At 45.9% G+C, this 144179-nt stretch overlaps 1 protein-coding gene across 5 annotated transcripts; it reads right to left on the minus strand.

The window, feature by feature from the left end:
- Window positions 1-19598: 19598 nt before the first annotated feature.
- Window positions 19599-111821, minus strand: TMEM151A (transmembrane protein 151A). Of its 5 annotated transcripts, none has more exons than XM_078662154.1 (2): window positions 111241-111821; window positions 19599-21578 (listed from the first exon to the last, which is right to left on the minus strand). In XM_078662154.1, exons 1-2 carry the CDS (start codon window positions 111298-111300, stop codon window positions 20178-20180), a joined length of 1461 nt encoding a protein of 486 aa, XP_078518280.1. In that variant the 5' UTR covers window positions 111301-111821; the 3' UTR covers window positions 19599-20177. The 5 variants fall into 5 exon arrangements, with proteins under 5 accessions (XP_078518280.1, XP_078518279.1, XP_078518281.1 ...); XM_078662153.1 differs by having other exon boundaries at window positions 19599-21581; XM_078662155.1 differs by lacking the exon at window positions 111241-111821 and adding an exon at window positions 70960-71100.
- Between the last annotated feature and the right edge of the window lie 32358 nt (window positions 111822-144179).

Raw genomic sequence — 144179 nt, forward strand, 5'->3', positions numbered from 1 at the left:
ATGGATAATATGCTCACGGTAATGGTTCCGCATGCAGTCGACACTCTATTGAACCGAACGAAAACTCAACATCTGACAAGTGCAAGATTGTCTGGATATGAGTTGACATTGCTGGCCAGTCATATACGGATAAAACGATGTAATGTGTTGAATCCAGCAACATTGCTGCCGATCGACGCAGAATCAAGTGGTGAAGCAGTACATGACTGCTATCTCAAAACTGAAGAGGAAACCAAGGGTCGCATTGACCTAAAAAATACTCCATTGACAAATCCCGATGGTACTTTGTATGTGGATGGTTCTTGTTTCAAGTTGCCGAACGGTGATGTGACGACTGCGTATGCTGTAGTTACATTGAGAACGATTGTGGAAAGTGCAAGATTAAATCAAAATTCGGCTCAGGCTGCTGAGTTAATTGCTTTGACGAGAGCGTGTGTGTTGTCTAAAGATAAACGGGTGAATGTGTTTACAGATAGCCAGTATGCGTTTGGTGTGGCACATAGTTTTGGACGATTGTGGAGAGAGAGAGGATTCCTTACGTCACATGGTACGAAGATTCAACATGGACAGCTTGTAAATGATCTTTTAGATGCACTCACATTGCCTAAACAGGTGGCCATAATCAAATGTAGCGCACATCAGAAAGTAACGGACGATGTGGGTCGTGGAAATGCGTTTGCGGATGAGACTGCTAAGGAGACTGCCCGGAACCTTAGCACTCGAATGTATGTGACGAGTTCGGTTAGGTGGCCTGCAGAATCAAGTATGTGTGAAAACACTATCGAGAGTGTGAAAGCAATTCAGAATGAGGCCACCGAGACTGAAAAGGCGAAGTGGAAAGAAAGTACGGGAAAGTTGGATGCGAATGGTTGTTGGACTGATTTATCGGAACAGAAAAGATGGATGTTGCCTGATGCATATGTGCTGGCTGTTGTGACTATGGCACATGGGTTAGCACATATTAGCGCGAAAGGTATCTGTAAATTGCTGTTTCCTGTGTGGAAGAATGATGGTATTACGAAATGTGCTGAACGCTTGGTTAAGAATTGTATGGTATGTATGTTGTACAATCCTGGTAAGGGAACCCCAACTCCTCCTGGTAGTTTTGCTCCCCCTTCATGTCCCTTTGAGGTGATCCAATTGGACTTCATCCATATGGAACGATGCAATAACCTGAAATACGTTTTAGTTGTTGTTTGCGCATTCTCCCGATGGATTGAGGCCTATCCTCTCAAAGACAATACTGCTTTGTCCACTGCGAAAATCCTACTGAAGGAGTACTTCCCTCGGTATGGAATGCCTAGAATTGTGTGGTCAGACAACGGAAGTGAGTTTGTGGGGAGTGTGATGAAGAGTGTGTGCAAGGGCCTTGGAATTAATCAGAAATTCCATAGTGCCAATCATCCTCAGTCAGCTGGTTTGGTTGAGGGGTACAATGGCACCCTTAAACTAAAGCTAGCAAAAATTCAGGCTACGACAGGTCTTTCGTGGCCTGACGCTTTACCCTTAGCATTACTGTCAACAAGGGCAACTGTACACTCCCGAGTAGGGCTCAGTCCCTATGAAATAGTGTTCGGTCGTCCTGCCAATGTTTGGGGGGTCCCTAGACAGGGTGCCTTTTGTGAACTTGAGTATCCAATGTTGATCGATTATCTTTATGACTTGACTGCTAAACTGAGATTAATTCACCAACAGGTTCACGAAGCATTGCCGACGCAGACGGAGGGTCCAGGCCACCAGCTCCAGCCCGGAGATTGGGTGGTAACGCGAAATTTTTCGCGCAAGAACAATTTGGATCCCAGGTTCACTGGACCCTATCAGGTCCTCCTTGCCACGAGAACTGCAGTTCGTCTTGAGGGGCGGAAAAATTGGGTGCATGCCACCCACACCAAGAAAGTCCCCATTCCGTTGCCAGCAGACTCGTGGGTGAGGAAAGGCATTGCATCAACTGAAACCGAAAGATTGTCGGCGTTTGTACCTTTCAGCGACGCACAACCTGTCGGAGAATCCTCAGTGCAGCAAAAAGGCATTATTGAACACTTGTCATCAGAAGACTCAAGACCAGAACATTCAGCTGATCAACAGGGCGTTGTCCCTTCAACGGATCTTTTGTTTAACGAACAGACACGTCCTGGGAAAACCCGATATTTTTTGAGATCCAGCACTAAAGACTAATAAAAAACCCCGTTCTGTCCCTTGACAAATGCATTATCCCGTTTTCCATGATCAGTTTGAACACTCATTCTATTGTAATTATTTTGTACATATTCATTGAGCTTTGTTCCTTACATTTTTGTTTCCACAGCTGAGAGACATTGTTTTCATATATATATATTTGTGAAATAAAGACCGTAGGGCCGCGCGTGTACTTCCTCCTGGTTAGTAGGTCTTGACGCTAGGTTAAAGACCGTCGGTTCCTGGGAACTCCTAGGAATTGACTATTGCTACACAGAACGAAGTGCGTCAAGAAACGTTGCGGACGGTCATAGGAAATGGCATTTTCAAAGCTGATGGACTTGGAAAGAGCTCAAGCACAAAGATTCAAGCTGCAGCAACTCAGTCGTACCAAATGTTTTGTGTTCCAAATATTCGTACTGTTTGTGACTGTTTCTGCGTTATTGGCGGGTGGAGTGTATTACACAATGTCTTACTTCTTGCCTTCTACTATACCTACTCTTACCCCTGACCTTAAACTCACCTCCACTGTTTCTCCTCATTCTTTTCACATCTTACCTGAACACGAGCAGGCTAGACGTGCAGAATTCCGCAACAATTCCTTTATTCAGCTCCTTCATCAGCATCAGTTAGTGGTTAACACTACTAATTGTTGGGTATGTGGGTTGATGCCACATACTACGGATAAGGGAATTCCATATCTGGTGTTACCGTATAGCTCCCAAGGGTCTGCTCGAGCATTTCAAACAATGTTTCGAAGCGCACTGGGTTTCCACCCCATTCGAGAACCACGTTCCCCCTACTCTGGTCCTACCTCGTACCAAAAATCTTTGTCTATAGCAATAGAGGATTTAGATAGCGATATCTATGATTCCTCGCTTATCCCTGAAGAAGAGGTACAAGCCTATAGGGTCCTAAGTAGAGGCGAATATAGTGTGTTCACTGGTGAAAAACAGCTTAAAAGCTCGCCTCCGATATGGGTCGTACCCCACATTGGTAATTTTTGTTTAATAGGTCGCGGCCGTAGATCGAAAGCCCGACTTGGAGAGAGTGCTTGCACTGAAAATTATATTTTGCCAATGGTCTCGTCCCCTGTGTTTTTGGCTGCCAAGGGTACATACTTTATTTGTCATGATCGTGCATATGCATGGTTGCCCTCTGACTTCATGGGCTCATGTTTTATCGCAAACTTGTTGCCTCCGACGTTTACTGTAGATGCAGATTATCACAAAACTAGAGTTGTGAGGGGCGTAATTAGCGAAGAGGATACTGCCGGTCAAGAGGCAGGAGACTTTTTCAAGGGTTTCCTCCCATTTTGGGGACCTATGGTTAATAGTAGGAACCTAAGACAGTTGACTCGAGTGGTAGAATCGACAGCTAATATTACTGCCAGTGCCCTTGGTAATATCACCACAGAACTTCAGGCGGATAGACTTATGACGTTACAAAACCGTATGGTTTTAGATGTGATCTTAGCAGATCGAGGTGGGGTATGTAAGGTGATCCATTCGAGCTGCTGTATTTTCATTCCTGATAACGCTCCGACTGTCTATCAAGCCATCTCGAAGTTGCATAAGATCTCCAAATCCATACACGTGGATGTAGGGGATTGGACGCTACTTGGATGGTTTTGGGGCCTGATGTCGACTTGGGGTTGGAAAATTCTGACGATCATTGGAGTCGTTGTAGCGTTCCTGTTCACGTGTTGCCTTTGCGTGCAGTGCGGTCCTGCCTTATGTGGCCTCTGTGCTACAACGTGTATAAGACAGCCACCTGTTACCAAAGGGTCTCAGTTGGACAGAGCTATGCTACAGCAACATCTCGAGGGTCTGATGAATATCGAATATGATTCCGACTAGTGCTTGCCTACTTGAGGGCAAAAGGAGCGTCTGAGGTTCCGTGACAATTTTAAGTGATGTTTTCGACTCGCACGAATATGGTCGAGTCTGGTATCTAAGAACCGCAAATGACGAGTTTAGTAAGTGTGCGCAGTTTCGCTGTGCTAACTTAAACCGTTCGTTTGATATGTGGGTTTTTCATCTGTACCCACGGGTTCCATCTTAGATACGGCATCCATTTTGTCTCTTGCCCTCAAGTAGCCAGCGAACGGACACTGTCCGCTTCGTCACCCTGGGACTCTCAGGATATTTGTGGAAGACACATGTACTTTGTAAATATCTTTTACGATGAGGGGGATGATACTGTAAGGCAGATGGCCCCGCTCGAGGCTCATCTTGCCGTCCGGTTTATTGTCTCAGCCGTGCATCTCATTAGGCACGTCCCTTTGATGCCTGTATCTCGTGTTTCCCGATACCTCCCCTTTCACACTCTTTTCAATCCCCCACTGTCTCCATCTTCCTCTGCACCTGTCCTTGTCCCTATTTCGATCTGTTTTACTGCCGATTAGAATTCACTAATGTTGGGAAGATGGGTTTTTACAGTTGGGAACCGCCAAATGTTTCCGCACTTATGTTCCGGACCTTATGTGTACCAAAGTGACCAAAGCGACCCATCTGGGGGATAATTATGGGAACCAGGTTGTAAACTTTTGTGTACAATGTTGTCCTATGAGTTAATTTGGTATAAAAGGAGCGATCCACAGAACCAATTTGAAGCAGTCTCCCCAAGTTGCACGTGTTGTACTTGTCGTGACTTCTGTGTTCCCTGCAGTAATAAACCTTGAATCTTTGACGCCGAAGGAAGTGTCCCGTGTCTCTGTAGTTTGTGCGCCGAAACAGGTATCCCATGAAGGTTATAGGTGTTGTTCCCTGGCACCGCTGGTACTGTTAAAAAGTCCAGTCCTTCAATTCCTTTCAGCTTCGAGTAAAGAAGAAGGAGCAGGTGTTCTTCTGGCCTGAAAGACGTGATCCTTCCAGTTGACGATGGTTCGCCATGTTCAAGAATGTTTATTGAGACTCATATCCCGTGAAAAGGACTGGATTTATTGATGTTTGTTCTTCATGTTGATGGCTGTTTATTGAAACTCATATTCCGTAAAATGGACTGGATTTATTAAGGTGTGGACTGTATATGTTCGAGCAAAGAAAGAGGAGGAGACACAGGATGCAGCAGATCTTATGAGGCTATACAGGATGTGATGTATGTACAAGCATCATGGGAAATGTAGTTTTTATTGCATACAAAACGTTTTTCATTGGCTGCTGTGAGTGGCAAATATAAGAAAGAGAAGCATAATCCTCGCCTCCGTGTCCTTAATAGAATTGAAAATTCTTGGCGCGAATGCTAGCTAATTTTTGATCCTCTCACGGATCAGCTCTTCGACATGACAAGGTGGGAGGGGTGTCAGTCGACTCCTCCCGGTTACTAGCTGCTTCACACCTATGCCGGCCTCCTAATCTCTCTGCCTCTTTCTGATTTGCCTTTGCCTCTCATCTACCAGCCCCTGGGAGGAGTTGTGAAATGAAGGGTGAGCAAAGTGGCTCACATTATTATTTGTCCTTGGGGGTGATACTTCAAGAAGACACCGGAGGGAGCAAATCCCTCACAAGTAACTCTGAGGAGTGTTTTAAAGACATTTTGGTTACATCTATAGTTAACTTTGGTGGAAAAGTGTCACCATGGCTGGTATAATGAATAGAGTGGCTATTCCCAGCACCTTTTTGGAAGCTCTTGAACCACCTGCTGAAAGTTGGACTCAATGGGTTAAATGTTGTGAAAAACATCTGGAGGCTATTGATGTGACACAATACAATCCAGCCAGGAAACAAACCATGATGTTCAATTGTTTGTGGTCAGAGGAAAGAAGGTTGATTAATCACATAACCCCATTGAAAAAGAAAGAGGAGGAGGATCAAGAGTGGGATGTGTTCATTGAAGCCAAAGTAAGAATAAAGAATTACTTTGATACCACTATGAGCGGTGTAATGATCAGAGGCAACAAACAAGCACTGGCAAGTGCAAAACAAATGGTGTAAACAAACATAACAAGCACCAGATAGTGCAAATCTCGAATGCGACAAACACAAGCAAATGTAACGCTACGCAAAGAGAAGAATTAAAATAAAGGAGGTGAGAAACTAAATGGTCCAGAATCATACCGAGATAGCTGCGGATCTTACCAACCTAAAAGGAAACAGTCCTGTGACCGTAGCAGATCAAGATCTTCCTCCATCATGGCGGTGGGGAAAGCAACCCAACGATCCAATCCCTACATTGAAGTGCCACCCCCAGTGACACAGACTGACATTCAGAGTTTGGGCCCCAAATGGAACCGGTGGCTGGAATCACTGGACGACTTTCTTGACGCCACCGGTGAGCGAAGAGATGGAAAATGTCTGACGTTACTGCTCCAGTTGGTGGGCCATGAGGGCCGACGTTTAATTAGAACATTTTCTGAAAAGGACACAGAGACTTATGAAAGACTACAAGAGACATTACGTGCCCATTTCGACGCAAAGGATGACGTGGATCATGAACGCATCGTTTTCAACACAGCACGGCAGGAACCAGGAGAATCATTGCCAAACTTCATCACCCGTTTGCAGAGTCTGGTACAACGCTGCCACTTCAACACATTTGCAAATGAGGACGCAGTTCGACTTCGGGTAATCGAAGGCTGTTCAAGGTCTAGTACAAAGCACAAGATTCTTCGAGGGCATTTATCGCTAAAGGAAATAATCAAGAAGGCCGAAGTTGGAGAGCGGGTAAAAGCAAGAGAACTATCAAAAGAACCGCACCTATGTGCAAGACACCAAGATACCAGAAAAGAGACATCTCTAAGGTTGGTGAATAAAGCACAAGAAATAAACAAAACCAGAAACAGGGAGGATGAAGACGAATCAGAGACAAGACAACGAGAGAAACAAAGTAACATGAAGTACTCTGAGTCAACAACACAAAAGACCGAGATGATCCAGGAGTACGACAGCGTCACTTATTCAACCTCAAACTCAACATGTAGTGCAAGTGATTATGAAGCAGATGAAGCTTCAAGTGAGACAGATCGCACCAATGGACTAGATGACAGCCTGCCCAACAAATGTACAAGAAAGGCAAATTATAGAAGTCTGGACCAGTTACGCCATCACTGGAATTCGGTACATGATCACACCCGTAACACAGATGTCAGTGCACAAAACAAGCGGGAAGGAGAAGAAAACCGGATAAGACAGACTGACTCACTCGGACACCGGGAAGAGGAAGACAAACACATCCACGACATCCGAGACAATGAAGAAACAGAGAGGAGGCCATCATCATCACACGAGAGAGGTAGAAATGAAATGCCAAGAGATCAACCACAAGAGATAGATATACCAAGAGATCAACCACAAGAGATAGATATGTGGTCATCAAACAACCCATCCAGTAAGACGACATCGAAGTCATTTCGAGAAAGGTACCCGGAGAAATATGCCAAAGAGAATTCCGACTCTAGGAGCAGCTCGTCACGGCCTACCTATTTAAAAAATCATCTATTCAAGACACACTCAAGAGAACGGTATCAAAGGACATCGTCAGAAGACTCCTCTGATTCAGAAAGCACGTCTGTTCGATCCCTCGAGTCGACCGAGTCATGGTCCCAACGACGGCCATGGCGTCAACCACCTGAACACACCTCAGAACCAAAGGACATCAGTCACGTCAAGAGTAAAGTATCTCACATCAATGTCCCTGAGTACTCAGTCACTTCACAAGACAACCTGTCATGTCAACCGCATATACATCAAGATACAAACCATATACCTTCACCACGGATAGGGTCAGCGAGGCTGACCCACAGGGCCTACGGAAAGAAAATAAAGATAGTGGACACTACCAACCGGATAAGAAAGGAATATCCAGTCACCCCGCAAGGAAGACAAGACGTGTTAACAGAGACAGACCATCATCCGATGAGAGAGAAACATGCACAGGCCCAGACGGTCAAAGAGCTCACCAGTCATAAACATGAGTGGGAGTGGTTGAGGCAAACAGAGGCAGCGAATGAGTCCCCGAACCAAACCAAGATGGTCTTTTCAGATAGCGCCTCACCGTCTGGTATACATGACTCTGAACAGGAAGACAGTGTTGTCCAGGACCAGACAAGACAAAAGGAAGTACAGCTGATTGGAAACCACCACGAACCTGAGCACAAGAAGACCACGCGAGAGAAGCTGATTGGAAACCACCACGAACTTGAGCACAAGAAGACCACGCGAGACGTCTCGCAATTACAAAGATACACTACTGTAACAAAAGATGTTCTCGTCAAAGCAACAGAAAGCCATACAAAAGAAATGGAGATGCATCTTCGTAGCCCAAATAGGCGGCCTGCAGACCCGTGTGGCTGACTGAGGAACCATTAAACATGTTAGACGCTAAACTTATTTTGTCAACAAGGGGGAGATGCAATCGTGTGATGCAGTCCAGCGTTTCAACAAAACGGAACTATAAGAACTACAGAGGCTGACGGAAGATGACTCACCCGCATCGTGAAACCGTAACGAAACTGGAACAGAGAGATCCTGAGACACTGCCAACTGACAGTCAGGCACTGATGGAGACTGCCGCTGAGAATGAGCCCGACAGGCCATACCGTATCACTTCATCGAAGAATTCAAAAGAAAGACAATTTCCTGTTTGCCGTGGTGTATAATATTTTGTTTTCTTTATTCACAGAGGGGGGAGATGTAATGATGTTGATGCAAAGTGCCCAGTGACCCAACTGGTCAGGCACTAGGACCGGCCCGAGTGAGGGACGAGGGCAGGCGGAAAGGGAGGAGCTGGGGACCAAGTGGGCAGGAAAGGGCAGTATGCTGTTGGGACTTGAAGAAGGAGGATGACTAATAAAGAAGGTCCATGACTCTACCCCACTGTGTCCGCCTGAGTTATTGGGGCTGGACACGACAAGCAGTATAATGGAAAGATACCATTTCTACTACAGATACCAGGCACCAGGTGAGGCAATCGAATCCTAGGTTGCTTCACGAATGATGTTGGCCACAACGTGCACGTTCAAGGACATGGATGAAATCATACGCAATCAGGTGCTGATGTGCACCACTTGCGTGAAGGTGCAAGAGAAGTTATTATGTCATTGGAACTCGAGCCTGGAGAAGGTGATATCGACCATTAAGAGCATGGAAAGGTCAGCTAAGGGAGTAAAGGCTCTGCGCAAACCAGACAGACAGCAATTGAACGTCAATCTAGTTCATAGAGAAGAAGAGTCACCAACTAATCGGCTCCGGAAGAACAACACAAAGAAAACATCCAGCACATACAGTGGCAAATCTACATGTTATTGTTGTTGGTCCAGTACACATGAGCTGTCTAACAAAGAATGTCCTGCTTGGGCAAGGTCTGCAAGGGATGCGGAAAAACTGGACATTTCTTTAAGGTTTGCAAAACATCCAGTTCAAAGAAGGTTTACACAGTGAATGAATCCAAATCAGAGGAAGACTCTGATGGGCGTGAACTGTTAGAAAAATTGGTGTTGCTTGTGGCTGTCAGCAACAAGAAAGATATGCTGAACCAGCCCAGATGCAATGTCTGTGTGAATGGAGAAAACATGGAGATGTTGGTGGACACAGGACCGAGAACCACAATCTTGTCAAAGGACCCTACAATAATTTAAAGCGCTAGACACCGTTAGAGGTCAGCAGAATAGCTCCAGGGGCCTACGGTGGTCACAAAATAAAATTAGAAGGAGCATTCAAAGTGGGTCTGGTATTCAAAGCGAAAAACACTTTCACAAGAATTTTCGTAGGGCATTATAATGTAAACATCCTCAGTTGGTTGGAACAACAAAAGCTGAAAATGATGATTAACCCATGCCAACCTACCTATGTGTTTAGCATTTGAGGAGGACGACTTGGAAACCGCTCTCAAATAATTCAAGGGGGTGTTCAGCGAGCAATTGCGATGCTTCAAGAATTTAAAACTCTAGATCATTCTGAAGAGAAATGCGTACACTGTGAAACATGTCAAAAACATCTGATGATGTTTAAAAAACATACCCTTGTCAGCCCGTGCTGAAGTTAAAGCCATTCTGGAGAGTTGGTGCAGCGGTGGAATTATCTAACTGATCAATGCGTCTGAATGGCTATCGCCCATGGTAATTATGAAGAAAAAGAGAGGAAAGATCTGCTTATGCATCCACCTTCATGAACTAACCCGCCATGTGGTAGCAGATTGTCAACCTCTACCCCTAATAAATGAGATGGTGACGACGCTGGAACAGGCAAAGATCTTTACAATGCTGGATTTCAGCACAGCATACCATCAAATACTGCTGGATAAAGGGTCAAAAAAATATACAGCATTTATCACTCCTGAAGGTGCATATCAATTTTGCAGATCACCTTTCGGCTGTGTGCACCATCTGCTGTATTCCAGCACATAATGAATCAACTGTTTTTTTGTTTTTTTTAACTGTTCTGTGGCATGGAATGTGTGAGGTCATTCCAGGATGATGTACTGATTTATAGCAAGACGGAAGAAGAACACATATCCGTGCTAAGGAAGGTCCTGCAAAGGATTCAGGACTCTGGTCTCACCTTGCAAAAGGACAAATACAAACTTCTCAAAGGAATTGTTAAGTACTTAGGTCACCTCATTGAGGAAAATGGAGTTCGACCAAAACCGTCTTTGATATCTGCAATCTCCTTGTCACCAAGCCAGACGAATAAGGAAGAACTTGCATCATTCTTGGTCATGCATGAGTTCCACTCCAAGTTCATACAACTTTACGCTGCAAAAGTAGAACCTCTCCGGAAACCGATAAAAAGGGATGCGGAGTTCATTCGGGATGATAAATGTGCGCAGAGTATAAAGGACATAAAAAAAGAACTTGCGCAAGCACCATCCCTACAATCATTCTGCAAAAAATTGCAAAGTATTGTGACCACAGATGCCAGCCAAATTGGACTGGGGGCAGTGCTCAGTCAAAAAACAGAGAAAGGGGAAAAAGTAATCGCATTCGCATCACGCAAGCTAAGATGCCCTGAGGCCAAATACTCAGTAATGGAGTGCAAATTATTGGCTTGTGTTTGGACAGTTACAAAGTTTAAAAGTTTTCTGTGGGGCAAAGAATTCACCATCCGCACTGATCACAAGCCATTAGTCAGCATCCTAGAAGGAAAGGGTTCTAGTCGACCCTCTCCAAGAATAGCAAAGTTGGCGTGTAAATTGCAGGAGTATTCAAATTAAGACGGAGTACATTCCTGGCAGAGGGAATTTGTCGGCAGGTTACTTGTCACGTGCCCCTTGTGATAGTGAATCAAATTGTGCTGAGGGCGAGGAAGATGACCTGCTTGCTGCATGTTTACTTGACTATGAGGAATCAAATGGTACTATTACCAAACCAGAATGGTTAGATACTGTAAAGAGTGACAATGTGTTTGCTGAAATAAACAAATATGTTGTTAAGCGATGGCCTCGAGGAAGAGTATTAGACAAGGCACCTAGACCGTATTGGAAAATAAAAGATGACATCAGTGTTAACGAACTTATCAAACTCCTTGGTGAAACCTTGATGGCACCAATATCCCTGAGGAAAAGTTTGCTAATATTAGCACACAAAGGCCATGTGGGGATGACAGATACCAAACAAAGGTTAAGGGAGAGATACTGGTGGCCCTCCATGGATCGTGATGTTGATGTTGATGTATTTGTCAGTCATTGTTCAGTTTGCACTAAGGCAGACAAGACCATGACAACTCATTGTTGCCCCATGACATCTGTGGAACTACCTGAGGGTCCTTGGATAAAAGTCGGCATCAACTTTATTGGGCCAATGAATGCTTTACACATAGGAATGTGTTATGCCATAGTTATAATGGATTACTTCAGCAAATGGGTGGAAGTTAAATTTGTGTCACAACCTACCACGTGTGAAGTGGTGAGTTTCTTAAAGATATTGTTTTGCAGAGAGGGTTTCCCACATCAGTTAGTCACCGACAATGGTGTGCAGTTCGTGTCCTCTGAGTTGGTTTCCTTCATGAAAAAGAATGGCATAAAACATGTAGGATCCTCTTTGTACCACCCAGAAGGCAATGGCCAGGTTGAACGGACCAATCGCCTAATTAAAGAAACCATACAAATATATTTAAAATCTCACATCTACATTGAGGCAGCTCTCCATACTAGGTTGTGGTCATATTGCACTACTCCACACAACACCACTGGTAGAACCAACCCCCTTTAAACTAATCAGGGGTAGAGCAGCTGTCTCACAATTACAGCCATACTGGTCTTTGGCTTGGAAAAAATGGGAGAACGAGAACAACACCACAGGGCATGCGCAGCAATTAAAATGCTAGGAATGTGGTGTAGGAGATGTCTGTGAAAGTATGTGATATGGTGGGAGGGAAGGATCCTAGGGGAAAACACATGAGTAAGTACAGTGAGACAAGGCATGTGGTCAAGACCAAGGGTACTGCTGTTCTACTCAACAATGGTCAGTGGTGGAATGGATTGAATTTTGTTAGCAGAAGGAGCCCAGAACCAGTGAGCAGGCATGATATGGTTATAAACTATGCATTTGCATCGTCGGAAATACCAACAACAGTAAACTGCGTGGTACAAGCACTGCGCCTGCCACTGCTGGGAATCCCACCAATGTGTCTCCTTCTAGGCTTGCAGTCAATCCCGATTATTCTGTTCAGAACAAAAGAACGATTGTTCCCCGTCAGATTTAAAGACTATGTAATGTATTAGTTTGTCTTGAAAAAAGGGAGAAGATGTAATGTTCTACCTTTGTAAGCCATCTGAGCCCTACCCTTGCTTCTGTCCCTTCCCCGCTTCCATCCTACCTTTTGTGTGTGAGCCTGTGGCGTTCATTGTGCGCTGGTGTACAACGCCACGGGGAGCGGGTGGGAGTCCGGGGCTAACGGCATTCTTGTGAGGGTACTGAATAATGTAAGGTTCTATTTTGCTCTTGTCTCTTCTTTATCACACATGCTAGAACGTTATGCTGCTGTTTCCAACAAGCATGGGGTGACACAAGGATGCAGAGGAGAAAGCCATGTTGTTGTGCCTTGCTTGGAAGAAGAGTAGCTGTACTTCCTGGAGTGGAGATAAGCATCCTCCGAATCGACAGACCAAACCAAGGACCAGCTGACAGGGGATAACTGTACAACAAAGCCTGCACTGAAGCCATGAGGAGCTGAAGCTTAGCCAGCATGAACTAAATCGGAAAGTTATCTGATGAATCTGCTTCTGGAGAGAAACAAAGTGCCAGAGACTCAGAGGTCCTCTCATGCTAGTGTGCCTGCACTGACCCCTTAATCCACTCCTTCTAAACCTCCTGGCTGGTAGTGAGAACCTGAGCTTGTGACCCAGATGTAGACAGGAGTTTGGACTGCAGAAGGTCTCCAGACACCCCTTCACATTACAGGTACCTCTTATGCCTGTTCCTCAGCTGAACAAGAACTTTAGGGTTTCCCTCTATCAGCTTTAGACATGTGTGGTGTGTTCTCTTCACTGAGCCTGGCCACCCTGAACTCAGAACCGTGAGAACTCCTGGTCCCATGGGAGACCTGCTACCAGGACTTTATTTATAAAACAGTGAGTTTCAGTGCTGAAAACTCTACTCAGAAGCTAAATGTTGGTGTGCTGAATACCAAGGCTTGATTCCATCTCATGCCTCTTTAATCCACTACAAGACAGTCACAGCCCCTTTATCTCACTCATGCAGATTACTGTTTTCTGCCTTCTGATAGTTTTTCGTCTTTCTCTTCCTCAGTGTTTCCCATTTGTGTTTTTTACCTTCCTTGCTCTCAGTCATTGTTTGATAAGAAAAACATAAGTGGCGGTCCCCAAAAATTAGTGCTGTGGGCCCCACCAGTAACCACCGGCTCAAATTAAGTGCTGGCTGGTACCAAAAAAGATTCATGTCGACCAGCCCTCTGAAATGCATGACACGCATTAGATTTCACCATGAGGTTTCAATCAATCTCCTTGTATCAGCACCAATATCTTTGAGACCAACCAGTTCAATGTCTCCTAGACTTTGTTTGATAACCACTGTTGTCACACCATAACCTGAAGCCCTAGTGACTACCGTTCTCCATTGGAATATTATTCTATTATGGTCACACTGCTCCAAGTAATTAGAATTTCTTAATTGCTATCTACGAGTTCTCCTAGGTTGAGATACTTGCACCCAGTACAAGCCCTATTAGGAGTGACTGGATGTTCGATGATAGCTGTGTTAAGATCAAACCAGTGGGGCCATGTTCAGTGTTTTTCTTTCAATCTGTCTCTCTGTTCCAACCCCCAGTTTCCCTGTAGTGAGCGTGGATGCAGAATTGCTATCATTTCTGTACCCATCTTTTTTACGTCTCGCCCAGCGATGCAGTGCATGCTCTGCTCGCCTTGGTGAGACCTATTGTTGTGGCTTTTTGGGCGGAGGGGGGACAGGAGATGTGCACGCTTCGGACAGGACAGGAGATGTGCACGCCTACCGCTCTCGGCTCACAGCGTTAGCACAACTTGGAGGATAGGAGATTGCACGCGCACAGCTCGCGGTATCACAACTCCTGCTTGCTCGCTCCTTCCCTGTCTCTGAGGCCCGTTCTGCTTTTACCACATGCTGCTACATCTTTCCCTCTCTGTCTTTCTCAGGCCCATTTTGTTTTCATAATATGCTGCCTTTTGTGCGTTAATATATAGCCATACACATGATACTTTTTTCCTGTTACACATGCTAGTTTGGCCCGTATTAACACACACTAGCGCACCATAGCATAACTCCTGCTCCCTCTCTCTCTGTCTCCATCAGTCCCCTTTTGTTTTAATATTATGCAGCCCATTTTACATTTATTACATGCCACTGCTATTTCAAACAGTAATTTGTGTTCGTCTTGCTTGCGCACTTCCTCCCCCAACCACCCTTCCCCTGGTACAGCCTTTCCCCCCCATTGCACACCAGTGCTAATCACATTCTAGGAGACAAATTCTTTAACCTAATCTAGCACACCATCTATTCCTCAATTAGCCCCTAAAAGCAGCTTCTTGTGTTGTATGTTCTGCTTCTTTTTTGCATAATTTATGTGGGGGAGGGGTGTGTGTGTGTGTATATGTGTGTGAGATATTGGTTGGGGGTCTGGTCTGTTTAGAGATCCAGGGGTGACGCTAATTCAGGTGGAGAAGGGGTCTGTAATGGGGTGGTTATTTTGGTGAGTTGATTGAGTTTGAGTTGATGGTTGGGTGGAAAGGGAGAGGTACTGGGGGATGGGAAAGTGGCACAAAGGTTGGCAGAGGTGGGCAGGTATGAGAAGAGCTATGTATTGGGTTTAGGAGATGGCAGACCTCCATACACAGGATCGATCTGTTTTTGGTTTGTTGGTGGCAGGACGATAAGCATGGGTGCTATTACGAGAGGCATGCCGGTCACTCCTGGGGGTTTAGATTAAGAAACAAGTGCATTTTGGTCATTGTAGTCTTAATTTACTTAAGTAAATCAATCTGCCTAACACACTTGATAACAGTCAGCTGCTGGAGGGTAGCCCAGGAATGGATAATTGGTTGCCTGGTGACATGGAGCCGTAGAATGCCGTAGGCATGGGTGGAGAGTAAATGAAACTTCTACAAAAAAATGATGCGTACTCTAAAATGTAGCCATCTGTTTTATTAGCGTTTCGGGCTGTTAGGGTAGCTGCTAATGTCACTGAACCGTTTCCTGTTTCTTCACGACTGGTCATGTTAAATTTGTGTAGGTTAATTTCTCCCACACAATCCTACACGCAATATTACATTCTGTTTCTAAATTTTCATGTCGATGTATTATTCTTTTGAAGTATCTCTTGAAAATGTATACTTGCTCATACCTATGCTGAAAACGCAATCTAACAAAGCTTTGTAAGTTTTTTGTTCTAGCTTGCCTGAGAATTTCTTTCTTTCCATTAGAGCAGGCCCCTCGGGTGGGTTGTTAATTGTTTTTATAGTCCCGCACAAAGGGATTTTATTGTGCATACATAACATTGTATCCTGCGGTGAACCCACGGTTTATAGAACAAGCATTTGCAATGCAATAGGTCTCGCATTTACGTGAGTTTGAGCTATTCACATTGAATATAACAATGCCTTTTATTTTGTTTTCATTTTTAAAACATAAATAAAAGGCATTGTCAGTTACAATGCCAATAGCTTAAACTCGCATAAAAGTGAGACCTTTTGCATTACAAATGCTTGTTATATAGGAGACTGGTGGATTATCACCTTTAATATTTGCCACAGTGCTGCTGCAAGAGTTCCCTTAATGGCAGCATGTCCAGATGTGGGTACTTTGTTCACTGTGCCACATACCTCATTAACTAGGAACATATATGTGGGAACCGGTCTGAGTTCCTTCTGTTCCAGTCTATAGTGGACCAGGCTTGACAGTTTACTTTAGGATTTACCTATCAATCAATCAATCAATCAGGGGAATTGTAAGCACGCTACTCACCCATGAGGTTCTCAAGGCGCAGAAGGAGAGGGGGGGGGGGGGGTGGTCTGCATCTGTTAAGCCAAAGAGCCAGGTCTTGAGATTCTTCCTGAAGGTGTTCAGGGAGGGGGCGCGTCTGATGTCTGCCGGTAGCACGTTCCAGGTCTTGGCTGCAATGTGAGAGAAGGATCTTCCACCTGCTCTGGCTCTGTGGATGCGCGGGGTTTTGGCCAGTGCGATGTTTGCAGATCGGAGGTTTCTTTTGGGTACGTGGAAGTTGATTCTGTCATTGAGGTATTTGGGTCCGTTGTTGTGTAGGCATTTGTGGACATGTGTGAGGATTTTTATTGTGATTCTTTTCTACACGGGCAGCCAGTGGAGTCTTCGAAGGTGTTGGCTGATGTGTTCGTGCCGTGGGATGCCGAGGAAGAGTCTGGCTGCGGTGTTGTGTATTGTCTGGAGTTTGCGGAGTAGGTACCTACTGAAAACCATTTGCATACCAGCGATCAGTGTCTGCATAGAGTTGCACAGTGGATAATATACAATGGTCTCGAATGTGGCCCGAGTTATCGACAGTAGCTGAGATAAACTCAAGAATTTCTTCCATCATTTTGTTGTTTGTTTTCAGTAAATGCTCTAAGTGTGATGGGTTTGCTTGGAAGTGGACCTGTTGCAAACGGAGCCACAGAATTTAGATTATATCTTAGTGATGGATCCTAAGTAGACCAAGACCTGTCTGGGGTTTCTTCTTTTCCTATCTTGAAGGAGTATGTCCTAGCAGTTCAAGCTGGATCGTTTCTATTGGAGAAGAACCTAGACTGATTTGCAAAAGGCCAGTGTCTGGAATGCGGCCCAAGTGATTGCCAGTGGCTGGGATTAATTTGAATATTGTTTCCGTCACCTCATTGTTCATTGCATAAGATGCCCTAAGTGTGATGTATATGCTATGATGTGTGCTGTGAGCTCACTGTGCCAAAGGACCCTTGCTATAACTCACTGGCAAGGCCTAAGTAGCCAAAATATTTTTGAGGTTGATTATGCCCTCATTTAGAGAGGATCTGGTTGGATAGCATAGGCTTGACTGTCTTAGTGGAGCAGGACCAAGACTGAGGGGCATAAGGCTGGTGTGACATAGTGAGCAACCAATGATGGTCGAAATAAGGCCCTAAGAGATTACAAATGGCTGAGATTAACACAAGTATTCCTCCCATCCCAGCCATATGCTTTGAATTTGGTGAGCCTTTGACCAACCTACTTGCCCACTATGACATTCTAGACAGAGATTAATAAACTCCAATGAGAGCAGTCCAGCCCCAAGTGCAAGGCTACGTTGCCTTAAGGCTGGAACAAAATCAAGCCCAAATCGGTTTCAGCCTACCTATGACTCGTGATTCAGTCCCACCTTAAATCCTGTGGCCCAGTGGGCACTGAACCGATGTTTAAGTATATCTGTAACACTTAGAATGTCTCCTGCAAGTAACTAAAAGGGGATGTTTTCAGTGATGTCACTGACCATGTCATGAGTGATGTAATATGTGAGGTCATTAGCAGTGCATTGTGCTGGCGCAAGTTATAGTTAGCTCACTAACTATAACAGCAGAATTTCCCTCGTTTTGTACGAGTGAAATCTGAGTCTAACTATAATGTCACTGTAACCTTTGTTTATTTCTGTGAATTTCTACGTTTCTTAAAATGCTATTTCATAACTATAACATCCTTCTAACCTTTGTTTTTTTCAGTGAATTTCTAAGATTGTATACATACCAATTCCTAAATATAACGTCCCTGTAGCCTTTGGTTTTTTCAGCGAATCTCTATGGTTTTTTAAGTTGTAGTCACGTTTGCAGATTGGTGGACAAAAGGGGGCTGGACCTCCAATCAGTTCTCAGGAATCCCACTGTGTAGGACTTACAGGAGGTACCAGAAGGGCTTCTTGGCCAACAAGGCCCCTTAGGAGTAAAGGGGCCTCATCCCCCAACCAGTAGTGCACCAGAAGGCGCATTTGCAGAGTGTTGGAGAAAGGTTGTGTGGGCTTCGAAGAACTCTTAGCAATCGCAATGTGTGGGACTTATTGGAGGTAACAGGAGGGGTAGTTGGCCCCCAAGGAGCTTCTCCAGAACATGGAACTTAAGTGTAGGACACAGACCTGGAGATATAAAATGATTTGCCTAACTCTATTATAGTCTCCAATCACTAGTTCAGTGAGTCTGAGCCTTAATGTCAGCATGTTTTGACAATGTTTCAATAAATGGCCATCTTCAGGTCTACACTTTTTCCCCCTAGATAATCTCAAACAATGGAATTGAATGTACACTTGTGTGTAATTTACATTCCTTTTGACAACATGCACCACTTGAATACATTCTGTTCTTTCTGCCACATTAATAATTGTGCAAGAATGAGAAAACGCTGTCTAATTTTGAGATATTGCTCAAATTTAGTTGGCAGTACTAAAATGTTTTCGCCTCCTGGGATCATGCAAACAGTGGGAGGAAGAAGGGGAGCGAGAAGTGGGAAAAGGATTGTGGGATGACCCGCTTATCTAAATGGGCAATACCTTTACAAAAAACTCTCACATGAATGAAGCATACTTTTTCTTATCCATGTCCAGGAGGGAATCCCCTGAAATTGTGTTTCATCTTTTTTATTCTTGCACATCTGCTATCTAGACCCTTCGGAACCCTTCACAAGGCCCTTCAGATTGGGCCCTGTGATTTGCATTTAACTAGAGTGTTAAGCAACATATACCCTACTATACACAGCACAATTCTCACCTGCTTTCATCATTGATGATAGAATTAAACTGCTCTTCACTTAAGATTGCACCGATTATCATGAGCACTAAAAATTAAGTTACAAATGTTGCTAAGCCTGCCCTGTCGCAACGTATGATCCTTAAAAAAGAGTTGCAGTGTATCTCCATGTGAAATAAGACATCCTTCATTGGAGGTGTGTGCACTGACCTAAAGATGACTAGCACAGATAACATATCTTAGGAAGATACACACAACAGATTAAGAAAATCTCTTTCCAAAATAAATAAAAACAACAATTATGTATATATAGATATATATTATTATTATTATTGTAAGTCATTTGAACAGAAAAAAGATGTCGGAAGAATCTGCGCAGAGAAAACGCATAATACAGGGCAGTGAAGGGACATGACTTTGACAACTGCTTCACGCAACTCAAGATGCCTTCACCTGTGGACAAGTGGGGGAATACTGATGTCTGATGTGCTGAGGACTCCTGAGATTGACAGTGAAAGACACAAGATGAAGGACACATAAGCCAAGGCAGCTTTAAGTGTAATTATTTGATTTATGTGTCACTGCCCATCGGCTAGACCTTTCTTTTTGCAGGTGATAGAAATGTGCATTTGATGGAAGGGAGTTAAGGAGTCACGCGATCAGGAGCAAGAGCATTTGAGAAGATGTAGAAATAGTAGTGTGTAGATGGTAGTCTATTTAAAGATCTGGTTAATTTACAGGCAGCAAATTCAGCCTGATGTTTGTGGAACCAGTTATTTTTTCTTTACCCCATGTCATTCTTATCGGATATCCCTTTCTATTATGTGATCCTCCTTAGATCCAACTCATGTAGCAGCAAATAGTTCTGATCTGTGAGATCATAAGGGTGTGCCAATCATCCTGCCACTGGACTGCGTCAAGGGAGATGCCTCTCGGTGACAACTCTCATTGCCGTGCACAATTAGAACTGGAAAGCATAGGGCCTCTCTGTAGCATGGGGGGTTCTCCAGGGGCTGTGTCTCACTAGATGTTGGTGAGCGGCTGCCTCCACCAACTAGATTGCTCAGACTACGGAAGAGATAGCCCCGCCGGGCTGTTTGCAGCCTCCCACTGAGGGAGAAGCGACTGCGGCTGAAGGGGATACGTGGGAAAGGAGCTCCAACACGAGCACTACGCTGGGAGGGCAGAGAGTTGCTGCTGACAGTCCGACGGCAGCGCTGGCAGTTCTGCATGTAGGCTGTGTAGGTGCTGTTGGCCACAGTGGCATCCATAAGCATGGCCTCAGAATAGCTTGGCACGATTTGCTGGTTGGACCTGATGTGCCACTCCAGCTCTGTCATATCAATTGTGTTGACTCTGGAAATCCATCGGCCAAATCCAGACTCCTCTGGGGTGGTGACCCCATCATCTGCTCCAAAGAGCTTCTCCACGTGGTAATGGACATTGGCTGTTCGATACTCAGCCAAGACCCGTAAAGGCCAGGACAGAATGGCAAAAGAAGCCAACCAGAAGACGTAGCGCCGGACATACCAAGGTGGGCGAGTGGGATCTGGAAAGGCAATCATATATTCTTTGAAGTCCACATTCTTTAAGTGCATGCCCTCACGGGCCTCCATGTAGTCATTCAAGCCTTCATTTTCACTGAAGAAGCGAGCCCTCTGGGTCAGGTAAGCAGTCTCGGCATCAGAGCTGGCAAAGCTGAAGCACTTTGTGAAGCGGAGCTTGGTGACAGGGTAGTCAGAGAGGCCCAGGAGCTCCTTGGAGACATCTTTTACACCATGGCGGGCATAGTCAAACTCAGACTCGGCTACGTGGGTGTTAACACGCTCGTGGTAGACTTGAGTGGTGGTGTAGGCATCACCATTGCGGTAGCGTGTCACCTGCCGGGTTCGTCGGATGTAATGATAGCTGATGGCTTTCCACCAGATGCAGGGCGTGGACTGCTGCATCCGCTGGATCTTCTCATAAACGCTGTTGACATCCACCTTGTGCTGGAGCTCATTCTTGGTGAAGCAATGCCAGCACTCCACCAGGTAAACTACATAGAGCATGCTAAGGAAGGCCAGCGGAATGTAGATGTAACCGTTGGAGCAGGGACTGTCGTGGTAGACCATTGACTCACCACGGTAGGTCCCATCGAAAGTCAGGCGGGTCACCTTGGAAAGCTGGCACCAGGCCATGACACAGAAGCAGCCATACATCAGTAGAGTGAGAACAAGGCATTTCCAGTGGGACTCGCGGCACAAGGAGCTGCTAAGGGACTGCTTCAGGGGACGCTGCTGCTGGGCGACAGAAAAAAAAGACAGAGTAAGTCAGATGAGCATTCAATTTACGTTTCATTCAACTGTCTTTCAAAGAGATGACATGGCACAATCCTGTGGATCTAGACCACTCCACACACCCAAATATTTTATGATGCAAATAGTTAACAAATTGCTTTAATGGATGATGCTTTGAGAAAGCGCTACAGTAATATTCCATTAGAACAAACATTTGTCAGCTGCATCCACCACAAATTCTGTTATCTACATTAGGAAACAATTCTTGTTTGCAAAATAAATGGACAAAGGTTTTTTAGCATATATGCTTCTAACTTATGTTAGTCACAGAGAGTGCTAACCACCACTTCTATAAAGAAAATATAAAGAATAGTGGGTGGGAAGGTGACTCAATGCAAGGCTACCACTACCTCCTTAATTGATCAACAATGGCATGTTTATACCAATGCCAGTTCTACCCAAACCTTTTTGCAGATTCCACTTTCCCTATAACGACTGTGAAGACGATGGCTATATGGAAATGGGAGACAGTGTGATAATGAACTTCGCTCTCGAATAGTATTCAAGTTCATATCTTAGCCTTTCTCAAATAAGATAACTAATGAAAAGGGCGGATTTAGGTCTACGACCAGTCAGTCACTCATAAATTTAATGAGTTAGTTGCTCAGAATCATTAATTCAAAATCACATATAGATTAAATTCTAGTTTGCATCTAAATCATCTCTGAAGACAAAAACATAATCAATCCACTGAATGTAATCTTAAAAATATGTAAAAAGTTTACTTTTTGATTGGAAAGCAATGTTCTGTGTATGCGCAGCAGCGTTCGCGCAGGCGAAATCTAATGTTAGAACAGTACTGCTTTGGTCCCGCCTTCTCTTCCATTGGCTAGCTCCATAAATGGAGGCTAGCCATTGGAAGAGCAATCTGTCCGTCATTGCCGGAGCAGATTCGTGGGCGTTCCCGCGATTTTTACTCATCCAGCCCCTTTTAGGACGTCAGTGCGGCGGTGGGCGGGGTTTATTTTTTTGGTCGTCCATGTTTCTTTTGATCATTCCGCGGCCGACCGCCGCCGGAGGAAGTCCTGGTCCAGGTGAGCACCCCCCTCCCGCTGTCCGTGCCTTTCCCGCCCCCCTCCCGCTGTCTGTGCCTTTCCCGCCCCCCTCCCGCTGTCCGTGCCTTTCCCGCCCCCCTCCCGCTGTCCGTGCCTTTCCCGCCCCCCTCCCGCTGTCCGTGCCTTTCCTGCCCTCCCTCCCGCTGTCCGTGCCTGGGGAGGGAGGAGGTTTAGCAGCAACATCCCCGCTGGCCAAACAAGCCCTGACCAAGCCAACAGTCCTCTAGGTTTTATTTTCAAAACTTTTAATGAATCTTTAATAATTTATTCGTCCGACTCTTCCAAATTAGCTTCTATCGCTCCTCTTTTCGCCATCTCTAAAACTTGCTTCGTTACTGAAGGTCTCTTCTTAGAACTGTATTTCTTTTCTAAGCCGCAACTAGTCAGAGGGGCTTCTTATTTTTTGTTCATCGCCATTTGGAAAACTCTATAGAAAAGTGTTTTTTTTGCCACATTTGAGTGAAAGTTGTGACTTTTCCGATTTGTGTTGCACATATCCGTATTTAACATTGCTAAATTATTTCTGCATACCAAACAGTTTGTATTCTTCTATGAAAAACTAGTGAAAAATCTCGCAGCAAAAAGATGCATGGATTTCACCTCAGTTGGGTTCGAAATTAGGGGGGGGAATGAGCTCGCTTTGCAATGAAAATTATAGTAATGCTCAAAAACCAGCAAAATGTTTTTTAGGCATTTCTGAGAGGGCACTCAAGAAAATAAATAAACGGAAAGTACTGCCTGCTGCCAAGGGCGCCCCTTCCTAGAATATTGGGTGGGTCTTCTCATTTCCCCTACACTCCTAGTTTTGTTTCCCTTGGTTAATTGTTTTTCCTTCTTTCTTCTCCACCAGCTCCATTTCTTACTTCCCCGTTCGATCTTTTCCTGTTTTCTTTGATCTTTTCCTCCCCTTCTTACCTTTTATTTTATTTCTGTCTCTCCCTCACTCTTTCTCTCCTCTTTTTCTAATTGCAATAGTTTTTTTTCTTTCCCTGTCAACATCACCATACTCAGTTCCTTTGCCTGCCCTGACCCCAACCTTTTAGCTTGAACATGGCATTCCTATGAAATTATATTTACGAGCTACTGCCTGCAGACTAAGGGTGGCCCTAAAACTAGAGTTTTAGCCTAACCCAGCCTTGGCCACCGGGCCCGGACGACCGCCCCCACCCACTGCCCTCGTAGCTCCAGAAGTTGTGGTTCTCGATGCCACCTTCCATACTAGCTTATACCCCTTGCTAATGTTTTTCCACAGAAGGCGTGTTAGGGGTTCAGATACCCCGGCACAGAAGCACTTCTGGCTATCACGTCCCTGAGTTGCTGATGCGAAAGGGTGGGATCCCTTGCAATCCATCGCTTCTGCATTGTATAGTGTGGGACACCTTGATAAACCTGCCTTGCTGACCGGATTGCCCGTGGATTCTTTGCCTCTCCTTCAACGCCTCGCGGAACCCGCTGCGCGGGTCCCGCTTCGCAGAGGGGCACTTTCCTTTCCTTTGTGGGCTGTTAGCTGCTGCTGGGGTAAGACAGGGGCTGAGGGCTGCGAGCAAGAGGGCTGGGACTACGTTTCCCAGGAGTCCCAGGAACCCCGCCCGTTCCATCTGGGCTGCTCTCCCTCCCCGCCCCGCCCCCAACGACCGGGTGATCAAATACCGGCTTTCACTGCACTTCGTGGGACACCTTGATAAACCTGCCTTGCTGACCGGATTGCCCGTGGATTCTTTGCCTCTCCTCCAACGCCTCGCGGAGGGGCACTTTCCTTTCCTTTGTGGGCTGTTAGCTGCTGCTGGGGTAAGACAGGGGCTGAGGGCTGCGAGCAAGAGGGCTGGGACTACGTTTCCCAGGAGTCCCAGTAACCCCGCCCGTTCCACCTGGGCTGCTCTCCCTCCCCGCCCCGCCCCCAACGACCGGGTGATCATCGTAATAGCTATTTATTAACGTGTGCTTACCGCTGCGCGGGAGCGCGCGGGAGCTCGCCGGGAGAAGCCCGGGACAAGGGCGGGACCGTCTGCGGCCGTCAGAGGCCTAAAGAGACTGGACTGGGCCATAATCCTTGGTCGATTACTAAACGAGCTAGGACTCTTGTGTAAGTGCTTGCGGGGTTATACTATATTATCAATCATTATGTCAACTGAAATACTAACCCCGGAGTTGGTTGGCCCTGAGAAACCTGTGAGTTTGATAAATGGGAAATTAGATAATTACTTTAAGAAAACTCTTTTGGATTCTCCTACCACCGCCACCCTTGAAGAACTTCGGGCTGAGCGACGGCGGTCGGTTGAAAGCCTAAAGAATAGACCATTCCTGGGTTCACCAGTGTTAATTAGCTCCACGGGGGACGGAACTCTTACAGAAAATATCTGTACCCCCTCGCAGGACAGCATCCCTCTAATATTTAGAGAGGGAACATCTACGAGTGAATTTGAACCCTTAGGCACTACTAGTAAATTGCCAACTATTGCTACCACTCCTAGTATAACTAAATCTATTGTTATAACCAATGCACAAATTACCCCTATTCCTAAACTATCTAAAGCAGTTCAAAGTAGGGGAAAAAAAGTCACACCAGTTAAAATTTATGGCCCTCCTCCGACAAAAAGGCGTAAAAAATCCGACCTTCCAAAGAGGAAAATTAATCATGCAGACTTTGGCATCAAAAAGGACGACAGTATTAGGGGAGAACGGGTTGAAGTAACAGAAAAAGGAAGGATAGTTATATCACCTACGCATTCATGCGTAACCCCCCTTATAGACCCTGTTATCTCCACCACCGACAGTCCCCCCGCAGTTGTGACGCTACAGGAACCACTAAATGGTGCCCTGATCGATAGTATAGAGTCTATATTGAGGACCCATACTCTGGCTATCGTAGACAGACTCAATAAACTAGAAAATAGACTTGAGAAGATAGAACATGAACTGGGAATCAAGATAGGGATTAATAAAGTGATGCCTAATCCCCTTACACCAACTCCGATTTTACTTACCTCACCAGGAATTGCCGCTATAACTACTATACCAACCCCTGTTCAGACTACCATCTTGCCTCAATCTTCAAATAATATGAGTGGAAGCACACCAGGGAGTAACCCTGTTGTACTTAAAAGTAAACCCACATTGTCCCCGGCTGTAACGTTTAATGGACAGCCGAATAACCTTGGTCAAGCTCCAGGGATTAAGACGAGAGTTAGCGGAAACGAGTGGCCGGCTCGAGGTAACTATAATAAGGGCCCCCTTCCAGAACTCCCACCAGAAGCTGTACCCTTTGTAGTAGTTCTTACTGGGGTACCAGAGCTAGAGAAAAACAAACGGGAGGGCTTTGCCCAGCTGAAAAATAAAATATCGCACTGGTTAAGTCTACACAGACCTATTGTAAATAATATCAATGGAGAAATTGTCCATGTCCGCCGCCTTCCTTGGCTGGGAGGAAGATCCAAAGATATTGAGGGAGACATAGTGGTCATTAATTTTAGAGATCAGAATGCTGTCCATTTTATACTTAACTGGCATTCTGACCACGGTAGTAAATCTATTACCCCTCGTCCCCTAACATATTTTTACCCTCGCTCAGTGGTGTTTCCACCCAATCATCCATCAAGGCAAGCTCCTCCCCCCCCCTTATTGAGGCAAATGCTCTCAAACCCATATCGTCCACCTGTCTACAAAAATGGATCTATTTTTAACGACAAGCAACCTCCCATAGTTGTAGATCCGTATGGGTGGAATACTGTAGGACCAAGGTACAACTCCCTAACACACAGGAGAATGGATCATCTTAAACCTTTTACACCCCTAGACACCACCAACAGGTTTGACGTGTTTAGTGGCCTGGAAGACTGCGATTGATGCCATCGAGCCACAGGGGAGGGGGGTAAGGAATTCTGTGGAGACACAGGGGGAGATACGGGTGCAGGCACGGGGGGAAAAGGCTCAACTGATATTAACCCACTCAATGGCTACAATGCTACTTGTAGCTTTGGGGGTAATACATGTAATTCTGGGCAGCTTTATTGTAACTCAGATATTCCTACCCCGGCTAATGGAAGTACAACTCCGACCCTACTGTCTGAAGACCCCGTGCCAGGGGAAGTAATTCACATCCATACCCTACCCCCACCATCTAGGGAGGCTGTTAGTTTAACAGAACGGGGATATAAGATGGCGAGTTGGAATATTGCTGGGTGGAATAATAAGATAGATTGTCTAGGATGGTTAGAATTTATAACCCAATTTGACATCTTGTGTCTCCAGGAGACTTGGGCGGCCGTAGATGTCTATCTTGATGGGTATGTTGCCTATAATTGCCATGCTCAGCCATCCAACATGGGGAGAGCCAGTGGTGGGATGGTGATATTGCTCTCTGTGAGGTTACCGGTTCGAGTGAAAACCCACCGGATTGTTGGTCTGCACTCCCAGCTGTTGTGGTTACAACACAGGAATGGGCGAAATGTTTTAGTAATAAACCATTATAACAATGTCTTTAACCATTCAAAAACATATATGGTTGATGAACTAGAAGCGGAGGTGGAAAGGCTACATGGGCGCAGTGATGTGTGTTTTGATATTCTGTGGGGCGGAGATTTCAACATTCACATGTGCCCATTTGCTGGCAAAGGGGTGTGTGGGTATGGGGGAGAGGTGGGGGAAGATCAGACCCATTTTCTACATTCTGTTTATGGGGAATCTCTAAACACTCTTATGCTTAAAATGGATCTATGCATTATGTTACCTGGCGTAGACAGTGAGGGTAACTCGGTACCGACCTTTATTGGTAGGAATTGTGCCACGGTTATCGACTACCTCATTGCCTCCTCCAGTATTACAGCTTTGTGTTCCTTACCCGTAATAGTAGACCCAGCCTTAAGCGATCATAACTGTCTAACTATGTATCTCTCGTTATGGGGGGATAAAGTAAAGGCGTCACATGGTGCAGTGACAGATGTAGTTCCACATAGACCTAATGGCCCTAGAATTAAATGGGGTAGGCAAAATGAGGAACGTTTACTATGTACCATTGTGTCTGCCTGTATAGACGAGGTGGAATGCTGCCTTGAACCCGAAAGGGATAATGCTGATATTCTAGCTAGCTTCGATATCATTAATAAAAACATTGCACAAATTTTAACTGGAAGAAAACCAAAGGGCCCTAGGATTAACGGGGGATGGTTTAACAGGGAATGTACTAACTCCTTACAAAAACTCAAAGCTGCTCTTAAGGGTAAACCCAGGGATAAGGAAGCAGTTAAAACCCTTAGAAGGGAATACTCTATTCATCTGAGGGATAGAAAACAGGAACTAAGGGAAGAGGCCTGGAACAACTTGACTAAGGCAGTGGATCTTAAGGATGCAAAGCTTTTCGGGTCCACTGTCAATAGTCCCTTCCTCCAAAATGAAGAAGCCCCGGTAATGTCTGCTCAGGTGTCTGAGGAACAATGGGTGGCTCATTTTACTAGCATTTTTAACCCTGAAGGACTAGTTGTAGAGGGTGATAGGGAGACCGTGGCTTTTATCCCCCTACCTCTTAATATCACAGTCTCTGAGGTGGATGCCGCCATCCGGGCCAGTAAGGGGGGAAAGGCGCCGGGCCCTGATGGGGTACCCGTTGACCTTTATAAAGCCGAGGTTTCTATCTGGAGTCCATTGTTAACAAAGGTTTTTAATGCAGCTGCAACGATTGCGGCCCCACAGATCTGGGGGGAATCAATCATTATCCCGGTGTATAAAAAAGGGGAGAGGGGTGAGGCAAAAAACTACCGCCCGATTTCTCTCCTCACTGCTTCCCTAAAAATTATGAGTAGGGTATTACTGAGTCGTCTGGAGGAATGGGTAGAAGATAAAGGGATCCTTGCGGATTCTCAGTATGGATTCCGCAAGGGGTTAGGCACCATAGAACAATGCATTAATTTAGATCTTATTATATGCAAATATACAAGGGCTAAACAAGGCTCGTTGTTTCTTTGTTTTGCCGACCTGACCAGTGCCTTCGACATGGTTGATCATGGTCTTCTGTGGTCAACCTTGTTGGACATGGGTGCTCCAAAGGATATTATCTATTTTTTGGCCCAACTTTATAGGAATCTGACGGCTAAGATACGCTACGGGCAATCGGGGGAGTGTACACCCAGTATCAAAGTAGGTTCTGGAATTAGGCAGGGATGTGTCCTTGCACCTCTTCTTTTCTCCCTTTTTATAAACGCAATTGAGTCGGAACTACGGACCATCAGTGCAGATGCACCGACTGCTGATGGCCTTTCCATCCCAATATTGCTTTACGCGGATGACGCGGTTCTGCTCTCACAAACACCTCTTGGGTTGCAAAAACTTATGAATAAATTTGCAGATTTTATTAATGGGAGAAAATTAAAAAAAATTAATTCAAAAAACTTTTATAATGCCCTGTGGGAAGAAAATTAAAAACTTAAGGCCCTTTACAGTTATGGACCAAACTATAAAAGTGGTGGACAAATTTTGTTATTTAGGTATCACCTTTAACAGAGGGGGGATGTGGACACCTGAAATGATTAATGTAAGAGCCAAAATGGCCAAGTGTTCTTTTGGCATATTTAAGTTCGCATCCAAGTTAGGCTCAAGACGGATACCAGACATGTTGTACTTATACCGCCATAAATGTGTTGCTCTGGCCCTATATGGCTCAGGAGTGTGGGGCCATTGTAATAACAACATGCTCCAGGTTGAGGAAAACAAATTTGTAAAAAAACTCCTGTGTTTACCATCTTCTGCCTCAACAAAGCTGATCCATCAGGTGGTTGGTCTAGAACATCTATCTGACTTGATCAGATTAAGACCCCTGTTAGTATGGAGATCTATATGGATTAAGGAACAGACTGGTTTCACAAGGAAAATTATTTTAGACTGTCTTCATATGGACAAATGTTCCCGCATCCCTTGGCTTAACTATATTATTCGAACATTTAGTGATGTTTTTAATCTTACTGTGCGTGATAACCCTTTTTGTGTTTTAGATATACCGAAGAGTGAGCTTAAACATGAATTTTTGATGGTTAGCATGGGGAAGCGTAACGCAGCTATTGCCCAGTTCTCTACACATGTTTTTTACGACAGATACACTAAGGAAGAAATGGGGCTCTCAGGATATTTTAAATTGGTCACTATCCGATCCCACCAATATGTATTGACAAGATTACGGATGGGGATTGTTCATTTGCTTGTCGCTTATCCTGTAATGAAGACCTATACTACTGCCCCCTGTCCGTGTGATGGGACCACAAAACAAAGTACGGAGCACTTTTTATTGTTATGCCCTCTCTATCTTCACCTCCGAAAAATATATCTGAAACCGCTTTTCAAAAAATATAATGTATCCACTATTGTATCGGCCATGGGGCTTTTATTTGGACTTGATTCACAGGACATCTGTTTTTTTACTGCTGTATTTATTTTAAAATCGATTTGTTTGAGGAAAAGCACCCTTTTTGATATGTGATTAACTTAAAATTTGCTATATCCTCATGTTTTATCACTTATGTATGTATGTACTTTTATGATCATTAATCAATGATCGAATAAAGTTTTTGAATTGTATAGTGTGTGTACTGGAATCGGACCACACACTGTCACATTTTTCTCTGTACCAGGAGTTGTAGTGATTTTAATGCACACAGCTCATCGGAATCACAGTATGTATGTTATAGTTTGCTGCTTCCCTAAATCCCCAATTACTGTTACCTGGTAAGCGTCATAGTTCCCATTATACCTTCTTCCAATAACCTAAATATTCCTCTAAAACACGATATCGCATCTGGCTTTACTTAAAACAATTCCACTCAAGCTTCCTCATAAACACAAAGCAGCATTTATTTCTGTTTATGAGCTGAGGCGCATCTTTTGAACAGGTGTAAGCAGTTCCTTAATTAATGTTCTGCTATACATCCATGTTTTCATACAATGCCTTGTAAATTGCTAAAAAATCTCCCAAACTTTTTTTTTTTTAGAACCAATTTTATTAGGTTTTGGCAGTTGACAGCATAATATCAATAATCCACCGCTCCCTAAGTAGCAGAGAGGCAGTGGGCATATCGAAAACATCACATTCAAATACAGTCAGCTAATAATCCCCCAGTTCCCACCCACCACTAACCCACCCGAAACCCTTCCTCCACCCCGCACGGTGTCTGTATTGTCCATCTAGAGGAGCCTAGCAATCGTAAACGCTGCACGTGAGCCACGTCACCCTAAGCCAGTACGGACGCTATCTGCGTCGGTGACCCGAGGCTCCGGGGGATCCAGCAGAAGGCCTCTGTAGTCAGCCCATTTCTTCCAGATCTTATAATGTTTTGCAGGACACCCCCCCGCTGCAAATATCGGACGTTCTAGTCCCATGTTAAAATCCAAACCTCGTTTCCACACCTCCAGCAGTGGGGCTCTAGTAGCCTTCCAGGCCCTAGCTACATCCGTCTTGGCCACTATGAGGCCCAATAGGAGCAAATGCCGCTTGTACAAATTCCCCCCCACCTGTTCCATGACATGGAGAAGGCCCAACTTCGGCGAGCGGGGGAGCTCCCAGCCCAGCACCTCTTCCAGGCATTCCCACACTCCTGACCAAAATCTCTGCAGTCTCACACACCCACACCGTATGAAGAAAGGATCCCACTGCACTGCCGCACCTCAGACAGTCCGGGGAGGCAATCAGTCCCGCTTTCCACAGTCATTCCCTCGTGTAGTATGCCCTATGGAGGTACTTGAATTGAATGAAGCGCAAGCGCACTGCAATCGCTGCTCCCCTAGGGGCCTCCAGGGCCTCCCTCCAATCCTCCTCTTCCAAACTCCCCAACTCTCCTTCCCACACCAACCGCAATTTGTCAAGGGAGGGGGAACAATGGGTGACTAGTGTCTGGTATATACTAGAGATTTTTTTTGTTTCCAATTCCCCCATGAACAATTTAGCCTCAAGAGGACTGAATTCTGGCAAAGAAGTCAAGTTCGCTATGGTCGGGGTAAGGGCATGTCGAAGCTGCAGGTATCTAAAGAATTGGGATTGGGGCATATCATACTCATCCCGCAGAGCCTGAAACGACTTTAGGACCGGGCCCCTCATAACGTGACCCAGCGCCGAGACGCCAATTGCGTCCCAGCCACCAAAGCCCCGCAGGGAAGCCAAAGCCGGCAGCCTCCCATTGTGCCACAGCGGGGTTTCCCCCGTCAGCCTGTTCCACCATCCCATACGGCGGAGCGCATCGCGCCACACCCGGAACACCATCTGTGTGACTGCCGGGAGCCTTTTGCGGAGTGCCACCGAGTACAATATCGTATGGAGCGTGTGCGGGTCCATAAGGTATCTCTCCAGGGCGTAAGTCGGGTCGCCGCGATCCCCATACCACCACTCATTGAGGACCAGCAGGTGTGACGCTTGATAGTAAGACTGAATGTCTGAGGCTGCCAGACCCCCACAGTACGTCGAGAGGAAACATGTGCGAAGCGCCACCCTCACTGCCCCTCCCGTCCACAGGAACCGACCCAACGCCGAATCCACCTGCCGAAACCACTGCCGCGATATCGGGTATGGATAATTTTGAAGCTGATAAAGGAGGCGAGGTAGGGCTTAAAGATGGCCGAGCGTCCATACACATTCAGCGGCATCCTGGACCATATTTGCATGTCCGATCGTATTCTATCCCACACGGGTAGAACATTGCGGGACCACGACACTCCCGGCACGTCCGTCAAAAAGACACCTAGATATTTAAGGCCTCCCACCGCCTCCTGCAGGGCCGAAGCCCAAGGACCCAAGTCACTACTATCTCCCAGGACCCACAATTTGGACTTCTGTACGTTCAGTGTGAGGCCGGACACGTCGCCGAAGATGCACATTATGTCAAGGACCCTGGGACCGGATCTGTTCAGGTCCGTAAGAAAGAAAAGTACATCATCGGCATAAAGCGCGATTCTGTCAGTCGGACCTCCCACCCATTCCACCCCACGCAACTGTGCATCCATCCTCACCCAGGCCGCCAGTGGCTCCATCGCTAGTGCAAACAGGTAGGGCGAGAGGGGGCACCCCTGCCGCGTACCCCGGCCTATCAGAAAGGAACTGGACACCGCTCCCGCAACCCGCACCGCCGCTGTCAAGTCAGTATAGAGTAAGTGAATATAGGACAGAAAACGGGGGCCTAGGTTGAGGCGTAGAAGCAGCGCCCGAAGATATGACCAGCTCAGGGAATCAAACGCTCTATCGATATCTGCCAGTAAAAGGGCCGCCGGGATGTCCGCTGCTCGCGCCGCTTCCACCACCAACTGCGCCCTGCGAATGTTATGTCGAGTCGCCCTGTGGGGCATAAAACCGGCCTGATCTGGATGGACCAGGTCCGATATATAGGGACAAAGGCGTTTCGCCAAGGCTTTTGCTAAAATTTTTGCTTCGAAGTTTAGCAAGGAAATCGGACGATATGACTCAGGGCCATCCGGCGGCCGCCCAGGCTTGCAAAAGACGACCACCTCCGCATGTCGCCAGTCCGCCGGAAGGCATCCACAGTCCCGAGCCGCCTCTAGTGCCTTCCTATAGCGCATCCCCAGTTGAAGATGAAACATTTTCATAAATTCGCAGGGGAAACCATTAGGCCCAGGGGCCTTCCCAGCGTTCAGTTCACCCAGAGCCTCTCCCAGTTCCTCCGCAGACAAGGGGAGGTCCAGTCGGGCTCGGCCCTCATCCGAGAGCGCCCGAGGCGGGAGATCAGCCAGGAATCTGTCGATGTCCTCCGCCGCTAGAGACTCCCAGGGCGCGTACTGCGTCTCATAGTAACGAGCAAAGGTCTCAGCCAGGACCTCCGGGTCAGTGATAGGGCTTCCCGCGTCATCTCGGAGCCCAGGCAGGGGCTGGGCCTGAAAGGTACCTTGGCACAACCTGTAGAGCATCGAGCCGGACTTATCCCCCCATTGACAAATTCTACTCTGCATAGCCAGCCAGGTATGGCGGGCTTCATCTAACAGTAAGGAATGATACATCTGTTGGAGATAAAGCAGTTGCCCCACCGCTGCACCACTCTCTCCCGACGTGCAGTCGGCCTCCTGGCTACTAACCCGACTCGCCGCCTCCGCTATGGCCCGCCCGCGGGCCCTACGGTTCGCCACGCACCACGCTATATCCACGCCTCTGAGCACCGGCTTTAGAGCCTCCCACAAGGTCATGGCGTCCGTATCAGGGCCGTCATTTTCGGTCAAGGAGTGCGCTATAGCCTCCCTCATGTGCGATTGGTAATCATCGCGCTGTAAGTGCCACGTAGCAAGGCGCCAACGGAACGGCTGTCTCTTTGTGTTTAAAAGCAGTGTCAATGAAACCGGGGAGTGATCCGACAGTCCCCTAGGGAGTATTGCGGTAGAGCCCACCCGTCCTATCCAGGGCTGGGGGACAAAAAGGTAGTCGAGGCGAGAAAAGGATTTGTGAACAGCAGACACAAACGTGTACTCACGACCACAAGCATGCTGATAACGCCAAACGTCTACCCAACCCAGCCCCTGCACCAATCTGCTCAGTTTTGTCGTAGCCTCAGGCGACTGATCACCCCCTGGCCTACAGTGATCCAGCCTCCCATTCATCACGTCATTCCAGTCACCGCCCACGATAGTTAACACATGCGGGATTTCAGCCCAAACATCAAACAGCCGCTCCAACAGGGCGTCCTGCAGCGGGGGCGGCGCATAGACACTGCCAAATACCACACGCTCCTCCCCAACCTTTCCAAGGCAAACCTGCCATGCGCATCCAGCCACTGCGTTTCATGCGTATAGTGCACACGACGGTGTATCAATATTGCAACTCCTCTGGATCCCCTCGTAAACCCTGCATGGAACACCTGGTCATAACCATATCTACGTAAGCTAAGGGTTTTGGTGCCCATGAGATGAGTTTCCTGGAGGAGTAGAACGCCCGCCTTCTCCTTCTTCCCCATACGCAAAACTGCTCCCCTCTTAATTCTGTCGAGCACCCCTCTTACATTCCAGCTCAAAATGCGCAATGAAGCTCGTGGGGGTTCCGCCCCCTGTCCGTCAGTCGCCATCAGGGGGCCAGATCTTCAGTTCGTCGGGCATCAGAGGCCACATACAGACTCTTACCATCCTCCAGACACTCACACACACCGTGCTTACCCTAGGCCTACCCACACCCACAACTCCCCCCCCTACCCCCCAACCCCCTACCCGTCCCCCCTCCAACCCCCCCAGCCTCAAACTACACCAACAACCCCCCCTCCAGCCCCCCACCCCATACCTCAGCAACATTGAAGTACCTGTCGCGGTGCAGGCGATCCCAGACCCCCAACGGGAGGTCGGAGATCCACAACACCAATGGATCCCTCCCAACTACCCACTAAGTGTCCAACTACCCTCTACCCAACGTGGGAACTAACTCCGGGAGAAGACCCGCTCTCTCTCGAGCGCCTCCCGACCCATGATCCACCCACGGATCACTATGTATTTAGCAGTAGTCCAGATGGCAAGTCCGATATCCGAATCTGTCTGCCCTGCACCTCTAAGCACCTTCACGGCCCCATGAGCCGGAAACATCTGTTAGGGCCAGTATATCACAGGGACTCAAGACTTCAGGGGGGAAGAATCCGTCGCTTCAGATTCCTCCACAGTCTTCTCCTGGGAAGGCGGGCGCTTCTTGGAGCGCGCTCTCCAGTTACTCCTGCTGCGCGACCTGCGGGGCACCTTCTTGGGCTCCGATGTGGATGACGAATCCGAGCCCCTCCTCGGAGGAGTGTGCACCTTAACCCGCACCGTTTCGTCCGTCCATTCAAATACATCCTCCGGAGAGTTGAAGAATTGAGTGCGAGATTGAAACACCACCCGTAAGCGGGCCGGGTAGAGCAGGGCATACGGGATTTTCAACTCACGAAGGCGTGCTTTCGCTGCCGTGAAGGATTGTCGTTGCTGCTGGACCAGTCTGGTGTAGTCCGGGAAAATCAGGATTTTGTGGTTTTCAAACATGAGGGGGTCCTTGGCGCGAGCCTGACGTAGGATGGTGTCCCCGTCGTGGTAGTTGAGCAGTTTGGCTATCACGGCCCGGGGGCGAGCCCCGGTGGGCGGCTTCGGAATCAAGGCCCGGTGGGCCCGCTCGATGATGAAGCAGCGCGAAAGGGATTCCGGCGGAAGCCACCCCTCCAGCCACTGAGTCAAGAAGGCCTCCATATTCCCTTTCTCACAGTCCTCCGGAAAGCCCACAAAGCGCAAGTTATTTCTTCTGGCCCGTCCTTCCGCGTCCTCCACTCGCAGCGCCAGGCCCTTTTGGATTCCCTCCATGGCAGCCACCTTCTTCTTGAGGATCACTACGTCGTCCTCTACCTCCGTGATCCTGGTCTCAGTTTCCATGATGCGGGCGACAGCGTTGCGCAAATCCTGTCGAAGCAAGGTAACATCCGCTCCGACCGCACCGATCTTCGCATCCAGCATATCTCTAGATTGCGTGATGGCTGTCATTAGCGCTGCATTATCTGCTCCCGAGCTCTGCTGTCCTCCTGAGGCCCCCGCACCCCCACTCGGCCCCGCAAATTTGTCCATCGGGCCCTGCTTGGAAGAGCCGCCGCTGTTGTTTCCTCTAGTCATTGTTCTCGTGGGGCTCACGCCCGTCTGCCGGGGATGGCGGGGTACAGAGACAGCCCCAACCGATCCCGTAGCGTCCAATGAGTAGCACCCCAAGCAGGCCCGGCGCACTGCACCACAGGAGGCGTCCCACACCACCACACAACCAAGAGTCTAGCCACCTTAGGAGGGCCCCGTGGTGGAGTCAGGATATCCGAATGTGGCTGTGCCCACCGACACGGGAGATGCTGATGACAGCTCCGGCCCCCCCTCGTGGCACCCGGCAAAGACGTCCGTCAGCAATCCACAGGCGCACAATAGGGCCGTCGTAGTTGGCCAGTGTCCCCCACCGCGGTCCGGCCCGACCGCCGAGTGATGGGTAATGTCCCACCGGCGCCCAGGGCACAGAGGGCTGGTGCAGGAACGATGGGAGGTGGTGGGGGGGGGGTGTTGGTGCTATGGTGGGGAGTAGCGAGAGATCGGATGCCAGCCGTCTCCCGGCGCTCCGAGGGCCACAAACCCCGCGGTCCGACTCGGCCGCCGATCGGGGCCAGGAACCTCCGCAGGAGCGTCCCCTCCCCCACCAGGCCGCACTCCACGCGCGGCTCCCCCTTACCGCACCGTAGGAGTCCGGGCGCTGGTCTCTCTGCCGGTGGGTCTCTAACGCCGCTCACTCTAAGCCAGGTATGCTCCGCCGCGGCCCCACAGGTCGCGCGGGCGGGGCGGCTCTCCACACCCCAGCCGGTCCGGCGTCGCCTCACTTCCGGGCGGGGCGCCCACAAATCCAGGCCCCGGCGCCCAATGTAGGCCTCACCGCTGTCTCGGCTCTGCGCTGCCGGAGGCGGCAGAGATCACGCCTCCGGGGCCCCCAAATCGCCGTCGGGCCGTCTCCCCCTGCTCCCGCGGACAGCCGCTCACTTTAGGGCAGACAGAGGTCGGGGCGACGCAGGATATTAGGAAGGATCGCTGGCGGCGGGACGGAGCTCGCTCAAGCCACGTCCGCCATGCTCGCCGTCTTGGCCACGCCCCAAATCTCCCAAACTTTACTTCCCTATAAAGTATCTCTCCACAAGCCCCCCCCCCCACACCAGGTTCTTCGCTTTTTTCCTCTAACATTTTTATTTTTATGTTTATTTTGCTGCGCAATACACTTAGTTGTGTTGTAAAAAAGATATATTTCAGTCTTTTTAAACAGAAAATTACATTTACAAAACTGTGCCTCCCCAAAAATGTCCCTCTCCAACTAGCAGGAGACCTCCTGCCCAGCACTATATGTAACAAGCTGCACACAGTCTTCCACTTACTAGTAATTTTATTGTATTGTTTGTGCTATACATTGCTTTCATGACGAAAACACAGTATTTGTGGGTGGGTGTGCTCTGGGTGTGTGTGTGTGTGTGGCTCTGGGGGGGTGTGTGTGGCTCTGGGGGGGTGTGTGTGTGTGGCTCTGGGGGGTGTGTGTGTGGCTCTGGGTGTGTGTGTGTGGCTCTGTGTGTGTGGCTCTGGGTGTGTGTGTGTGGCTCTGGGTGTGTGTGTGTGTGTGGCTCTGGGTGTGTGTGTGTGTGGCTCTGGGTGTTTGTGTGTGGCTCTGGGTGTGTGTGTGTGGTAGTAATTGCTGTCTGCTGAGCTCGTCCGTAGGGTACAATAGGTCTCACATTTGCGAGAGATTAAGCTAATGGCAATGTAAATGACAATGCCATTTATTTATCTGTTTTCAAAACTAATACATAAACACAAATTTTGTCATTTACAATGCCAATAGCTCTAACTTTTCCAAAGGCGAAACCATTGCATTGTAAATGCTTGTTTCTTATTCTACACAGTCTTTAGATGAATTCAGCTCTTGCATAGGCACTTACCTAATTATGTGGAACCAATATAAAAAATACATCTTCATAAAGACACTATTATAAAAGCAGTTTCAAACATTTCCTGCACAGGGCGTTATTGATAATTGGTGGTATATACAGAGAGCAATATGCTAAGTTTGCTGAAAATAAAAATACAAAATGAAGCATATCAGTCTGATAACCCTAAAGCAGTGAATTTCCTTTCAGTCGAGTTTCCAATATGTTGAAAAACTTGAGTTGACAAAAATCGGACAATTTTCGTCCAACAGTTACCTGGCATCAAACCTGAATCTGGTAGGGAAATCTCAACACAAAAATACTTAAACAAAATAATAGAAATTGTAAAACTAAGGGGCTGATTTAAGGTTTGGTACTCCATCCCTCCATCTGTCAGGATGGCGGAGGACATAGGCTGTTCCACCTTGATAGAATTAGGTCCATTAAATTAAGAGATGACTTCCAGTCCAGCATTTATCTGAGTACATTGAAATGAACTGCCATAATGATGGTTCCTTTCAATGTAAAAAAATTTTTTTGCGGGCCGACACCCTGGGATTTTGATGGCTTATCAGCTAACTTTTCCAATGGTTTTGTTTTTCAGAAACACATTTTCAAAGTGGCAGTTTGTCTGAAAAACAAAATAACTAATGACCCCCATACCCTCTGAGTTTTCTCCCAGGTTGTAGGGGGGCATTATTGCTCTGTTCTGTACCTCACCATTAGGTTTTTCCGGGTGGTGTAGGGTAGAGGGGGTGGACAATCCTGGGGAGAGTCGAAGGGTGATCTTCATCACCATTGACTTTCAGGAATCAATCCTGGTCGGCAGGCTGCTGTCACAGTGGACCAACGGATGGAAGAGGTCCATTGCAAGGCAATTGCGTTTCACCATTTCACAAAAGCCCACTTTACTAAAGGCCCTATTGGAATCCCATTGTCTACTATGTCGAAGGCAGTGGATGACTTGCTTCCTGTTGGTTTGAGCCTATATGCATTAACATCTATGACTGGTTTGTAGCAATGGTGGATCTAATCCTGGAATATCAATCAAAGAATAGGGTAGTGGTGTGAAGTTGTTCTTGGGGATCGGAGGTGAAAGGTAGATTGATATTTTGCCCGGTTTTCTGTTTAAGATTTAGATTTTTGTTTTAAAAGGAGGGTTTATGATTGTTGTTTATTGTGGTGGGAACTGAGCCTTTAAGGAGGAATGCATTCAGCTTGTCTGTGCAACTGTATCAATACGTTCCTTAAGGAACTCAGCAGGGCATGTGTAAATGGAAGACTCAGTTCTCCGATTTTTTTGATACTTGAATGATTTTGCTGAGGTTCTCTGGTTTACATTCAACATTCTTACCTCATAAAATATCATTTCTGAGGTTAAAATGTGATTCTACTGGGATGTCTTTGATAGAAGAGTGAATCTTTCAGCTCTTGTCTTGAAGAACTTGTGTAGGTAATCTATGTTGTCTACTTCTGCAAGCGGAGTTCTGGGAAACAGTTATTCTGTGATTTGAGTCTATTTTGATTTGCAAACTGTCTTGTGGTCACCCTAAAAGTGATAGAATAGCCGGCAAAAAGTGACAATGTCCTCTCCATCTACCTCCACATTATGCCTTCATTTAAGTGTGAGGGAATGCATGGTCTCAACATGTTTAGGTTGTAGACTGTGTTAAAGTCTGTCCTGATCAGTATTTCTGATGCTGTGACCTGGGTGTATTTGAAGGATGTTTTGGTGAGGGCCATGAAGAAGGCCCTATTTACTAGAGACGTCTGACAGGGCTGTATTGGTGACAAGCATCTTTCCAGATTGTAGCTGGATGATGATGATGTGGTCCATTGATTCTTGGCCAAGAGTGAAAATTAGATTTGTGTGGCATACACTATATACACCTCTAGAATTTGACTGCATAAAGCTTAACGCTTCCAAGCTTCTGACTTCCTTTGCATCTAGCTGGTCATCCCATTTGTGAACCCAGAATTTGGATTCACCAAGTAGGATAGGCTTGCCTGAAGAAGGCCAAGATGATAAACTTCTATACGGCGTTCAGGTTGGCCCTAAACTGCGGTAGACTAGTGGTTAAATTAAAGACTTGTTTTTGCTGAGTAAGAATTGTTCGAATGTCAGAAAGAATTGCAAACAGTGCTTAATACATCTTTATTCGATCATTGTAATCATTTCACCTCTGACCATTGCTCTATAGACAGTGTTGTGCCTATTGGAGAAACACAGGCTGAAGATGGCAGTAGAAATGATGGAAAACCAGGTTTTTGCCAGACCTGGAAAATAGTAGCTTACGTCTTCGAAGGTTTCATGCATCTTTAAAGTGTGCTTCATCTTTACTTGGAATTAGACAATGTACAATTCTTCAGAACGAAATCATGCAACTGTACTTCAGCAACCAGTCAGTCAGTCAAATACTTTATTCGATTTAAAAGAAAATCATAAAAAGACATTTCATACAAAAGAAGGCCGAAATACATTTACATATTATTTCGGCTGTAGTCATAATTAAAGAGTTTAAAATACATTTCCAAAGTATTACGATACATCCTTAGTAAACGACAAAAGATAAAAGATGACTACAAAAGCGGAAGGCTGTGCAAATATCCATGTAGTCTACGGTACAGGGGAATCATTGGATGCTATCAATAAATACATGTTTGTTTTTAATGTGCGCTGCTGCTGCTAAAAAACTTCCCATGCAGAATATTATGCGTGTGGTACTCAAAGACTGTAAATAAAGGAGTGCCGGTTTAACTTGTTTAAAGCCCGCCTCCCTTAAAATTGGGAGCAAGTATTTCTTTCGGGGTGTTGAAAACAGTGAGCAAAACAAAACAAAATGAGTGGTGTCCTGAATTGAGTGATTGTCACAGGAGCAGGGGGGGGCTGACTCTGGCTTTTTCCTCTCAGGATAATCTTGCCAGGGTCAAGAACTGCCTCTTGATCCCAACTACATCTGTTGTTTTTATACATAAAGGGAATTCAAAAAGTTCTGGTCTTCCAAGCCGGTAAAAGACTTCCTCAAATAGTCCAGCCATGGAATCTTCTTATAGTGCTCCAGTGACATGACATCCTTCATAATAGAGTGGTTCAGGGTTACCTCCTTGTTAAGCCACGTCCTCAGCCAGTAAATCAGGGGTGCAAAGTTGAGACTGTCTGTTATATAGTCCAATCCCAGCTCTGCATGAATAGAGTAAATTGGGGTTGATGGGGGGACTGATAATAATGAGCGTAAGAACCTGTTTTCGGCTCTCTGAATAGGTTCCAGCTGCGCATAACCCCAAATTGGGGCACCATACATGGCGATTGACAGACATTTTGAGCTGTAGACCTTCAGTAGGGCCTCCATTGGCCTGGCCCCCAATCTTTTAGAAAAGGCCATTGGGGCTGCTGAAGACCTGGTCACCGATAGGCTTTTTGCCCTAACCTGTGGGCCCCACGACCCCCTCTCGTCAAAGAGCACCCCCAGGTAGGGAAAAACTGCCGTACTAGAGACCTCTTGGCCCTTACATCTAAATGTTTTAGTCACCCCTTTGCGCCTGTGTGCTCCCACTATCATTGTGTGGGATTTGCCAGCGCTAACCCTCATATCCAGGCCGTCCATAAAAGTAAAAGTACCAAATGCGTGCAACAGGCACTGTAAGGCGTTGCCTGTGCGGGCTATAAGGACTGCGTCGTCCGCGTATAGGAGTGCAGGAATCTTAGCTTCTCCTACACGCGGAACGTCCCCCCCGGTCTCCTCCAGGTACCTCCCCAGGCCATTGATATATATGGTGAACAGTAGGGGGGCTAATATGCATCCCTGCCGAACCCCACGCAAGGACTTAAAATGGGGGCTGCATCTTCCCTCCCTGGTGACCCTAACCTTGGCAGACAAATCCTGATGTAAAGAGGCCATGAATCTAACCAGGGCCCCATCTATCCCAATCCCCAGCAACATGGCCCAGAGCTTAGATCTGTTCACCAGGTCGAAAGCCGAGGAGAGGTCCATAAATGCTAGAAATAGGGACCCCTCCTTGGCGACCATATACTTGGCGATCAGAAGATGTAAATTAGAGCACTGTTCCACTGTACCCCTCTTTTCCCTGACCCGTATTGGATGTCGGCCAGCCCACCACACTTCTCCAAATTCTCCCTCAGTTTTGTTAACAAGACTCTGCCTAAGATCTTAACGGCAGAGTCCAGGAGGGATATGGGCCTATAACAGCCTGGGTCGTCCCGGTTGCCTTTCTTAAAGATAGGGACGATGATGGAGGTTGCCCAGGAAGAAGGAAGGAAGTTGCTGGTGGCTGCATTAAATACGTTGGTCAGGACGCCTGCCCAAACACCGGGGGAGGATTTATAAAGATCGGCCGGCACCCCGTCAGGGCCCGGTGCTTTATTTTTTGAAGTTTCATGGATGGCTTTTTCCACTTCTCCTATATTGAAGCTCAGGGGGGTCACCTCTGGGGCAACAGATGGGCAGAGGGTACTATCCGAGCTCTCCCCACCATATACAGTGCTAAAATGGCTAATCCATTTTTCATCTGGAATCACGCAATCCAAATCTGAATTGGGCGAATCGGAGAAAAATGGGTGGTTTACTATATTCCAGAATTCTTTGCTATCCCTTAAAATATCTACATTCAGTAAATTATCCCAGGCTAGTTTCTTAATCGTATCTTTCCTGGTTTTGATAGCCAACTTATATTGCTTCCTAAGGTGCGCTATGTTATTCTTATCCCTAGGTATGTGCTTGAGTGCAAGCAACAACAATCTGTGAGCCTTGGAACAACTTGCGTCAAACCAGCGCTGGTGCTTGCTGGCCCCCGACCTCGTGCCGACCGTAAGGTCGGTCACAATTTGGTTACAAATTGCTTCAAAAGCTCCCTTGATTTCATTGGACGGGGAAATAGTGTTTCGGCAAACCTCTAGATGACTATTGATTTTTGGTAAAAGCTCTGCGTAAAAAGTGTCAGGCACCACATTCGCCCACTTGAGCCTTCTCCCCTGTTCCACTGAGCGTACTGAGGTGTGGGCCTCTTGAGGTTGAGGTTTGGGCCCCATAAACTGCCCCCATGCTACCTCCGCTACTACCGGGTTATGGTGGCTGTGCACTGACACCAGCGTGTTGTATGACACCCTATTTAGGATCCCTGGGGTCATAAATATATAATCAATAATGGACCCCGGGATGGTACCTTTGTTGGTATGGGTTCTGGTGGTACCTTCGGATGGGTTAGGTTCATAAATATTATGGTTGGCCAGTAGATCTTCTAACTCAGCTCCCTCAGTTGAGTGCTCAAAATGTGGGCCCTCTGGCCCTGCAAGGTTGCCACCATTCATTAAGCCGCAGAGACCATTACATGGGTGTATATTAAAATTTGTATTTTGACTGACAGAAACTAAAAAGGATCCTAGGCTGGCGAGACTGTTATTTCCAGTATCCTTATACATTGAATTATAGAAATTAATATAAAAAGTGCTCATAGAAGGGGAAACTAACCTTTCTACTATTAGCAGATTTGTGCAGGGATAATTGACCAGTTTCAAGGAGCCTCTAAGTTTTAGGGAAAAAAGCGTGGTGAGACCTCCCCTAGCTCTGCCTGACCTACTTGGGGTTGCAGCTCTGGAAAAAGCTGGAAAAGCCATCCAGCCGGAAACTATCTGCAGTATCCCAAGTCTCCTGCAGAGCAATGACTTCATATCCACGGACCAAACCTACCCAATCCACATTTGTTACCTTGCTTTTGATGCCAGCCACATTCCAACTAATAAGTTTACACACCGTGGCCTCCCCCCGCTCAGGAGATCCTGTTGGGAGGGGCCATACAGGAGCTAGTGGTCAATCGACATCCTCCATGCCCTCCTGGCCTAATAAGGGTGCAAACCGGTTACTGGTGGCTATCCCGCTGACTGAGGGTGCAGCACCCACCCCTTGGTCGGGGAATGGTAACAGTATGGGCTCTAAGCTTTGAGCACGGTTTTGGGTGGAGCCTATGGTAGTGCCCGTAACAGTGCCCACCCTTGGTCGTGAGGTCGGGGTTGAGCTCATTGTGTTATGACGATGTCCAGGGAAAGCTCTCTCCATAGGAGAGTAGAAGAAACCCAGGGGTACTGGTCTCACGTGGTCTCTATCAGTTATGGCAGAACCATCCCAAAATAATTTATCTGCCACACTGGCCCTATTAAAATTTATAACCACACAGTCCCCTTTAGTAATCTTGGGTTTTTTCCCCACCCACCCCACCCTCCTTGCAAAAATAAGCGAGTCTGAGGGGTCCTCCCCGCTAGAGGAATCAGCACACCAAGTTTTTGCTTTGTGTAAGAGATTATTGGTGGATTCTCGTTCTCCCTCTTTGAGCGGTGGTACTCCTATAAACACTGCGACCAGAGGGGCGGCAGCCGGAGGCAAGCTTAAGTTAAACTTGCTTGGTTGTAGTTTCATGCAATGGGGCGAAGCTAATTGCAGTCGTGGGGGAGGAATAGATGTAAGTCCCTCCTTGCTTGTAAGTTGGGCAGCTTGGGGGGACTGCTCTCTGGGAGCTATGCCCTCTCCCCCCTGGGGTGGGGTTGTAGAACTAGAGTTTGCCCCTCCTAACACACCAAGGTCTTTGGGCAGTATACCCCTCTTAAGCTGCTCCATGGGTGGAGGATAGGAGGTAATTATTTTGTCCAACAAAACACATTTCTTATGGAGATCGGACAGGCATGAGTTCAGTGTGTCCACGAAGTCTTTTGCGATCCCTACTAACAGTGGCTCAATTCTGGCAACAAAAAGAGCCTCCAATTGGTCCCCAAGAAGGTCAGGTGGTTTGGTGGTTTTACCTGCCAGATTCGGTTTTTTACCTCTGGCCTCCCTTGACGCTTTGGCTCCCTTGCGTTGCGGCTGCGGAGGCTCCACCTGAGTGTTATACTGGATTGCTGTTGTGGCCGGGGGAACAGGATTGTTTGAAATGATTACCACGGGATCCAGGGGAATAGGGGGAGCCCCAATTGATACACCCTCTAGACTTATGGAATGTAACTCGGCGGTGGTTGGCTCCACTACGCCAGGCAATGTCAGGCCCAGTTCTTGTTCAGCACTAGCAATTTCTTTTGTAAGGGCCCCCACTGCCGATGAGAGGTATGATAATATGGATTTTGAGTGTCTGGGTATTTTAGCAATTTTACCCTCATCATCACAAGTCAAAGTTTTTTTGCGCTTACCCATTGTACGTAGATGCTGGGATGTTAGGGGGGTGGCCCCGCCCCGCCTCCTTCTGCCTCGGACTGCCCCGCCCTTGTCCCAGGCAGCTCCCGCGCGTGACTCGCGGGACAAGAGGGGGACGCGGGCTATGAAGCGCCTCCGGGCACGCTAGTGATGCTGAGGTGTGCGCCGCCCCCGGGGCTGCTGGGTAATGTAGTTCCGGATGGGACTACCACCGTTTCCCTCACGGCTCTCCCGGTCAGCAAAAGCCGTTCCCCTCACGGCACTGGACGCTGTGTGCAGCGTGCTGCCCCTGCCACGGGCTGCACAGGTCAGATTTGACTCCCCCCTGGGCTCGCTGGGGACGCGGGCTATGAAGCGCCTCCGGGCGCGCTAGTGATGCTGAGGTGTGCCCCGCCCCCGGGGCTGCTGGGTAATGTAGTTCCGGGTGGGACTGCCGCCGTTTCCCTCACGGCTCTCCCGGTCAGCAAAAGCCGTTCCCCTCATGGCACTGGACGCTGTGTGCAGCGTGCTGCCCCTGCCACGGGCTGCACAGGACTGCGCAGGTCAGGTTTGACTCCCCCCTGGGCTCGCTGGGGACGCGGGCTATGAAGCGCCTCCGGGCGCGCTAGTGATGCTGAGGTGTGCGCCGCCCCCGGGGCTGCTGGGTAATGTAGTTCCGGGTGGGACTACCGCCGTTTCCCTCACGGCTCTCCCGGTCAGCAAAAGCCGTTCTCCTCACTGCACTGGACGCTGTGTGCAGCGTGCGGCCCCTGCCACGGGCTGCACAGGACTGCGCAGGTCAGGTTTGACTCCCCCCTGGGCTCGCTGGGGACGCGGGCTATGAAGCGCTTCCGGGCGCGCTAGTGATGCTGAGGTGTGCGCCGCCCCCGGGGCTGCTGGGTAATGTAGTTCCGGGTGGGACTACCGCCGTTTCCCTCACGGCTCACCCGGTCAGCAAAAGCCATTCCCCTCACGGCACTGGACGCTGTGTGCAGCGTGCTGCCCCTGCCACGGGCTGCACAGGTCAGGTTTGACTCCCCCCTGGGCTCGCTGGGGACGCGGGCTATGAAGCGCCTCCGGGCGCGCTAGGATGCTGAGGTGTGCGCCGCCCCCGGGGCTGCTGGGTAATGTAGTTCCGGGTGGGACTACTGCCGTTTCCTTCCCTTCAGCAACCAAAAAACACAGTGATTAATGTGTGCATATATTAATTTGCGTTCACAAAAATATATGAAATTAATTGGATCTGCCATTTGCAAATAATTTGTTATGTTCACATTGTGTCACAAGATCATGCCACTTTGGGTACATGACTCGAATAAAAAAAACTTGTTACGCGGCTGTGGAAGATGCCTTCGCCTATAACCTGTGACAGGCCGCACTTGGGTGATGTTTTCTTCAGGCACTCTTTTAAGTCCAAAGGTAACTTTTGTTAACACACTCCAACATCAATAAAAGGTTGGCCAGGATTCCTTGTAGTAGGCATGTCCATATATGCCTGTTCCACAAAAAAAGGAGACCCAAAAGGACACTTTTTAGGCTTCAATAGTTTTTAATGAGCAGTCGTTATTTTTACTATAAAGATGGCCCCCACTGACTTTTATTGAAATGACCATTTCTACTAATATTGCTGTTTCTCCAATTTTCATTCTAAATGTTTTTTTATACTAAGACAATGTATTCATATTATTTTTATATGCATTCTTGCCTGGGCGTTTTGTTTTTTAACTGTATTGAAATTATTTTTGTTGATTCCGTTTACCACAGCCCTCTTGACACAGCAAGTATCGGATTTAGCTGCTGTCAGTGAGTATTAGTATTTCAAGGAGGTCATCTGCCTAATTTTGTGTTTGCAAAGTACTTGATTAAGTAATTGGGATAATTCATCTAAAATGTTACTTTTTGCATATTATTTTTCCATTTTTGTGAGAAGTTTAGGTTACTTGAGCAGTCCTGTATTTCGTGTAGTCTTTTCAACCTTCCAAAGCCAAATGGCATCAAAGTGGACAGGGAGACAGGAAGTGTTTGTATTTAGCCCATCGGGATATTTCTACCGTAAAAGAGTGTTTTTTATTTTTTATTTCCAGCTTTAAGAAAAACGATTATTTTTCAAAAAAAGTCCATTTCCTGCCCTCTTCTATGATCACTTTCTGTTTCTGTGGTTTACGGTGGCTCACAAAAGTGAGGCTAGTCTAAATAAGAAAAAGACTCACAAAGTGTTAACATTAAAAAAGAGAAAGAACATTTGGAAACTCCAGCAGACAAGTTATGTGGAGGAAGTTTATTTTCCATTTACGTCTCTGGGCGTTCTCCAAACCATACCCAGCCGGTTAATTTCTATAGAATCAATAAAAGGCAGATGGATGCCTAAGCATACTGCCAGATCCCAATCCTTACCAAACAACAAATATTTGGTGAGTGAATGTTATCAAATTCACATATTCTGAGTTAGGTAAAATGTTAAAATTCCTAAAAATTTTACATTACACAATTTCACATCAATTTCACCCATAAGAGACTGGTTTGTGCAGTACACACGCACATAAACAAGGCAAGTGAGATATCAGAACACAAAAGTTGTGCTTTTTCATGAAATGTTCACGTTTTCACATTTTTGGAGGAAAAATATTATGCAACTGTGCACACCACTCTTAAAACATAAGACACATCAGTCATGATGCATATAAAGTCATTGTAAACCCACTGCAGGCCTCAATCTTACAAGCCCTTGTGAGGAGAAGTTCTTCAACAACCTATCAAAACACTCAGGACTCCCCAATGCATCTGTGCCCATGACATTGTTCTCTATTAAGGTGCGTGTGGGCTCATGCTAACTTGCTACACATGGATCACAGGGACCTTAGACCCTGCCACCTCTTACTTATTGGAAATTCCAAGGAGAATTTCCTGGATTAGTAGTTGGTGCTTGAGGGGTTACATTTTGGAGAGGGACAACAAAGACTGCACTTATCCTATCCATCCATTCTTGTAAACTCCTTTAGCTCAGTTCTTTCTAAGATGGGGTGTGTCTCTACCGGGGTATGGAAACAAGTACAAGATGGAAGATAAGGGTATGTAAGAAGCAAAACTGGTGCAGTTCACTAGGTCTGTACTCATTGAGAGTACGTTGTAGTTCAGTTTAACAGTTCATACCCAGAATGGGATTAAGTAACAGTCTATCTTCCCATTGCAGAACACTGTGTGTGCATCTAGCACAGTAGTTTAAGTGTTAGGCCCCTTTAGCAACTCATATTCCTGCGGTCATTCAGGCATTCTTCTAGAGAATGCTTTCAGTGGTGTTTCCGCTGCTATTGGACTATGGTAGCGACTTTACTCTGACTTAGGCTATTATGGGGAGCAGTACTGGAGGCCTGCTCTACAAGCACCTGTCCTGGCAGATGTGGACTTTGAGCCAGGATACAATGGCTGCTTGCTGCAGGCAGATGTTACATTTGGGTCTGGAACACACGGGGATCAGCTGCAAGGTGCTACATCTGGGCCAGGACCAGGCTTCCACTTTGGCAACTACAGCAGTTTCTTCACTGGATTCTCTGGAGTCAGACAGTAGCAACACCAGGGCTTAGGAATTTCAGTGGTGTGGTACCGCATGTTGTTACTTCCTGTACTTGATTTCTGTGTGTGGTCCACTGCAGTGGCCATGAGGGAGAACGGGAATGTCTTCACAACACCGGTCATCTCTGGCTTTGCTCCCAAGGGCAGTAAGCAACTTCCTGGTGTTCCATATGCTAGCAACACTGCCGACTTCTCATCATGGAAGTCTCTCCTCCTGCAGGACCAGCACTCTTATTCCCTCTCTCAGGAGGATGGCTTCTGGGTCCTAGGAAGACCTTCCACTTTCTCCACAAGCTGTGCAGACTTCAGGCGATGTCCCATCACCTCAAGGAGGCTGTATGTCGTTCAAACACCAACCCTGGTCACACAGTAGTCCTTCGAATACTCTGAAGAGCAATCACTTCTTCGGTCATGAAGAACTTGGAACGAAGTGGGCGATATCACATTTGTATACACATTTTCAAGATAGATGACGTGGGCCCACTACTTAAGGTTTCAAAACTAGTTTGTGGTGGTTTCTTCTCAAATGTGATTTTCTGGCCATTCCTCAGACACTATCAGCCTTTGTGTGAGGTGATGGCTTTCACAGCAGAAAGCAATGGGGCTCATTTTCAGCAAAAGTATCCAAAACAAGGGCAAATTAATTTGTGAGATCTCTACAACTACCTGTCATCAGCCTTTTTAAAGCAGTGATCCTGGACCAACAAAAAGGCAGACCCTGCCTAGCAACTTTCTGGCCTGCAACAACAGAAACCTGGCTGCAGTCCTACCCCTACAAATCCATTTACCAAATGGCAGTGCTCAGTAGGAAATAAACAGCAGCCTTTCGCTAAAAAGGTCCTCACTGATTTTCTAACGGTAACCCTTTCTCCATCCGCCCTCATTTCAATTTCTGAATCTCTACCCGAAGCTCTATCGCTTTCATCTTGAGCAATCATAAACCATGGGAATACAAAATAGATCCGATGGCTCCAGTACTCAGTCAGATCACACATAGAGTGCAGCAAGGCAGCCTTGAAAAGAACATGGTGTACAGAAATGGATTATAAAATGAAGGAGTGAAAGCAGACATGGGCTTCAGGATGATGTAGAACAGAAATAGAAGAAGGGAAAAAGGGGTCGAGGCAAAGAATAGCAGAATTAAGGCAATGGGAAAGGTGGAATAAGGACAGTGAAAGGGAGACAAGAGGATGGCTGAAAATAAGGACAAAGAAGGGGAGGAAGAGGAATGGGAGGACCAAGAGGTGGTTCCTGAGACATTAAGAGAGCACCTGAAGCATCAAAGGAAAAGAGGGATGGTTAGAGAGGACGAGGATGTGAGACAGTAGTAGAATAGGTATAAGAAAGAATAAGATGGAATGTTTTTAGTACCATTCTATGTTTTGGGTAAGCAAAGTAATATATTCTAAGCGGCCTTATGGGTGCTTTTAGTCAAACCAGAAAAGTACAATGACTACACTTATATTCTAATAATTTGTACACCACATAGAAATTGTACAAATGTCACATACAAGGTGCAATATGCAGAAAAATAAATAAATGTGCACTGTGTTCCAAATGAAAAAACACATTGATGTGAACAAGTGACAATTTTACATACAGGCAACAACTCTCAATGAATGTTTATAAATGCACACAAACGGGAATCAATGGAAATGGCAAATTCTTTTAATCCGTCGGTAAGTAGTGTGCTTTGGTGTTGACAGTATTTTGAACTCTTTAGAAATGTTGAGTTTTTTCAGGACAATGAGATAACAAGGAAACCTTATTATGAAGTGTCACTGTGGGCAATTGATGTGTGCTACGATTTGTGGGTCGGTTAGTACGGTACAAATGCCCCCTTGGTAATTAATATATATCCGTCATGAAGCTGGTGCAGGGGGCGTGCCTTCACCGCCACCTAAGATTGCTGCCTAGTGGAGAGGCTTCACTCCACTGCAGACCTGTTGCGGCCCTTTCGGCATTCTTGATGCAATTTTGACAGAGGTTTTGGACTGCTGAGGAGGAGAAAAGTGAAGCAATGCTGCCGTGCTGCTTTTGTTGACGGTGCAGCAATTTTTTTATTACTTTTTCTGTGCCACGTGGCTTCCTCAGAAGTGGTCGCCATTTTGTGCTCTGTTTTTTGCTGACATAAGTGAAGTAAATAGCGCGATTTGCGCTTTGGGATGTTCGAAGTGACTCCTACAATGTTGCTATGACTGTTTTCCATGATGCAGCTGTAAGGCTGACATTATCTTAGTTGTACTGCTTTTCTAGTGCTTAAGATTTAAACTACATTTTCTGGTGGCTGTGTGGATTTGCTTCCTATTTGGTTTTCCTGATATTATTAAGTGCAGTACTTGTGGCAATATAGGTCTTCAGTACTCCTTCAGTTCGATAATACTGACAGACTGTAGTTTTCTTTTCTATGGGAAAATTACAGAAGACGCAGTTTGTTTCTAGTTATTCTGGATTGAGTGCTGGTTCTGTTTCATAGTTAATAACAGCAGACCAATTTGAATCCCTTGGTGAAATGGCTAATTCCACCACTCCTTGTACTGCCTCTTTACATTCCTCCATAAGTAAGGCTCAGTCGCCCTCTTCTGCTTCCAAAAGATTAAAGCAGGATCCTCCTTTGCCTGAGAAGCCTGTGTCCCCTTTTTCTTTAGAACTACTGATGGAAGAAATTCAGGCACTACATTCTTTCGTTGAGAACAGGATACAACATCTGGATGACAAATGGTCAACAATGGAGAGCCGTGTTTCTATGGCGGAACAGCAGATTGTGGATTTGCATGATGAAGCTAACAAAATTCACTGCTTGGAAAAGGCGGTTCTCTGGCTCAAACAACACACAGAGGATTTGGAAAAGAGGAATAGGTATAATAATCTCCACATTTATAGTCTTCCTGAAACATTGGAGGGAAATGATTGTGTCTCCTTTTATACCGCATTCCTTCCAAAATTGTTAGATATGCCTTCCTCAACCTTGCTTAATATTCAGCGCTCACAGGCTTGGTCCTCGTCCTACATTGTCTGCATCTCTTGTCAAACCAAGAGGAGTCATCATTCCTTTTTTTAAGTTTACAGACTTATTGACAGTTTTTTCTGTGGCTAAAGCTAAACATCAAGCCACTTGGCTGGGTCAAAGAATTTTCCTATCTCAAGATGTTTCCAATGCCACTGCAGCAAGAAGGAAGGAGTTTCTCAGTCTTCAAACTCCCCTATGTTCTCTGGGTGCCAGATAAGGTCTTTGTCATCCATGCATCTTTAAAGTGACATAATAATACTACAACATTTGAAGACTCAGCTGAACTTAAAAAGGTCATACAAATGCATACCTTGGTTACTATGGACACAGCTGGTCCTTCTACTGGTTGATTTTCTTTTCTTGTTTTTTTTCAGATAGGTTGAAATGGTTTCCGTTAAGTTATAATATTTGTTTTGATAGTCTCCTTGTCTTTCTTTGAAGATTCATCTTATATGTTTGCATTGTGCAGTCCTTCCTCTTAAGTGTATGCCATACTGATATGGCATGGATTCCTCCCGTTCTGGGTGTGTCGTCATTTCATGTGTTGTCACCACCCCATTTCTTTCACTTTTTTTATTTATTCAGGTATGTTTTTGCAGTCATCAATTTTGGATTTGTACTATCTCTTCTTCTTGCTTCCCATTTCTCTTTTTTACCTTCCTTTTTTGCCTTATTCTCTACTTGTTATTCTTCTCATTTTCCTATTTGTTTATTATCTCTTTTGAAGTTTTCAGTTTTTTTCTTACCCATTTCAACATTCTCAAGCAATGCATCTGTTACTTACTATATATAAATCAGTGTAATATCAGCGAATATTAAAGGGTCTATTAATCCTGTTAAACGACAGAGGATATTATTCCATTTAGGTAGGCCAATCCTGACCTAGCTCTTCTCCAAGAAATCCACCTTACTATGTTAGAAGCTTTAAAACTCAAGCGAAGCTGGGTGGGGAATGTGTTTGTTTCATCATCACTGATAAAAAATAATGGTGTTGTTATATTGTGCAAGACATCACTTAATTTTACTTACCCTTCACAAGTAACACGTGATTTGGGTAGATATATTATTGCTACTTTTCTTATTGATAATGTCCCCCATACTGTGTTAAATATAAATGCCCCTAAGATCCCTGATCACACCCTGTTGCCCTCTATTGCCACGAAATGTACACAATACCATGATTCATATTTTAGTTTTAGTGGTGATTGCAACCAAATTATGGATCCTTTTTGGATAGGTGTTCTTTGGCTCAATTGTTGTCCAAAAGAATGCATAAACAATTCCATTCTGCCACCGCTAAAGGTGCCCTGGTAGATTCTTGGAGGCTCATTAATCCTACAGTACCAGACTACACTTATTATTCATCCTTTCATGGTACACTTTCACGATTAGAACACATTTTTCTTTCTAAATCTCTTTCGCAGCATGCCATATTTCCCCAATTATACTTTCCGATCATGCAATGGTTACTACTGACTTGGATTTGGTTCCTCCCTCTTCCCCTTTGTATAGGTGGAGGTTTAATATCCCTCTTTTACAAAATGCTGGGTTTTCTAGTTCTTTTATCTCCTTTACTTCTCAATAATTTTCATTTTATGATAATAATTCTATTTCTCTTTCCTTATTATGCGATACATTTAAAACATTTGCACTTGAATTTATTTTAAGCTATGTCTCTAGGACGACAAGGAGTAGAGTTATGGAACATATTGCCCTGCTTTCTTCAATAAAATATTTGGAACAGCAATACTTCTCTTCTAAGTTGCCATGTGATCTTCATAATTTACTTCAAGCAAATCTAAAGTGTAACCCCATTTCTAACTATGAGGCAAACTGTATACCTCTTAGGAAAAATGCATGTTATTGTGGCAGGAAAAATAAAGCAGGTAAATTGTTAGCAAGCTATTTAAAAGTTAGAAAAGAGAGACAAATTATTGATTCAGTGACAACAATGCAGGCTAGTTCAGTTACTAACCACAAAGATATTTTAGGAGAATGTGTTAAATTCTATACGTCCCTGTATAGTCTGGAGTCACTGACTCAATCCTCCAATATTGTAGATTACTTGGGTCAGGTTTCTCATCCCATTACCCCAGAGTTGGATTTTTACTCTTTTGAAAATGATATCACTCCTGAGGAAATTTCTCAAGAATTACAAGCATTAAAATTGCGGAAAACACCAGGACCCGATGGTTTTACTGTGGAATTTTATCTTCACTTCTCTAATATTCTCCCTCCTTATTTATTTTGCTTCTTTAACCACTTCGTTGAGTCCTCTTCTACATCTGGTACTTTTCAGAAAGCTATAATGTGTCTTATTCATGAAGAGGGTAAGAATCCACATAACCGTACAAATTATAGACCTATCTCATTGTTAAACCTTGATTATAAGATCCTTCCTAAGCTCCTAGCTCATCGTTTATATTCCTTCCTCCTGTATCTTATAGGGAAGGAACAATCAGGATTTATTAAGGATAGGCTTATAGCTGAGAATTCTTGTTCATTGTTTAATGTTCTTAGTAAAGCCCTTCTATTTAATTCCTCGCTTGCAGCCATAACAATAGATGCTGAGAAAGCATTTGATAGAATCAGTTGGGAGTTTATGCTGCAGTCATTAACCTAGGGTGAATAAAGCAAACACAAGGAGATGATGGACGGAGCGCTGAAACTTTTCAGACACTCACCTCCAGTCACAGATTTTGGGTTGAATCCATCATCATTCGTGTGCTCACTTCGCCACCCCAGTTCGGATACAGCTATATGCAAATCATTCTTGACCCTGTGCCTCATGGGAACAGTCCAGCCCGAACTACCAAGCCATGTCTTCCCTGGACCAGAAAAAAGCATCCTGGGACCAGTTTCGGGATAACAGCCCTCATCAGCCAGGCTAGCTTGAATCGAGTGGCAAAGTGAGCAAGGGACCCACGTCTGGGCATACCCTGCCAACTTAGAGTGAACAAAACAAACACTAGGCCAAGGCTGATTTGCATATGGCCAGGTCTAACCTGGGGTGGCATGGTGAGCAAAAGAATGATGGATTTAACCCAGATCTCTTGACTGGAGGTGAATGTTTTGATTTGTTCTGGATTCCGTCCATCAATTGTGTGTCTTTTGCAGTCATTAATCTGGCATGGTTTTGGGTCTAAATGTATATATTTTATTTCCCTTTTGAAAGATTCTCCTAAAGCATCTACATTCAATAATAGCAGAATCTCTTCATATTGTCCTCTTTATAGACGAGTAAGGCAGGGTTGTTTGCGCTCCCCCTTATTATTTGTTATGACACTTGAACCTTTTCTTTCCCGGATTCTTCTTAACTCATCTATTTCTAGTTTTATTTATGGTGATAATCATTTAAAATTCACTGCCTATGTGGATGATATCCTTTTGTGTATTTCCTCTTGTGAAGTCTCTTTGCCTTCTCTTACGTAAGAAATCTCTTTGTTTTCCGAGGTCTCTGGTATAAAGTTAATAAAGGCAAAACAGAAATTCTTCCACTCAATAAATACACGTTCAGTCATCCTTATTGCATTACTGGTTTTCAATCACCTGCTTCTGCCAGAATTAAATATTTAGGTATCTGGGTCACCAGCTCTATTTCCGACACTATAAATATTAATTGTAAAGAACTTAAAACAAAGGTTGAAAATATTCTGTCTTCCTGGAATCCTTTATTTCTATCGTGGTGGGGGTGTTTAGATGCGATTAAAATGATGACCTCACCTATTGTTTAATATCTTTTTTCTATGTTACCAATTTATATCTTAAACCTTCTTTTTAAAAGTTCAACTTGTTATATTTTTATGGCATGATAAGAAATCATAACTAGCCCTATCTATATTGCAAAAGCCTAAAGTAGCTAAAGGAGTTACTTTTCCAGGCTTTTATTACTATCCTGGGGCCAGATGCTTGACCCTTTCATTTAGCGCCTCGCAAATTGAGAGGCGCTAAATGAAATGTACAACAGTGAATTTACACTATTTGCGAGGCTCATTATTATTAATGAGCCTCTCGCATTTTGCGAGCCCATTTTGAATGCCAGCCCTCACAGGGATAGTGGCCTGCTGGGCTCAGCAGACCACCCTGTCTGGGACTGCTTTTTTAATAAAGCAGCTTTTTTCTTAAAAATGCAGGCTGCTTTCCTTAAAGGAAAACGGGATGCATTTAAATTTTTTAAAAATGAAACATTTTCGTTTCAGTTTTTAAGGGCAGGCAGTGGTCCCTGTGACCACTCCCTGCCCTTAAAAAAATATTTTGCATGCATTTGCAAATGAGAAGGGATCCCCTGGGGACCCCTTCCCATTTGCAAATGCATTACCACCTTCTTGAAGTAGGTGGTAATTGCGAGTGTTTTGCGAACGCAATTGTGGTTGCAACACCTTAGTACATTCTTTTGAGACTCGCTATTTGGAAAGGAACGCCCCTTCCAAATAGCGAGTCGCAAAACCTATTTAGCAAATCGCAACAAAAATTGTGACTCACTAAATAGGCTATGTACATGGTTCAATATGTTTTTGCATGCGCAAATGGAATTGCAAACCCGTTTGCGCATGCAAAAACGGGTCGTACATCTGGCCCATAGAACCTTTACACTGAAACAAGCTGCAGTTTTGACCGCCAAAGTAATTTCAACTCTTTCTCCTTTGTGGTTAGAATTTGAAAAGGTTTCTTTATGCCCTTTACTTTTAAGGAGGCTTTGTCTTTTATGTCTACAAAGTTGCTCCTTTACTCTCCAGGTTTAAAACAGACAGTTACACTGATCAGGTCCACATTCCTCCCAATTAATAATAATAATAAACTTTATTGCGTGATTTAAAAATAAACCATTGCAAGTACAAAACATTTAAGAGGTTCAAGATTGCATTTAGAATGTTGAGTTCATTAAAAGTCAGTAGTATGTATAGATGATAACAAGTGAAACTTCCATTTAAAAAGTCATATTCTTAAAAGCCAGCAACAGCAAGTAAAATTTGGCAGCATTATTCCAATGGGGTGTCGCAAACTCTGGGCAGCTCAGTAAGTTTTTTTGCAGCGCCAATTCAACTGACTCCTTCCATATTCCTTAGAATGCTGTTATGGTATAATTCTTTAATTCAGATTAATAACAGACCTCTTTTTGGTGTGCCTAGAAGGATAAGGGTCTTCTGTGTTTCATCAACTCTTTCATAATAATGATACTATTTATTTTCCTCAATGTTGTGATACTTATCATTATCTCAAGTCTTTTTATTGTCGTTTTTTATCATTGATGAGATATGTATTTTTCCCTTTGGTCTTCTTCTTCTTCTTGTTTAGTTCCTCTTTCTTCTGGATTTACTGAGTTCATCAAAGCAGGTCCTATAACATCTGCTATTTACAAATATCTCTTGCTACTGGACCCTACTCAAACCAAATCCAAGTTCAAACTTTTATGGGAAGAGGACTTTGGGGGTAAGTTGGAATGTTTCTTTTTGGAATAAGATATGGGCACATATTTATAAAGTTTCTAGATCAGCTAGTACTATTCAATCACTATTTGTCATCTACCACAGACTTTATTTCTCTCCTGTACAATGTTCTAGGTTCTCCTCAGGCATTTCTGCTAAATGTCGGTCTTGTGATATTCCTCAAGCAGATATTATGCATATGTTATTTAGGTGTCCTGATACACTTTCCTTTTGATGTAGGGTCTGGTTCCAAATTAAAAAGGTTTTAAACATTCAAAATTCTTTTAATATTCTTTATCTATTTCTGGTTACATTAACTTGGTTCCTTATTCCTTTGTTTCACAATGATAAATTAATAGGTATTTTATTGGCAATTTGCTTTTCAGCAAATATTTTTGAACTGGGAGTCGTCAGCTAAATTATCATACAGGTGTGGTGGGATTCTGTATGCTCACATCACAAATAAATTGGATACTATGTATATGATGAAATGTTCATCCTCTCATAATGCCCAAAGGTTATGGTTACCTCTTCCTGTATTTCTTAATCAGGTTGGTGATATTGTATCACATACTGTTCCTACACTGTCTGAAACTCTTCATCCTCCGTAATTATTTTATTCTCTGTCTTTCTTTTGCATTTGAATGGATTTTTTTAGTTTCTAAGTACATATTGTTGTTATGATTACTTACAGTAAGGCATAGATGAGGACGTTCGTTTTTTCTTGGTATTGCATTTATACATAGGAACTCTTCATATCCCTTCTCCTCCCTCCACCTTCTCTTCATTTCCTCCCCCTTCTTTCCCTTTACCAAATTTATGAAAACTTTATCGTTTACATACAGTGTATTAGTTGGTATTTGCATGCTAATCTGTCATTCATATTTGTGTAATAACATATATTGTTGTATTAAATACATTCCTTTTGAACAAAAAATAATTAAGCTGGCGCAGAATCCAGGCTGCTGATGGCTAAATCAGTCCAAAGGCGGGAAGTGGGCGCACCCCGTTGTTTATGTAACTACTGGGGATAAAACTGCAGTGATTTCACAGCAGGTAGATAGCAGCTGTACTAACCTCTAGGGATGGAATTTCCTAATAGCCTTAGAGTCCACCGCAGCGGGCAATGCTGGCCATTAAAGGCCCGCTCCCTTGTTAAAGGCCCTTGCTTTCACCTTGGGGCTTTAACTCTGGATCAGGCCTTTAATGGCCAGAATAGCCCACTACGATGGGCTATAAGGCGATATTCATTATCCTGACAGACAGCATGCAGCATCTGCTAGTGCCTTTAAGCATGTAAAGATGCTTCTTTCCATAGACCACAATATCAAAAGGTACCAATAAGCTTGCATGACCTTATATCATATGTGTAAGGATACTATCTGTTAGTCCTTTTTGCTTCAGGACGATGCACAGACTGCAAGTACAAAAACAAGATATAAGAAAAACTCTGGATTTCACGCACAGCATTTGCACGACTGATATAAGCTCTGTGACATATAGGCTCTTCCATCCAAGGTACTCACACAGAGAAGTATGCTACCCGTTTGCACAAGCACTTTGCCACCTCACCAGGGATAGGTAGTGCTGTGAAAGTGCAACTACAATGCAATACAATTCAATCTGTTACAGAAAGAGGGTAATTCAATGGGAAAAAGGGGGGCCCCTACAATGTACTGAGTTAGCTACTCGTAGGGAATATAATCTATGTAGAGAAGAGGTGTAGCAAACTCCATGCGTGTATATAGACCCTAGATCTAATAATGTATACTATACAACATCCAAATAAGTATGTGCTGAAACAGTGATATATCAAAAAGTTCTTAGATCTTTTTATTTCAGTTATAATATATTTTCTTATTATTTTTTTCTTTTGTTTATAACTTTTTTACTCATTCATTTCATTTTTTACACTAAAAACATTTATATATTTTATAAATGACATTCAAATTCTGTAAAGAGAGATTCTTACAAATAGAAAAGTGCAAGGACAATCTGTGTAAACAGAAAAACTACATAAACACAATATCAAAAATAAAATGCAAAAGTGATATACGATATAACCAGTCGTTGGAACAATTGATGAAGGCAATGCGGTTGAATAGAACTACGCGCGTTTCGGCCAAGAGGCCTTCGTCAGGTGACCGTCATTCGTACATTACATATATACAAAAAATGTGATATGACATCAAAAAAGGTGGCGTTGTGGGATCAACACAGAATATTTGGTTCCTATGAAGGCAGCTATTATTTCAATGACATCAATTCTACCATACTGATTTGTTAATGCAAATGACTTTCAGCGCACTCAATCTTGTGCGTAATTCAAGGAATTAGGTCAAGTTGCGATAAAAACGTTTTCATGGAATCTTTGTTGAAGTGGCCTGACTCTCGGAAGTCTGACGATTATTATTTATAGCGTTCAATTCAATTAATATTTTTCTAATCGAATTCCAACGGAACTGTTGAGTGCCGTAATCTATTTCTTTGTTGTGTACATGCTCTTGGCGTGATAATATGAATAAATGTGCCGGATAAGAGTTCATGTAGGTCAGGCTTCCTTCGTTTCCGGGATATCGTGCTCTGAGACGGGGGTTCTGCTCGTTTGGTCCTTCCGATGGCAGCGGAAGAGGGTAACCCTGGCAAGTGCTAGTTGACCTGTTGTGTGAAATAAGCACCATTAACCAATATGGTAAAAACACAGCAAATCAAGATCCTGGATAAAGTGTACATAAAATCATCTTTCATATAGCTGCCCCTAGACAACTAGCTGCTTTTAGAATTACCAACATTTTAGGATCGCTTTCTACCCTAGTGTGTTGCATTGTTTCAGTGGCATAATAAAATACCCGCAGCCCCCGTGGTGGACGGAGGCCCCTGACTCCAGGGTCCCCCTCCTGCACGGGCAGGTACCTGGCTTGAGACCTCCAGATTGGGTCTGCAGCGTGGAGGCCCCCTGCATGTACTTTGCAGTAGGACCCCCTCAAGTCCCGAAACACCACTGCATCATTTTTGCAGGATTTGTGTATTTCAGATCATTCTTGAAATGGGTGTGTAAGAGGAACAGTGAGCTAAAATGTTCACACTAGTTCGACACCTACTTAGCGGAGGCACGATGAGGCACAATGACAGGTCTGGTGTAATCATTTTATAATACATGGGATTCTGTATTTCCTGTATAAACTTCTATCTCTAATTTCTTTATAATCGCCAACTTCTGACGCACCCAATCACCGATCATAAATAAAAGGCATCCGAACTTGACTATTATAAGTTATTCCAGTCAAGTTCTGACAAGTTTTGACACCACACTGCCTGCTGCCGGCAGCTGAGGTGAAAGGCAGGTATGTCATGGAGCATAAACAAACCATCTATTTAAAGCAATAAATGGGATGTTGCTTTTCTTTCTTCTGCTTTTTTTTTTAGCTTACAATGACAAGCAGAGAAAATATGTTTCTTTTTTGCACCCTTTAGATAGCTTGAGAAAAGCTAGACACTTTCTGCATGTGTCTACACATTCCGAGCACTGCAGCTTTTTTTAATTAAAAAAACCGGACTTGTATTGAACTGTTTCTAATTTTTGCTTGCAACAAATAACTAACAAGTTTTTGATGTGTTCATTTCGCACTAGAGTTTTTATTTTTATTCTTCATGTTAGCAAACATGCTCACTCTTTCATATAAAAGAGCTATGCACCAAGGTTTTAAGTGGTTTGTGGGAAAGTTGATGGTGTGACCATGTATTATATGGGATAAAGTACCCCCTGGCATACATGATAAGGATTTTGCAAGGCACATCAAAGTTTGATAACCTTAGCCTTGTTCCTCTATATGGTTGTGGAACTCCTCTGTGACTTTAGTGGATAAATGAAAGGATGGAATTACGTTCCTTTCAGGAATTTGAACTAGACAGAGAAAATAGGAATGCAGGCAGCATTGTTAAATCTAACATGGAAATATTGAGGGGAGCCAATAGATAAGGCTCGTTGAGCAGGCTGTTTCAAGATTAAGATATCTTTCGGGTGGCCATCCTAAAGCTTGTTGTCTAACACTACGGTAGGACTTAAACCGAAGTAGCAGTTCACCAGACTCAGCAAAAGTGTTAAAGACAAGATAAGGGAAAGGCCTCACTTCTGTGAAAATGTCTAAGAAGTATCCCTTTGTAGAAGATAGAAAATAAGAGGCAAGGCTCTTGATCGCTACATGACTGTATGTTCGGGAAGTGGGTCTGCAGCTAAGGGTGTGCAAAATTGGCCAAATTCGCTCCTCTATCTTCTGAATTTTTTTTAAATGTGGCAGATTCAAGAGCAATAAATTATGAAACCTACCTTTTGTCTGAGAATGTTCTCAATTATTTTTGCTTTTTCACGGAAAAGCTCTCGTAAGAACTTGAATTTGTGGAAAAGTTTTCAAACATGCAACGTTGTGCAAAGTTGCCAAACTTCACAACTGCATTGGTGGAATTTTCATTTTTCTCAAACCCCTAGTTTTGGAACCTTCTAAGGCAAGCAATGGTATGCAGAAGAGTGGCCTGGAAGACCAGGGCAGTGTAGGATAACATCAGCTTTCTGGATCTGTTCCCTGTGTCTGTGTCAGTGAAAAATTGGGGTAATCAGTTTGCAAATAAGAGCATAGTGTTCTTCTCTGACAGCTGATAATTAGAACAAGTGCTCAAGAAGCAGTTGATCCGATGTCCTCACAGCCTCAGTGTTTTGAGAGATTGATCTTAAAGAGAACATTCACTGCACAGTTAAGTTTGTGCAAGGTTGTAATTATAAAATTGCTGATGTCATCTCCCCTTTTAAATGGAAGGTTTTCTGAAGACTCGATCCGCGAGAAAGTATTGCACCCCTGCAAATTAGCCCTGGAGCAATGGGCTCTCTACCTAAACAGGTTGGCACCGAGATCCTAGGTAATGTCCCCATGCGGCAGTATAAAGTGGGTATGGGTGAATCTCAGGCGGCATCAATGATCTACAAAAGTACTCCCCTGGTTTTTGGCAATCATGACTTGGGCACAGGGGACTTGGAAGTTCAGATATCAGGCAGAATGTGTGTGGCCACTGTGACCTTTTGCAAGGCTAAGAGAACAATTTTTCCAATGCCCACTTGATCAAGAAAATATTTTCAGGATGGAGAAGAGTTGTAATGCCTCCTATAAGAAGAATTATGGCAAAGGAAACACGGCGTTTTTGCGCAAAGTAATGGTAGATACTTCTTTGAGAAATCAGCGCGATTGAAGCACGCTCTGTGACATATCGCGGAGGCAACTCCAGTCTGCTCCCCAGCCGGTCCCCCGTTTGACGACCAAGGCTCGCTGGGACCGGTCCAACATTCTGACATTGATTTGTAGTACCAGGCGGCAGCACCACTGATTTGCGAGAGGAGGATTCACAGCACGAAACGAAATAGTAGCGTCCCCGTGCTCCACAGTTTTAAGAATATCTGCTTAAACCGAAAGCCCTATCTCATTTGAATAATTGGATCGCGGGACCGCGTTTCCATATGATAAGAATACCACACTGACAGAGCCCTGAGGAGAATCTGAGATTGCATCCAGATTCGAAACGCGTCGGCAAAACGGCAAATAGGCAATTTTTGATATAGTTAAAACATCTTTTTGAGTTGTTTCTTAAAATTCAATTGATTGAGGAGTTCTAATTCAATATTTTTTGTTGCCTGTTTCTGTTTTTTGACCCTGGTTGGGCATTCTAATGATTTGAATCTTCGCAAAGATTAACTATTTGTGATGGTCGAATTATTGTTTTTTCTCTTGTCTGAGAAGCTTGTATAATTGTGGATTCATTTGCTTATATGTTATTTTGTTATTGTATGATATTGAGCATGTATGATGGTTTGTAAATATTGTAAATGTTTGTAATTAGTGTTTTTCTTACCCATGAAATGTTTTTCAAAATGATTAAAAATCGACAAGGAAGGGTTTAAATAAAATAACCCATACAAACAAAAAGGTTTTTTTCCTTTGTTTGTATTCTCATAATTCACGAGGTAAAGTCACTTTGAGGGCCAGCATTCTTTTTGTTTCTCAGTTCCTATAAGAAGAAGAGCATTTCAATCTATATTTTGGCATAGACAAGGGTGAAAGTAAAATGTAGTAAGCACTGAGTGCTGATACTATGATCTCCATTAGCTAGATCAGTCAGCATGAACTCATTAACAATTCCTTCCTAAGTCAATATTGACAATGTCCATTAATATCACAACAAAGCATTGAACAGTTTTGAGCTGACAGTCTATTCTGAAAAGCACAGAGAAAAAATGCCAGAACAGCACAAAAGATAAGTATATATGAGGGCGGTGCTACTTAGCCAATGAAGCACTCACACTTTTTTCGCCCACCCCGACTCTAGGTCCCGGCTGTGTACATTGTCCTTCTGCCTGGGACATGCATGCCCCACATCCATAAACACAGGAGGTCTGTAAACCAACTATCCTGCTGGCTACCCTTAACTCCAATGAGTGAGTTAGTGCCTGAGTCACCTTGGAAAGCCTAAAAAGAGGGAAGACACTTAAGTGTGGGAACCAAATAAGCACAATACTGGTCGACAAGATCCAAACCACTAATTAGTGGATTACTGGCCTTTTTCCCGACAGATATTTGGTCTTACTGTCGTTTGCACTATTCTGGTTTTAATTAGGGGATGTGCCCTTATTTCAATTAAAATAGCAGTCTTTGGGACACACCATCCTATTTTAAATTCACCACTTTTTCTGGTTTTTCTTGCACTGCTTGTTTACCACTGATCACTATCTCAGCCATCAATGATTAGCAATCATTTGGTAGTCCATAAGTACTTGTGGACTAGATCCAGCTCCACTACCCATTGATTGGTAATCGGTCTCGATGATCAAGGGATCTACCAGTTCATATGCTGGAGAACCATATGATATGACTGATCACAAAGTCCGTTTGATGGTAATCCACTAATTAGTGGTTTGGATCTTGTCGACCAGTATTGTGTTTATTTGGTTCCCACACTTAAGTGTCTTCCCTCTTTTTAGGCTTTCCAAGGTGACTCAGGCACTAACTCACTCATTGGAGTTAAGGGTAGCCAGCCAGATAGTTAGTTTACAGACCCCCTGTGTTTTTGGTGTTGATCATATGATGTAATTGGGGATTTGAACCAGGAGAGGTCTTTAAACTTGTTTTCCCTACGACCCCCCTTCCTCCGATTGTTATGATATATACCCCACGTCCATGCCAGGGGCCGGGCACCGGGGATAGTCATGGACCTGCAGTCTGGCTACCCGACCTTCTCGGATGCCTGTGGTCTGCCCGCAGCCCTAGCGATGCTCCCACCACCCACAACCGCGATGCTATCCAGTTGGATCCTTTTCCCCAGTTTTGTTATTATAGAGGTACATGCATATCCTGATTCACAACTTCTCATCGTGAGTCGCGGCACAGCTCTATCCACCCAGTGCGCCTCTTTCCGAGATCTGTGCAAGGCCGCCTTGATGCCATGATCTATTACTTCAGCTGTACGACAGCAGCAATTGGACTTTAAAGCCAAACTTACAGTTTACCACAACTACACCTATTCATCTTGTAATCTTGTTTGCTTGTGTAAATGACACAATATAAAGTAATGTAAGAACTGTAGCACGTAAAACTCCTCAATAAAATGATTTCGAGGGAAAAAAACTACTGCAGGTGTTGCATTAGATGGTGCACCAATTTTTTTCGTACAAAATAAATGGGACTCCCTTAGTTTGTTATTCCATGGCACAGCTTGTTTCTTGCCTACTGTTTAGTAATTCATCCAAACACCTGAATGTGAACCAGGATTTGGATGACGTGTATCTTGCATTTCATGATAAAACAAATGCATGAACATGGCTCAATAAAGCTATAAGAGAAGTATGAAAGGCCACTGTAGCTGTTTGTTGGAGTGTGCTCCCCCATGTAGTTTGTCTGGACTCAGTTATTGTATCATTTTGTTCAACTATTTACACTAAGAAATGTTGCATATGTATCGGCCTAATGTCATTTATATTGCATACCCTTCTTCAGGGCACGAAAAAAACATTTGTTAATTATTACTGAGGATATGATCCAAATTAATGTTTGTGCTGATCATCCCTTAACTAATGACTCTATTTTGTGGTTCTAAGCCCCATGTTAGTCAAATATGTGCCTAAAGGGCTCCTATTCTCCCTGTGTATGTGAATCCAAATAATCATATCTATAATGAAGTGCTGTTATTATTGCAGATAGATGGACTCATTCATGTAAAACTGCCTCTATATAAGGGCATGCTTGCTCATTTCATAGTCAGTAGATCTGTGGAAAGACTCAGCCAGTGTTTGAGTTTGTGACAAACCTCTCTAATAAATAACGTTTGAGCAACAGGAGTAAACCCATAGACCTAGGTGAGACCTGGCGAATTTATATATACGAACAACAATATTTCAACCTGTATTATTTTGAAGACTGGTAAATAAGCATGCACCATTGCAAGAAAGGTAGGTAGAGAGACTCATTGTTTAGTTAAATGTGCCAAAGACCTCATGTATTGAGAAAATACAAGGGAAAACATACATTGGAGCAATAAAGACAAATTGGGAACAGTTGTGAAGCACTGTTAGCAATGAATACATAAGTAACCAAATGAACTTTGTGCACACAAGTACTCATGACACTCAAGGAGGACGGCGCAGGTAACAAGTGAAACAACGATAGGAGGCGCAAGGTGAGAAGATGACAATAATAATAAAAAAGTACTTGAGGTTCATAGGTAAGTATTTACACAAATTTGTACAAAATCGGGCATATTTGGTGAACCAAAATATAAGGTACCAAAAGTTTTTCTGGATTGTCGACGACGTTTCGATCCATAACATTTTAGATCATCATCAGGACCAGGTTACAGATTGATAGGTGCTGAGTAAAGTTTGACCTAGTGATGTAGAAGGAAAAAGGATAGTCGGGTCTGGTGGGTGAGCTGGGTCTGATTGCACCGTGCTGAGTAAAGTTTGACCTAGTGATGTAGAAGGAAAAAAGATAGTCGGGTCTGGTGGGTGAGCTGGGCCTGATTGCACCGGAGGGACACGCAGGGTGTGATGCAATGAATGCAAAAGGAATCAGTTAGGCCAAGGGTGTGGAGAGGGACCCGGAAGGGGTAAGTTGGAACCAGTAATAGGGCCCTGAAGGAAACAGTGAGTTCAGGGTCAACAATGTCAGTGGGCACCAGAATCAGCTGCTTGTCCGGGAGAGGCCTGAGTAGAGGGCTGACGATGCAGCCGAGGCCAGGATCCTTTAGCGTGCTGCCGGGGAAGGTCTAGCGTCTGAGGTCGGAGCCCCGGTCATCAGGGAGCCGTTAGTCTTGATCGGGCGGCCCTCCGGTGCGATCTGGCACCGCTCACCCACCGGAACCGACTACCCTTCTTATTCACCACATTAAACCTTGCTCAGCACCTATCAATCAGTAACCTGGTCCTGTTGATGTTCCAAAATGTTATGGATCAAACCGTTGTTGACATTCCAGCGCAACTTGTGGTGCCTTATACTCTGGTTCACCAAATATGCCCAATTGTGTACAAATGTATGTAAATACTTACCTGTGAACCTATATTACTTTTTATTATTACTGTCTCCTACTCACCTAGCGCCTCCTATCGTTGTTTCCCTTGTCACCTGCTCCATCCACCTTGAGTGACACAAACACTTGTGTGCACAAAGTTCGTCTAGTTTCTTATGCATTCATTGCTAACAGTGCTGTCACAACTGTTCCCAATTTGTCTTTATTGTTCCAATTTATATTTTCCCTTGTATTTTCTTAATACATGATGCCTTTGGCATATTTAACTAAACAATGAGTCTCACTACTTAGCTTGATTGCAATGTTATTTACATGCTTATTTACCAGTCTTCAAAAGAATACTGGTTGTGATATTGTTGTTCATATCTCTAATAAATAAAGCAGGAATAAAAATGCAGTAAAAGGTGCATAGAGTTACGTGACATTGGGTGAATTGTAACTAAAGTAGGGACTGGGATTCAGGAAGGTTATATTCAACATATAAAAAATAATATAGCGTTATACCTTCTAGATCATTAAAGATGTGTTAAGCATACGTGTATTCCACTTCAGTTTAGGATGGCCTTTACTCTGAATGACAAGGATCCTACTGAATCATTTAGATGCACCTTTCTGTCGGTCTTTGGTAAAACTAGGGTGAACAAACTGTTGCATGAAATTAAGGAGACAAAACAGGTACAGAGAGAGCAATGCATGTTGTATCAAGTGGAAATGAGATTCAGAAACCCATAGTCCAAAATTGATGACATAATTAGCAGGACTGGGATTATGCTCAGTGCTACTGAGAAATGTTCTTATTCTTGCTGGCCATCTTCATTACTTTGAGCCCTAGTCTTAATCGTCATGGCCACTGTACCCAAGCCGAAGGAGTGGATCGGCCAATGGCATACACAAAAAGAGAACGAGGGCGAATCACATGGTGTAAGAACTGAGACCAGGTAGACGGACAAGAAGATAATGGCTGGTTTTCCCCATCAGAGTTGTGAAGCAATGCCTGGGGGGGTCAGGCCTTAGGCTTTAGATGCAGGAGGACGGGTCTCCTCTGTCAGTGGATGAATTCTAAAATAGTACCAGCCAGAGGCTTTATGGAAGGAGTCATAATAATGTTTTAGCCCACATTCTTTAGGAAAGGAGATGAACCTGAGACGGCAGCAGGGGTGTCTTGAGACAGCGCTCATTAGTTGAGAGGCTGACTAATCAGCTGTTTCCAGTCTAGTGTGCACTCTCAATGGGGGTGAGAGAGTCAGAGAGAAAGAGCAAGACAGTGAATGATGGATAGTTATCTTGGTGGATACACAGGAAATATTGGGCGATAGCCAAAAGCAGTCAAATAGAGTGACCCAGTTTTCATCCTAGAATAGGTTTGCAACCTTCCTTGCATCATGTCATGCGGGCAGCGTTTCAAGTTGTGACCTTATCAATTACAGGTCAATGTCATCAGGTGTGCCAATCGATTCAATGGAAACAAACCAAGACTACAACACCCCAGATGACACTTGATTGGCCACTGAAAAATCAGGACCAGAAAGCTGGTTCTCCAAGATGACATGGAGATAGGTGGCCAACCTGGTAAGATGTAGAACCGTCTCAGCCAAAACAATTCAGCTGTTATCCCAAGTTTTATTGTGGGATGGAACTCACACCTATTTCTCAAATTAGCATCAGTGGCAGCCCTGTTTAAATCAAAAAAAAGTTGTAGTTTCTTTATAGGCTCGAGTTATTTATTTTCATACTTGCCAAACCTACTAACTTATGTGGTAGAATCATGAATTTACGGAAGCCCTGCAGCCTTCAGGTTTAAAAGATTGTGATTCTATGGCTTTTCTTTGTGCTCCAACGTGTCTCAGCAATTCACTGCCCCTCCTGCAGTAAAAGTAATAAAAGCAGTGCCCAGCATGGGCAGCCAGCAATTACATTCCTGAATTCAAGCATCTCCGGAAAGAGAAACTAGAAGTGTGGAGCAAGCGGGGCACACGTCAGGGGTACACGCAGGTACACTCCGTCCACCCACTCTTTTCCCAGGGTAGACGCTGTCCCCCTGCGAAGAAATTGGGCGCCACAGAAATATGCTGAGCGTGTTCTGGTGTAATTTTCAGATACCAGGACACGTTCAACAGTGCCTGCACGTTGTCTGCTTTCGATTCCCAGCAGCAACGTGCAAGTGGTGAGGGGGCTTTGTTTTTACCCCCAGCTGTGCAAAAAAGGTTAAGGGGCCATCAGGTCTCCTTTTCTTTGAATATCCCGACTGAGGGTGGCCTGGAACCTCACACTTAAATGTAAATGCCACGCAGGAGAAACAAAGGGCCACAGCTTGTTATATCTTCACAGGTACTTAAGAGAGGCATGCTATTGCCTTTGTTCAGTCTGGGTATATAAGAGATGCATGCACAGTAAGAATGCCAGGTGTGTTTGTCTGTCCCAGTAGTTACATATATAAAAATTTCAATAACACTATTGTATTGGTTTTATAGTGCTATGCAACCCAATGCAGGGTGTCAGAGCTCTATACGTAACATACACATTATACATTGCAAATAAATCATGTACATGAGTAAATCAATGTACAAAATGAGTTACATGAGACAGGGTTACAAGGTGTAGGAGTCACATGTCCTTTATACCTCACTGTGGTCTTTTACTAGGATTACAATTTATGAACTGCAGGTAACAAAGGAATCTCTGTGTTAAAAGCGGTAACCCACTTTACTATATACATAAAATTAAAATCTTTCATCAGCGTGTTAGGTGATGTGCTTTGCAGGCGACACATTTACCTTGCCTTCTACTTTGATTCAAATCTGGGGCTTTACAAAACACAGATCTCTCCAGCAAGTGAATTAACCACCAGAGTTATCTCACCATTATTAATATTCCCTGAGATTTACTGGGCACCTTCACAGAAGATGCCTTAACCCAATCAAATAATTAAAATGTAGACTTTGCAACCAATTAGGCACAACAGATCTACTGCCATGCTTCTCCTTGTTGCCAATTTCTTGGTGGCAGGGTTTAAAAAAATAAATGTATTAGTTGAGGCCCAGATTATGCGTCGGGATTGTGCCACTTTTTTGGTACAACCCAATGCCAAATCACATTTGTTAACTCCCATAATGCGCTTAACTGTACTCATGATATACCTGATAAATATATGCAGGGCCGGCTTTAGCGCTGGTGGTGCATGGTGTGACAATTTTTTGGGGCACCCCACACCCCATGACCGCCTGCTCAGATTCTCTCACTACCACCAGGCAAAAGTGCCCCTCATCTCTCCAATCATAAGTTATTACTAAAAACAGCACCCCCCCCCCCTGAGGTCTGCGCCCCCTCCACAGGTCAGCGCACAGTCCAGCTGCACCTGTCGCACTGCCCTAAAGCTGGCCCTGAACATATGTGTGAAGTCTTAATATCTGATTTCACTTCTTGTGATGTCACTTCCAGTGAGGTCCCTTCCGGTGATGTCCCTTGCAATGTCACGCGTCGTGACATCATGCACTGTGATGGCAGGCGCCATGAGTTCACTTGCATACTGCCTAACCTGTTTAGTCCCCTCACTTCTTTTTTAAGGACTTGTGCCCTGGGAGCAAGTGATAGGGCCGTGGGGGGAAAGATCAGTCGATCTGCTGCACCTCCAAGTTCGCCTCTATATGATGCCAATAATCAAATGCAGAAAGTAGGGTTTGGAACAATTGATTCCTTAAGCACTTTAAAGAGGGATTTGTCTTCAGAACCCTATTCGGCTTCGCCACACCCAGGGCCCTGGCACAGGTGCTGCTGGCAGCTGGGCGGAGTAGGGGAAGTTTTCATAACACATGGGAACCAATGGCTCGCAGAAGCAACCCACGCCAGAGAAAACCTGCAGTGTTGTTGTTCTGAAGTCTGAAATGACTCATGCATACCAGGGAAGTGTCCGTTGGAATAGGAGGCCAGTATTGCCCAGATGACAGGGCAGGGCAGGCGTTTGAGTACTCACTTCATCTGTTCTTGATGGACATGTGCCCCTCTAACTGCTGCTGTTTAATGCATCTGGTACCAGCCATTGTATTCTGCAGTATCTCCCTCCTAGGTGACGTGATTTCGAAAATCCTACCTCAATTTGGTGACGATATTTTGGCAAGTATGACTTTTTTACCTTGAGTTGATTGTGTGTAATGTATCTTGTTCACTTTTAACAGCCTATGGCAGCCGCCACTACCACCTTCTTCCCAACAGAAAACCGGCGAGGTGGCAGCTTGGACGCCGCTCGAGGCGTCACGCACGTGACGCTGCTTCTGGTAATGCCCACTGACCTTTCAGGCCCCTCCCTCCGACCTTTCACAGCTCGTCTCTCTTAATGCTAATCTCTGCCGCTCAAATGATAGGCCTCGCGCTCTGTAATTGGCCTTCTTTGCGTCGCCTCAGTGATCGCATTACCTCAGAACCGCGCGCCACCTGCTGCCGCTTAGCGCCCGTCGCGCGCTCCAGGCCCAGCCGAGCTCGACAAGGGCGGGGGAGGGGAGTGAACGGAGCAACAAAGGAGGGAGTGGTCGACGTCACGGCCGAGTGGCAATGGCTTGCCTTATCAGTGCCAAATCTTCCCTGTCATGTAAAGCTGGCAGTTCTAGCCAGTGTTTTGGGTGGCCGAATACCACGGCTGCCTAGTTTTGAATTGATTCAACCTCATTCATGACTCCTCCTTCCACCACGCGACACTTCGGTCTCTTTAACTTGCAGTTTCTTTCTTATTCATGTTTTCTCCCTTTGTCACTGTTTTGTTATATTTCTCTGTCTCATTCTTTCTCTTGTTTCTGACTTGCTTTCCCTTGTTCTGGGTCTAAGTCTGCTGATGAAAAGTCCCCCGTCCCCAGAAATGAGTGCTGGCCCCCGCCACCTGCAACCACTGGCAGTAAGTAGGCGCTGCTTACAGTGGTGCCGCCACTGAAACTTAGTGGGGCAGCGCTGGGGGGAGGTGGGATTAATACTAAAAATATAAGCACTTACCTGCCACGACCGGACACCACCACTGTGTTCCTCTGCTCCAGCCGCCTTGGTGCTCCCTCCCCCACCCAATCCAGACACTTCTCTCATGCTATTACCCAGCATGAGAGAAGTGCCAGGATTGGTGTGAGAGTGTGGAGTGAAATGCCACTCAGTTAGGGAAGGGAGCCTGTGCTTCTTTTTCCACTCAGGTGTTCAAGACAGCTGGGTTGGAGAAATGTAAGTGCGCATGTCAGTTTGACCGTCCTAACACAGCCGGCCAAACTGACATGCATACTTTATAGTGCACCTACCGCTCCTCCTCCCTGGCTGCTCCTGACGCAGAGCATGGCCCCACCCATCCCTAGACTTGGCAGACTTGGCGAGTAAATGAAAAATAAAATGATACTAAAATAATTTTATGATTTCATTTTTCATTTGCTACCTATCAGCATTGGGGCGACACTCCACCACCATAACGTAGGAGCTGCCCCTGCACTGCTATCCACTATCAGGCCGCTTCTAGTTGTGTCCTGGCATTTGTCAGTCGAGGGGGTGTCAGTTCTATCGTGACATTAAGGACCACGCCGTAGTTTTAGAAGGGCTTAAACTGGGCAATGAAGAACTGGAGTCACTATCAAGGAAATGATGGGTAAAAAGTGGGTGTTTTGTGACATTGCAGTAAAGATGCACACTATTTGTGCTTCTGGAGACAACAATCTGTATTCTGAGGGAGTGCAGCTTTTAAAGCTGTGCCCACAGTTCTAAAAAAAAAAGCTCTAAAATTAGGTTTATTGATTAATCCAGGTCAAACACTTGAAAAAATAGAAACAAAACAGTGTTTATACCATAAGTGCCCTTCAAGATTGGTTCATGATATTCTTGTGAATAAGTTCCATCATGAGGTGCATGCCTGAGCTTGTTGAAATCAATTTTTGGTATTTTTAAGAAGGAGGAGAGAACAAAAAGATGAAATCAATTTATAGCAACATCGAGTGGTGTGAGGACATTGGAGAATTCATCCTGCTGTGGGAACAGCCTTGTTTTTGTGTCATCATTAGACAGGAGGCTGTCTTAATAAATGGGTAACAATCAGTGTGCGGATGTGCAGCCTTCCTGCTAACACAGACACCCATATTACTGACAAGAGCAGGGCTAGATTTCCTCACACACAACAGGCACGCCGCGGGCAACTTCAGCATAAGCTTACACCATGCACAAAACAGATACTACGACCCCCCTTACGCAAAGTAGGGACAGCACAGGAAACTGAGGGTCAAGCTTTATTGTGAGGACAGCTGATTGCTGTTGCAGCGGGAAACAACCTTTACAACGCAACTTTTACAACACACTACCATTACAACGAAACTTTTACAACGCAAGATCCATTACATCGCATGCCATTACAACGCAACCATTACATCGCATGACACTACAACGCATACCATTACAACGCATGTCATTAGAACGCAGTCATTACAACGCATACCATTACAACGCATACCATCACAACGCATAGTACCCTTACACTATCCAAAAGTACCCTACTATTGCACCCCCTGGAGTTAGAATAGTAATTTTTACCCCTACACTATCCAACACTTACCCTACTGTTGCACCCCTTGGAGTTAGAATAGTATTTTTTTACCCCTACACTATCCAACACTTACCCTACTGTTGCACCCCTTGGAGTTAGAATACTAATTATTACCCCTACACTATCCAACACTTACCCTACTTTTGCACTCCCTGGAGTTAGAATAGTAATTTTTACCCCTAAACTATCCAACACTTACCTTACTGTTGCACCCCCTGGAGGTAGAATAGTAATTTTTACCCCTATACTATCCAATACTTACCATACATGCAATGTAGTGGTATGCGTTGTAATGGTATGCGTTGTAAAGGTAGTATGCGTTGTAATGGAATGCGTTGTAAAGGTAGTTTTTAGACAATTCGTTGTAATGGCATGCGTTGTAATGGAATGCGTTGTAAAGGATGTTGCGTTGTAAAAAATGTGTTGTAAAGGCATGCGTTGTAAAAGTATGTGTTGTAACGTCATACATCCTGTTGCAGCTGTGCCAACCAGCTATTTTCATGTTTTTCCTTACCTTTCCCCTGGTTCATTTCCTTTTAACCTGTTGGTATCTCTCAGCAGGTGATATTCAGATGCAGTTTAGACTACTTAGGTGAGGGGCACACAAAGTGATCCTGCTTTCATCTCTAGGAGATGCTTCACTGGCTGACCAAGGTGTGACTACCTGGTTGGCATGACTTCTGATTGAAGGTAGAGGTAGAACTTTATTTGGTGGGTAGGTCTGAGTGAGATCTAGTATCCCTCCCCGTGCACTTCATGCATTCATTCCACCCACCTATGAATGAATATGTGCCGCTGTGAATTCCCTGCATTTGTGCAACGGGCTTCTGCTACAGGTAGAGGCCAATTATAAGAGGTGTAGTGTGTAAGAACTTCTCGCATACTTTGGAGGGCCGACTGTGTACCTGAGTTTCCCTCAAAAGCTGCTGAAAACTCACTCAATTTTCGTGCCCTCACCCCCAGTTGTCGCTCAGGGACTTGTTTTCAACTGGCCGAGCTGGGGGGGCTCAAAACGTCTGAGCCAGTTTTAATTGTTCCTGCTAGGGAGAAATCTCACATAGCAGCTTGCTTTCCAGTCTCACTGACGACCAGAAATGTAAACAAACCTGCATTTATTTGAAGCTGGATCCCTCCCAGCTTCTTCAAAATGAATTCACATTGGCCCCTTGAAGCCAATATTTTGAAGACTATTGCTTAAGCTGGGACCTGACGGTACGGTTCATTCTTCACTTCCTTCATGCAAAAATCTGAGTTGACAATTTCCCTCAGTCTTGAACCAAGCCTTGAATGGAAACTCGCTCTGAATCTCACAGCCGTTTTCCCCAGTAGCCTAGTGATACTGGTCAGTCAGGAGGGCCTGAGTTACTGGGCGATTACAAATGGGACCCTGAGCATCCTGTAAGAAATAAGGAAATACTGTGCCAGTAATTCCAGATTTGACTCCTCTTGTAATTTCTAACTTCCCCTCAGAGTTTCACAAACTAATATCAGCAGCTGAAATCTCAATGTGAAAATAAACAGATCTGCATTGTTCCGACCGATCACTTAATTCAGAAGGTGCCTTTTTGGCCCAAATGGAATTAAGAAGCTGTTCGCAAGGAGGACCAAAGTGCTAAGCCTGATACAACTTTTGGGTGACTGTTTGTAGATCTGACTCTACCTGCGAAGACAAGGACACCGGCCTTACCAGGTTCAGAACATTAAGCCTGCCTGCCTTCCAGAGACTCTGTGTGCTGCCCCACAGTGAGGAAAATTGACCCGGATGCCAAGAACTACAGTAACTATATAAGTATGGGTCTGCATGGAGTATTGACTCTTCCTGCAGCACTTCCCTGCACCAAGGGAGCTTTTAATCACCCCTGAATTGAGATCTCTCCAAATCTGCATCACTGAAACCTATCACGTCTGCCCAATGTTGAGCTTGGGGACAGACTCCACACTGCTGAACTTGTTCGAGAACAGCAGATCTGCAGTAAAGCTTTAATGATAGATGCCCGTTACCTCTATATATATACATTTATATGTCTTCTTGTATTTGGAGCGTCCAAGATCTTTTGAAAGGGTGCTTCAGTCCTGTAACAACCAAAGTTTTTTCGAACCTTAACTGGTGGTCCCAGTTAGACTCTGAAGTTCATCGTTTAGTTATACTATCTTGGATTTCCATCACCAGAGACTACAGGTCACCAAAAATTCCAACAACCACCAGCCGATTCGGAGGGAGAGTTCATGAAGATGACCCATTAATCCACACCATAAGCACAACATCCCAGTACCACGAGAGCACCCAAACAAATTCACCCATCACTGAACAGTTCAAGCCAACAACTGCGCGACGAACAGTTCTCTGTGGCTCCATTAGACATCATAAAACCACTCACAATAGCTGTCACCAAAGCCCAGTTGGCTCAATTTTGTTTCTATTTTCAATTTGGTAGGCTACATTGGACAGGGGCCCAAATACTCTCAGCAAAAGCCAAAACATCTTAGATATCACAAATCCCTATCAGACAGCCACATGGTTATACAATAGGCCCACCTGGAGCACAAAAAAACATTGTGGACTTCAGTTGACTGTAAATAGAACTGTGATTCACCAGATGACCCAAGCACTATCAGCTGGCCATGAGGTTGTCTCAATAGGATAATGTTGCCCATACTGAGGACCTGATTATGATGTCGGGCAGATCGCCACCGACAAGCCATCGGCGGCGGTCTATCTGACATCGTAGGCATCGGAGGCTGCAAATAGTGCCTGGCATACTGTGCATGAATGTTTCAATACATGGCTTTTTCAATTGTGGCTTGTACTATAGCACTCTTCCGAGCCACAATTGTAAAAGGCATGTTTCTGACCGCTTTCACGGCTGTCGCATGGTGGAGTCGCCGACTGCATGTCGGGCGGTCTCAATCCTGATACGATGGAGGTTGGACGCTCATCTGGCTGCCATCATAATGAGGGCCTAGGAGTAGAACTCATTTCTGTCATCTTATTTCACAGTATGCAAAACTATTTAGAGTCCATATGTGAACAGCTGTTATTTTTACAAATGTAAGGCTCTTGCTTTCACAATTGCGCCTCATTTAACCTGATCTTTCTGACTGCGTAAGATAAATACAGGATTCTAATAAGAAAACCACTTTGTATTTGCAAACTGTTTTCAGAATGTAAATTACCAAGTGCACAAATAGGCTTTCTAATTCGTGGTTTTGAATTGCAATATACACATGCTCTCCGGGGCATTAGAGAAGACGACAAGGCATATTTAATTTGGTCTCGGCTCTGCAAAGAAAGGTGCATTCCAGTCTAGAATGCCAGGTCACATTTCCTCCAAACAGGAATGTAAGCCCCACAAGGCATTGTTCTTATTGGGCTTTATTCCATCTTGAGCCCCTATGACACTCGACCGATAGACGGGGAAACCCATAAACTGGAATGGAAATAATCCAAAGCAAATCGTATGTAAAGCACCCTCGGCAATTACCAATGATTAACATTAGTTAAAGTCTTCCACCAACCATTTTTTAGTTTTTCATATTTTATCTGAAACCAGCCTTCACCCCATCTCCTTTGACTCAATCTATCCTCCTTGTCCACATCTACCACAGGTGGGTCATGAAAACGAATGGAGCTCTGGTCAACCATTGCACCGTCCTGGGCTAGTAAAGGTAAAGGTAAGAGCATCTCTGATGTATTGACACTGAAACACCTGCTTGTCATCAGGGCCGAACTGGTCGCAGCGGGGATCGGGAAATTCCCCGGGAGGCTGGAGGAGTAGTGGCCGGTTCTGCAGCGATGTGACCTATTTTATTATTGGGGGCCTGTTTTGCAGCGGTACAGTAACAAAAGCAGCAGTGCTTCACACTTGCCCCCCCACGACCCCTCCTGGTGCTGGGCTTACAAAATTGCCAGGGATGCTTTGTGTTCCCAGTCCAGCCCTGCTTGCCATGAACGTTGGAGCTCACCTCGTACACAATAAACAGATACAACACTGCATATGTAATCTGTTAATGTTCCATCAGTCTCGCGATGCACCACACATCATTGTGATCTTGCTGCGATTCACACCCCAAGCCCTAGACAACACAACATCCTCAACAGTAATGACAATATAGTGAGTTGTTTCATTGGCTAGGTTCTCCCTCAAACACACCACAGACAGTAGCAACAGCAGCACTGCAAGCTTCTCTTTCACAAACCGAACGGGGGGGGGGGCAATGAAGTGCAGGCTTCCCTCACTCTTACAGAAAATGTGTAGCAGAGGCCTTCTCAGTGCAGTGTTCCCTCGGGTAAAATGTACCTGTACAGGCAGCAGAAACTCCCCTCACACAAGTACAGCACAAGTAGAGATGGGGAAGCCTTCTCTAAGACAAAGGGTAAGCACAGTACAGGAAGCTTAATTCACAAACAGAGCTGATTTAGAAAGGACATGAATCACATACCTATCCATAAAATAAAGTATAAGTAGCAACAAAGCAAGCATAACTTGCAGAATGAACAAATACAGCACAGGTTCAGCAGTACAGCAGTGAACAAGAACATCACAGGCAACAACCATGAAAACTGATCATGCAGGTACACACATCTCTCCCCCAGTAGGAGGGTAAGCTTCCTTACACCTGCATAAGAAGAGTACTACGACCTCTTCCATATTTCAGAGAATAGCAGCAATATCAAAAGCTTTGCCAAGCAATGGACAGGTACATAACTGACAGCAACAGTGCAAGCCTCATTCACACACAGGACACAATTATTAAGAGTGCAAGTGTTACTCACACATGAGTGGCAGCAGCAGTGCAAGCTTCCCTCACACCAAGCACATGTGTAATAGGAACAGCAGCAAGAGTATATTTTTACTTGCACATCTACAGCAGGTGCTGTGTAGGCAGCAGCAATAGAAGTTTTCCTAATACACAGAACATAAACAGGGACACGAGCAGCAGCAGTGCAAGCTTCCCTCACACAATGCACATGTCTAATAGGAACAGCAGCAAGAGTATTTTTTACTTGCACATCTAGAGCAAGTACTGTACAGGCAGCAGCAATAGAAGTGTTCCTAATACACACAACAAACACATGGATACGAGCAGCAGTGCAAACATCTACCTCATAAACACATGATAGGCACAGTATGTAAATAAAAGTGTAAGGTTCCTTCGCACAGAGATAAGGTTCACCAAAAGAAGTAACAGTACAAGGGATGTATACACACACACACACACACACACTCACACACGCTCGCCCGCAGAGCAGGGTTTCATCACACAACAGACAGCCATAGCAGGACAGGGCACTGAGTTGAATACTTCTTTTACACATATGACATGACCTACCTGTGCAGCAGTATATCTATGAGAACATCTGTCAAAATTCACTCACTCAGAAGAGGAACATTACATTTGTGCAACAGCAGTGCAGGCATTCCACCCCCCACACACACCAGCTACACACCACACAGTATTTGACAAATGTTTCATCCAGGTCTGTTCCTTGTTGGTACTCTGGTCAGAAAAGACGACCTTGGGGAAAACGACTTTGTAAAAATATCCAATCAATGCTTGAGCTATATTTGTGCCAGTTCTGCTGCTCAGTGCCAATGCCTCAGTTTGCCCTCTGGACTGGAGTCATCCCTGCACTTTTTACTAAATGTTTCAACAGGCTCAGGGGTCCAGTGACCTACAGCTTCACTCAGCCGAATGAGACCCTAGAGGTGGTAAAGGCGGGTCTTCGCCTGACCTCAGAAGCAACTAGTAATCAGAAAGCTAAACAGTGTTTTTCAATCCTAATCCTGTTAATTTGGAGACCACCTCTCGGCTGTCCTTTTCACCCAAAGGTGCCATGCAATGGGAACGTCACGGTCACCTTTATTTAGAAAATCCCGTGGCACGTGGGCGGGGCCACTACTTTGCTGACCTTGAATTCAGGAGTGACCAGCACCATGACAGGAGTCAAAAAACTTTAAAGTACCCAGAGTCCCACTGTTTTATGGTTGGGGTGGTGGCACATGCTCCACTCTTGTGAAAGAAGACAACATTGAATTTCCATGAGCCGACAGGCCACTACAAATTTTGCATTTAGCTGCCTGTGCTAGGAGGACTGCCAGAAATGCCCCTGAAGGTTCATGAGCTTCTTGATTCCTGACATGGAATTTGTGCCACTCCACCACCCCGCTAATCAAAGAACCAGAATAGATCTCAAAGGTTTCCAGCTTCGATATGCCCGTCCAACTCCTCTTCTTCACTCTGGCTCACACTCCAGCAAGTGGTTGAAAGTAGTGAAATAACAATCCATTCTTCAGCCCAGTAGAAACCCACGCCATCCACGGCCACAAAATAATCATAGAAACATCTCAACCATGGTCTCTGCTTCATAGGAGTAAGAACAATGTTGGTGGTTCAACACTTGACAATCTTACTAATAGGACAAATAGAGTTTCGGAGCCTCTATTTGTGGTGCCGCTAATTAAAAAGCGACCACGCCCCATAGTCAAGCACACCATACCTCATGGAATGAGATGTCACTGTTGACCCATTCATCCTGGTTTATTCTTGTCACCACCTGCTAGATATGCCGAGGCTCTATGCGCAGCAGTTGACCAGCTTCAATCCCCACAGGCAATGTTCCATCTCACTGTGCCCTTTGGTTCGGTTCAAAGCAGCTGAACGACATGGGTCGAGGCGTAGCCCGCCGAAGCAGTACAACACAACCCGTTCAAGCACAACAGTACCTCACGTTGACCTAGAATCCTTGAACATCGACGTAGTCGCTTCACTTCTGTGTCAATACTACATTGACGAATAACTGTGGCATGCCCTAGACGTGACACCTCCTGCTACTTACACATCACTCATCAATGACCAGAGCTCCTCTTTGCGACATGTACTGTTTACACAGAAAGACACCCAGCATTGATGTGCATGGGAAGCCTCCCATGGAACATGTGCAGTCTCACATGCGAAGATCCATGAGCACAAGCCAGTGCATGGACTCCGGCTCAGTTTGATACCAGAATATTGTTCGTAAATACAGTTTGCAAAAAATCTGCCCTGTTGGAGTTCATAACTGAAACTTTCCTCCAATTAGATGATATTTTTGTAATTAATATTTAGTACACGATATTTATATCAGATGTATTTTTGTCAACGATACTCCTCGTCAGGACTGTGCCAGCATGATGTCTTTAATGTTTGTCTACTATGCAACTTTCACTCCTCTGCTTCTGTATGCTGCCATTGCACCATGCATGGCAACCTACTTCCCATATGCTGGCATTGCTCCCTGCTTAGTGCTGTCTGGTTTGGGATCCTGCAAGATTTTGAAGGCATGATCATTAGATTTGGTGCTCGAAAAAGGTGCAAGAGTGACCAGAGGGCAATGTCTTGGTGTCCTGAAAGTCATGACAGAGACCATTTCATGTAAGGCCACATCAGAGCTTAATTTGAGCCGGTGGTTACCAGTGCTTGGCACTGCCACTTAATTGTCAACACCGGGACTTATGACAGTCTACCACATGGTGCGCTCTGTATCTAATTTAGAGATGAGGACAACAAAAGTTGTTTATTCATTCTATATACAATAAAAATGACTAATGCCTGCCGCCCAAGCCATTCTTGTTGCATTGGGGGACTGAAATAGTCTGAATTCTCACACCTATTGGAGTGTGATGTTTAGTAGTTGTGTTGGTGCTGACATTGGCAGCGCTGGCGGGGGCAATGGGTGTCACAAGCTACAGTGGCCTCCTGTCAAGAGCCCTGGCACTTATTTTTTTTACATATTAAACACTGGGCACCTCCCTCAAAAGTCAAACTTAGCAGGGCCTTCCTTTCCCACCAAAACACCCTTAACTTTCAAGCCTTGAGCCCCCTGATCTCATGACACAAGGACAATTCACTGAGACACTGAATTCATACATTTCCCTCCACAAATACACAACGGGGACAGAACACCAACAAACCGATGCATAGTCGACTTCAACAGTGCAGCTTCCTTCGCAGTAATGCAAAATTCCCTGACACACTAATAGTGGTGGCAGCATAATTGGGTGTCAAAGTCACTTCCCTTCCAGTTGCAGCCAGCTTGCCACATTGATCTGACAGTTGATGCTGATTGTAATTGTAGCTTTTAGAGAGGGGACAGCTGCCCCCACTAAGGTGCACAGAAACCATCATGCTGCCTGCTAAATGACATTGACATGCTGTCCCCACCCACCCAGAGTGTCCACCGATTGAGAACCTACTAACCACAGGCCTTGACATTTGAAGGGCCCAATCAGCCCTATGCACAACGCATAACTAAGCTCGTAACCAGTGCCCAAATTCAGCCCGTTTCTGAATCCCACCCTCAACCTCAACTTTAACCGCATGCGCGCTAGCGGTTTTCCCGCTGCGCGCTGCGTTTTTTAAAAAAAGCGTTACATGATGAGCTCAGCTCGTCATGAGTGTACGAGCGTCCTCACTCATGACGAGCTGAGCTCGTCATGAGCGCGGAACGGGTTAAACCTGAAGCGCTAACTGAGCGCTCAAAAGCCATTCCCAACCCATAGCCTTTATTGTATGTATTTTTATTTGGCGCTATTACTAACTACTTCAGTCATTACTGCTCACAACAAGAAAGAGTGCACATCCAAAAAGCATGAGAGCTCGCTGCATGTATGCTCTGTTTAGCAAGCAGTCGAAGTGCCTAAAAAGGTATGGGAATTGTGATGCAGCAGGCAATGTGGGTGTGGTCAGCGAGCATGGGGCAGCACCAAAGGTGTGGCTAAAAAACCCAAAATATTCTGTAAGAGTTTTGGTCTTTCGCCGTCAGGTAGCTACATATAAATTAATGTGCAACTTAAATGAAAAATAAATATAAAAAGTTGTTACTCATTGGGAAATGCACTATAGTATGGTATGAAACCTCATTTAGTTCACTGCAGAGTTTTGTGTGTAATCAGAGAGCCAAAGAAATAAACCTTGGTTAGTGCAGTGGAGAATAGTGACTTTTCAGATTTTTAGTGCTACGAGGTCACAGCCTGGGACAGAAAGCACTTTGAATGTGTAAGTCATTATTTTAAACTTGCATTACACATAGTATAAAATAGACTGCTACAAAATGCGCAAAAAGGATTGAGATATAATGGTACTTCCAAAATCTAGATTTTAGTGATACCCAGATTGTATTTAATGCAATTTTTTACATAACTGCCCCTTCAACTTGTCGTCAGGGGGTAATAAGTGCTATATAAATACAAACACGCACATCTCTGCTCAGTAGTTAACTCTTCGCACTCCCACTCAAAAAGAAGAAATGTTTGGCATCACAAAGTTTTGAGTTATTCGACCAATTAAAGCCAGTACTGGCTCCCAAGCATCCTTCACATTTGCATATTACCCTTTACATTTGCAGATTAACTCGTTGCACACATTTGCAAGCAGGCACACTGGCAAGAAATGTACTGAATGACACTTAATTTGAAGCATTTAAACTAGCGGCATTAACAATCCTGAGATGGTTGTAGGGGAATGTTTTTTCATAAATCAAAAAAGTACGGGCATGTTGTACACCTCCAATCCCGCTCATTTCAACCTGTGCATACAATGAGCTTCTGGACCAACTACATGATTTTTGTGTTTTAGTTTTTGGGAAAAGAGATACTTTTTTAGATTAAATACACTATTTGAATAGCCTGGTCAGGATGTATGACATTACAACGCATGCTTTTACCACGCATGCCTTTACAACGTGGTTTTTACAACGCATGCCTTTACAACGCATAGTGCTTTGGGGCGCTGGATAGTGAATAGTTTAATTTACTATTCCAACTCCAGTCCCCGTGGATAGTAGGGAAGGTGTTGGATAGTAAATTAAACCTATTCCCTATCCTAGAGCACCCCCCAGCGCAATGCGTTGTAATGGTTTGCGTTATAAAAGTTGCGTCGTAAAGGCACTGCGTGGTAAAAGTTGCGTTGTAAAGGACGTTCCCTGCCTGGTCAATCAGAGACTAAACGCCCAATCGAGAATGAGCAAATTTCCCAAAATGCCAATGCCATTGATAGGCCATTAGAACTGGGGCACAAATAGTCACTTGTGTGGTTTCTGTCATGGACTAGCCTAGAGGGAAATGGGGCAGATATCCTTTCAGGCATAGTGTCTTTGAAAGACTGGTGAGGCTGGGGCTGATGCAGTCAAGTGACAGATGTAGACTGGTATACATGATAGCTGAGTGACCTCACTCAACCTTGGAATTCCTCTGAGAGAACCTAGGGGCATATCAGCAAGGGCCGGCGATAATTATCGCTAAGCACACTTAGTGCTAGGATAATTATCACTGGCCAACTCTGAATTTTATCGTGTAGATAGCGTGCTATCAGCAACGCTTATCTCCAAAGCGATAAAATTCAGAGCGCAAGCTGCCAACTGTGCGATTATCGCTGGAAATCCAGCGATAATCGCACAACTTTTGGTGATAGCTTGCTGATAGGGCTACACATACTTAGCCATGATATCCACCTTCCATAGGATATCATGGCTAAGTCAGTTTCAAAGCAGGCGAAAGGAAAGTAGCGACAACAGAGGTTATCGCTGCTTTTCTTGTCGCTATGCTTCTGTGCGTGAGGCTTGATAATAGGAGAAATGTTGCTTAGCGATATTTCTCCCGTTATCCTGGCAAGGAACGCCCACTTTGCATCTCATTAGAGATGCAAAGCTGGGCATTAAGGGAAAGGGCGGAGGAGCATGGATTCACGCGTTAGCGTGTCCTTGCTAATAGGGCGCCAAAATTATCGCCGCTTTTCGTCCGAAAACGGACGCTAAAGTGACGATAATTTTAACACTGTCCCTTGCTGATATGCCCCTATGAGACTAGAACAGAGAGGTGAACTGGCCTACATGGAATCTAAGAGATCCCTCTGTAAGCAGGTGCAACTGAAGGGTGGTGGGCTGGGCTGTTGCCACTCACATATCAGGCTCTCTGTTGAAAGGTCAGTAGGGCTTTAGATGTCAGAAACCTATTGGGCGCCTCAAGGACGCTGCTGCAGTGATGTTGATTATGTCTCTGCTAGCTTGACTCCAACAGAGATTTATCAGCTAATGCGCAGAGCTATTGATTGTTTGTGACATAGTGCAGGTGGTTGACGTCAACCTCTCCCTTTTCCCCCACCACTACTCACCTCCCCCGGCCCAACACGCCCCACAAAGGTTTCTCAATTCTGTCACTTTATACAAACATAAGCACAGGGGTCCAAAAACTGCCTTAGCCGCCATTATTGACAAATGCCAATGATACCGAATACGAAGTTTACCTCGTCTTGGTTCCAACTAATGCCTTCTCTTCCACCTCCCTAAATTTCATGTCTCTTTCTCTTACACGTACAGTTCCCTCCTCATCCCAGTTTTCTCCTTTTGTCACTGTTTTCTATCCTTCTCTTCCTTCTTTCTCACTATTCCAAATTTCTCACTATTGGTCTTGGTCAAAATCTGATGATGAAAAATAAGACATGTTACCCTAAATTGTGCACCCGAACCCACTACCGGCAACCACTGGCACAAATTGAGCACCTGGTGACACCATAGGTACCAACTGATGATCAGGGAGTGTCATGTCCAGTTTCCAGGACTGTCCTGTGTGCAAAACACAATTGATACACACTGTATCCAAACCCCGTTAAATTCAGAGACCGAGCCGCCACGGACCCTCCATAACTGTATCACTTTATTTACACAGGATTTCATGTCGACTAGATGTAGTCTGTGTCTAGTTCTACACTGTGTTGATTAGGTGATATATAAATGTAGCCTTCACACAAACCTTTTGTCAGTCACCTTCCAAATGCTGACAGTCTTCCATACAATCTGCCTCCACAAGACCCAACAAGGCAAACATAATGCTTTTCAGGGGGTGTAGGCAGCAACATTGCTAGCTTCACTCCCACACCAAACATTCAACGGGCTTTTAGCACCCGGTATAGCCAGTGTCAGAACAATTATACGGTTATTGTGGCAAATCGTATCCAAGGGTAGAATGTTCTAAAATAAACAGGGAGACACTGAAAGACAAGCATTGAAATGCTGGAGCAGACTCCTGTATCTGCCATTATGGGCCACGAGACACTTCATTGTCTTCAGTAGATCTCTCAACATTCCAATGTTCTAATAAAAGGTATATGATGCTTTTGTGTTAACAATGGTAATTTCGACTATTTATCGCTGGACTATTTAACACGTATTTTTACTTTTGTACATAGAGAACCAAGAGGGTCTTTGGTCATGGGTCATAACTCCACAGGTGATTCACTTAAAAATGTGATTTTGGAAAAGCTTGGAAGCATATATGCTCAAATTTGTCCTGGCTTATATACAACTGAGACTGACACATGGAGTGCCTGACGTATTCAAGATTAAAATGTTCTATTCAGACGAGATTGCTCAATTTCACATTCTCGTCATCTCCCTCCCAAGTGCGAGACCTCTTTAGTGTCTTATTCTCAAGGAAGTCAGACACTTTTAGGAATATCTTGTCCCACGGTGTAACTCGTGCAGTCCCCCCAGACTTATGTTGCACCACAAGAGCCTCTGCCCATTAAATTAATTATCTTTACTACTAGGTTGACTGGATCTCCATATCATCGCAAGTTGTCTTTTAGCCAAAGTTAGGGCCAAATCGATTATGCCACATTCAAGATTTTTATTTCGGGTTCGAATCATTAGACCCAGTTAGTAGACTTTGGGAGTATAGACTATTGTACCACGCGTTAAGGGCCTAACAAATTCAGACCTTTCATTCCAAACGTTTGTTACGGAAGAATATGGCCACAACATATACATTAAATGAGTACCCTCAGCTTGATATCTCAGTCATGCATCTGGAACTGATGGGAACGTCCTCTGAAAGCGGCTCAGTGCCGGGTAAGTGTAGTAGACAACTTGTCAACTTAACCAGGGGGCCCTTAAAAATGAAGTCCTGGGTCAGATCCCAGTTTGTGCTTGCCTTGAGACGCCTCTGCCTTACAAACAGTAAAACAAAGAAATGACACAGAATCTTCCGTACCTAAAGCGCGCTCTAGAAAATCCTAAAAATGTGTGAAGGGCCCACTAAAGCAAGTAGCACCCAAGAACTTTGCAGTGCCTTGAAGCATGCAGGGATTAAGGCAATATTTTCTAAGAATTTGTGAATATTTAGGCGTCAGGAACGTTTGTGCTAAGAATCTATTGGCTGGCTGGCTTTGTCAAATATTGATTGCTTTGGGTTAGTACGCAGGGTTCAGCCAATAAGGATTGTTGAACCCAGGTTCATAGTTGATGATAATTGGATGGGAGCAATTGATTGAGAGGTGGTAGGATATCGACTGTTACCAGATGTTTGGACAGGTTAGTGATTGACTGTTTGGCGACTCAAGCTCAGGTCAGTGATTGGCAAAGCCCTTTACTATTTCAAAAGAAAAATCTTTGTAAATGATGAGATAGGCAATTTCAAAACAAATCAGCAAGTAAAAGGTATATAAAAGCATACAAAAGATATACAAGAGACAAAAACATTGGGGCATCCACTGATAGTACACAGGTTAAGAAATTAAAGAAACTTGTCAATCTAAATAAACTGCAGGTGCAGACTGTAAACCCCAGAAAACACAACATTTAAAACTATGACATGTTCGTTAAAAAAAGGCAAAATTAAGATAATTAAAAAGAACTTTCTTATTTTCACCCATTTTTTCGATCTAACCTGTGCAAAGCATATTTGTAAACTTTAGTGGCTGTCTAATCCGACAGCATCTATATGCAGGTACCCGAGCTGGAGCTGAAATACATACAATGCAAGGCAAAGGTGATTTTCGTTGGAGGCTTGGAAATGCTCAGGTCTGGTACAACTATTTTCACAGCCTTGTTAAAATGACAATTTGCAATGTGGGCACTCCCTCTCCCTTGGTAGCAAGACCATTTTGTGGTGGCACCAGAAGACAGTTGCATACAGAGGCTTTAATGTAGCACCTGTCCAGGGAGTGACATGGCAGAGTTTATCACCTGCCTATCAAGATGCAGTGGCTAGAAATGGCACCATGCCAATCCTCAAGCACAAATGATATGTCATCATTTCCAGTTGCACCATCAGGATTCAAGCAAGCCGGGCCGAAGACGGCTGAAATGCCAGAAACCGGTCCCCGGAAGCTTGTTTCCTTCCCAGTGTAAGAATTGGCTTTTGTAGTCTGGTCTGCCCTGTTCCCATGATGCACTGGGCCAGGGACAGACTAATTTGCATACAGCCAGGTTCTCAAACTGGGATGGTGCAATGAGCTAAAAAACGGTGTTGGATCTAGCCCTGATCTCTTGACTGGGTGAGAGTACTCTGCTTAATTCAGAGACTCTGTCCATCACCACCCCTTGTTGTAAATAATTTTGTCCACCCTAAGCGTGGAAGGGTATACTCAGATGTGAGTCCCTTGCTCATTGCACCATCAGGATTCAAGCAAGCCGGGCCGAAGACGGCTGAAATGCCAGAAACCGGTCCCCGGAAGCTTGTTTCCTTCCCAGTGTAAGAATTGGCTTTTGTAGTCTGGTCTGCCCTGTTCCCATGATGCACTGGGCCAGGGACAGACTAATTTGCATACAGCCAGGTTCTGAAACTGGGATGGTGCAATGAGCTAAAAAACGGTGTTGGATCTAGCCCTGATCTCTTGACTGGGTGAGAGTACTCTGCTTAATTCAGAGACTCTGTCCATCACCACCCCTTGTTGTAAATAATTTTGTCCACCCTAAGCGTGGAAGGGTATACTCAGATGTGAGTCCCTTGCTCATTGCACCATCAGGATTCAAGCAAGCCGGGCCGAAGACGGCTGAAATGCCAGAAACCGGTCCCCGGAAGCTTGTTTCCTTCCCAGTGTAAGAATTGGCTTTTGTAGTCTGGTCTGCCCTGTTCCCATGATGCACTGGGCCAGGGACAGACTAATTTGCATACAGCCAGGTTCTGAAACTGGAATGGTGCAATGAGCTAAAAAACGGTGTTGGATCTAGCCCTGATCTCTTGACTGGGTGAGAGTACTCTGCTTACTTCAGAGACTCTGTCCATCACCACCCCTTGTTGTAAATAATTTTGTCCACCCTAAGCGTGGAAGGGTATACTCAGATGTGAGTCCCTTGCTCATTGCACCATCAGGATTCAAGCAAGCCGGGCCGAAGACGGCTGAAATGCCAGAAACCGGTCCCCGGAAGCTTGTTTCCTTCCCAGTGTAAGAATTGGCTTTTGTAGTCTGGTCTGCCCTGTTCCCATGATGCACTGGGCCAGGGACAGACTAATTTGCATACAGCCAGGTTCTGAAACTGGGATGGTGCAATGAGCTAAAAAACGGTGTTGGATCTAGCCCTGATCTCTTGACTGGGTGAGAGTACTCTGCTTAATTCAGAGACTCTGTCCATCACCACCCCTTGTTGTAAATAATTTTGTCCACCCTAAGCGTGGAAGGGTATACTCAGATGTGAGTCCCTTGCTCATTGCACCATCAGGATTCAAGCAAGCCGGGCCGAAGACGGCTGAAATGCCAGAAACCGGTCCCCGGAAGCTTGTTTCCTTCCCAGTGTAAGAATTGGCTTTTGTAGTCTGGTCTGCCCTGTTCCCATGATGCACTGGGCCAGGGACAGACTAATTTGCATACAGCCAGGTTCTCAAACTGGGATGGTGCAATGAGCTAAAAAACGGTGTTGGATCTAGCCCTGATCTCTTGACTGGGTGAGAGCACTCTGCTTAATTCAGAGACTCTGTCCATCACCACCCCTTGTTGTAAATAATTTTGTCCACCCTAAGCGTGGAAGGGTATACTCAGATGTGAGTCCCTTGCTCATTGCACCATCAGGATTCAAGCAAGCCGGGCCGAAGACGGCTGAAATGCCAGAAACCGGTCCCCGGAAGCTTGTTTCCTTCCCAGTGTAAGAATTGGCTTTTGTAGTCTGGTCTGCCCTGTTCCCATGATGCACTGGGCCAGGGACAGACTAATTTGCATACAGCCAGGTTCAGAAACTGGGATGGTGCAATGAGCTAAAAAACGGTGTTGGATCTAGCCCTGATCTCTTGACTGGGTGAGAGTACTCTGCTTAATTCAGAGACTCTGTCCATCACCACCCCTTGTTGTAAATAAATCATTTCCAGTTGGGCACTTTTTTGTGCAATCACACTCTCCCTTCATTCTAGTTTTACTTCCAGAAAATAACGCCCACACATAGAGCCAGCTGTCTGTTATGGACGGCCGCCCTCTGCATGTCCTAATAAGTAGCTTTCAATACCCAGTGTTGCTAGGCAACATCGATTCTGGAGAATCCCACAAGTGATTAAGGTCAAGAAATTCTAATGGGGTTTGGATAAAACTAAACCGCAGGAGCCAGAAAGCACGCGTGAGTGCAAGCGTTTCCCTTACCTGGTCTTCGACCCGTGTGGAATAAGTGTCTAACCATGGGCACGCCCAGAGAAGTAAGGGCTTCAGTGGATTGAAGCGGCGGCCTCTCCGCTATGGCGGAGGAGCGTCGCCCCACCTGCCAGCAGCCCCAAAAAATTAAAATTGAAATAATAATAAACCCTTGTTTATTATTGTTTTATTTTTGCTTTTGGCGCCAAGGCATGGGGGCAGGGTCAAGGCGATGACAGGCTGGTGGAGGAGTGGCTGCACGGCTACTCAGTGCGCATGACGGTTTGGCTGGCCGGCTCAGGGCGACCAAACGATCATGTGCACAGAAGCTCTCTCCAACCAGAGCTACGTTGCCAGGTTGGAGAGAGCAGGCACAGGCTCTCAGTCTAACTGGAAGCACAAATCATCAGTGCTCAGGACAATCCTGACGCTTCTTTCAGCATCATGAAAGCGACATCAGGATTGGCCGCAGTGGACTCTGGGAGCCTGCAGTGGAGAGGAGCGCTGTGGAATGTACACAATTTGAAGTAGGCTTTAATCTTGTCTCAGCCGAATACTCCTTTGAGTACACACTGAGGTGCTTACACACATCTACTTGGCATTAATCAGTGAGGAGGGAATCAAACAATTTTTTGAGACACCCACAGTGTATCCCACATATAAAACTCGAGATAAAGCTTCCCACCAAGGTGACCACAATCACATTTCTAGATGAAGTAAACAAAGGTAGGACTGAATTACAGAGTAATATTTTATTGGAAAATGTGAAAGCCAAAACTGCCCTCCTCAGATTGCAGGTCTAGAATATCCCAATCATCTTCATAGTATTAGATTTTAGTTGTATAGGAACAAAATGTTTCTGGGAATATCTAGTTCTGCCTGTGGAAACAGCCCATGCATGCAGTCATAAAGAGAGAAAAAAATTAAAGAAACTTGAGAAAGATGTCCTGGTGAATAAATCAATTTAAGGGACGTGACGCACAGATAAATTACAAATCATATGATATCCGTACAGAAGGCAAGTGTAAAAATAATAGTTCATCAACTGAACAATAACACTATGTTTAATTTGGTACAATAAAATCACACATTAAGCTGATTCATTTTGGGATTGTGCAGACATCGAAACGTTCTTAAGAAAATGGGACTTCATGGATTTGTTTTCAGGAAACGCTGGAGCATATTTACTAAACAATGTCAGAGTGCAGTGTTATGCCAACTTTGGCAAGGCTGCACTCTGACATTTTTAAAAGGCAGGCACCCCTAGACCTTTCCACTAGACTTCCTGTTAACTCCAGGAAGCCTCACACAGTGGGGTTGTTGGAGGCCACACCCCCTTTCACCACCACTCTGCCAAAACACCTCTTGGTGCCCTGCTGGGGGGGGGGTGAAGTCCCCTTGCCTCCTGAAGGCCTCAGTACTAAAGTGGACTTCTTCCCCCAAGCAGCAGTGCCCCAGGAGGCGCATTTGCAGAGTGGTGGGTAAAGGGGCATCACTTCTGATGACCCTTCAGCAATTCAGCTGTGTGGGTCTTCCTGGAGGTAACAGGAGGGCTAGGTGCCCCCCAAAAACCCTCAAGAGCCAAGGAGACTTCATCCCCTGACTAGTAGTGCACCAGGAGGCGCATTTGCAGAGTAGTGGAGAAAAGAGGCGAGGCCTCTCACAACCTCTCAGCAAATCCACTGTGTGGGACATGCTGAAGGTAACAGGAGGGGAATTTGGCCCCCAAGGAGGTCCTTGAAGGGCCAACTACCCTACCAATTATCTCCAGTAAATCCCACACAGCGCGATTGCTAAGAGATCTTCGGAGGCCATGCCCCCTTTCTCCACCACTCTGCAAATGCGGCTCATGGTGCACTGGTTGGGGAAAGAAATCCACTTTACTCCTGAGGGACCTTGGAGGCCAAGAGCCCTCCTGGTATCTCTTGTAAGTCCTACACAGTGGGATTCCTGAGCGCTGGCCGGAGGTCAAGTCCCCTTTCTGCACAGGACTACTAATTAAAAAAACATAGAAATACACTGAAAAAAACAAAGGTTACAGGGATGTTATAGTTAGGAATTAGCATTTGAAAAAACACATACATTCACTGAAAAAAAACAAAGCTTACAGGTACATTATAGTTAGGAAATGGATCTTAAAAATAACGTAGAAATTCACTGAAAAAAATCAAGGTTACAGAGCCGTTATAGTTAGGCTCCGGTTTTACTAGTGAAAAAACAGAAATTCAGCAGTTATAGTTAGCTGAGCTGGTGACTGATTGTTAATTCATTGCTTTACTGCGATTATTAGTCACTCCTTGGTCATCTAGGTTTTAGGGTAATTGTCAGCGCATAGTTGTTTTGTATTGCCCCGTTGTGAGCTACACTTGAGTATGATCAAGATTACTTTTTTGTGAACAACTGGTTGTGTGGCTATGTCTGATACAGGGGTGGCTCCTCCACTAGGACGGAGGAGTGTCAGCCCACTACATTCTCGCAGTGTCAGAAAGTCAAAACATAAAATGGTAATAATTTTTGGTTATTACCACTTTATGTTTCTTTCCACATCGCGGGCCGGTGGGTGGGTGGAGCTGCCCGGGCAGGGCAGGAGTGGTTTCTCCACTCCTGAGTACGCATGACTGGTTTAATAGGCCCTCTTGGGCTTACCAAACAAGTCATGCGCACTCTGCACTTCTCCTTGCAGGCTGCATTGCAGCCTACGTGGAGAACATGCAATCCCTTACAGACCCTGGTTGGGCGGCGTCCCGACTAATCACAATGCTCCACTGGAACATTGTGATTGGCTTAGGGGAGGGGAGGGAGGCTGCCTGCTTCCTGTTCCTGCCGGAGGAAGGAGAGCAGGAGCAGACTAGACCGAGCAGTGAAGATGTTGGACCCGGGCCGGCAGAAAGGGAGGTTTCAATGTTTTTAATTTGTATTATTTTTACGGGGGGCCTCCCTGCATAACCCCTCACCTGCCCCCCCATCCTGCTTGATGTCGCCCCTCCCCCCCACCTGTGAGCCATGCCAACTGCGACTGGTCTGATACATAGTTCACAGTTCTTTAATAATGCCTGGTATTTTTGTTAATGTTCTTTAGGGTGTGGTTAGTTGCACAACAGTATTTGTGTATTGGACAATACCTTTTCCTTGGATGAGGCGTGTCTATACAGACTGGCACAGCACTGGGAAGCTGTTTGCTTTGATTGTTCCTTATAATTTGGTGCTTTATGTGGTTTGTGGTTTTCACAGTTATTGCAACACACTTATTAGAAAGTGCATTTATATTGCACATTATGTGCAGATCACCATCATAGGTGCATATCTCTAATGCCTTTTGAATGGAAAAAAATGAGGCAGTGCACAGGAAGGTCTCCAAAGAAATAGTAGTAGATTTCTCTAAGAATGTTGAAATGAATGGAGGTAAGATTTGGAGGTTAAGAATAGAGAAATATATGATTTTAGACCCAAGAAGAGAAGTGCATCATCTCCTCTGAGGTACTGGGAATTTCCAAGAAAGCATAGAGGGAGTAGTGTGCGCTAGGTCAAAAAGAAGATTTTGGTTATGTTTGTCAACATTAGCTACACATTTTAGCTTTTCTATTCTCAGAGAGTGTGGAATCTGATCTATAATAAACAAGAACCAGAGTGCGAGTGACAGTACACAATATAGTCCTTGGAGAGATGACTACTTTCTCTATTTTTAAGACTGAGAGGCTGAAGAAACCTCTTGATCTTAAAAATAGTCTGTTTCTATCCATAATTTCGAGTCAACTGACTTCAATCGTGTATCTATTTGGACAGATAACGTAATACAGTCGACAAACGGATTTCTTATGGTCAAATACTTACAGGTCCTGAAATACCTAAGTGACTGAGATTATGCTGGCGTTCAAGCACATAGTGTACCTTCTTTGTGGTGAAGGAAACATCTGTGCTGATATCATGAGGGAAACAAAATGCTGATTATTCCTGGATAGATGCTCAAACTTATTCTTTCATAGATGGTCGACAGATGTGCTGCTGCCTACGTCTTAAGAGATGGAACACAGGAATGGACATTGTAAAGTGGTAAAATTAGATGGTTCCAAAACTTACTGTGGTCATTCCAACCACAGGAAGCTTATTACAAAAACAAACATGCATTCAGATTATTTGCACTGTAGATTTTACGATTGTGTTTGGTAGCAAAATCGCAAAAAAACGAAATTTGCTATCAACCAGCATTACTGTGAGTGAGGAGTGGCTGGAGTCTTTTTTCTCTTTCCATGGTATATGCCCAGCACAAAGAAGCAGACAAAGAAGACGCCTGTGAATGAGCAGAAATGTCAGTTCATTGGAGAGGCCAAAAGGTGCACCTGGATGTTGAGTCTGAAACACACAGGAATACAGCACAGGATAGACAACTCAGAAAAAGAGACAATGCCACCTGGTGAAAATGGAGATAATTCAAAGCAGGAAACAAATGATTACTGTCGAGCCCTGGAGAAAGGACGGGACAGTGATTCTCCCCCAGTGAAAGTTTAAGGAGAGAAAAATAAAACAATACAACAGGAAATAATGCCAAATAACTGCAAAACAAGAATGTCTATAACACCAAAGAAATAATTTCAATCAAAAATCCCCAAAACATGTCAGTTGTGGAACTATGAAATATTTGACTAGACTCTAAACTTGGTGAAATATATATTGGCATTTGTTATTTAAATGAAATTAACATGAAGAGCCAGTGAAACGCATACTGTTAGTTATTATTGAGTGAATGAAGTCAGAGCAGGTACACTTCTAGTGAAATCTTTTCTACTCTGACCTCTGACACTTTATTTTGGAAATATATCTCTAAAGTAAACTCTACTTAGAAATGAAAAGCAATGCCACAGAACACGAATTTTAAGTGACTGTATCAGGAAGTGGATACAATGTTAGATACAGAAGAAAGCTAAAGGTGTTTAATGTTACAATGTATAATCCAAACAAAGAAAATTCTAATTGTGGCCAAGTCACGAAAGTGTGGTGTAGTATTCCGATCTCAGCACATTTCTAAAGTAAGTAAAAAATATGAGAGAAGACCCCACAGGTTCCAGGGAACAGGGTACTTTAGACACTACAAAGTCAAAGGACTATCCCTGGAAGTAGAATCCAATTGACTCTATACTGAAATTTTAACAAATATATTCTTAAATAAAAAGACTGTAAACGTTATAATCTAGTTCGTGACCAGTGATTTGTGCAATAGATTGAGTACATGCGGTGAGTGAGTGAGATAGGAATACTGTAAGTTGGGTGTTAGTATTCCTACACACAAACCCTTCCAGGGATAGTCCTTTGACTTTGACATTTCTAAAGTAATCAGTAATTTAGTTCAATCCCAGGTAAACGAAAGGGAAATGGGTATGTCGAGAATAAGATAATGTTATGTAATAAATACCAGCCAAGATGTGTATGGCAATGACATCTACTGCATCTCTGATATGAACATATCCAAAGTCATTGGTGCTAATGGGTTACGGAGCAGTCTTTGGCCTACTGGACGATGATTGTTTATTGGTGCCTTGTTATTGGACAGGATTTGGTATTAGTATAATTACTGCTCAGTTGGCTGTAATTAAGCAAAGCAGCTTCATTTATTATGAGATAGGTCTTGATGTTGGACAGAATCAAAATACTATATAGTACCTGTGATTGGATTCACTTTCTGACTGGCACTGTCTACTGCCCACCTATGAGCCATACCTTATTATTATTAAAGGGAAAAGCCTCATTCTTGAAAGATGATTGGTGGTTACTGACTGGTGCCTGCTTTTTTTTGGGGTGTTACCCATCTGTTCGTTGCTTGATGACTCGATGGAGAGCTGATAATCAGTGTGGCAGTAACTTGATGATGTCTGGGGTGAGCAGGCGTATCCTAACCAATGGACTTTTCGTCCAGGCCCTGTGCATGTACAATCTTTGTAATCTGTACCCCGGTCCACAACAACAAAAGAAATTGAAGATTGTTCCAGAATATACTCTAAGGTATATGTAAGATCAGGCTGGGGTATGAATGAGAGGCTGCAGTGTGAACGTCTTTGTGTGGCGTTTGAAGTAGAGAGGGATTTGACATATGGGGAAATACATAGTCAATACTATGATGTAAAGTGTGTGTATATTAGTGTACAATATATTGTGTTTTTGGTTTGAAATTATGCATTTTTGATAAAACTGTGAAACTTTTTTACATCTGTATGGATGATCACAATTATAAATTATGCTAAAAATTGAAAAATTAGCTAACACAACAATCATTCATACATCTTTTTTTATAGCACAAACTCGACCTGAAGGTATAGGAGCGCTTTACATGAGCACCGGTTACGTTACAAATTCAGGGACGGGGAGATTAAGTGATTTGCCCAGAATCAGAGGATGTGGACATGACCCTGAGGCTCAAACCCTGGTTTCCAGCACCAAAGTTGGCAGTCTAGCCGACGGACCACATCCTCTGAAATGAAAATATATACATCCAATTCCATTTTGTGGTACTTGAAGTGCTGTTGATCTAGACATACGGCACTGAGAACCATCTTTGTAGGCATACAGGACAATAGGGAACCCTTGTATTATTTTCGTGATGTCCCCCCTTTTCCCAGACCTAGAATAAATCCCAGGGGGTACCTTTTCTCTATTTCATTTTTCTGCAGTCTTTGTAATCTGCCTTGAGCGAAAGCTTCGTCGCGTAAAGCAACATTGTGCAGGTCAGCCAAACTTGAGAATAACTCTGCTGTCTGACTGAGACCCAAGAAGATCAATCTATCTGAAAGGATAGCTCTGCTGTCTGAAGTCTGGGCTGATACAATCTGTGTGACATGAGTGGTTGTGCCAGTGCCTCATTTGAGCCGGTGGTTACAGTGGGATCCATTGGCACTCATCTGTGGGGCCCAGCACTTTTTTTTCCTCAAAACACTTTGACTCAGAGCATGAGAGAAAGAGAGGGAGAAACACACAAGGGGGAAAAAGCAGGAAGAGAAAGCCTGAAAAATAGTGACAATGGGACAAAGCAGGAACCTGAGCTTGAGATACAGGGGCAGAGAGTGTGTGGTGGGGGGTAAACTAGCTATGGGGTGGGATCAAGACAACACAGCCTTGTCACCAACATCTGCATTCTTTAGCGCCAACTGTAGGCTTCTGAGAAAGGCTATGGGCTCCAGCTGCTGTTATTTTATAAATTATACACTGGATTGTGCTGAGGTCTGTGCCCCTCTCATATATGACTATGACAACGTAAAGTCCAGAGGCTGTGAAGCAAGTGCTACTCTGTCGTACTTCTATTGTCTTGGCCTAAAACATCTGAGGCCTTTTAAACTCGATGGGATTGCTGTGTTTTCTGTGGCCTGTGCTTGTAATATCTCTGTGGCAAGAGGGCCAGACTGGCAGTGATAACCCCCTGGCTGTAACAGTGGTGTATCCTGTGGGTGCCCGCCACCTTCTGGAGCCTGGGCATGTACAACTAAATGATGGATAGTTCACCACTGTAAAGCCTGACCAATGTAAGGTCTGTGTACCCAGAGGAAGAGCTTTATTGCTTGATATCAGAGGGGGAACATCCTTTACAACGCGGATTTTACTCCGCAAGGCTTTCACAATGCGTCCGTTACAACGCAAGTCGTAACCACGACTTGCGCTGGAGGGCGCTAGAGGATTAAGAATAGTATATTTACTATTCCAACACCTTCCCTAGTGTCCACGGGGACTGGTGTTGGAATAGTAAATTATACTATTCTCAATCCGCGCCCCCAACGCAAGTCGTGGTAACGACTTGCGTTGTAAGGGACTATTTGTGAAAGCACGCGTTGTAATGGAACGCGTCGTAACGTCGTACATCCATATCAGAGCTTGTGACAGACATTTAACCGCTCTACTGTGCAAAGCCTGAGTTTACTCATCTGTGTGACCTGGTTAATACCTCTCCTTCCTCAGGCCTGACCCTGCACAACATGTATAAAGCAAGGGATAGCTCTGCAGTCTGGGAGCAGAGTGAAAAATGTCTGTATGATGTAAGGCGGTTGCTGTGTGAGACCTGTGTGTGTAAGATATGTGTAACTCGAGAGTAACATGCTGCCTGGAGCTTGAGCTGGCAAGCCTGTATAACCTGATGCAATCATTTAATGTCCAAGAGTCTGGTTTGTCTTTCTGGGGAATCAGAATACCCACCAAAAAGTGGTGGAGTTCCTGTCTGCCATATTTATAGGATATAGATGTAGCGGCACTAAAAATACAAGCGACAGGACATGCATCACTTTTCAGCTGACCTCCCACATCCACATAACTTTTAATAAGTCTGTATGTTTGAGTCATGTAAAGGGCAAGTACTGCTGTGGCAGATAAGAAAAGTATATGTAAAAGGAAAGCTTTCATGTTAGATCCCCATCTTGTAAGATCTATGTAACCTGACCTGGACCTTGTGACTGTGGTGATAGTAAGCAACGTCAGCGCAACCTTAGTATTTGTCTGTTGTGTAAAAACTTAATATTGTGGAATCTGCATAACGGTAAGATAGTAGTCTGAGCATGTAACTGAGGGATAGTCCTGAGCCTGTAGATCTTTGCAGCCTAATGGAACAGATAGCTCTGGCATCCCAGGTCTGAACATGCAAGATCTGTGTAGCTTAAATGATTTTTTTTACAGAGACACTGGGTCTACAAGATTTGTCTAACCTAAGACACTGCTCTGCTCAATGAGCTTGTAGGCTACACATAAAAAATGGTAAAGGATTTTTGTGCTGGAGGCTTCAGCCTACAGAATTTATGTAATAGAGAGGCCTTTACTGCCTGGAGCTTGAGGATGCAAGTTCTATGTAAGATGAGGAATAACTCAGCTGTTTAAAACCTGGCAAAGCAAGAGGGGTGCAAACTGCGGGATGTATCCTTGAGAAGGTTCTGTCAGTCACCAATACGGCCCTGATATATTTCGTAAGAAGTATGTATCTGTGTGGGATTGTGGATGGTGTGCGACAATAGCAGTGTGCTGGTAGTCTACCTGTGTGGGCAGATCTGTTAAGTAAGTGTATATAAGAAATTCTGCAGTTATAGTTAGCTCAGCTGACTATAGCTTACGGCCCCACAATGCACTGCTTATGACCTTGTATATTACATCACTCATGACATGGTAAGTGACATCACTGACGACATCTCAAATGACATCACTGATGACATCATCCAGTGATTGCGAGTGTTTTCAAAAGGTTACTGAGATGTAAACATATATACCTAAGGTAAGTGGCTGTGGGAGTGCCTGTATGAGTGACTGAGTGGGTGTGTATATGGGGTATAGAAGATTGAAAGGGTATGTGAGACTGTATTCGTGAGTGAGTGGGTGCCTGAGTTTTTGTATGGATGAGCAAGTGGGTGTGTTAGTGGGTGTATGAGTAAATGAGTGGCTGTGTGAGTATCTGTATGGGTGAGTGTGTGGGTGTGTAAGTGGCTATAATGGTGAATGAGAGGGTGAATGAATGGCTGTATGGGTGAGTGTGTGGGGTCGTCAGTGGCTGTAAATGGTGTATGAGAGGGTGCATGTATGGCTGAATGGGTGACTGAGCAGGTACATAAGTGTCTGTATGGGCGAGTGACAGGGTACCTGAGTGGCTGTATGGGTGCTCGAATGGGTGTGTAAGTGGGTGTATGGGTGAGTGAGTGGGTGTGTGAGTGGCTGTATGGGTGAGTGAATGGGTGTGTCAGTGGCTGTATGGGTGAGCAAGTGAGGGTGAGAGAGGTTGTGTAGGAGAGTATGCGCTTGTCTACATTACTGCATCTGTGAGTAAGTACATCCTGTTAGTATATGTATGAGTAAGTGAGTGGGGGTGTGAGTAACTGTATGGGTGAGTGAGTGGCTTTGTGAATGACTGTATGGGTGGATGAGTTATTAGGTGTGTAAGTGGCTGTAAGGGTGTATGAGTGGGTGTGTAAGTGTCTGTATGTCTGTATGACTGGGTGTCTGAGTGGCTGTTTTGGTCAGTGAGTAGGTGCATGAGTGGCTGTATATGTAAGATAGTGGTTGGGTTAGTGGCTGTATGGGTACGTTGATGTGTAAGTTTGACTATGGATCAGTGAGTAGGTGTGTGAGTGTTTGTATTGGTCTGTGAATGGGTATGTTAGTGGTTGTGTGGGAGTGGGTGTATGAGATGTATGGGGTATAAGTGAGTGTGTGAGTGGTTCTGTGGATGATGGCCTCAGTGATGTTGTCAGTGATGTAATTTTAGATTACATCACTATGACATCAGTGATGTCATCAGTGATGTAATTTGAGATGTCATCAGTCATGTAATCAATACTGTCACTGACCATGTCATGAGTGATGCAATATGTGATGTCATAAGCAGTGCATTGCGAGGGCATAAATTATAGTTAGCTCAGCTAACTATAACTGCTGAATTCCTCTAGTTTTGTATGAGTGAAATACAAGCCTAACTATAAAGTCCCTGTAACCTTTGTTTTTTCAGTGAATTTCTAAGTATTTTTTTATTCTATTTCCTAACTATAATGTTCCTGTAACCTTTAATTTTTAGTGAATTTCTATGTTTTTTTAAAATTCCTTTTCCTAACTATAATATCCCTATAAACTTTAGATTTGTCAGTGAATTTCTAAGGTTTTTTAAATTCTATTTCCTTAATATAATGTCCCTGTAACCTTTACTTTTTAAGTGAATTTCAAATAAAATGGGTATTTTATTTCCTAGCTGTGACCTATTTAGGTTTAATTTCTGTGAAATGAGCATCATGCCAGAATGAATCCTGCCATGTGTATTTATCCAAGAGGAGGCTACCATTTTGTGCTACACCTCAACCCAACTATAGTACTTTCTACTGGATACTTAGCAAATGCTACCCCACTGGGTAAATGTATAGTGCATCTCCTCCACTATAGCTGTGTAAAGAATGCAGAGGAAATGTCTCCAGTGACCTTGTGTATCTGTAACTCTGTTAATGTGATTGTTGCTCAAGTGTCTTCAACAGATAAGTTTACAAGGTGAAACTAAGAGAGAAAACACACTTGGATGATTTGTACTATACAGAAGTAAGTGCTTCTTTGTTTGGTGGAAATGTGATTATATTCCTAGACATCAAGACCATGTCTTCAAAATCAGTGGGAAACGAGCTCGGGGGCCTTTAAATAAGCTACCCATCATGCTGATAAAAGGCCAGGAAACGCTGCATACCACTAATGTATATGGGGCGGGACCACACGGGCGGGACTTCTAGGCAAGTTTACATAGTTCTCATTTTTAAAAGAATAGAATACAATCTCTTGTCTCAGCAGCAAATGACAAGAAAGAACCCCCTCATCACAGACGCTATGTGAGATATTTTGGTTGAGAAAAGCAACGATGCAAACAGCACCACCACGGATTACAGATAACTTTTCGGTGGAAATGCAGACAAAACACGCTTGCTTTGCCTTGTCCATGAGTACACAGTTACAATGGTTAGTACTTCACTGAAGTGGAGCTTCAAAGTGGGCACCTGCTTTATTTATATCTGGAAGTGCTTCCCATTGAGGTTTCATTTCTGTGAAATGAGCATCACGCCAGAATGAATCCTGCCCTTTGGTTTATCCAAGAGGACACCACGGTTTTGTGCAACACCTTTACCCAACTGGAGTACTTTCTACTGGCTAATCAGTAAGTGCTACATTGTTTGGTGCATGTATGGTGTATCTCCTACAGTACAGCTGCTTGAAGGACACTGAGGAAATGTCTCCAGTGACTTTGTGTATCTGTAACTTTGCCAATGTGATTGTTCTTTGAGCATCTTCACCGGATAACTTTATAAAGTTGAACTGCAGAGAAAACATTTTAGAAATGGGGGTCTCTAGTTGGCAGTGGTGTGCACCCTGTCCAAGTAGGGACCCTTCATTTTAGTCAGGGTAAGGGAATTACATGCCCAAGATAACCCCTGCTCATCCCCTTGGTTGCTTGGCATGAGCAGTCAGGCCTATCTCGGAGGCATTGTGTAAAGCATTTCTACATAAACACACAGTAACACAGTACAAACACTACAAATGGACACCACACCAGTTTAGAAAAAGAAACAATATTTCTCTAAACCAAACAAGACCAAAATAACAAAAATCAAACACACATAACTCAAAATATCCCTTTTAAGAAGTGCCTTTGATGTGGCAAAATCCAAGACGAAAAATAACCGCAAAGGAGGAAAGCATCAGAAAACACAGAGATGCGTTGGTTCTTGAGTCCGAGGGGAATGGAGGTATCAGTTCTGCTGCACGCAGGAGAAGTGTTGCATTGATTCCTTTCTTTGAGGAGAAGCAATGCATTAATTTCTGGAGGCGACTTCTTTTGGCTGGGCGATGCGCTAGAATCTTGTCGCACAGGTGCGATGCGTGAGAAAATCAAGGAGCTGCGGGCTGATGCAGCTGCAACATAGGTGCTGCGTTGATTTCCACAGCTGCAGACAGGTGATGCATCGATTCCTGTCAGCCTCATGGCATGGCCTGCGTTGAAGTGGGAGCTGGGATCTCGGAGACACAGTACTATGGACTTGGGCTGTGGTGCTTCTTCGGCCGTGAACAGGTGCTGCGTCAATTTTTCTGCGGTATTGCGGCGATGCATTGGTTTTTAAACCGCACTGCAAGCTTGCAGCAGGAAAAACGGCGCTGGAAGGGTGATGCATGAATTTTCAAGTCTTGAAACTGCAAAATCACCTCCAAGGGCCCAGCACTGGACTTGGAACCACTTGGCAGGTCAGGGCTCCCGGCAATGGAGTTCGAAGATGCGGCATATGAAGTCTTTGATGGCCCTGAGACTTCCAACAGGAGTCAAGGACACACAAGCCCTTGGAGAACCTTTGTAAAGTAGGATACAAGAAAGCAAAGTCCAATTCTTTCACTGCCCACAGACAGAAGCAGCAACTGCAGGTCAACCCAGCAAAGCAACACACAGCAAAGGGGAAGTACTCCTCCTGACAGCTCTTTAGCTCCTCTTGGCAGGGTCCTTAGCCCAGAAGTGTTCTACAAATGTGGTGTTACATGTCCATTATTTATACCCTGTTTGGCCTTTGAAGTAGACATGCTTCAAAGGAAAGTCTTTGTTGTCCACAAGATCCTGCCTTGCCCTGCCTTGGTTCTAGAAACACTAAAGAGGGGTGGACACAGCATTGTAAGTTGGCAGACACAGCCCTATTCAGGTGTCAGTGACAACTCCTCCGACCATTTTAACACAGGAAGGCCCATCACCAGGGTGATGGGCCACCAGGATATGCAGGGCACACCACAGCTTTCTTTGTGTGACTATCTACAGTGAATGTACAAACAACCCAGCTGTCAATCCAAACCAGGTCTTGATTCCATAGGGACGCAGAGGCACAGGATGGTTAAGCAAGAAAATGCCCACTTCCTAAAAGTGGCATTTTCAAACACAAACTTTAAAAACCAACTTCGCTAAAGGATGTATTTTTAAATCCTGAGTTCAGGGAACCCAAACTCCAAATCTCTATCTTTTCCCAATTGAAAGTTGAACTTGTAAGATGTTACAAGGCAGCGACAATGATAACCTATGGGAGAGATAGGCCTTACAATAGTGAAAAATGAAATTGCCAGGATTTCACTATCAGGACATGTAAAACGCACAGGTACATATCTTACTTTTCACATACTCTGCATCCTGTCCATGGGACTACCTTGGGCCTACCTTAGGGGTGCATAACATGTAAGAAAAGAGAAGGTTTGGGCCTGGCAAATGGAAGCACTTGCTAAGTCGAAGTGGCAGTTTAAAACTGCACTCACAGACACTGCAGTTGCAGGCCTGAGACATGTTTCCAGAACTATTCATATGTGTGGCACAATAAGTGTTGTAGGCTCACTAGTGGCATTTGATTTATATGCCCTGGGCACCCTTGTACTTTACTAGGGACTTAGCAGTAAATCATTTATGGCAATCATGGATAACCAATTATAATCACACAAGGAACACTTGCACTTCAGCACTGATCAGATGTGGTAAAGTGCCCAATGTACACAAAGCAGCAAACAAGAAGAACAGCACACAGTCAAAAATACAGGATGGTGGGGCAAAAAGACAGGGGAAATGAAACCACACCAAGGATGCCAGGTCTAAAAACACACTTGGATAATTTGTAATTTGCAGAAGTACATGCTTCTTTGTTTGGGGAAGATACAATTGTATTCCTAGGCATCAAGAGCCTGTCTCCAATTTCATCGGGATATGCGCTGGGTCCTTTTTCTAAGCTGTCCATCATCCCGAGTAAAGGGCGGGGAGAGGCTGCATGTCACTAATATATATATAGGGTGTGGCCAAATGGGTGGGGTTTCTAGGCAAGTTTACATACTTCTAAGTTTTAAAAGCTTAGAACACGATCTCTGGTCTCAGCAGCGGATGACAAGAAAAAAAACCCTCATCACAGACACTATGTGAGATATTGAGCTCAAGAAAAGCAAGGATGCAAACACCTCCATCACGGATTACAGATAACTTTTCACTGTGGAAATGCAGAGAAAATACAATTGGATGATTTGTACTTTACAGAAGTAAGTGCTTCTTTGTTTGGTGGAGATGCAATCGAATTCCTGGGCATCAAGACTCGGTCTCCAAAATCGGCAGGAAATGTGCTCCGTGGGCCAATATTTTTGATAGGGGACGGGTGCATCTGACTCCTCTCCATCTGGCTGAATTCAGCCCTGGGTACCCTATCCCCCAATGACCTGGCCATTATACTTTGGAGAGGGGGACCACCTGGCCCCAGAGAACCCATCCCCTGGGGCCAGGCCATTCCACCTTGGTGCCCCTAGGGCACTCAGTGTGCAATGGGACCACAAGGGGATCCTCAAGGCCCCCGGTTCCAGCCAGTTCCCAGCCTCCTGCGGGAGACGGCAATGGTCCTGCACACAGGGAGCTGCTGGAAATGCAGCTCCCTGTGTGTGGGAGAAATATTTTCATCTGTTTCCCTGCACATATACTTTCCTGTACAAGGAAATAGATAAAAACTCTGCTTTCTGCAAGCTGGAGCTGTTTGACACCTCCTGCTTGCAGAAAGCGGAGTTATGTTTGCTTTTGCTTGGTGGGAGCAGCCAGCTTGGCAGTCCGTGGGCTATAGGGAACATCATGGGCCCTCCGCATTCATTTTATTTTTAGTCCTAGGGAGGTAGCAGTCCCTGGGATGAAGGTCAGTCCAGAGGGCCCACCCACATGCATATTTTCAAGTGTCCCTGCATTTATGTATAGAGATTTGCCCTGAGGAAGTTGTGGTCTCCAGGGCAATGAGGTGCCGCATGGGCACCCCCACATACATTAAATGCAGTGCCCCTAAGAGGTGGCAGCTCCCGTGACTTTTATAGGCCTGAGAATGGGGGCCTGCACGCCCCCTCCTTTTTCTAAATCCTCATGCCCCCATGACCTGACCCACCTGAAGGGCTAAACATTACAGAAGTGTGGGAGCCTGCGCTTCTTTTTTCAAATATTTTTAGCTGAGGCCGCAGATCCAGCGCAGTTTCTGCTGAAAAATAAAAAAAAAGATTCTTTTTTTCCCTTGGAATGCGCGCAGGACTTTCCCTCCAAGAGACCTAGGGGGACAGTTTATTCCTATCCTTCCCCCTTTTTTCCCCTATGATTTTGTGTAGAACTTTGCCGAAGCTGAGTCCCAAGATAGCTGCCAGCACTTTCTGCTCCGCCCAGATATCTTTATTTGCTTTTCTGTAAATTTCTCAACCACTACTGAACAAATTTACACCAGATAACTGAAAGCATGAACTGCGAGCCAAAATCTACCTTGCTGCTAAATCTGGTCTATTTCCGTCTAGCGGTTACAGGCTAGAAGTAGGTAAATCATTTTTACCGATTCTAAAATACCGAATTTTACCGATTCGGTATTTGAGAATCGGTAAATCTGATGTAGGTAAATTTTCAGTATTTTTTACCGAATCGGTAAGATTCGGTAATTACCGAATCGGTATTTACCGATTCGGTAATTGCCATTCATTCCTATGGGCCTGGAGGCCCATAGGAATGAATGTCAATTACCGAATCTGTAATTACCGAATAATTCAAAGGTGGCGGGGTGTCACTTTGACACCCTGTTGCACCCCTGATTAGGGCTTGTGTGCCATGTGGCACACATACATGCCCTTAGGGTGTACATGCACAGATTTGCATATACACAGGTATTCGTTATTTACCACCAACTAATAGTTGTTGGTAAATAACGAATCCTTAAAGCCCTGTGGCACTGTTTACAGTGCCACCTACATCTCAAAATACAGATTCGGTAATTTTACCGAATCGAATCGGTAAATTTACCGAATCGGTAAAATTACCGATTCGGTAAAATTACCGAATCTGTATTTTAAGATGCCCTACATCTCAGTATCCAAATACCGGTTGGTAACGGCCGAAAATCGGTATTTTCGGCCGTTACCAACCGGTATTTGGACACCTATATCTGGCCCTATATTCTGTAGTCATATTCAATGCTCCAATGGGGATACACATGGGAAATCATTTTGTTTTACCCCCTTTAATGCCCCCCCGCTTGACGGTTCACCCAGAACATGCACAACCAGACTCACTATGACACTTTTTTGGGAACATTTTGGAAGATTCATCAAACGACACCAAAGAGTTTGGCAAGTCAAAAAGTGCTTTTTCAATAGAAACATGGTCTTAACTATAACTACCTACTGGATACAATAATCGACCATATCAGCCTTATTGTGTCGCTCTCCTTCCAAGAATGTCAGGTACTGGATGCGTGGAAAACTGCCCAGGTAATCCCCCTTAAAAAGAAACCCAACATCCACATCTCCCAATTCCAAACCCTTCGTCCTATTTCCCTCCTCCCCTTTTGTGCAAAGATTGTGGAAAAGGTGGTGAATAGGCAGCTCATGAGTTATTTGGAGGAACAATCTCTCCTGCACCCCACACAATCGGGTTTCAGAGCTGGATACTCCACGGAGTCAGCCCTACTCTTTTCCACAGAGGGCCTAAGGCGCATAGTGGATGAAGGAGAGACAGCAGCGTTGGTCTTATTAGATCTCAGTGCAGCCTTTGACACCGTGCTGCACTCAACGCTGCTGTCTTGGTTGTCTGATATGGGAGTGGGGGGACGGGCTCTAGCCTGCATAGAGTCCTTCTTGGTCAACAGGAGCTTTCAGATGCACTGCCCCCCCTTCAAATCTTCTCTCAGGAAGGCAAGCCATGGGGTTCCTCAGGGCTCGAGTCTGAGCCCTACCTTGTTTAATATCTATATGGAACCCCTGGCTCGCATAGTTGAGACATTTGGGGTGGGCATTGTCAGCTACGCTGATGACACCCAACTGATGTTCAAGCTCACGCCCGACCACAGAGAAGATGCCACCAATTTTTCTAACTGTCTTTCATCTGTGGCATCCTGGATGAACAGCAACTGCCTACGCCTTAATGGCGATAAAACCGAGCTGCTGGTAATGGGGAAAGCAGCTTCAGCATGGTCACACATGTGGTGGCCTGCGGAACTAGGCAGTCCACCCCGTCCTGTGGATTCGGTGCATAATCTGGGCATAATACTTGACTCAGATCTTTCTTATAAGTCTCATGTCAGTAAGGTGACAGCCAGGTGCTTCAGCATACTGAAAGTTCTTCGTAAGGTTTTAGATCTCCTTCCCATCGATTCCAGAAAGACCATAGTCCACGCCTTAGTAACCCCCCACCTTGACTACGGGAATGCCCTGCTTTTGGGTTTGAGCAAAAAAGGACTTCACCAACTCCAGTGTGTTCAGAATGCTGCAGCTCGCCTTGTGCTCAAACTCCCTCGAAGAGCATCAGGGCTCCCTGTTAAGGAGCAAATTAAATTTAAGTCCCTTTGCTTTGCTCATCGAGTCGCCCATGGCAAAGGTCCTGAGTACTTACAAAGTCTTCTTACGATACATCGCCCCATTAGGGATCTGAGATCATCCGGAACGATGATGTTTAAAATCCCCAAAATCACTAGAGCTAGGATGGGTGGATGTTCGTTTAGATACCTAGCTGCCAAGTGCTGGAACGAACTCCCGCTCGATCTCCGTTTGGAACCCTCTGAAAATAGGTTCAGGGGAAAACTTAAAACTCTTCTTTTTCCCCGGGCATAACCCCGGTTCCTTCTTCCGCTCCCTTTTGGCTCTCCTTTGTTCATTCCTTTGAGCAATTTTGCAGTATTTAGCGCGGGGACACACTGTTTTTGAGTAACCAGGCGCTTTAAAAATGGCTTATAAATATATATATATATATATATATATATATATATATATATATATATATATATATATATATATATATATATATATATATATATATATATATATATATATATAAATAATACTTACGGGCAATAGACAGGAGGAAGTTATTGGTAGGACTAACCTTTTCTCATAGGGAAAGTGCTTTTTGTTTTGCTAACAACTTTAGCGACGTTTGACAAATCTTCACTAAATTTTCACAACTAGTTTGCCACTCACTTTAAGAGATGTGTGGAAAGTTTTGGGGTAATTGTGAAGCGTGGGCTGAGAAAAAGGGGAGTCCCAAAACGCTTTTTCTCCAGAAAATGTCTATGAGGATTTTGCAGTTTTTTAACACGACTACAGCCTGTACCGCTGAACGGATTTACACCAAATTTGGCAGAGAACTAGATATTGGATCAGAAAGAGTGCTTTTTATAATTTAGTAAATTATTCAGAACGTTTGGAGTTATTAAAGGAAAAATAAATTTGTATATCTAGAGACATGAATCCTTCGTGGATCCACTTGCGGGGGATCTGCGGGTCTGGAGTAAAAAACAAAGCACTGGTTGGCTGGCCGCAACTTGACAGGAAATTTGCGACCATTTTGTTTCTCGGTCAGCCTTGGGGGGGGGGGAAGTGAAATATAACAGAGGGGGTCAGAAGACAGGTATCTTAACCCCATAGTATAGATGGAGGGGTCCCCTAGGGACTCCTAAGGGGCAAGAAATTGGCCAATATTTTTGGGGGGACCTACGCAGGGATCCACTAAACCATCGCAGCACCCAGTGTGGCACCCAGTGTAACTTGGCTGTGCACTGAGGTGGTTGGATTAACGTATGGTAATTATATATTACTTTACGTGAAAAAAAACATACACAGTTATAGCTATCATTCCACTTATCTGAAGAAACTATAACTTGCGCCTTAAAGTAACTTTACGGTACGAGTTATAGTTTCTTAACATAACTATAACTATAACTGCTGAATTTGTATGTTTTTGTTTGCGTAAACCATTGAAAAAGCCACGGAGGCGAAACGCGTCTGTCGAACTGGAGGGGAGAGGAAACTAAAAGCACCAATTAAAGCATTTTAGCTTTAGAAATCTGACTTCGTGTGTGCCTCTTATCTCGTCAGCAAATTCATCTGCTTGCTAAGTATTACTATATATATATATATATATATATATATATATATATATATATATATACACACACACACACACACACACACACACACACACACCAATACAGCTATGTTTTAGTAATGTAAATGAAACATGGAACTTGGAATTGCATTGCATTTTATTGCTTGGTGGCAGTGGACGGTCTGTCAGAGGAGGCCCAGGCCTGGCGTCTCCCTCCCTGGGGACAGGCGTTATTGTGCTCTCGATGACAGACGCGCTCCCCATTCATCACCCCGGAGATGAGAGGGGGGAGGGTGAGGGGCACCAGCTGGAGGGGAAGGGGAGTGCTGCAGGCGCGTGAAAGGCTGGGCGGGGTACATAAATATAAACAATGGAGGTTCCGGCTGCCTGCCTCTGCCCTCCACCTGCCCCCAGAGGCCTGTGCTCCTCCGCCCGTGTCAGTGCCTCACAGTCACTCTCCCCTGTCCAGCTCCACTCTCTCCCTCTTTTGATCCACGATTTGCCGGATATCTCTCTGCCTACCTAGCCCATGTTCTTCCTCCTCTCTCCGCCCTTCCCTCCTCCACCTCGATCCTCTCAAATCTCTCCTCTGCTCTTGAATTCCTCCTTCTCTCCTGTACTCTTTGTATAACTCTCTTCCTTCGCTTTCTTCCTCCCTTGCTTGCTCCTTGCTCCACACCCCTGATTTTCAGCCTTGCTCCCTCGGCTCCCTTGCTTTCCTCCTTCTCTCGCAGGCCCTCGCACTCTACTATAGCGCCCCCTCTCTCACGTGCGCTGTCACCGCTCCCCTTTCCATTCATTCATTCACGTCCCTCCTGACCTCCGACCCCTTGCATTCAGTGTGGCTTTACTCCTGCCTGCCTCTCCTCTCTCTGCTCCAAAGCCTACTTCTCTCATTCTAAATCCCGCCACTCCCTGTCTCTCCCTCCATTTCTACACCCCCCCTCCCCTTCCATCTCCTTTTCTCTCATTTGGTCTCTCCCTCCCCCTTGTCTCTGCTCCCCAGACTCTCTATTCATACATCGCCCACCTGCTCCCCAACCTCCCCCGTTCCAAACACCTCCACCCACCTACCGATTCCTGTAATAGAAGCACAGCCCCCCCCTTCCCCTCTCTCCCCGCTGACAGACGCTCGCAGGCTCTCCGCTCCCTTACCCACTCCGCCGGGTGTGGGGCCCGGCTCTGCTGCATTGCAGAGGGGCTCGGAGGCTGCCTGCCGCCCGCACTGCCGGGGGGACGCTCGAAGCCCGAGGGGCCCCCAGCAGAGCGGGCCCGGTCCTAGTGGGGTGGAGTCAAAGGCCTTGGAGCGAAGGATTCCTGAAGTACACACTAAAGGCGGGGAAAGGAAAGTACCCCTGAGGGCGGGGGAACATAGGCACATTTCCTCTCTGCCGCGAGCTCCGAACCATCTCTGAACCTCACGATTTAATGGTTCCAGCGACCTCCGAAATGTTTACTATCCCAGGTCATAGGTTCATTCCGGTGAGACACCAGAGCACATGCTTTAAAGCTGATGAGCCTTACCAGCCGTAGACTGCCAAGAATTGACCCCTCTTTCCTACCGTTGACCTCCCACCTCCTCCTACCGGAACCTTCCCAACTAACATGGCGAACGCGTCTCAACCACAACACCGCCCTTTTGCCAAAAGCTGCATATGGACGAACGTGCCCAGCTCTGCTTGAACCGTCCCTAAAGATGGCGCCAGGACGTGAGGTAGGGTGGGTAACGTTAGACAGGGGGTGTAGAGCTTGGAGAGAGAGGAGGCAGGTCTGTACATCTCCATCAGATGCCAGCAATGCTGCTTCAGCAGAGGCCGAGTAGACAAAAGGCTCTGGTGATGGGAAGGCAGGACAGAGGAATGCCTTATTTTGTAAATGCATGACATCACCATGTTCACATCTTCCCCCTCCCTTCTTCCACTATACCCAACTCCCACTTTTCCATTTGGTTTTATCTATTTACAAACAAATGTCAATTTACTTCCAGCTAAGAGTACTTCTTGACAACATTTGACCTAAACTGTTTAAAGAATGAGTTGACCCTAGCTTTGTTTGACCCAATCTCCTGCCTGCCCCTTGGTGAAGTGGTAGGTAGACCCCTCTCACTTACCACCCCCAGGATCCCCTCTTACCTCTTCTCGGCCGTCTTGATTGAGTGTAGGCACTTCACCATTCGCCACTAAGCCACGCATGATTCCTTGGAGCCTTCTGGGATGAGGCACCAGTGAGAAAGTCGGAGGCGGTGGCCGCCGGGCAAGTGAGAGGGCATTTTAAGGTGGAGGAAGCCTGAGGTGGCGGACGATGGGACCCAAACCTCCTTATGCTTTTCTCTCAGTCACAATGTCTGCTGCAGGGGTATCCAGCAGCCCAGGGCAGACTCTCTCGATGGTGCTGCCGCCGGCTTGCTGCCCATTGCCGGTTGCAGGAGCCACCCCGTCCTTCTCTGTGAGCGCCATTACCCACCGCTGCATCTCAGATGGTGTCTGCTGGGAATATTGGGGGCATGGAAACAAATTAGTTAAAAATCACGATGTAATAATAGCAGGCCACGCCCCTGCACACCGCTCTGGCGCCGGACGTGTCCCTTGGGTTGGAACCAGTTCAGCCCGCTCTCTCAGCCCGGTGTCCACCATTCAATTTCAGCTCGCCTTATGTGTCGATTCCCTCTTCTGTTCTTCCAGCAACATCGCCCATCACACCCCCTGTCTCTGCCTCCTCCCCCTGCATCCACACACACCTCCCCCTTCGCCGTACTCCAGGTATCCACACAATTGCGTTATGCACTGAGCATCTCCCTCATTCCCTGCCTCGAATGTCTCTGCCGTCAACCACTCAAAGGCTGGTCTCCTCCTTCCTTTCAGATAAAAGATCCTGAATAATTCATGGGTACCAGCCGCCCTCCACCCCTCCTCTCCTGCAATTCTATGATCAGGTCTCTCAGTCAATACGTGGGAACCTCCTCCCCCACCACCAGCAAGCCGAGCATTGAAAAGCTCCACATTGGCAGCGATCACGAGACAAATGTGCTTCTCGCTGGCACTCACTGCAAACTAGGAGGGGGAAATGAAGGCTGTTGTTGAAAGATGTCCCTAAAAGCAGAAGGAAGCAGCTGCAATAAAATGGATCAGGTCATCCTCCTTGTATAGGCGAGCCCCACCTAACCGGGGTTTTTTGTTCTTTCTTATTATCATCCTTCAATTTACTTCCTACAGCTTATGATTGTAGTTGGGCATTGTGACAGCACTCACTGGATTGTATGTCAGAATATCATATACAGAAATATCGTCTGACATAAATATCATATCCTAAATATTGTTTACAAAAATACTGTCCCATTGGGTGTTTGTTTTCAATGATTAAATTCAATTAGGCCATCTTTTTTGAGTCAGCATTCAGAGAATGGTGATCCCTGAGCTTCCAAAAGCACTGCTTATATATTCTTGCACGAGAGATCTCCCGGGCTGGACTTCAGACTCAACATTCCCGACCTTTAGCCTTGGTAAAATTATTAAAAGTTCTCAGATTTCTCCCACACACAAATGTCAAAGACCATGAACCAAACCTCCTTGAAATGCAAACCGTGGACTCCCAAATGTTTCTTTGCATCACATCCCATCTCTTCGACCCTAAACACCTTTAGACGTTCAAAGACAGACCCCACACGTGTTAGTATCGAAGCTCAGCCTCAAACTACTATGAGATGCACATAACATGACCCTAAATGTGTTCTTCGCTTTGAATCCCAGATGTGAAAGGGCATTAAATCTCACTGAGCCAAACAAACACTCTTGAAATGCTCATAACAAGCTCCCTAAAATCACTGGCACTGAATCTCATTGACAATAGTGTTAAATTTCATTAATCCTGGCAAGAGACCTCTACTAAGTATTCCTGTCACAAATATAATGGTCCCCTAACTTCCTCGAAATGGCGGAAATTAGCCCAACATAAACCCATAACATCCGCTTAAACCGTGAGAAGGTCAATTCGGCTTGTCAGCCTTCGCCAGGAGCGCTTTTATAACAGGCAAGGTCGGAGGGAATACTTGGTTGCAGCAGCCAATCAGAAATGTGCATCTCAAGTCCGAGGCTCGGTAATGGACCTGATTTTTTCGGGAACCGGTGTTGGTGTCTGGGTGTGAGAAGTAAGGTCAGTGGCACCGAGGGAAGGGGTCTGACTGTGGCTGGCCTAACATTCTGCCCGCATGACATCCGGTGGGTCCGTTCCCCCACATCCGAGAGTAACCCCATCAGTTCTCACGGTGTCCTTTGGAGAGGCCCTTTCGCTCCCCGGGCCTCTGTCAGCCCCCACCACTCTCCACGACTTTATGCAACTTCAGCCCAGTCCCTCTCCCTCCATCTCTGTGCCTCGGTCTAACCCTGGCTTTACCGTCGTCTTTCTGAATGATTCGTGGGAAAACGCTTCACGTACTGGCTTTGCCACTGACATGCCGTGTGATCCCAGCTGACTGGCTGTTCCATTCGCCTTAATCCAGCTCTACCTCTAGAGTCTAGACAGACTCACTCGAGGTCACGTTACCTAGCAGGGCCTCCGCCTCTCCTGAGCTCTTCACCCGAGCGAGCGTCGGTGACTGCAGGCGAGTCTCTTAACCTGCTGCACGTCTCCTTTACATAGCCTCGGACACTTATCCCTTTCTGGCTCGTTCCTCTAGAAGTGTCCAGAGCGCCGCGCCCAGTTGACTTCTAAGCACCTGACTGGGATTAAATTGAAAGAGCTACCAAGAAAGACGAAAAGCAGCCTCTTTCACTAGAAGGCCCGTCGTGGAGACACTGACTGGGATCCCCGACCCTTTTCGGATCACAGAATAGACCCTGTACTGTACAATGATTCTCACATTATCATCCTCGGAAGAATGGACGGCTGAGCTAACCCTGCCACACTTTAATCCTACGCTATCTGACTACGGCATCTGGTCCACTGATGTATATATAGCACGCTCGTGGAAAATGCCTGAGCAGGGGGGTGAGTGCTTCGGAGCCCCCCTTCACGGAAGGCGGGTGGATTTTGATCTCAGAGGAATACGGCTTGCATTTTGCGGGGTTGAAGATACTTTAGAATCTAGCGGAGAATAGTATTTGATGACCTTTCAGTGCTTTCAGGGTTACTGTCCATCGTGCTGAATGGTTTGCTTTGGCAGTAGTAGCAAGGACATCTGTCCAGGGTCCTGAACTGTGCTCATGAAATGGTTACCTTTAGCATGGGCAAACAAGGGTCATAAGGTGCATTTAATTCTCAGCAGTAGGGTCGATAAGCAAGCGCCACAGTCTAGGGTGCAGAATTTGTTTTCTTTAGAGTATTATATAGCGCGAACTAGACCCGAAGATATCAAGTATCAGAACGCTTTACATGAGCACCAGTTTCGTTACAGATGGACATATTCATTTTTGTTAGGCACAGGGAGATTAAGTGATTTGTCCAGAACCACAGGATATTGAGCGTCGATGCCGAGACTCGAACCCGGTTCCCCAGCTTCGAGGTCGACTGCTCTAGCCCTAAGTCTATATCCTCTCCCGTCCATGAACTTTCTGCCACAATGACGACCGCACCGAGACCTCAACTTTTAGCACCAGCAAGGACCGCTGTCCACGGTGCCGAAGTTCAAGCGCCTCTGTCCATGGTGCTAAAATCACATCTTTAGTAAGGGAAAGAAAGGACTGCTGTCCACTGTGCTGAACCTAGGTTACTGGATTGGCTTTTGTAGGGGGTTGAACTTTCACAAAATGGACTGCCGTCCAGCTTTTTGAACTTTAGGCGCCACATCACCACCTCTCTCTGACGACGACTGTCTATGTTGCCGTTTGTTCAGCATTAGTAAGGCACTCTGTACGTGATTCTGAATGTTAACCCCAAGAACCGTTTTCTAGGGTTCTGAACTTTGAGCATCAACAATGCTACTTAAATGAAAAACATTAGCAGAAACCGTTTCACACGGGGCTGAACACGTTACAGACTAGTACGGGCTACCTATGTTTACGGCGCTAAGCTATCTATCTGGGTTTGCAGAGTTTCATGGACTTCTCTCCTGTGTTCTGAAGTGTTAGCACACATAACAACTTATGTTGTTGTTAACTGTAAGCATCTCAAATTACCATTATAAATTGCGCTAAGCAAGTACATACTGGGGGGTGGGGGAGGGAGGGAATATGCAGAAGGAAAAGTTGGATTGCGGTGTTACTCCAAAATTGGTAATGCCGGGCTCCGACCATTTTAAAACACAGGAATGTACCATATTTGCAAAAATACGGTTCACCCCTGTGTTTTCCCTAGTGCTGGCGCTAAAAAAACTGGCTAGCGCTAGCTCCGACATGATTGCGCCATGTTGCAAGGGTGCCTGCGCTGCAGGGGCAATTTTTTATGTGCAGGAAGGGATACCTTCCTGCACATTAACAATTGTTAAAGGCAATTTGCAGTTTCTTTGTAATCTGCCTTCTGCAGCACACATAGAAAGAACAAAATACAAGGAGAAATTAATGATTTCTCCTCGTATCGCCATCCTAAGACCAGGTTTTACCTGGCCTTAGATTTTGGCATTGCCCCATCCTTGTAAATATGGGGTGGGAAGCACTGCCACGGGAACGTAAGAAAAAGCGACCCTCTGGTGGCTTCAGGGGCTTGTAAATATGCAACTGGGTTTTCTGCCCTGGCACAGAACATTTGACAACACAACTAAGGACAGTGTTCATTTTGTGTAAGGTGAATATATCACAACATTGTACAAAAATAACAATAGAGTAATTTCTCTGAATCTGAAAAAAATACGGACACAGACCCTCACCCTCACCCACACTAGGTGGCATATTTCATCATCGGGGTCACTAGTAACCTGCAACCAACCTTGTTGCTAGGTGGGCTAACCTTCCACTTTTATTGTAAGTGGTTGTGAGAATATGTTTCCTAAACTGGTGTCAGGGAATACAATTGTAGTAAGTGGAAAAAATTCTAATTGTGCTAGTCTCTTTTTTACTCATACAGAGATTAAAAACAAAACTGGAAAGGGTGCCTGGTCATTTTGGAAATCTCCCTCTTAATTGTGTAAAGTTCGAAATGTTTCTGCTCTAAATATATTTCCTTCACAGTCATTGGGCATTCCTCAGGACAACCGTGGTGGCCGGCATGAATCGCGGGTAGGGTGGCTGGTGGAGGGTTCGTGTCGGGGTCCAGTGCCGTCTCAGCTCTAGGCTGGGTCCTGTAGAACAGGAAGCAGGCAGCCTCCCTCCCTTTCCCTAAGCCAATCACAATGCTGCAATGGCAGCATTCTGATTGGTGGGGATGGCGCCCAGCCAGGCGCCTATGGGGAGGCCATTTTCTCCATGTAGGCTGCATGTAGCCTACATGGAGAAAATGGAGAGGGCAGATGACTGGTTTGGTCGGCCTGAGTGGGCCGACCAAACAGTCAGGGCCTGCGGCATTGGGCTAGCCACTCCCCCCCCTGCCCTCCAGCAGACCCGCCCACCCGTACGCCCCCAACTAAAACCTTCGGCTTTCTCGCAGTGCGAGAAGCAGAAACATAAAATGGTAGTTTTACCATTTTATGTTTCTCCTTCTTGCTCTGCGAGAAAGCAGTAGGGCAACGCTCCTCTGCCCTAATGGAGGAGCTGCCCCCACGAGGAACCGCTATTTCTGGCTCGTTTCTTATTCCCTGACGAGTATGCAGTATAGGGGTGAGGTAATACGTTTAACCTGTGTATAAGGAGCCCGCACAAATCATCATGTCTTTACAAAAGTATCAGGTAGAGTGCAATTAGACGACAATATTAAACGTGAAAAGCCAAGAAGTAGTATTATTTTGTATGTTCTCGCCCAACCAGAAGTGAGAGAAACTAACTACTCCTGGTGTTAGAACCTCAATTAAACATTACAACCCTGAAATACATATGGCCGGCTGTGTAGAACAACAGCGAAAAAGTGCTCTCAAATGGTATTTATCCTAATGAAGCTCCCCTATGCTTTTGGTAACTGTCTCCCAAGGGACGAAAAGCTTGTCTGACTTGACAGAGCAGCTGTCTGCAGATCTATTCCAATTCTTTAAATATATACTCAGAGTGGGATTTGGCTCCTTCCAGGGGAGTAAGACTCTCTCACCTCATGAGTTTGGGTGTTTGTTTTATCATTTCACTTCCTGTAGAGTTCTTGCACTACAATGATCGAAGGACTGTTTTAAATCTCAAAAGCACACCGGACCACGACCTATTGAATTATTTTGCCCACAGATGCATTGTATACCAGAAATAACAAGTTTTTTGTTGTGTTTTTCACTCCAGCAGCATTTTTAAAAGTATTTTATTTAGGAGTCTAAATCTATTGGCCAGACCTACTCTCTCTGTCAGTGCTGATTTATATTGTAACCAAATGTTCAGCACCATGGACAGCAGGATGAGGCTGCCCTTCCAGATGCGAAGGATTCATCTATATTGATAGTGATCATAAAGTTCAGAAACCTGGCCAGAGGTCCTTCTTTGATGATGCTGAAAGTTCAGGTCTCAGGACAGAAAGTTCCGCCCCAAGGACAGCAGCCCTTGCTTCCCCGTTCTAATATGGAGGATTAACCTTTAAGGACAGAGTGGTTGCATTGTTTGGGAGGAAATACTGTCCTGCTCTGTAATCCTCTCTCACACCCCTTTATGTCACTTCCAAAACACTTGTCCCCAGCACTGGACTGCTGCCCATGGTTCTGACATTTTATCAGCACTGTCCCCTGCAAGTTAAGACTACCACTGTCCCTGCTGTTAAATGCTGAGCACCATCACCAATTGCTGTGGAGGGTTCTGAATTTTAGTGCTGTCTTCAGACTCTGCCTGTTGGCTGAATGTTCGGTAGGGGCAAGACCGTCCATGCCCTCCTGTCTGGGATGGACATTTAGCAAAAAGGCTGATGTCCATGGTTTTGAACCTTAGTCACATCTAACACACAGGCACAACTGCCTATGTCTCTGAACGCTCAGCATCAGCAGTGCTGAACAATTACTGCATGAACCACTGTGGTTCTGTACCTTCGGAAGTAGACAATATGAGTAAGGATCACTCTCTGTGAACAACACAAACATTCACCCCCAGTCACAGATATGGGTTTAATCCATAGTTTTGTTTCTCACCACACCACCCCAGTTTGGGCCCAGCCATATGCAAATTAGTGTGACCCTGCTCCTAATGGGAGCAATCCAGCCCAAATTGCCAAGCCAGGTCCTCTCTGGACTGGAAACAGGCACCCTGGGACTGGTTTTGATGTATCAACCCTCGTCAGCCAGGCTAGCCTGAATCCAGAGGCCAGAGTGTCCTGGCGTACCCTTCCTACATAGGATGACAGAAGCAAAAAGAAGAAATAATGGACGGAATGCTGGACAATGAAAAAATTCACCCCCAGTCACAGATCTGGGCTTAATCCATCATAGTTGTGCTCACCACACCACCCCAGTTTGGACCCAGGCATATGCAAATCAGTGGTGAGCCTGCTCCTCATGGAAACAATTCAGCCTGCATTGCCAAGCTAGGTCCTCCCTGGACCTGAAACCAGCATCCTGGGAGTTTCAGGGCATCACCCCTCATCTGCCAGGCTAGCTTGAATCAAGTGGCACAGTGAGCATGGAACCCACATCTGGGTATACACTTCCCACTTAAGGCGACAAAAGCTAAAAGAATAAATAATGGATGGAATGCTTAACAATGCAAACATTCACCCCCAGTCGGGGGTCCCGAGCTCACTATGCCATTGGATTCAAGCTGGCCTGACTGATGAGGGTTGATACCCCCAAACCTGTCCCAGTATGCTTGATCAGGCCCAGGAAGAACCCAGCATGGCAGTTCAGGCTGGACTGATCCTATGGGGCGCAGGGTCAAGACTGATTAACATATGACTGGGTCCAAGCTGGAATGGCATGGTGAACAAAAGTAGATGGATTTAGGCCCCAATCTCTGTACTGGGGGTGAAGGTTTGACAATGTTTAGCGTTCCATCCACCATCTTTTGTGTAGCTGTAGTCACCCCAAGTGGGAAGCGTATGCCCAGACATGGGTACCGTGCTCACCATGCCTTTGGATTCAAGCTAGCCTGGCTGAGGAGGGGTGATACCACGAAACTGGTCCCAGGATGCTTGTTTCCGATCCAGGGAGGAACCAGCCTGACAGTTTGGGCTGGATTGTTCCCATGGGGAGCAGGTTCAAGACCGATTTGCATATGGCTGGGTCCAAACTTGAATGGTGAGCAGAAAAACAATGGATTTGGGCCAAGATATCTGTACTGGGGGGGTGAATGTTTGACAATGTTCAGCATTCTACCATCATCTTTTTGTGTTGCTTTGATGAATATTCAGCATCAAGAGGCAGATATCTGGGGTTCCTTGAGCACTATTACATGGCACTTAAAGGACCCACAAGAACAATTGTACATGATGAAGACTATATCCCACTGACAGGATTGCCAAATGTCCAGGACGATAAACCTTTATCAAAAGCACCATTATCCCAGGTATTGAAACCACCCGCCCACTGTCTCAATTAAAGCATTATTGGGAAACAAGCGAACAGAGCGTCCGAGTGCATAGTATTGCACATTGAGGCCCTTGCATAATGAACAACATGTAAAATACAGGTGAAGAAGCCAATCATCCCGAGTGACACCCAGTGGTGTCGATGGGTTCTGTACACATCACATTGACAATCTATTCTTGCATATCAATGATATTTTCAAAGAGCACACTCACCTGGACATACATGAACCAAAATATAAGAAAATAACAATACTAAACAGTAATTTACAGTGCAATAGGTCTCGCATTTACAAGAGTTTCAGCTATTGGCAATGCAATAGCTTAAACTCTCACAAATGCGAGACCTATTACATTGCAAATATTTGTTTGTTTACTAGTGCCTGTTAGACGGACCGGGAGGGTCGGCCGAGGATAAGGGGAGAGGTCTCCGGGGAGAGCCGTCTCCAGTGAATCGTACAGACAAGTAACTTCCCCCCCACAGACGGACACCACACAATGATAAAGTTCAACGATACTTTATAGGCAATTCTTTAAGTACGGTAGAATGGTACAAGGAGGTCTGGACTCAGGGGTCCCCTCTATTCTGGTCTCTGTTTGGGAAAAGGGTAGCGGGACAGTCTTGTTACCAAAAAGATGGAAATAGCTCTCAATCCTCGAGCTCGGTGGTGTAGATGAACGGGCCGCGGCGGAGCCAGCGGGTCCCGAGATGGATGAAGGAAGACGACGGTCCGCGGCAGAGCCAGCAGGTCCCGATGAAGGTGGTGGTTACAAACGGTCCGCGGCCACGCCAGCAGGTCCCGACGACGATGAAGGATAGGGTGGTTCCCAAAGCCGCGGCAGCGCCAGCAGGCAAGACGAGGGTGCACAAGACAGAGCTACGGCAGCGCCAGTAGTCCGTCAAGGATGAGTTCTTCTTTGCGTCTCTCGACTCCAAGATACAACTCCCGTCCTGCTCTGGAGCTGCCCCAGTTATAGGGCTGGTGTGCTTTGATGTCCGGACCCTCGCACTTGAAGGTCGGGAGGTCCGGGATGAGGGGGTTCAGACACCCAGCAGGGGGGTGGAGCCAGCGCCCGGGGAGGCGATGGGCGAGCGGCACTTGGCGGGGGAGAGCCATCGACACCTCTTGCTCCCATTGACTGACCAAGTAGCCCGCTCACCTCCTGGGTGGATGTTGGTGCCGGAATGTCTGAGGCCTGGCCAGGCCCAGGGTTGAGGTCGATCGGGGGCCAGGCGGCCTCGTGGTGGAGTGTCCAAGATGGCGCCCAGGATGGGCGCGCAGGCCGGTAGTGGGTCGGCCTACGCGGTCAACAGGTTCGAGTGTAGGGGTCCCTGCGGGGACGGTGGACGTGCAATGGTGGTGTGTGGTACTTGCGTGGCTGGTTCGGGCCTGGTTGGGCCGGGGGAGAGCGGCCCTTCATGTGGCCTGTCCAACATGCGTCCCCCCCAGCTGAAGGCGGGGAGAGTTACCCATTCTCTTGGGGACTCTTCTCGTCGAGGCGGAAGAACCGGGACAGGCCATCTGCGTTGGCGTGATCTGGCCCAGGCCGATGTTCAACTGTGAAGTCCATCCCTTGTAGGGAGATGGACCAGCGTAGTAACTTCGGGTTTTCCCCCCGCATCTGCATCAGCCACTGCAGGGGTCGGTGGTCGGTCTGTACCCGAAAGGGTGTGCCAAAAAGGTAGGGCCGGAGCTTCTTGAGGGCCCATACCACCGCGAAGGCCTCCCTCTCTATGGTGCTCCAGCGTTGTTCCCGTGGTAGGAGTCGCCGGCTGATGAAGGCCACCGGCTGATCACGGCCCTCGGTGTTCACTTGAGACAGGACTGCCCCAATGCCATGGTCGGAGGCATCCGTCTGGACGATGAACTCCCGGCTGTAGTCGGGGGCCTGGAGCACAGGGGCGGAGCACATGGCGGCTTTCAATTGTTCAAATGCAGCTTGACACTCTGGGGTCCAGTTGACTTTCTGGGGCTGATTTTTTGACGTGAGCTCTGTGAGGGGCCTCGCGATAGTACCATAGTCTTTCACGAACCTTCGGTAATAGCCCGTGAGGCCCAGGAAGGCTCGTACCTCGGTCTGGGTAATGGGGGGCTGCCAGGACTGGATGGCGGCAATTTTTAGCTGCAGAGGGGCCACCAGGCCGCTTCCCACCTGGTGCCCGAGGTAGGTTACAGACCCTTGCCCAATTTGACTTTTGCTGGCCTTGATCGTGAGGCCAGCTTGCTGAAGGGCGTGCAGCACTGCTCGGAGGTGGTGGAGGTGCTCGGACCACTGGTTGCTGTATACAGCGATGTCGTCTAAGTAGGCGGCGCTGAATCCTTCGAGCCCCGCCAGGACCTGATTGACGAGCCGTTGGAATGTTGCTGGGGCATTCTTCATGCCGAAGGGCATGACTGTGAAATGGTAATGGCCATCGGGAGTGGAAAAGGCAGAACGTTCTTGTGCCCGGGGTGTGAGGCCGATTTGCCAGTAGCCCGCCGTCAGGTCGAAGATACTGAGGTAGCGGGCAGCTCCCATGCGGTCGATTAGTTCATCTGCCCGGGGGATGGGATGTGCGTCTGTCCTGGTGACCGCATTCAAGCCCCGGTAGTCGACGCAGAACCGGAGTTCTGGTGTGGTGCCGGGGGCAGCTGCTTTGGGGACCAGTACTACCGGGCTGGCCCAGGGGCTGTCTGAGGGCTCGATGACCCCGAGCGTGAGCATTTTGGCTACTTCCTCCTGGATGCAGGCCCGTACCCGATCTGGCACGCGGTAGGCCCGGTGGCGGATAGGGGGGCTGTCCCCAGTGTCCACATCGTGCGTACACCAGGAAGTGACACCTGGGGTGAGGGAGAACAGGCTGGCGAATTGTGACAGGAGCACTTGGCACTCCTGGTGTTGCTCTCGGGTGAGGGCCTCTGAGAGTCGGACCCCATCTACGGAACCGTCTTTCTCCCGCGTTCGTAGGAGGTCCGGGAGGGGCTCGGAGTCCTCTTCAGCCCCATTGTCTGTGGCCATCAGGAGGCTGAGTTCTGTCCGTACAAAGTGCGGTTTCAGTCTGTTAGCGTGGAGGACCCGGAGGGGGTTCCGGGAAGATTCCAAGTCGATGAGATAGGTAGCCGGACCCTTGCGCTCGACCACTTTGAAGGGCCCTGTCCACTTGTCTTGTAGGGCGCAGGGTTCGGTGGGGGACATCACCCATACCTGTTGCCCAGGTTCAAATTCGATGGAGGAGGCATTCCGGTCATACCACCTTTTCATGTCCTCCTGACTGGCCTCTAGGTTGGCTTTTGCTAGTTCTCGGAATCGCCGGGTCTGGTTGCGGAGTGTTAGGAGGTAGCGGAAAACATCTGGTGGGTTCTTTAGAGGGGGCATCTCCCAGCCTTCCTTAACTAGGCTGAGCGGCCCGCGCACGGGGTGTCCATATAGCAGTTCAAATGGGCTGAAGCCCAGGGACTTCTGGGGAACCTCTCGATATGCGAAGAGGAGGCACGGCAGCAGCACATCCCACTGGCGACGGAGGGGCTCTTCCAACCCCCCGATCATCCCTTTGAGCGTGCGGTTGAACCGCTCAACGAGTCCGTTTCCTTGAGGGTGATAGGGGGTCGTGAACCGGTAGGTAACCCCGCACTGTTGCCAGAGAGATTTCATATATTTCGAAATAAAGTTCGTGCCTCTGTCACTGACGACCTCCCGGGGGAAGCCCACCCGGGAGAAGATCCCCATCAGAGCCCGGCCGACTACCGGGGCTGTCACAGTCCGCAGGGGAACAGCCTCCGGGTAGCGGGTGGCGTGGTCCACTAGCACCAGGATGAATCGATGGCCTTGTTTTGTGCGCGGGTCCAGGGGCCCTACGATATCGATTCCGACCCTCTCGAACGGGGTGGTGACCACGGGAAAAGGTTGCAGGGGGGCTTTCAGTTTGCGGCCGCTCTTCCCACTGGCTTGGCACGTGGGGCAAGATCGGCAATGCTGGTGTACATTGTCCCTCATTTTGGGCCAGAAGAAGTGGGTCACCAGGCGGCTATAGGTTTTGTCTTGACCCAAGTGTCCTGCCAGGGGGACATCGTGGGCCAGGTTTAGCAGAAAGTCTCTAAAACGGAGGGGTACCACTAGGACTCGACTGGCCCCCAGCTCCGCGATTCTTTGCTCACTGTACAGCAGATCATTGTCCCAGTAGACCCAGTGAGTTCCGGAGGTATCCCCTGCGCTTTGGGCTAGCGCTTGCTGGCGGAGTCCCTCGAGGGAGGGACAGGTCTTTTGTTCTTGGCGAAATTGTTCTTGCGTGGGCCCCCCCTCTTGAGGCCACTGGTCGAGGTTAGCGAGGTCTGGAGGTTGAGCTGGTTCGGGGGGGACGTCACGGTCGGTGGTTTCGGCGGGGGCGACCGGAGGCGGTGGCGCCGGCCATTCGAGTTCCTCTGGGCGGGTGTTGGCACGGGCGGTCATGGACCGGGTGGTGACGCACGCCCAGTCCGGGACGCCCAGCATCCCCAGGTGCTCTTTTCGTTCGACTGCTGCCCATGGAGAGCTTTCCAGGTCATTACCCAGGAGGCAGTCTACGGGGGCATCATCTCGGACCGTCACCTTCAACATGCCGGAGACCCCTCCCCATTCGAAGGGGACGCAGGCCATCCGACACAGACTTTCTGAGTTATCGGCTGAACGTACAGGGCAGAGAATGTTTGGTAAGTATTGTTCGGGGGTCACCAGGTGACAGCGGACGGCTGTTACACTGGCCCCAGTGTCACGAAGGGCTTCAGCCCGGCGTCCATTGATGCCCACCCATTGGCTGTACTTCTGTGTATTAGCGGGTAGGGGGACCCGCGGGACCATGTCTCTCCCCCCTAGGCAGGCGAGAGCCATGGCGGCTGGCTCCCATTCTTGGTGTTCCTGTTCATATTCTTCTTGTTCCTCTGAGATCTGTTCCTCCCCCAGAGCAGCAGCGGCTACTTGGCGGGGTCTTGGGCTCTGGTACTGGGGGCAGTTTGGGTCGTTTGCATAGTGTCCGACTCGTTGGCATCGATGGCAGGTAACATTGGCTCGATGTCCCGGTCGCGCTGGGGTGCTGCCCCGGTTGGCCGGGGGGGTGGTGCTGGTAGTGGGGGTGACCGGAGCGTTGCTCCTTCCGCGTCCTTGGCCTCCACCTCCTCGGGGACGGTGCTGACCATTGTTGTTCCTGTTCTGTTCGGAGGACCCATTTCGACTCACTCTGGTGATCTCCCACCGGTCTGCTTCGGCTGCGAGCTGCCGGGGATCCGTTAACTTGCTGTCGAGGAGGTGCTGGCGAAGTTCAATGAAGCAATTGTTCGACAGATGCTCCCATACCATAAGATTGAACAGTTGTTCGTAGGTTGTGACCTTGCTTCCTTTGATCCAGCCCTCGAAGGCTCGGCTAAAGTAATTGACATAGTCCACCCAAGTTGTACCCGGGATGCGGGTGCAGTCTCGGAACCTCTGACGGTACATTTCGGGTGTGAGGCCATAGCGGGTGAGGAGTGCAGCTTTCATATGGTCATAGGAGGTCATCTGGTGGTCCGGGAGTTGCAGCAGGGCGTCGCGGCCCTCATTGAGGAATCTCCCCCACAGACCGGCCCCCCAATCGCTTTTATCGATCCGGTGTGCAGTCATAGCGATTTCATAGGCCTTAAACCATTGCTGGATGTCGTCCTCTCGGAAGTATTCTCGAACGACATCCTTGGGGATGTGTACCTTCTTCTCTGTTGCCCCTGGAGTGTGGGGTTGCTCGGGCACCCCTGTTTCTTTATTCTGTTTGCGTAGGTCGATTTCAGCTAATTTCCGCTCATGTTCATATGCTAGTTTCTTTTCCTCGAGCTCCCTTTGTCTCTGTTTCTCCTCTCTTTCTTCTCGGAGACGCAGGTGCTCTAAGTTGATTTTCTGTTCGGCCAACTTTAGTTCAACGTCCATTTTGAGCCGGGCCATTTCCAGCTCGTGTAGTCGGGTTCTTTCTCGTTCCTGGATCTCGTCTGGCGAGAGACCCGTTCTTCGTTCTTCAGGGGCCATGGGGGTTTGTGCTGCGATGTCTTGATCGGGGGTTCCGGCAGCCCCGGTTTCTGCCCAAGATTCTAGGGCCTGCTTAAAGTCATCTTTGGTATTTAGTCCGGTGGTAGCGATACCTAATTCGATACAGAACTGTTTAAGTTCACGATGGCTGTATTCGTCCAATTTCTCCATCTGGAATTTCTCCGTTGATCCGCTGTCTTTAGTTGACATCGTGATTCGCCGTGGGGTGAGCTACTCTCTGTACGGTTTATGCGGTGATTCGGATCCCGTCGCTGGCCACCAATGTTAGACGGACCGGGAGGGTCGGCCGAGGATAAGGGGAGAGGTCTCCGGGGAGAGCCGTCTCCAGTGAATCGTACAGACAAGTAACTTCCCCCCCACAGACGGACACCACACAATGATAAAGTTCAACGATACTTTATAGGCAATTCTTTAAGTACGGTAGAATGGTACAAGGAGGTCTGGACTCAGGGGTCCCCTCTATTCTGGTCTCTGTTTGGGAAAAGGGTAGCGGGACAGTCTTGTTACCAAAAAGATGGAAATACCTCTCAATCCTCGAGCTCGGTGGTGTAGATGAACGGGCCGCGGCGGAGCCAGCGGGTCCCGAGATGGATGAAGGAAGACGACGGTCCGCGGCAGAGCCAGCAGGTCCCGATGAAGGTGGTGGTTACAAACGGTCCGCGGCCACGCCAGCAGGTCCCGACGACGATGAAGGATAGGGTGGTTCCCAAAGCCGCGGCAGCGCCAGCAGGCAAGACGAGGGTGCACAAGACAGAGCTACGGCAGCGCCAGTAGTCCGTCAAGGATGAGTTCTTCTTTGCGTCTCTCGACTCCAAGATACAACTCCCGTCCTGCTCTGGAGCTGCCCCAGTTATAGGGCTGGTGTGCTTTGATGTCCGGACCCTCGCACTTGGAGGTCGGGAGGTCCGGGATGAGGGGGTTCAGACACCCAGCAGGGGGGTGGAGCCAGCGCCCGGGGAGGCGATGGGCGAGCGGCACTTGGCGGGGGAGAGCCATCGACACCTCTTGCTCCCATTGACTGACCAAGTAGCCCGCTCACCTCCTGGGTGGATGTTGGTGCCGGAATGTCTGAGGCCTGGCCAGGCCCAGGGTTGAGGTCGATCGGGGGCCAGGCGGCCTCGTGGTGGAGTGTCCAAGATGGCGCCCAGGATGGGCGCGCAGGCCGGTAGTGGGTCGGCCTACGCGGTCAACAGGTTCGAGTGTAGGGGTCCCTGCGGGGACGGTGGACGTGCAATGGTGGTGTGTGGTACTTGCGTGGCTGGTTCGGGCCTGGTTGGGCCGGGGGAGAGCGGCCCTTCATGTGGCCTGTCCAACAGTGCCCATGCAGTGCTTTCACATTCATGGAGGCTGCGCTCCTTTCTTTAGATAAACTGTGTCTAAAGAAAGGGGCGTGGCCAACATTAAAGTGAAACAGTGATATGGGGCGCTTTGACAAAAAAAGCATCTGTTTTTCAAGTTGACAAACAGATGTTTTTTTTTGTAAAAGCGCCCATGCTGGCCTTTCACTTCAGTAGCAGCTGAGCACCTTTCTTTAGACTCAGGTTCTCTAAAGAAAGGGGCACTGCCTCCATGAATGTGAAAGCGCTGCATGGCCGCTACTAAACAAAAAAAAAAAGTAAGCCAGCCCGCTATACTTAAAGCAGACCGGGCTGCTAAAATAAAGAAAGAAAGAAACGCGGCCGCTATAGTTAAAGCTGACCGCCATTAGTAAATAAAATAAAAGCGGGCGGCATGCTGCGACGTAATGGGTGGAATAGGACCAAATCATTAAACAAATGTGCTCACAGCCAAGATAAAGCAGACCGTGTAATAGGACAAGTAAAAGGTCCAGTCGTTATGGGAGGTAACAAATGCAGACAAGGCGGTGCCAAGGAGGGACTAACAAGCCTAATAATGACTCAGAAGTCAGCGTTTGCGAAGGTCAATGACACAAGGCAATTAAAATTTATGGGCGGGGATTCAAAGACATACTCTAATACTGCATGCCTTGCAGCAGCTCATGCGCTGCCTAGGCTCGACCTAAAGAGGAGTACTCTGTCAGGGACAAGCCAGAAGAATCGCGTCAAAATCCATCTGATTCTTCACTGCATGTTATTGAGGCGGTCAAGTAACAACTGCTGTTGGATGGACCTCATTATCGCATCCATTATGATCGAACTTCTGCTTCTCAATGACATGGTTTTCCCAGGAATTTATGACCTTTGCTAGTATGTATTTCCACATAACATGGTTCCCCTATAATGTTATTCATTATCCCTATGTAGAGGCCACCACCCTTCTCCAACCATGCGGATTCCGGAAAAATGCAGCCAGTACACTACAGATGATCGGATCCTAATTTCCATATTTAACAGAACTACGTTAAAAGATCCAGCAGGTGATCCAATAAAAGCTTTTGCCCGATCAATTCCTTAATATTCCCCACACGTAAAAATACACCCACTTACATCCCCACCACGTGATTCAAATGATTGTTTTCCCGAATCCTTTACAGCGCACCCCTGAGGTACTCTCAGTAAGTCCTCAAGGCAATAGCACCACCTCTGAAGGATGTCATATCTATTAAGGAGGAACTGTGAACATATCACAGTACTAGGAGGCTTGTCACAGATTACATTAGAGACATTCAGAGCTAAGTCTCTCTCGCCGCCTTCTACTAAGCCCTTCATTTTGAGTCAATGCAAATTCGGCCAAAAACAGCAAGATTCCGTGCTTTCCCGCTTGGAATGGGTGGAAATGTGAACTACTACAATGTTAACACTTGTTCTGATCACTTGAACCCGGAATGAGTAAAAAATCATATTTTGTATTTCCCAGGGCCCGCTCAGAAAGAGGGCCACATTGCATCCCTAAATATCTATGAGAATTCCCTACAAAACCGAGATCAATCCACTTTCCTTAGGGTGTCCAACGAAAACTTCCTGAAAAGTGATTAGGCTCGAAGCATCTGGGCGTTGCCCACGATTGTGCCTGGGCAGAACAATTTTCTTTTGCTGCACTCGTTGAATGGGTAAAGCAGGAGCCCTGTGCACCAAAAGGAGACTTGTCCTTCTAACAGGTTGCCTAGGGGCAGCCCAGAAGCCTCCATGTCTTTCCACAGTGTGGCAAGCAAAACAGTCTTATAGTGTTTCGGTACGCTCATTGGTCTGAATGTCTCAGGTTTTCTGATTGGTCAGATCCTTTGCAAGCCACAGACTGGCATTTGTCGTAAGCACCAGGCACTGGCATTCCTTAGGAAAGTTGTCCAAACATTTGAGACCAAACATAGCATGGCTGCATGTCTCGTGCACGGGATATTCTTCGACCTTTATTGCTGAAAACAGAAAGGGTTTACTTGTCCCGTGTTCACTTGTCCATGGATGAGAGCAGTCAGGAGCCGAAACCAGTCTGCACAGCAGCAGACAAGACATCTTTAGAAAACTTCCCGCTCTCTTTTCCCATATTGTCCCTCTCTCCACACTCCTCCTTGCTTTTTATGCTTTTTTGTTTCGTTCCCTTCATTTTCCCCTTGCTTTTCATTTATCTTCCCTCTTTATCACCTCTGCTCAATGGAAACGTTTGTTTTAGCCTCTTTGGTAAAACTTTGCGTCTATCTCTTTCTGTTTTCTTTTTGTTTTGCGTTCTTTTTTCCTTATGCAGAACTCACCCTGCAGTCAGCGTCAGCGACGAAGGACACTGCCCATGTTTTCCTGGAGCTTGAAAATAAACAGCAAGGCAGCGGCGACACTAGTGGCTGGCAGCCATGATGACATCCTCGAGAGAAAAGAGTCGCCTGGAGCGCAGACGTGCTGCATCAGCCTGCAGCCACCAAAGGCAAAAACAGAACATCTGAAGTGTTGCAACAGCACCACAATCAACTGGATCAGTGATCCAGGGTTGGATTGGGATTAAAAATCGGCCCGGGCACGCTAAAAACAAGTGGCTCACGTTTGCATATTGCCTTTCTGCAAAACACTGCTTCAGCGAAATTTTATTTACAAAAAGGGGGTGGGGGGTGTTTAAAAAAAATGCACGGATTAGTTTACACTAGTGAAACACACCTGAAAACAAGTGAGGCCACTTCTGCTCAGGGCCCCTGCCCCGTGCACTATGCGTATTGTATTGTATTGTATTGTATGAAGGTTTTATACCGCGCATACTGTCACCCTACGGGTATCCTGGCGCTTTAGATTTTACAATATCAGACTCAGATGAGGAAGAAACATGGGCGTACATTATTGGGCAGGCCCAGTGAGAGAAAAGGAGTGACACCTCTGCCCGTTGATAAAAGGGAGGTAATGGACGCCCATCTGCGTCCAGATGGGCGTCCCTAACCTCCCTTTTATCAACGGGCAGAGGTGTCTAGGCCGCTGGTGGTATCCGAATAACGCAGAAACCACCCAAATCAGCCCCCAGACTGCTCAAAAAAGCAGCCCACAGCTGGAACTGTACACCGGCCCCTCGGGCATTGCCCGAGTGCCCGCGTTACCAATCCAACCCTGAGTGATGCCACCGCCTACCATCACAGATGGAGGAGCACAGCACACTGTCGTTCCTTGTAGAAGTGGAGGTCCTTCCCTCCTCCAATGAGAAGGCTGGATCAGGACGTGCCCACTGTGACCTACACGCAGTACAGTAAATCTGTCAGACGCTGATGACACGAAGTGACATTTTGTAGGACTCCAGCCCTTACCATAGACATGGGGAGGCAGCATGTTAGTACCCCGGATCAGATCAGCTGCATGGCATGGCCGACCACAACAGTCCTGATTCCACCCCCACTCAAAGGCTCAACATGAACCGTAGCTGCTCATCGGTGCAGGAAAATATATTATTCAATGTCTTTGGGAATAATACCATCATTCGCTCCACGAGACAGCGTTGGTCCTAATGGTGATGGGCGACTCTCTCAGTGCTTAATTTGAAAACAAAATAAGTGCCAGTGCCCTCCTACGGAGGCCTCTGCAGATTGCAACATCCATTACCTCCACCAGCGCTGCCAGCGGCAGTACACACACAACTACTAACCATCACAGACCTACAAGTGTGGTAATTCATATTATTCTTGGCCCCCACAGTTCTGACATTTGCTTAGGAGGCAGGTATTAGTCATTTTTTAAATGAAAATTGAATTAATAAACAACTGGTGTTCTTCTCATCTCTACATTACTCAAACAGCACCACCACATGGCAGACTGTCATAAGTGTTGGTGTTAAGAACTCAGTGCCAGTGCTGGGCACAGGAAACCACTGGCACAAATTAAGCACTACTGGCTTTCCTTTTCATTTTCCAAAGAACATCAAGGGTCAAGGGATCAGCGATGGGGTGTACACACGTTTACCATCTTTACTACATGAAGTCACACAGAAAGTGTATTGTATCATAATCATAATGTTGAGTTTTTTTATTTTATTTCAGCCTGCTCTTACATGGTCTGCACTGTATCAGCATCAACATATTGTCAAGGTGAGTAGATGTGGAGTTAAAATACCAAATCTAAAATTCCCTGAATATGCTTATTTTGGCATACAAACCACGGAGATTGCTCTGAAGCAAGCGTTGTGCATTTAACTGGTTTTATGCTAACTATTGATTGTTAGACTTGACTTACCCAATCCTATTTTTATTACTTTTTAATGTACTCTTTTACTTGATGATTGTATATTTTATGCCCTGTTGGCGAGGATGATTGTACTTTTATGGATATTTTATATCCGAATAAAGACCATTTGACTTGATTTGACTTGATTTAAGCTTTCCCCTTTATAATGTAAGGTAATTCTCCCTGAAACTAACAGTTTTTTCGTTTACATTGACACCAATGACTCTGACGCATAACGACAACACTTACATCATGCACAAATACAGGCTTAGAGTGCCAGACCACAAAGTTGGCAGGTAATACTGAAACCAAATGAAGTACAGTAAAGGTTAAATTTTAAGAGGGTTTATTTCAGTTAGTCCTATTAAGAACGTTGACTTAGGTCAACTTCAATGAAATAAGGACAAGCAGTCAAATCTAACTTGTGCGATACTGTAACATAGTTTTACATGCCATACAAATATGGCATACAAGTCACTTTATGTTCACAAATTCTTTCCCCTCTACACAAACATCACCTACACCATGGCCTTGGTTTTCCCAATTTCCTTTGCATATTTATTTGCCCTCATATGATGGTTCATTTCAAGCAAAGTATGTTTCTGAACATGGACTGGTGACCGTTAATTTCTCTTGTCCATATGGTGGGCAAACTAAATCTTGCAAGCAAAATTGTGGAAAGTGTAGAATCTTTGCACTTTGCAAAGTTTGCATAGTTTTGTAAATTTCCCAAAACTTCACCTAAGAGTGAAATTCCATGCATTAAAACTTTCAGAGGAATATGTTACCAAAACAAAAGAATCTATTTTGCAAGATCATTTCCCCAGATTCTTATCATGTAATTTTATATTCTTACATTTGCGTAACTTGCAAAGTAAAAAAAAAAAATACAATTTCTAGTGGAGAGGAAATCTTTGCAAGTTCACTCCTCCTAATTGTTACCCGCAAGGGTACCAGCAGTGCAAAAATGCTCCCAGACTGGGCTCTCGCTGGTGGGGAGCAATCGAATACCACAGCTGAGCATACAAGTGCATGCCACACCTCTTTCTCAACCTTCCAGGAAGGAAGTGCTTTGAATACTACATCCATCTTTTTGCTGTATGTTAGCTATGTCCCAAGGATATCAGCAATAATAGGCCAATTTGTTGTTTCATTATGTTCCCAAAGCTGTTAATGCAGCTTCTACCCTGGTCCGCCTTCTACAGTTGACCACTGTAATACTGCACAGAACCCCCCTTACTATATTCACCGCCACCACCACCACCACTAAAGCACCCTGATCCCTTCCACCACCACCCACACCACCAAGAGCTGTAAGATCATCAGCCAGAAGTGTCCCAGGTCAGGCTTGCAGAATTATTTTGAAAAGGCTGATGGGCAATGCTGAAAGCTTTGACAAGAAGAGGGGGGAATCAATGGGGGCTTATTAAAGAGGTCCAGGCTTCATGCCCTCCTTAGTCATGCACTACAAAGAAAAAGGAAGCTGTTCCTCTGAGCTAAAAAATCACCTATCAACGAATTAGTGGTGGTGAGTTAAAAAGGGGGGGGGGAAGAGAGCTGAAAGCTGTCTCACACTGAAGCAGCTGATCAGAAATGTGTCCATGTTGTATTTGATATGTTCCTCTGTTAGTGCCCCTTTTAATCAGGCAAGTGATTTTTGGAAAGGCTGTGAATTACTTCAGCCTCACCCCCTGGACTATGGTCACTCTGGTGTAATATTTATGTCTCTAGTGAGTGCTCTCTTGCAGACATATCATCAGCGTATCCAGTGGCGTAGCTAGTCCTTCGGCCACCCCGCGACAGCCGTATGAAAAGGGGGGTGCTGGCGATTCCTACAGCTCCCCCTTACTACGCCACTGAGCGGATCTCACGTGTACTCGTATCTTGCCGTCTCACTGTTGGGATGGAAAGTACCCGTGGCATGGCTCTTGAGAGCGCGCACCTGTGCTTCCAGTTCATCGTTGCAAGTACTGGTGAGCTTTGATTTCTGCCTCGACACACACAACAAACCTGCATCTGGGGTGTAGGCTTCTGTATGACATGGATTGTGATCCAAAGTGAAGAAGAGGGAGCAGGTCCTACAGGAGCTTGAGGCAAGATGAACCAAAGTTGTCCATTGCACCACAAGAGAAGAACCTGCATCCCTTAGTGGGGCTGAGGTCTGGAAGACCATTGGTGTGCTCACAAAATAGAATGGATCAGATGCAGCCAGAATTGAAGGATGCTGTGGACATAGCCTTGCAGACGTTCTTCTGAACAAGCTGGACTAAAAAGCATAAATGATATGATCATATGGCATTTAATCTGAAAGTTGAAGCACCTAACCTCAGAAGCTATTCTTGAATTCTGTTTGCAGATTAATGCTGCATATTTCAGTGTTACTGCCAATTGAAATTTGGCTTTTTACAATCAATATAATGTTTTGCTAATAATTGTGTATTTCCTCATGCTGGGAAAAGGCGTTACAAGTGAATATGACCTCAAGCAGATCTTGCATATGCTTGTGAGCCTGTCAATAAAGGAGGAAGGCAGAAGGAAGTGCGACATTTCTAGATATAATACATGTGATAGGCAAGCAAGGTATTTTATAATGGCTAGGATTAGGGATAAAATGATGTTGCTGGCATTGTCCAATGTAAGAAAACGAAATCTCAGCTGATTAGATCCGAGTCACTGGTCCATCTCAGTCACAAATTTAAGGCTGACTCTTGGTGTCTTACTCAACAATTTACTGAAAGTCTACATTAGGATTATGAAAAATGTTAATTATGCCATTTCAAAGCACTATTCATCTTGCTTGGATCTCACTATTTATCAGGAGGTATACCTTCACATTAACATTTCATGCTAGATACAGAAAATTGAATTGAAAGAAATCTTACATAATTTATTGTAATGTTGCCAAACAAACGTTTGCAGTTTTACACACCTTTAATTTACATTCCCATTTTGTTCTTGCCAGTGTGGATTATTGCGAAATGTGGCAGTGTGGTTTGAAACAAAAACACCGTGAGGTATCACAGTTATGGGCACCTATTCCCATATCAATAGTCAGGTGTACCTCTTGCTGCTGTGGGAACACCTGCCTAGGAATTTATGGTCCTGCTTTTCTAAAGAAAGGGGGTGGTCTTCCATCAAGGAACCAAATACCCCATTAGCTCTCTGAGACTCTGGATTCGGACACATAAAGAAGGCGGGAGAGCAGCATCTAGCTTTTCAGGTGTTGATGTTTTCAATTAATGTGTAATAGCGCAATTCCTTTGGCCCTTAGTTTGGTGTATGAGGGTCTCCTGTAGGTCTGGATAATGTGTGAATTCTAGGCCCACTGAGCCAATTGCAGCTTCTGGCATGTGCACAACATGCCATCACTGGCTGCTTATAATGTAGTCGCACTTTCTCTAATAGTGTTAGTTTAGGCCCTCTCCCTGCACCATTTTGACATGTCAAAAAACCCTGGGGCATATTTACAATATTTTGGCATAGGGCAGCACCGCAAGCCTTCTAGCTGTGCTGCCTATGTCAAAAGAAACAGGCAGGAATGTGCCACGCCTACAAGATACATGCAAAAGAAACAATTGATGGACGGAATAGTGAACAATACAAACATTGACCCCCAGTCACAAAGATCTGGGTTTAATTCATCATTCTTTTGCTCACCACACCACCCCAGTTTGGACCCAGCCATGCAAATCAGTCTTGATCCTATTCCTTGTGAGAACAGTCCACCCGAACTGCCAAACCAAGTCCTCCCAGGACCGGAAACGAGTATCCTGGGACCAGTTTCAGGGCATCACCCTTCATCAGCCAGGCTAGCTTGAATCCAGTGGTGCAGGGGACCCATGTCTGGGCATACACTTCCCAATTAGGGCGACATATGTAAAAGAAACAATTGATGGGCGGAATGCTGGACAATGCAAACATTCACCCCCAGCCACAAGGATCTGGGTTAAATCCGTCATTCTTTTGCTAACCATACCACCCCAGTTTGGACCCAGCCAAACTACAAGATACAGCACATTTCTGTCTTTTCTGCCAGTGCCGGCGCGCTAACGGCAGCTGAGCGCCAACGCAGGCCACATGGTGTCTCTGTTGTTGGCATGATTGTTTTTGTGGAGGAAGGAACTCCTTCCTGCACAAAAACAATCAAAGGAGGCATTTTCCTCGTTCTATGTGTCTTCTGCACCACACATGGAAAAATGAAAAATTAAGAGAAATATAAACATTTCTCCTAGTTATACCTGGTTTGGGAAGGCTTACGTTTTGGGGCTGCCCAGGTTTACGCTATGTTCTAAATCTGGGGGCAGAGTCAAAAACCCTGGGTGTTGAATGGGAACACCCACAGCAAAACCCATGGGACACCACTTCCACGCAGATTAAGGCTTTGCCTTACTCTATATTTGCAAGGCCATGAAAAGCCATGCATGGAAGCTTTGCATGGACGTGTATATATGGGCCAGCACACTGCCCCTACGGAGCATCACAAAAATGACACTCCAGTGGCGTAAATGTGCCACAGGAGCATTGTAAATACGCCCCAAGGTCTTTTGAAACATTAAAGTGGTGCACTAACCATTTAACAGAAAGCGCTGCTACATTATATAAATAGAGTCCAGTGATCAGTGGAGTCACACTTAAATGCACACGGAAGTAGATGACGTTTTGGTGATATTGTTGGAACATTAGAAATAACAAATTGAACACGTTAGGAGTGCTCAAAGGATTGTGAAGTCTTGGTTTGATTGGTTGTTTATCATTCGCGTTAGCAAAAACAATGCTGCCTACTGTGTTGTGTCGCATAGATGACCTACTGTATTGTTTTGATGCATAACCTTGTCCGGCACACAGCTTGAAGCTCATGCTGGATGCTCAATGGCACCATTGCAGCAGCACTCTTACTACACCTCCAGATTCACTTGTCTTTTCATTTTGTATTTGTCACTTTACCTTTTCCCTCATCTACCTAGCTCTCCTCCTCAACTAACCCCACTGATGTACTTTGCATGTGTGTAATACAGAGCAACACTGAGTCATGTTGTGTGCAGTTCCAAATATTTTCACACAATCAATCAATCAATCAATCAATCACGGCATTTGTAGAGCGCGCTACTCACCCGGGAGGGTCTCAAGGCGCTGGGGGAGGGGTATGATTACTGTCCGAACAGCCAGGTCTTGAGCTGCTTCCTGAAGGAGAGATGGTCTTGGGTTCGCCGGAGGTGGGTGGGGAGGGAGTTCCAAGTCTTGGCTGCCAGGTAGGAGAAGGATCTTCCTCCGGCGGTGGCTCTGCGAATGCGAGGTACGGTGGCGAGGGCGAGGCTGGTCGAACGCAGCTGGCGGGTGGGCGTGTAGAAGGTCATGCGGTCGTTGAGGTACTTGGGGCCCAGGTCGTGGAGAGCCTTGTGTGCGTGGGTTAGCAGTCTGAACGTGATTCTCTTGTTGACGGGGAGCCAGTGCAGGTCTCTCAGGTGTCCGGTGATGTGGCTGTGACGAGGGATGTCCAGGATGAGTCGTGCGGAGGCGTTTTGGATGCGTTGGAGTCTTTTTTGAAGTTTGGCTGTGGTTCCGGCGTAGAGGGTGTTCCCGTAGTCCAGTCGGCTGGTGACGAGTGCCTGGGTGATGGTCTTCCTGGTTTCAGTGGGGATCCATCTGAAGATCTTGCGGAGCATTCGCAGGGTGTTGAAGCACGAGGATGAAACGGCGTTGACTTGTCTGGTCATTGTGAGGGAGGAGTCCAGGATGAAGCCCAGGTTGCGTGCGTGGTCCGTTGATTTGGGTGCGCTGCCCAGGGCAGGGGGCCACCAGGAGTCGTCCCAGGCGGAGGGTGATGATCCCAGGATGAGGACTTCCGTCTTGTCTGAGTTCAGTTTGAGGCGGCTGTTCCTCATCCTGTGATTACAAGTACAGTGTGGTGTGACTTCCTTAGCCATGCACAACACTGTATCACTTTCTGGTTTTGGACCAAGGAGTTGAAGGTGTGTTTATATTGGTCTTGTGTACTGCCTTGCAACCTCCTGCCAAAAATCTCTAGGACAGCACCTTCATACTGCTGAGTGGTCACCACTGCTGATGGTGGTGCAGCCAAACTTGAATCTTGGTCTTACTCATCATAGCCTTGGTATGCAATGTCACTGTGAAATTGTCACTGTTGGTAGCGAGGTAGGTGCCACCGGGCACCTATTCGTTCTTCTCATAATTGTAGAATGTTGGTTGGTAGATAAATAATGACATATTTCTGATGTTGCATCACAAGTCCTTCCTCACTTTCTATATAAGAGCTCAAGATCAAGGTTCTGCTTGGGACTACGTTTCCTTTGGCACAGGTAATGACGTTTTAGTGACCTTGCTCACACACTGATAACACGAAATTAGGGGAAGTTTGAGCAACACCTGTCTAGCAGATAGGGCTCAGACAGGGCTGCTCCTACTCTTGAACAGCACAGCCTGGAGCCATTTTCTCACTCATACTAATACAAGTATGTTAATTGTAACACCGCATAAACAATATTTCTGAACCCAGCTGCCACATAGAGACAGTACACTCCTGTGGCTGAATTCAAAGAGGAGGTGTGGCTTACTCTTGTAATACTTCTGTTGTACTTCTGAATTCCAAGAGTAAGCTGGGAGAAGTTCTGGCTTGTATGTGCAATGCAAAAGTGAGCAAGGAAATCTACAAGAGGAGAAGACAGACCACCTTTTGTGAATCATGCCAGCATTTTTTTTTGATGAGAAGCAGCCTTTACAATGAGGTTTTTACCATGATGTGCCTTTACCACGCATTTTTCAGCACGCATGTTTTTACCACGTGTATGTCTTTACAATGCATGCCTTTAACACACATCTAAGGTAAGTTGGGAGGATTTGGGCCCTCCCCCTAGAAATACTTTGTTTTTATATATATAAACAATGCATTGTAATGGCATGCGTTGTAAAAAAAAATGTGGGGTAAAAAATGGCTGGTTAAGGCATCTGATGTATTTCTCTGCGTTGTTCCGTCATACAACCATTTATTAGAAGACCGTACAAATCAAAGCAGCAGAGAGAGATGAAGTGAGAAAGTGACAGCAAGGACTGCAAATGGAAGCGCAAGCTACAGAAGGCTTGCCTCGCTTCGCGCTGCGCTGTGGCAACTAGGCGCATTGTTTTCTTTTAAATATCCCGTTTTTGTCTTTATGTTTTAAATCATTTTAAAAGCACTTTGCCCCTGTTTTTAGCCCTCCCACTTACTTGCACTATAATTGTGCCATCCACCGCGGCTTCAGCGGGTCTGTCCTGGTGTTTTCGCGCTCTTCACTAGTGTAGGCGCCATCTTGGGGGTAGGAAGCATCGACAGGTGAGGGAGCGCTCTAGCGGTCAGGCTGACCGGGTAGAGGCCTATTTAGACGCATCATGCAAGCGCGCAGCGTGTGCGCGCGGCGTGTGTGCCGCAGTAACGCCGGAGTCACGCCAGAGTCCAGCCCGTCTGCGCCCGTCCGCGCTACGGACGAGCTGGACGGCGGGGAGTCTGGACGTACCAACGGTGAGTGTACGGATTACTGCTACACCTGGCAGGATATGCAAAATCTTAGGCCATCTATACGGCCCTGTCATTATAGGCAGGCCCCAGAGTCATTTCAGACCCATGTGGGTTGCCATTGTTTTCGACATATCCATTTGGGGCCGGCTCCACCGGCGGCTCATATACCGCTAGTAAAGAGTATTGATTCTGGAATCCAGATGAGGAACGATCAGGGGTTCCTCATAAATGCGAGGTCTTTGATTAAAAATAACCTTGCTTTTAAAGATTTTGTCCTGCTTAGACAACCCGCATGGGTTTTTATTACTGAAACATGGGCTAAGGACTCCTCGGGACCGGATCTGGTCGAGGCTGTACCTGATGGCTACCTGTTGGCAAGAGAGGACAGAGTGGGACGTGTTGGGGGTGGGTTGGGCATTCTCTACAGAGACTGCTTTTCCTGCCACACCATCCCTCTCACTATACCGCTTAGCTCCGCCCAGGCCCTCCAGTTCTCTATCAGTGGACCCTATGCAGTACCGTTCACCGGCCTTCTCATTTACAGACCTCCGGGTACTAGGTCTGCTTTTAGCCAACACATGCTCAATTTGCTAGAGCCACATTTTGGCTGCGAGCATTTTACTGTCCTGGGGGATATGAATTTCCATTTAGAAAATCTGGAGGCAAAGGATACTATATCCCTATTGGACATCTTTTCCGGTTGTGGGATGAAACAACTAGTGAATGATCCCACCCATCAAGCAGGTCATGTGCTTGATGGGGTCTTTTCTAACGACCCCCGGCTTATCTCTGGGACCCCCATCCCTCTTTCCTGGTCGGATCATTTTGCGATCCCTTTAGAACTAACATCCCCGACTGTCAGGATTAAGGGAAATCAGCCTAGCAAAATGGAACTGAAACGTAATCTAAAAAAAATATTTCTAATGAAACGCTTGCCCCTAGATTACCTAGTAGGATGCTTTCCAACGAGGAAGATGTAGGGAAAGCAGTAGACGGATTTGACGCTGCTATTAGAACGGCCATTGACGATCTGGCCCCTGCCTCACTCTGCTATTCCGCGAGGAAAAGCCCCTCGGCACCGTGGTTTTCCGAATCACTAAGACTCCTCAGACAGGGAGTTCGAAAGCAGGAACGCTTATGGAGGACTAGCTGGGAGCCACGAGAGAGGGATAATCATAAATCTCTCCTTAAACAGTATAAAGCTGAGGTTATAAGAACGAAACAAGAGTATTTTACCTTGCTGACCTCCTCGCTCTCCTCGCCCAAAGAGCTGTTTAAGATCGCTGACACGCTTACCTCTTTGAAAATACCGGACCCCGTGGTCAGTTCTCAGCGGCTCTGTGATGATGTTGCACAATTTTTTCAATCAAAAATTGTGGACATTTACTCGGCCTTAGAATTCCAGAGGTCGGCATTACCTCTGTCTCAGAGCGTCCGGGTCCCTCCACTTACACCCTTGGAGGAGTTACCGTCAGGATGTTTTTCCAGCTTTCCCCCGCTCGCCATGGTGGATCTGGAAGTTCTCCTTTCGAAGACTAGGTCGGGGTCTCCTCTGGACCCTTGCCCTTTAAAACTTCTTAAACAGTGTAAGGAGACTCTTCTGCCCTGGCTGTTAGAGATTATGAATAGGGCAATGAGAGAGGGGACCTTTCCATTACAATGGAAAAAAGCGGTGGTTAAACCACTGTTAAAAAAGCCTACCTTGGACCCGGGAGTCCTTAAAAACTTCCGCCCCATTTCACTGCTCCCAGCCCCAGCAAAGATGTTGGAAACCCATCTGAACCAGCATCTGTCTGCTTTCTTGGAATCCTCTGGCCTTCTAGATCACTCGCAGCATGGATTTCGGAGAGAGCATAGTACTGAGTCAGCCCTTACCATGGTGCTTGATAACATCCGTACCAGGGTGGATAAGGGCATGACCACTCTCCTTATCCTATTGGATCTTACGGCTGCGTTTGATACCCTGTCTCCCTCAGTGTTAACATCACGGCTGAGGGAGATAGGGGTTGAGGGGCCGGCACTTAGTCTGCTTTCCTCCTTTCTTGGCCAGAGGGAACAGAGAGTTAAGCTGGGGGAGTTTCTATCTCCATCCCTTCCTGTGCGTTGTGGGGTCCCTCAGGGGTCGGCATTAAGTCCGACCCTCTTTAACATCTATGTGACCCCACTCGCCAGGCTCATTAGATCTTTTGGGATGGAGGTAGTCTCCTATGCCGACGACACACAGATAATGATGTCTCTCGCCCATCCGGTCATCTCGGCTGCCTCCAATTTTAGACACTGTATGGAGGCAGTGGCTCAATGGATGATCTGCAATTCATTGAAGCTCAATGGCGAGAAGACCGAAATTCTGGTGTTCGGAGGCAAGGAGGACATTTGGTCAGCGGAATGGTGGCCTTCATCTCTCGGAGTGTGCCCTATACCCACCGTCCTGGCTAGGAACCTAGGAGTTATGATTGACCCTCATTTAGGGCTGGGACAGCAAGTAAGCAGGACCATCTCTACTTGCTGGGGCATAATAAATGTCTTGAGGAAAATAAAACATTATTTGTCCCCCCCAGCTAGAAAGCAAATAGTACTTGCACTGATAGGGTCAAGGCTGGATTACTGCAATGCCCTATATCTTGGCATTAACAAAAGTCACATCACGCGACTTCAAATGGTGCAGAATGCGGCCGCAAAGTTTGTATTAGATCTGCCCAGGCGGGCCTCTGCTACGGCTGCTAGAAAAACACTGCATTGGCTCCCAATAGAAGCCAGGATTTCGTTCAAGTCCCTCTGCTTGATCTATGGGGCCCTGGCCTCAAATAGGTCAGGAGGCATAAGGGATCTGCTAAAAATGTATACCCCCTCCAGATCCCTGCGCTCGGCCAATAAAGCCCTGCTATCTGTCCCCCGTGTCCGTAGGGCTAGGTGGGGTGGCAGAGCCTTCTCAACACTGGCCCCAAGGCTGTGGAACTCTCTGCCTTCTGACATTAAAACCCTCCCTTCAAAGCAGGCCTTCAGAAAGGCACTCAAAACATGGCTTTTTGCCAGTGCATATCCTTAGCTTGGTTTCTGCCTTTTTGATCTTATTTTGTTAGGCGCCTTGATGCCTACGGGCTTAGTTGCGCGATATAAATTTCATTTCATTTCATTTCATTTCACAGAGAGATAAAAATTAGTGGAACAGAGAGTGTGAGGAGGAAAGGATAAGGCTCCGTCTGTCTTCTGTTCCTGGATACGTAGGGCCTTGCTTTCCTCAATCTAATGCTACTCTTCTCATAAAGTGGAAGGGCTTTCCAGCACTTTCCATACATCCTATGAGTCCAAGCCTCCAGTCTTGGCCACTGTTTCATGGAGAGCTAGGAGCCCAACATAGTTACAGCAACTCTCGTATCCTCAAAACCATACCGGGGCCATAGGGACACATGCAGTAGAATTGCTAAAGGTAAAAGGGAAAGTCCTTTCACCGTGAGTGGAGGTTACAGTTTAAAAAAAGACCTTAAAATTCATCTTCTCACTACATTTTGGGGAAACTAAAACCCGGATCTCCTTTCTGTCTACTTCTCCTCCCCCGTCCTTATGCCTCCCCGCCTTCCCCGCTCACTCACTCACCCTCCCCCTCTTTCTCCCATCGCCTCCCTCTCCGCCTCCCCCTCACTTTACCACCTGCTACCTATTATGTCCTTTGAGATCCCCCAGGCATACTGTTTAATCTACTATTCTACTATAATCATTCTGGTTACTGCAACTTGCTTCTCTATCCCATCCTATATGTACTTCCTTTTGTTTCCTTAATTACTCCATGTATTTTTATTTCTGTTTCACCGCCTACAACCCGTTTTTTCGCTCAACTGCCAAGACTGTTTTTATTATGTGTAACCATTGCTGATGTAAAGCGCTCTGATACCCTCGGGTGAAGCTAGCACTATATAAAACCTTCAAAATAAAAAAATAAAAAAAATCTTGCCAGCCAACGAAAGTAGCAACATCCTCATTTGTGATGGGTGAGGTTTTTACCCCATTCCTCCTCAGGACACCGCTCACCGGTAAAAGGACTCTATCATAACCTTATGGCCTTCTCAGCAATATACATTCCCAGTCCACCACAGTTAACTGACACGACTACCATGTTGAGAATTATTTTCTAAATTGACTGTTGCTCTCTTACTCAGAGTGAATGAAAGATCCCAAACAGAGGCTTCAGAGAATGCCATATTGTACATGCCTTATTCCTCTTATGATTAAACCACATATTCAAGATTGTGGGGGCATGACGAGTTCAAAACACTTGAATATTCTTTTTGAGGGCCATACACGATCTGCCATTGTCGTGGGAAAGGCGCAGTTCTTGTTTGTTTGCGCCTTAATTTTTTTCTGGGAAGCAATGACGCAATCAGCCTTTCCGCAAAGTCTGAGATTTGGGATCCCAGCCATACCTCAAGTAAAAGTAAAAATATTGTATTCACAGCTTTCCGAGATGCCGTCTCTCCATTCTCTATCACACACAAAGCAACCAATTTATAAGATGACATCTCCAAAGAAGGCCTTGGAGAATGTAATCAACAAAAGAGTAAACAGAAGCCCGAAGCTCAACCACAGGGTCATCCTCTTATACTGTAGGCAGTCAGGCCACAACTTGGTGTATGTCTCCCCTCTTACTTTATCCTCCCTAATCGAAATCAATGGAACTAGATCCATTCAAACAGGTTTATGAGATCCTTCGACTAACAAGCAGCAAAGTGATGTACATTCCCAGAAACCATCAGAAATGGGACCACACACAACACTTATCTAAACTGTTCAACAGGCATTGTAGCACATCACCTTAAACCTGAGATTGCACTTCACTAAGGGCCTCTACTAGGAAATGTCTTTGGTCAGCTGAGGTTCCTGCATAAATCACACTAAGAAGAGGCCTATTGACATACAATACGACAGTAGAAAGCCCCCATGTATCATCCTTGATGCTGAATAATGATGTCATGTTGTGCATTCCTAAGCTGAAAGGGCATAGAAGAAGTTCAGTTCACAGATCCAATAACTCAGTCACAAGGGCCCACTCACACAGTAAAGTTGTCAGTTCTTCTAAACCTCCAAATTAGCTGCTTTCAAATGCCATTTCAACCCCTTCAAGTGTATTTTCGCAGTCAATTGAAGGTCAAGTCAGACTGGCCATCTTTGCTTATGACTGATATCTCTGCTTAGTGTTCAAGTTCATATGGTCCTCACCATCCCATTAAGGAATGAACTCCTACCTCATGACCATAAACCAAGGAGGGGGAGGAGGCCCTTGGCTCTCCTAATTCTCTGGCTGGAGACACTCACTTCCATGTTCAATTGATCCTTCTCACTTCTTTGCTCTACAAAAGGATCATGTAGTCATCTTCTCTACATTTGGGTTAGTATCACCTCTCGAAAAGTGCAGAGCGGGGAGGAGTCCCAGCGGACTACCTGATATAGATCTATAAGCTTT

This window comes from Lissotriton helveticus, chromosome 9, assembly GCF_964261635.1.
Source record: "Lissotriton helveticus chromosome 9, aLisHel1.1, whole genome shotgun sequence".
Taxonomy (NCBI): Eukaryota; Metazoa; Chordata; class Amphibia; order Caudata; family Salamandridae; genus Lissotriton; species Lissotriton helveticus.

Coding starts and splice junctions, on each gene's coding strand:
- TMEM151A (XM_078662153.1), bottom strand. CDS start 111,300: ATGCGTGGCTTAGTGGCGAATGGTGAAGTGCCTACACTCAATCAAGAC. Junction 21,582..111,240: donor ATCAAGACGGCCGAGAAGAG/GTAAGAGGGGAT, acceptor TCTGTCGCCCAG/CAGCAGCGTCCCCTGAAGCA.